At 39.6% G+C, this 132,504-nt stretch overlaps 1 protein-coding gene and 1 long non-coding RNA gene across 2 annotated transcripts; both read right to left on the reverse strand.

The window, feature by feature from the left end:
- Positions 1–11,590: 11,590 nt before the first annotated feature.
- Positions 11,591–61,160, reverse strand: SCIN (scinderin). Its single transcript, XM_010399101.4, has 16 exons — positions 60,931–61,160; positions 57,099–57,253; positions 55,456–55,617; positions 42,856–43,005; positions 27,398–27,490; positions 25,446–25,578; positions 23,595–23,683; positions 23,181–23,396; positions 21,936–22,057; positions 21,662–21,752; positions 19,061–19,231; positions 18,390–18,567; positions 17,337–17,458; positions 15,562–15,639; positions 14,225–14,285; positions 11,591–13,277 (listed from the first exon to the last, which is right to left on the reverse strand). Exons 1-16 carry the CDS (start codon positions 61,127–61,129, stop codon positions 13,144–13,146), a joined length of 2,154 nt encoding a protein of 717 aa, XP_010397403.3. The 5' UTR covers positions 61,130–61,160; the 3' UTR covers positions 11,591–13,143.
- Positions 61,161–78,598: 17,438 nt separating this feature from the next.
- On the reverse strand, positions 78,599–84,844 carry LOC120409772. The gene is made up of 2 exons (XR_005601575.1): positions 84,630–84,844; positions 78,599–82,170 (listed from the first exon to the last, which is right to left on the reverse strand). It is a non-coding gene; the product is annotated as an uncharacterized LOC120409772 (long non-coding RNA).
- Positions 84,845–132,504: the final 47,660 nt, after the last annotated feature.

Consider the following 132,504-nt stretch of genomic DNA (forward strand, 5'->3'; position numbering starts at 1 on the left):
GCAAGGACTGTGCACTGCCAGCTACTGGTAACTGACATATAGCAATGGGATCTCAACGCCCCATCTTCATGAGAGAGATGTGTTAGCAACCTCACACCACCAATTATTGCTGCTCCATGTGGAAATCGAGCAGATTTCTCAATGTATATGAAAATCAGTTGCATTTCAGTACAATGACATAGCAGACCTAGGCTGGGGCAATATGTGTTAATGTTTGTGTAATAGCAATAATGTTTATTATTACAGTAACCAATTCTCTCTCAGTTGTACATTCAAAAATTGAAGTTATTTCTCTTCAACTATACCCTAAATCTCAAATTAGAGCTAAAAAAGTACTGCTTTGAATTGTCATATGGTTCTGAAATGCTTTGTTATATGGTATATAAAATATTACAGCAGTTTCACCATGAATTTTGAGAACCCCCTTGAATATGAACAGTAAGAACGAAATAGCTGACAAATTTCAACACATGAGGTTTTGCTCTTAAAAATTATCTCTAAATTGATGTACAAAATGTCTTGCACAAAGAAGCCTTTTATCATCTTTGCTACATCTGCTGAATTCTTTTATAACTTACGTGCTGCATGAATTACTTTGCTTTGATTATTAAAAAGTAGTTGGCGGTAGAAAATATAATTTATTTCCTCACAATAAATAACAAAGCTTAGAGCAGTAGGGAGATGGAGTCACTGTGTGTTACGATTTAAGTTACCACTCTGATTAGACCAGTTAATTAAACTTACTCTCATTTCCTACATACCTTTACATGAAGTCTAACATCTGTGTTTTGCTGCTTTCATTTTCATAAATAAACATAATGCCACATAGCAGGCTAACAAACAAACAAAAAGCCTCTTCTTTGATACTGACAGTCAGACTTCGTTGCATCTTCAATTCTGTTCAGGTGTGTTAGCTGAAAGGAAAACTGTAGTAGCTCATTAATGTTCTTAGTCACTCTGTGCAAGTGCTGGCTCAGGGTAACTGAAATTGTAACCTCCACTGTACAAGCTCTGTGAATTTCGGTTGTTTCATCCTCTGATGGGATGGCTGTAGTGGTGGTCACTCCATGTCTGCAGAACACAGGGAACAGTCTGACCACTTTGTGTACATGTGGTTGTGCAAGTAATGCAGCTTCTTCCTGTGACAGGGTGGGACAGCAGAAGGGTCGTCCCTGACAGCATCTTTGTGTTAAGGACTTGAATCACAAAACTCTCAGCCACACTGTTTGTTCATTTAATAGCAGAGTGTAATTAATAAAGGTTAAACATAGATCCACTTTTCATATGATTCAAAGTTTATAGTCACAAAATCCAAATCTGGTCATAGGACTTGTTATGGGGCGGTTTTAAAGAGTAGAAAGAAGCATTTTTGTTACAGGAACCCCTGGTTTTCACCCCCACTTCACTAAGCAGCTGGTGCTAAAAGAACCCCATCAAATATGTTTATTTAATAAATGGATAAAATATGTCGTACTTTAATCCTTCAGTATATGAGGTAAGACTTCTGCACCGTGAGCAATTCCAGTGTTCAATGTGTGATACTACATACGACCTAGCCTTGGCTTGCATGTTTTCTTCAATGGTTGTGTACTGATCAAAGACTTATATTCACCTCAGCAACAGGTTCCCCACCTCCTGCCCCAGGTTTGTGACAGCACTTTTATTTTTATTGCTTTTTTTTTTTTTTTTCCTCTGGAACTACTGACTTCAGTCAATCATACTCTTGCTGAGAATGCAGTACTACTTAATGCTACTGTTTGAAAATCTTGTCAGTTAGAGAATGGCTCCCAAGATCTTTATTTTCCCCCAGTATTTTTTCCCCCAGAAAAGCCATGGGCACTTTAGAGGTGGGGTTTTTTTTGTACGTCAGTAATTCTAAATAGTTTAAAATTCTATCAAGCTGAGATTTCAGTATCAGCTGCCATCTTCTCACATTGCTCCCTTTGAAAAGGGTTGCAGAGCTTTTAAATATATCCCTTTCTTACAATGGGAGCAGTTTGCAAGCAGATTAAAAGTACTACAAAATTACAAATACAAGAGCAGCATGTTATATTTTGCCCCTGCATAAGCAGATTTAATATGTGAAGGTATTTTCCCAGCTCCAGAATAATGATGGAAATGTTAGTAGTATAACTACTGCTGTTTGACATATTGCTAGCACAGAGCAACAATGAAGGAAAGAAAAAACTGCAATTAAATGTTTTTCTTTTCTAAAGAAATTTATAAATATTATATAACTCTTTTGCATGTATAAGGGTGCTGATGTTTGCTGGAATTGTAATAGATAGGAAAAAACAAACAGACCTTGGACATCAGAATGAAGAAAGTTTTTCTTTGATAAATTTGTATCTCAGTTGATTTACTGTAGTGGAAAAAAAAAAAGATACAAGTCCTGACTGAAGCTTCTGACTAAGTGTTTATGGGATGAAACATTCATTTAAGCCAGTTATTTCCTAACAATCCATCTGTTTGCAACAGTTACTTATTTAAAAGCTATGCTTTGTTCTTCAGGTGCTACATATATCCAAAAGGAAGTGCCAGGACAGGAAGAAGCACACAGCACTCAGTTCACAGAGTGGGGGTAAGTATAGGGTTAATTAAATACTTAAATGGCAAGTATAGTGCGCTGACACCTGCCATGAGAGAATTTCAAAGACAGTCACAAAAGACAAAGCACTGAAGCTTCACTAATTTGCAGGGTCTGGCCTGTCCCTATGGCTGGCTGGAGCAGGGAGCCTGTGCCTGTGTGGTGTGCACAGCTGGCTCTTGGATGTGTTCCCACACATCGACACATCCCACACATTTTGGCAACAACTGAGAGGTGATGCCCACCCAATGTACAGGGTTCACTGTGAGAACGAGCAGGCTGTTGATCTGTAATAAGTTTTCGTGTAAATCAAGTTAAGTGCACGCCTTGGAGAGGAAATTCAGTTGCTCATCTCTCCTAAAAACGCACAGCAGCAATAGAAACAGATTTCACAGAGATTGCACTGTATGGAAATAAAATTTTATGGGAGATATGCCTAAGCTCTCAGGAGAGCTGTGAAAAATCTAAAGTCTCTGCTTCAGTGTATAATAGTGTACGTAATACAGTGATAATGTCACAGCTCCTTGAGCCTGGTGCTCAGAGGCAACAGCTAAGAGAAGTCCCCACTGAGACAATGACATAGACCACAAACAATCTGTTTGATATTCTCCAACCACTGTTTGGTAATTTATCAGTGTTCCTAATAATAGGAGTTTGCGAGTGCTCCTTATAACTCCTGGTCACATACAGAACAAATACTATGGAGTATAACTACTCTCTGGCTTTCTGAAAGCATCTGTTTTATAGATGAATGGAAAGAGAGACCTGCTGGCTCCCTAGATAGAGAGAAGGGGTTTTTTTTAATTTTTAAAGAAAGAAACAATTTATTATTAATTTTAGTCAGATAACTGAGCTCAAATGTAACATCTTTAATGAGGTAATTAATAGATTAACAATGTTCCTGAAGAAAAACAACAAATGCATGCTTTAACAAATAAATTAATTTGGTCTTTTTAAACCACAGAAGTCTGGTAAAGCCCACTGAGCATCTGTGCAGTCCACTGTTCTCATTCTCTGCAGTGCTTGCTTCACTTCCTACCAGAAGTCTTTCCCAGGCACTTCATTTTAGCTCTATAGTTGTGAGGCATTTGTGAGTTTTCAAAAACTGTGTCACTGGATGGATCTTTAACCTGTCTTTTTAGTCAATAGGCATCTGAAGTGCACAGTGAAATACTTAATGTGGCCCAGCAAAATAAAACATAAATTTTCACTTAAAATTATATATGACCCAATTCTTTGCTTGCAAAGAAGGTCATAGTTCTGAGTGGATTTCAGTTGGAGACTCCCAAGGCACTAGGAGTTTTGAGCTAAGACTTACCTGCATTTGCCCCTATTCCAACAGCCCTCCCAAGTGTAATACATACAAGCCCTGTTACAGGAGGTCCTACAGCTTTGCCAGCTGTGTGGCAACTGCATCCAGTCCCTTTTGGATTTTGACCAATACATTAAATTCTGTTTTGAAGCAAGAGAGTGTTAAAAATCAGCTTTACAGGAGGCAACGGAAAGAGCAAATACTCCTTTGCTTTGATTTCTGGTATGAAAAGTAAACTTCAGTCCACAGAATATGAGTGAGAGCTAAGCATTCTAGATTGGATTTTTCTCAAGCCCCAAGAGAGTTTTTTGGCTGCCAGTGATAAGAACTACAGAGTTTCAGTGCCTTCAAATGAGTTCTTTCCTCCAGGGCCATGGACAGTTTCACCAGGTAGCCTGAAATGTGGCATGAAGGTTTCAGTCTCTTCCACTGAGAAATGATGGACATCTTATACTTAAGTACTGGATATTTATTGCAGTTTCTAAAACTTAAGCCAAGAAAAAAAAAAAGTAATTCTTCTCAGTTACAATACTTACGAGTTTCAGTGTGAAATCTGAGCCTATTACAGTGTATTGTAGCAAAAGAGAAACCAACCCTTATCCTAGGGAGGTCCCAGGTTTGTATTTATGATTAGATGAAAAAGGGAAGAAGAAACAAACCAAGGAGAGGAGGATGAAAGAATAAGGTTTCGGGGAAGACAAACATTGTGTGGGTGGGGAGGAGTAATTTCATCTCCTTGCTCAGCTGTAGTCTAGATTTTTTAAATCTTATCAGCTCACCATGTCTTCTTTTTAAGTTAACAGTAAATCTCAAAATGACTTTAGTGATTGCAAGATTAGGCCTACTGTTTGCTAAATGTTAAAAGCTAAGTCACTTGAAAACTGATTTGAAAGCTAATCATGGGGGTGCTAGGCAGAAAGCTTTCTTTCACACTCCTAGGTTTCAATTCTTGGAGGGAAGCAACAGTAAACTCACTTTGAAGGCCTTATAAAACCTGTCCCTACAAAATTGTTTTTGCTTTCCTCTCCCAGGCAATATGATTCAAACAAACCACATCATACATTCCAATTCCATAAAACTCAAAAAGAGAAGCCTTTCAGAGAATTTGGCACAGCTTCTGCCACTAAAATTGTAAACTCACATAAAACTCTGCCAAAATATTAATTTTGAAATGCTTTTTTAAGCCTTTTGTTGATATCACAGCATTTTATCAGAATATAGGTTTCCTCTTCTCTGGCTCTCATGGCCACACCACACTACTTAGCAGGCTTTAAACAAAGTAAGGAAGGCAAATAAACAGACTGGTGGAGGAACAGATTATTTAGCTGAGATTTTAATTGTGTTACTGAACCCCAGTGAATGGAGGCAATACTGCAAGAGCCAGTAGCTGAAGTGCTGCAAGGGTAAGCTCTACGGTTTTCATCGCATCTTTGAAGGCCTTCCTCTTCACCTGTACCAGGGCTGATCATAGATTAGGGAAGAGTCCGGGCAGGACTCTAGGGAGTGGAAGCAGCAGTAGGATACTATGAACATAATCATTTTTTTTTTCTAATTGAATTATTCCATTCAAAGCCTTTCTACTGCTGGAAAAGAAAAATAAAACAAATAATACCTCCTTATGTAAGATAAAAATAAGCATGAACATATCGTAAACAGAAAGAATCTATTTAAGGAAGTCTGCATGCTTTGAAAATTTTGTATTTCAGATTGCAAGTGATATGATAAATATGTGATACGTTCAACACATGAGTAGATGCAACCCCAAACTGAATCTTCAAAGGAAGCATGAGAAAGCTTTAAAGATGACAAATGGTTATATCCCTTCCTCCTGGTTTACTGATGGAATGCCTCTGAAGCCATAGGTCATTCTGTGAAAGCCTTTTACTAAATCTGAGAGATCCTGCCTGCTGAGGGTCACTTAAAGAGCCCTGCCCTTCTGCTTAGGGACACCAGCATCTGTACAGTCTTTCATCTCAGCACAACTGCAGATACAGGGATTTTTAGGTTAGCACCGCTGTACTCCCTATAAATCATTCATCTTTGAGTCCTTGCTGAGGATTGATTGAAGGCACAGCAGTCTGGCATATAAAGCATATATGTGTTTCTGTATTTTTCAGACCTGTGATAAGTCAGAGTTGAGATAAAACAATAGCCATTAGCAGTCACCACAGAGGCCCTAACTCCAAGCTTTCACTGGGACAGTGATGAAATTGTGTGAAACCAACAGCAGCAGCCAGCAGATATTTGTTGGAGACAGCATTTAAATGTGAAACCAAAGCCTCAAAATAAACAAGAAATTTGGTAATCTTCATCCCTCTATCTGTAGTCAGTGGGTACTTTTTGTTTCTCTTAGTTCATACCCATGACTGTGGACAGGACCCCTTATGCTCAGTCTCTGGATTGAAGCCATGTCAGTGGGTGTCTGTTACCCAATATAATTCAGTAATAATAAAAGAAAGATCTAGTACCTTATCAACAGCCACAGTCCTTAAGTCAACCACGAAACAACACTTGCCAGAAACAAAATGAGCTGTACTGCAGAGAGGCCTCCTGTCTTTAATAACAGCAGCAGAAAAGTTTCAGGACATGGGAGATCAGACAAGATGCCATCCCTTTTAAAAGCAAATGTTCTCACTTTCCAAGCTGAAGTAAAGAAACACCTGAGGATTTTGCTATTTCTTTGTAAACACAGCAGAGCCTTCTCTTTGCTTCATACTTATAATCCCCAGAGCAGTTGCTCCCAATCTGGAGAGGAATTTTTATGGACCTGATGCAGACATACCCATAGCTACAGCTTTGATGGGAGTGTCAAGGCTGAACAGCACTGCTGTGGGGGCGAGGGATCTATTTTAGCTTATATTGTGTTATAATATAAAAGCTTTACTTCTCAGTTGAACTGGCCTCTGCCCTTCCTCTGCTGCCCTAATGTCACTGCTGGTGGAACTGCACCCATTCTTCAGCAGGTCTCTGAGGCATCGCACTCGTCTAATCCTGCTCTGAGCAAGTCTGTGCAGCCTGGCACCAATAACCCGGGTAGCTGTCTGGATTATGAGCAGTACCTACAAGACGACAGTGTTGAGAAGTGACTTCACTAGGTCAAGCATTGTACAAACACACAGTAAGAGACAGAGCAGCTTAAATAAACAGGGAAAAGATTGAGGAAATCCTCATTTAATCGGTAGAGAATAGAAGCACTGAAATTCAGTGATTTATTTCACACTGACAACAGGAAATACAGGTATCAGAATTCCTGTTTGCTGCTTTGAATATCAGACAAGTCTTCATCACCTTTCCTCACACAATCTTAAAAAAAGATCACTTTGAGCTTTAGGAATTCACACATGAGATTATTTGTATGGTGAAGCACATCTGCAAATGCTAGGAGGGGACAGTCTGGCAGCAGAAGGCTACCTGGGTGTCTTGTTTTGAAAGACAGGTGTCTGCTAAGGAAGGCAGGAGCCTCCCTTGGAATGGCAGATGTAACCTCCCTTCCCTCTGAAATTAAGGGGCTTTTAGGCAAAGATGTGGGAAATAGGAATAACAGTTCTTTACTATGATATATCTATATGTGTATAACCAGTCAAACAAGCAACAATAACTATGGCAGTAACAGCAAACAATCACAAACCCAGTCCCAGCCTTCTCGGCTGTCGGGCCCTTTCCCCTCGGGTGCAGTTCCGCTCGCAGCCGGCAGGGGCGCTGGCGGCTCCCGGTGAGCAGGGCAGGTGCGATGGTTCCCCCGCGGCTGCAGGGGGCGCTCCGGAGCGAGCTCGGGAAACACGCGGCACCAGCGGCCTGGGATCCCGGGAAGGGATGGAACAAAGGCTTCACAAACCCCTGGGCAGCCGATCCCGGTGTCCAGCCGGACCCTGGGGAACAGCAGGCTGGAACGGCAGGCTGGAACGGCAGGGACAAGCACAAATCCCGGGTGGCAGACGAGGTGTATCCAAACGGAGAACACCCCCGGGGGTCCGGGCAGGCAGGATGAGCACGGCTACAACGTAGCGAAGGGTTGGAGCAACGGAGGGGTAGGGCGGCCACAGCCCGGCTCCCAGTGGGGCAGGGAAGGCGGGCTGGGGATCCTGGGATTTCTCTGGCAGAAGGAAAAAGCAGCCGAAGGAAGCAGCTTCCCTCTCTGTCCAAACAGCCAGGGACCGACTGACCGCACACCCAGGTGAAACAAAAGAGTAGCCAGATGCACCCCTCCCCCAGTGGCTAGGTCTTTGTTTTTCTTAAGTATCCAGCAATTTGTCCCCCTAGCAACACGTATGGGGAAAATTCCTTTAACAGAAAAAACAAACCAGGAGAGCTCCTAAAACCCCAACACTGGGCCTATCTAGAAAGTGAGTAGGGGATTGTTAGAGTGGGCTTCTTGCCTGTCCTTGCTGGTAGGACATCACTGCCACTTCTTATCCAAGTACAGTAGGAGAGTAGCTGGTTAGTGTTGGAAAGGACAGCAATTTTTGGTGACATTAGAGATATCTGCAGCCCACTCAGCTGGTTAAATGGGGACTCTGATTGTGCTGCAAGGCCCATTACAGGAAACCTGTGACCTTTCTGAGACACCGCTGTGAAAATCTAAGCCCCAAAGGAAGTTTGTAATCTTCCAATCAGTGATCTGTTTTAATCACAATTGTTTTTGTCGATGCTGCTGCTTCTTCTGTAGCAAGGGCATCAGACAGCACAAAGCATGGTCAACTGTTGGGCAAATGATACTAAAATCACCTGATTGCATCCAGCCTTGATGTTAATATTGCCAAATGCTGGTAAATCACCCTGAGTCATCTCATATCTGTTGAAGAGCAGCAAGGAGAGCTATGCTCTTCCAGCACTGGTCAAGAGGCTTTTTTTTAAAATAATCAAAGCATTGTTGCTGCAAAAGCAAACATGTCTGTCTCTGGGCCTTTCAGTGGGATACTGTTCAGATTGTTTCAGTCTCCCCTGCTTGCCTCCATGTGGCTAAATTTTGAGGCAATGATCTGCAGTCTAACAAACAATAAAAATCAATGCCTTCACCTAATGCTTTCATTTCATGTGCACAGAGGCCCAGATTTCACTGCTGACGGATTAAATGTGGTGGTAAAATGTACAGTGTTGTGGTTCTCAGTACACTCATAGAAACCCTTTGAGGAGAGAACACTCACAGGGTGGTAGTGTGGATGTGTTTAGGAAGAAGCCTGGTATAGAGTGTTTCACCTTCTGCTTATGCCCCTGGAATAATTCTGCCTACTATTATTTAAAAGTAGAAATCAGCTTACATATTCTGTTCTGTAGGGGCAATTTTTTTTCCCTGCAATGCAAATATGCTTTAATGTCAAGAGGAAAATGACATGCAGAGGGAGAAGGGCCAAAACAATCATCCACTAATTTTATGCCATGGTGGGTCTCCCAGTTCCCATTGGTCAGCCCTTCTCCTCCCTGCACATTGATAGCTTTAATTGAAGTGAGTGTAGTATGTTCATTTTTAGCATAAAGTAATGGGCTAACAGGCAGAGAAGGTCAAAGTAACTTTAGGCCAGTCAGGAGAGGATGTATTTAGACATCAAGGACACGTACATAAAGATCTGATTGTATTTTCAGAAGTTCCTTTGATTTTAGCATCAGAACTCCTAGCCGTAAGACTGGAAAAGTGCACTATTTCTTTATCTAAAGACAAAATTATTGTCTTTAAAAAAGAAAATGCAAGGATTTGTCAAGTCAGCCCAGCAAAGTATTATGCAGCTCTGGTTTTATCAGATAATAATTTTTTGGCTTATATACTTGCACTTGGCTCAATTAAGCCATAAAGGCAGAACTTCAGTGAGATGCTGATGAAGCAGCTATATCCTAAAGCAAAGTTTGAAAGTTTTTTCAAAGCTTTCCTATAGAGAAGTTGACTCTGCAGAAGAACTTCAGTCCATGGAAAAGAATAGGCTTGTTTAGGCCATTTTTAAAAAAAAATTCTTTTACATTCAGTAAAAATGAAGACAAGAAGATTACAAAGTTCATAACAAGAAGTGTTCCTGTAGCCTATAAAGATGCCAAAAGATGTCTGAGAGCATCTCCTGCTATAGTCTAGTGAGCAAAATATTTTCTGTATGATTCCTCAGTTCTCCTGTGAGAGATAGTACCATAATCCCACTGTCTACCATCTTCCATCTCCAGTATTTTCTTGCTGCAGTTGAAGCCTGTGTGAGTCTGCACTGGCAAGAAATCATACCATTCAATTTAATTCAGCTGCATTTAACATAATCATTTACAGCAGATGTAATTCTTTATAGCACTATGTGCTATGGTCAAAATGGGTATTTAGAGCACTGGTTCCAGAAGCTGGCTCCTGTCCTGTGCATAATCTGTAGTTGTGCTCTAAGATTATGGTATTTTGTGTAATATGAATACTACCTAGTACTATGATGTCCTGTTAGTTCTAAGGATTCCTAACACCTTTCTGTTGCAATGAAGTAAAGATGAAAAATGATGCTGTATTTACAACCAATAGAACATGAATGCTTTCTGTTTGGTAGTAGCATAATGAAGCTCCTAAATCAGGGTCTAATTTTGCCATTACAAGTAGAGTGAACATACTATTACTGTGTGATAATACTGCAAGACGTATCTTATTCTTGAAGGAGCTTGACTATATATAGATCTGCACAATTTTTTCTATTATGAAAACAAGGCAGATAGGTTTGCTATGTGTATTCCTAAAGTTATGTGCTTAAATACTTTCTTGAAAACAACTTAATCTTTAACATTTCCAAGCCCTCATAGTCTGTCTTCCTTCCTTCTTTTCTTCTTGAGAGAAAGAAATACATCTTTGTGTGTACTGTGCATATATGTATGAAAAATAAACTTCCTCACTGGCAAGTAAACCCAAGAACAATGTTGCTAGCAGCTGTTGTGCTTAAAGCCTAGTGGAGAACACTGTTCCCTTATGAGCTCTCAATGCTCTTCTCAACATCAGTAATCAACATGCCAGAACAATGTATTACAAACTCAAAAGCCCAGGCCAGGAGACCACAAAAGCTCCTCTGTCTCATGTGAGGGAACTGAAAAGAGGCTTTCATAGTGCTGGAGAATATGCTGGCAGACTGTGACAGTTCAGAGCCCTCAGTGTTCCGGAAGATGTTTATGTACAAGAAGGGCAAATCTTGTCTAATCCTTGGTTCAGAAGCTACTATAACTGTTATTATTTAAAAACGGGAAGAATCATATGTATGTGTTGAAGACGACAATCAGATAATTACAGGCTACTCAGTGGCTGAGACATTGAAAAGGTCTTCATGCTCCTTCCAGCAGGAGAAGGACATCTTATCTACTCTCACAAATGAAAAGCAAGACGTATCCTTTAAAAAAACCCATAAATCTATTTCCTCCTATTTTATAAAGTAGTTATTTCTGTAGTCAATTATTTTTGCAAGCAAAAAGTTATAAAACCGAAGAGTTGGATAACAACAATGGTGTTTTTTCTTAAGGATGAAAATAACAACCTAATAAGCACCCAGTTCTCAGATTTTCACTTAGGTTTGTAACTGTCAAGTTGCTGAGAAGAGTTAAGCTTCCATTGCGTAAAATGGCACCAAAGTAAGAAAAAGTAACTTCTCACTGCATTGTCCATCTAAAAAGGAAGGTACCTACTTGGGTTTTCAGGAAGTCTTGCTAGACACCACTGCCCTGCAATATGTCAGAGAGAGGAAGATCAGCTTGGCATATAGAATACTGGTTTTTGTAACTTTATTTTAAATGAAATTACATTCAGATACAGCCCAGCTATATTAGCAGACATTTAAACAAATGTTTAAAGCTAACTTCTATGATTAATCTCTTAGCTTCACAATTCTTTTGTCATTGATATTACAAGCTCAGACTAAATTCACTCTTTTGCATTACCCTGATTCAAAATCCAAAGCATGTTAAAAAAATACAAAAATGTCTAAAATTTCACTTTCCAACCTAACTTATAAGAATAATAAAACTACTAAAATGCTGTCATTAAAAAGCCCCATTGATATGATTTACAGCTGTACAAATTGTTTAAAACAAGCATTACTGGATAAGTGATCAAAGCAGTGCTAAAGATTTGAAGAAGTTTTCCCACTGCCCTTAAGCAGACTTTTCTGGCTAAGTTACAAATAAAAACCACTTTGAAAATGTATTCTTAAATTCACCAGAATAAAAAAAAGCCCAAGTGTGCCTGAGAGAAAAGAGAAGGCCATATTCTATAGTGCATATTCACACTCCAAATTCCCAGAAATACTACCGAAACCAGGGATTTCCTTCCCTTTGATGTGCTTGATATTTGTCTAAGACCTGCACAGAAAATTAGAAAGACATCCTGCACCTGACAAGGTGAACAGTCTGCATGCTGAAGAAGAACTGAGTACTGCTGAGTAAGGCAACTGAGGTGAGGTATGGCTTAAGAGCAATCTGGTTAAGGCAGAGTATGTGTTTTTGAAGCTGTTACTTTTGCTTCCACTTCAAAGCACTAGTGCACTACAACGTGTTTAAGAGCTTTAGTTAAAAAGACCTGGTGGAGCTGGAGCTGGTTCAGAGATAAACCTAAAGGAATTCATTACAATACGCTAGAAAGTCCCTCAAAAAAACCTCTGTCGATTTCATACTCTAACGGTATTCAGTCTACAGCTCCACACATATATGTATTAACAAGGTAAACAAAAATGTTAAGCACAGCTTTCTCAAAATATCCATCCATTATTTGCCGCTTGTGAGCCACAACTCCTACTGTGGATCAGACATTAGCTGAAATTTTCAGTGAGTGTAGCAATATGCGGGCCTAGTAATTAAATCAGGTGCTTTCTTTGCAACAGATAGTCCTCTATCAGGCCAAATACTGCACGGTATTATATCGGCCTTAATCTAAAGGAATTTATGTGGCATTAGTTTGGATTTTTAAGTGAAGAGAGAATTTGGTCCAGTTTAGCACATTAAAATAAACTGATCCACAGCTTCTCTTTGAAGAATCAATAGATTAAAGACAGTGTTTTTCTTTCTTTTAAGATTAAAGATTGGCAGCACTTTCTGTATTTACTACTAGGAAAGCCCACTTACCCCATTTGGCCAGTTTACAATTATTTATCCTTTCCAGTGCTAAGAATTTCTAGGTTATTCACAGAAATACATCAAAGCTCAGGAAAGTGTAACAACAGATGCACCGTATTGTTGCATAAGCTTATGCTTAAAAAGACTAGAAAGTAGCTGGGCTCTGATCATTCTTTGGCTTGAAGCTGGAGTCTCCTTGGAGAGATCAGTTCTTCCATTTGTTGGAGTCCCAAGCCAGGAACCAGCCTGTGAATGTGGGGGGTTCATGCCCTTGCTTCACAATTACAATGGGGGTTCCCTTATCTCTGCCAGAAGGATCTGTTTCGATATAGCGTTTGGCTAAAAACAGAGAGGAAATAAAACATGGACTATATTAGTTCATTCCTTTGGTATAAAAAATGCATTAAAATCCATAGTGAAAGAACATAGGGCTGCTATAATACAGTATTCATTTAATTATTTCAAAGGCAATGAGATGATCAGGTAATTGCTGATTTTTCCCAGCTGGCAGTGAAGGAATTTTCCATGAAGTTAAAACAGAGGGATTGCTCTTCTGATCAGTTCGTTGCCATACAGGTGGGTTTTGCCTCTTAAACAGGAGAAAGCATTTGCTGGTGCTGTGAGGATGCATGAGCTTCGTTCCCATTTCATCCATGTAAAAGCCAGTGTAGTTTCCCTTGACATCCCAACATGACATCAATACAGAAACACAGCCAGGTAACCCTCGCTGCTCCAGGGAAATACATGCAAGGGTTTTCAGCACAAACTTCGTCAGAATAGCTCAGCTATGTGAAGTCACACCAAGGATGACGTATGGTTTTTCAAGGAGGCACATGCCACTTAAGTTGTCTTGATTTGTTTTGTATTTGTTTTGTAATTGGAATTTCCTCCTGCAAATTTAACTTAGTGAAGGGTGGCACTAAAAGGACTTGCTGGCAATCCTTTCTCAGTATACATTATTGAGGGTGGAGGTTAGCAGGGACCTCCTTTTAAATTCCTTCTCTTTTCAGTGCAGTTACTTTTCATCAGGCTTTCCTACATATTATTTAAAAATCTCTGCAGCCCAATAATGCTATCTTGATTCATTTTATCCTTCATAAACTTACAGGGTTTTAAAGTGAATTTAAAGGTGACAATAATCATCTCCTGTATTAAATCCTAGTAAGCTCAGTAACACTTTTAGACACAGTAAGCATAACTAGATTTCTTCTACATCATATTTTCCTCTTTGTTAAGTAATATTGATGCTACTTCACTCAGAAATCTGCCAAATTGATTTGATTTACCTGATTTAAAGGATTCCTGACGCTCAGTTTCATTAGCATCCTTCCCAATCCAGATGAAAACCTGCAAACAGATGAAAGATATAACGTCCCTGGTGTTATAAAGATATTGTGTACAGCTGGTAAAGCACGAAATAGTTGATTCCACTAGAAGAAAGAATATACACTATGAAAAGACTGAAGAGATACAGAGCTCTCACAAACCACAACTGATGTTTTTTTTCTCCCTTGTAAGAAAGTGTAGTTATGCCCTCTATGACACTGGAAGACCAGACCTTTATTCATTCTGATGAAAGGAACTCCAGTTACCTTTTCCATAGATATCTTTTATACTTTGCCAAGGAAATTGCTCTTTAGGTGCCGATAGTAGTACTGTCTCTGGTTTGAGCTTTGTGTGCACATCAACATTTTTGCTTTGTGATCTGTGCTACCCTGGGTGACTGCTAGATAGCCCACTGAAAAACCCAACACCCAGAGCCTTGATCTGCAATCCCCCACATCCCCTTTTTTTTTTTCTCTGAGGGATTCTCTTGGAAACCAGCTACATGTCCCAAGACTTCTTGAGTCAGTATGTCCCAGCTATCCATCCAGCTCTTCCCCCACCATCTCCCATCACTCCTTTCCACATGGACCATGGACATTCCTCCTTATTTCCAAAAACCTCAGCCTTTTGTTCGTTAAGGGTTAGGCTGAAGAAGACAAATAGGGCATGGGCCTTCTCCCCTTTCCCTCCAAGAGGAGAGGAGGGGCAGAGACAATGTACTGTGAAAACAGATGCATTCCCTAAATCTGCAGTGAGTTTGCCTGTCATTCAAAAAGCTCTCCACATTTTCAGTTTTCAGTGAACTGGGAAACGATAGAGATTATTTCTGTCACCCTCCATTCAGTTTCTAGTATGGAGTAATTTTTGTAAGGGTCTAGTAGGTTTCCCCTTTCTCTACTAGGACTTTTTGTAGGTGCTCCTGCTACATGGATTTAGTGGATTCTAAATACCTTTAATGCAATAACTTTTTAAAAAAATCAATACATTTTTGTGATAAAGTCAAGAAAGCTATTAAGAACGCAAAACACTGCTGGGTCTTATATACTTGTGCAGCCTCCATTGGTTTAAATAAGAAGTGCCTGCCATGGCCTCACATTATGCTTGGAAATTCAATCTCATGTGTGCACACTAGCACGTCATATAGCTCAAAATGTATAGCTCCTTTTGGTATAATTTAAAGAAAATAAAACTGTTTCCATTCTGTCAAGATGATTGTTCCTCCCATCTTATGAACTAAGTGATTAAGAATAAACTATCCTTGTTATCACAAAAAGCAGTGCTCAAGTACACAGCTCACCTGCTCCCAAGCATCCAGCAACATGACATCATCTTCAGCCAAATCGTCCTGAGTGAATTCTCCTGGGACCTCTTCAATCTAGAAAGGATAATATGTTTAGAGGGGCTTTTTTTGTTGTTTTCAATGATTTATCAAGATATACAATTTTGCAAAGACCTAAGATATTTTTATAATGTGCAGAGGCTGATGAACCCTTCTTTTCACTCCTACAGGATCAAGCCCTAAACTGATTTGATGAATGCATTAAGGCTTCTCTGAAAGAAAACAAATCACATAATGTCATGTCCTATAAAATCAGCTCTCCGTTTCTCAGAATTGGTAAGATATCCTAAGGAGAGGCAAAGACTTACACTGTAATTGTTGACTACTGTTAATTGGGACTGAGGTCTGCCAGAAGAAGGAGACAGGAACATTTCCATAGAGCACCTTGAACCAACCAAGCTGATATCAGCTGATACATTCATGCAGTTTACATTCATTAATTAGGAAAAGAAACTGCTTTGAATTTGCAGTGGGTGAGCTCAGTGATGAAACTCACATCCAACCAAGCTTCCTGGCCACTTGACAATGGGACATTACAGTTGACTAAGCCATTGAGGATTAGTCCCCAAAGAAAAGGCAGACTGCTTGCTTCTTCCAAGGATGTACATGCAGATAAAAAGGCAGTTTATTATTATTCGGTATGAGAAGGAGAGATAATAATGTAGCTAATGGTTCCAGCTCTTAAAGGATTGTCAAGGGTTTGGCTATGTGTGGTCATGTGGGAGTGCTAAAGGGACGATAAGCAGATGGTGAAAAAGACATTCCTTTTCCCCACCCTGTGTTATGGTGGCCATAAAGTCAGAGTGGTCTGACCTGCCTCTTCTGGGACCTCTCACGGTGGTGATTCAGTTACTAGAGAAATGCTACAGGAAAGAGGGGATTTCACAGAATTTGGAGGGAATTTAAAATAAAAAGTACGTCCATAGCTCCCAGCAGACTACTACAGAGAGGTTGGTTCCTATTACTGTGTTTCCCAGGAGTATTTTAGAAGCTTGTTAGAATACACTTTGCTATTCTCCTAAGATTTTAAAGTCCTTATTAAAGGATCCTATTTGTTTTATCCCTCTCCAAATGACTGGGCTGTGCCTTAAGGAGACTTCCAGCTATGTCCCCTACCTAAAACTGAGCGTGTCCTTGCCAAATGGTGACACAGCATTGCCCTCCCAGAATACAGTAAGTAATTAAGCCTGAATCACAGACTTAATATCCAGTGCATAGCTCTGGGTGTTTCTGCCACGGAAGTAGGTCTTCCTAGCTCCTTGAGCACAGGCCAATACCTTAAAGGCATAATTACACATCTTAAATCTCTATGGAAAATTTCAGACTGCTAGAGATTTTTGGCAAGCAGCATTTATTTTCCTTGCCACCACTGTCAAATGCATAAGGGGCAAGGCACTGAGCTGCACTTCCTCAGCAAGTTGATAGCAATCTGGTGATGCTCTGCAAGAATTAAATTGCTTTTGACTGGGAAAATACCTTATCTTTTTGCATCTGCAAGCCTCTATTTCCAGGCTGGAGCAGGCTCTGCATGCAAACTTCTGCTGTATTAATTATTCTGTTCATTCATTGCATTTTGACAGTTTAAAGCACCAAATGTCCACTCTCTAGCTCTTGCCAAGCCTGGCTAACTAAGCCAGTTCCCCAAATTCATTTAATGACCACTTATTTCCAAGGCAAAATACACCAGAAACTATATAATTAAACAGAGAGGAAAGTACCTATCATATACTCACAATAAATCTGCCAGTCTTATTAGAACAACCATACAAGCGAGGGGGATGATCTTCAGCCTTTGTCAAGAGTTGTGCTGAAGTCTGGTATTTTTTTTTACCTCCAAGTGCTTTCCAGAATTCCTCTAAAATACAGAATATATAATTTATTCACCAGCTGATTTAACATTTGATGTTTTAGCTTGTTAGATAGTGTTCCAGAAATTCCCAAACAATCTCAAAGATGAATGCATTTTCTTACAGTACTTCCTGCAGTTTGTCAAAATACCGATATCAGTCGCATACCTAGTGATGCCATGAAGATTTTTTGCCCTTTTCTTTTATACCCCTTTTACACCTTTTTATAACTTCTGTATTCTTAGTGCTTTTTGCCTACATTCTTGGACTTGTTTGTCAAGCTAAGAGATTAAACATTTTAGAAGCTTCGTAGCTAGGGATCAGTGTGCCCCAGACCCCAAGGTCCTCTCCAGAACACATTCTGTAAACCAAGATAGAACCATCCAGGGGAAGGTTCCTTGGGGAGGGGGGGCTCACTTGAGCCTCTCATTGGGGAATCTTTGATAGATATGCTAATTAGTAAAACCTATAATATTATACCTGATCTTTTGCAGGTATACTCGGCGGGGTGCATCTCAATGCATATGACCAGGAAGTGTGCACCTAAGGATCCTTAAAATAAATACCAAAGTAAAATCCCTTTTCCCCTTCTAACCGTGTTTGACTCTTGATTTTAAGACCAGGAAAAGGCATCACTAGAAAAATCATAGATTTTAGAATGGCCTGGGTTGGAAGGGACTTTAAAGATCATCTAGTTCCAATGCCCCTGCCATGGGCAGGGACACCTTTCAGTACACCAGGCTGCTCAGAGCTCCATCCAACCCAGCATTAAACACTTCCAGGATGAGGCATCTACCACTTCTCTGGGCAATCTGTTCCAGTGCCTCACTACCCTCACTGTAAAGAATTTTTTCCTAACATCTAATCTAAACCTACTGTCTCCCTGCAGTGCTCTGTATTCTCAGCTGTCTATTAGCAGCTACGTGGCCTCATACGAACCTGGTTCCTGGCCTTCATTAATCTTAGCAGTTTGGCATTTGAGAACATTGGCAATGTATTGAGCTCCTTGTTCCTCTTCTTTGCTTGCTCCTTTTCCTACCCAGGTGTAGCCAGAGTTGTTTGGCAGTTTCAGAACAAAGACATCATTAGAGTTTAGTGACATTGCGTCAACATCAACCTAGATTAAAAAAGAGATTGTTTTATTCTTCAAATTTTCAAATAATGTAATTACTATTTTGCATGTTTATATAAAATGTGTAGACGTGTTAATCTGCTATGCTTTTGGTCTTCAGTTCTTCCCTAGTTTTATACTGATACAAATTAGAGAAGAACTTAAGTCAGGGAACTGACTTGCAGGGCAAAACTTGGGACTGTTTGCAGTAGGAAAGACCATCTCATAGGGGTTGCTGACTTCTTGTCTATTCTTTGTCAACTGACTGTTCACTGTGTGTATTCTTACAGTTCCTCTGAACGATGTAGACTGGTTCCAGCCAGCTACAGCATATTCTCTTTGGTTTATTGGGTGGGTTTGTCAACTAGAGCAGTGGATTGGATTTGGAGTTCTGTGTTCCGAACAGATGTGACTCCCCAACAAGATTAGTTAGAGGAGCTCACAGCAGCTGTATCATTTCCCACTAGGAATGGCTGGTTTACTTAGCAGGTGACCTTACCTCTGCAATCCTAGTAATGGCTGCTAGGTTCCTGCGGATTTGGAAGAGTCGTGTTGGTGGAGCAGGTTTCTGACCTTCCTTCTTGGATGTCCCATCCTTGTAGACAACAAGTGGTTTGTTTTTGAACAAGCTCAGTAAATGTGCAGGCTCTTTGCCTTGACTGACTCGGATCTGTACGTATGTAGAGAAATGCAGTAAAAGAAATAAAAGGACACAAGTGGTTATTTTTGGTCTTTGCTGAATAGCTTAGGGGATCTTAGCCAACAATGCTAAGTATGTTAGCAAAAATGAGAAATAGCAAGCTGAGGAGATCTAAAAATATAGTTACAGACATATAGAGTTAGAGCATTTGTGAGATTTTTTTTGTCAATCACGCTGACACAAAGACGAGATTCAAAATTCTAACAAAATATTTAGCTGATTAAAATGGCTGCTATCTACTGTAATAAGAACGTCACTCATTTTCAAAAGAACTGTCATTTTATAGTGTTTTATAGAATTACTTAATTCTCCTGAAAAACTATCTTGGAAGTTTAAGTGCCCTGTATTTAAGCAGAAGAGAAAGTTTGTTCATTTTATTCATTACTTCTGTATGTATTTTATCTGCAAGAGGATGAAAAAGAGCAGCATAAATTTCTCATCCAGAAGATAACGTGGATGATGAAAATAAACTTCCATTACAGATGTAAAAGATGTTGTGCCATGAAGAATATGAAAAATGACTATTTTTAGGTTAATGTATGGTAAAAGTTATTTGTATGCAACCATTTAATCTTCCTTTGTAACAGTGCCACTGGCCAAGGTAGAGGGCTGCAAATCCCTGCCTTTCATTCCCAGAAAGAAAAGGAAAAAAGGGAATGAGACATGCTGTGTAGCCAGCAGACTAGGAGATGTGGAGAACCCTCAGTGAGGCCTGGGGCAGCTGAGAGCCAGGGTGCCCAGAGAGGTGGCTGCAGCTGGGCAGGAGCAGGTGCTTTTACTGATTTCACAGGCAGAGAGACTGCTACAGTTCTCTGGTAAGGATAACCTAGGATACATATACTTGTAAGGGACGAACTGCAGCAGGATTTTACAAATGGGAAAAAACCCCTCAAACCACAAAAAAAGCCTCAAAAACCGAAAACCCAAATAAACTCAAAAAACCCCAGTTCCCCCAAATTGCAGTGAAACATTCCTGCAAGCCCAACTTTTTAATAGTCATTTGTACTGTTGTGCCATCTAGTGACCACACAAAACAGCACACTTAAAGCTTTCAAATAATGCTGATAGAGATGTTAGGCACAGGTAATATATTCTATTTATTTGCATAAAAATACACACATACATACATACATACATATGTGTATATATATGCACATAGGGATACGTACACATATATATTCCTAAGATCATTGCAGGCTAAAAGTACTTTTAGGTATCACATCTACTGCAGTGAAATGGATCTTCTTCAGCTTTGATAAAAACACTTTTTAAGCACTTTAATATTGCAGTTGTTAGTAGTAATAATGTTATTACTTTAAGATTAACACTGGCCTTGGGTATGAGACAGGACCACATTGTGCTGGACACTGTCCAAATATAGAACACACGTTAGGAATATTTCAAACAGTAATTATCTAAAAGTGTTCTAATCCTTAATATAATTTCAATCAGAAATCATAACTGATTAGAGGCTAAAAGTATGGGCTGCCATCTGAATTAACTGTACCTTGGTGGGTGGGGGAAGCCTTTTGCTTTTGTAAATAAGAAATGGGAATCACAGAATTATCTCCTGCTGCCTAGAAAATCTCTGCTTGTCCCTTGTCATCTTACAGTTCAAGCTTTTCTGTGAGAAGAGACCTCTCAGGTCTTCACCTACCGACCACTTCTCAGTAGTGATGTAAGGAGAGCACACCTAGTCAAGCTAAGGACTACCTTATCTACACACACCTTTTATTTGCCAGTGTCCTGTGCCTTGCCTTGCACACCCCATTTCTGCAAGTGAGGATGTGTATCCTGCTTTCATGGAGCTGCAAGCACTATGGGATGGGAAAGCCCAAGTTATGTTCCTCACTGAGGCAAGGAAAAGTCAGACCCTGTTGCACAATTCCAGCAGGCTTTCCTCTTTTGTCTGTCATGTGGCTTTCATATCTCCCAGTTTTGGCCCTCTAAAAGTCAGGTGTCTTGTCTGGGCTAAAGATCACAACTTCCTCCATAATGAAAAGGAGACAGGGGAGCTCCCACAGGGCTATTGACTTGTCAGAATCCTGCTTTGGAGTGAGCTGCCCTGGGACAGTCTTATCATTCAGTCTCCACTGGCCATGCATAGGGTCTGTAGGTCTTGTCAGGACGGAAACCTAATTTTAAAAGAGTGGAAATCAAAGGAAAGAAAAGGCAGTTTTAGGTTCTGGCATATCTGTGTTCTTTTAGACAGCTACATCCAGGAAGGATTATTCAAGTGGGCAATCTCTGGCACCTTTAACAGGATCCCATGGTGCTTGGCTTGATACAGACCTGAGCAATTGGCATTTCCAGTCTTTAAATGCTAGCTCCTCCTTTCAATTCTCATCGAAATTTGCATATATCACATGCTCTGCTTGATTTTATCCAAAAGACACAAACCTGCACAGCCTGATCACCTAATGACCGATCCAGCTGAACAGTCAGAAATGCAGAGGCAGTCAGTTCATCTTTTGTAGCGTGGGCTCCTTGCCTGAGGAAGACAAGGAGAAAGACAATGGTTAAATTCAGCTTCAGAATAACCCAGAGTTTATGCTGTATGACAAACTCACAGTGAACAATCTTACATTTTCATGTGTTCTACTCAAAAGGACATAAAGCCAACATAAAATAATATCCACACACTGCAGGCCTGTGCAAAGGCAACCAAGCATACCATGTATAGATGATCTGCCCTCTAGGGTAAGTGTAGAGGATAACGTAACAGTCACCCCCATAGAACTGTCCATATGTCTCAGGTCCCACAGGAACTCGGCCACTGCTTTCCACACGCCAGATCTGGGGAAACAGGGAAATCATTGGAGATTGCTGAATTTCATCCTGAGACTCTTCACAAAGCACTTTACTGTCTTATCCCTTGAGTGTCCTTTCTGTTCCCAAGTGTTATTGAATAGAAATAGGGAGGATTCTTCATGAAGGAGGTAGATACACCCTGCCCCCACTGAATGAATGAATGACAAACATCAACAAGGGACTACAATATGCTTTTCTTTGTCTTGATGCTTTAGTGCCACATGATCACTTCGTAATGTTATGCTGAACTTTCTTGACACCTTAAGGTGACAATATGACATGGCACAACATTATGATCCATCATAAAACTAATGTATCATTTTGGAGAGGCACGCTGCAGTAAGATAACACACTGTTAGGCAGATTTCTTCCTATTTCATTCACTACAGCCCAGTCCAGTCAACAATAGGCTGCTCAAGCCTATGGACCATCCCAAGTGTGAGGTCAGAAACTAGAAAATACACCAATGAGACTGTAGGTATTCATCCCTTCTTTTCTTCCAGAAGCCCAACATGCAATTTTCATTCAACAGGCCATGTTGATACAATGCCATGCCAGCCCTGTGTAGTCCAAAGATAGTCCTGAAGTGGGAAAAAGATGGAGAGATCTAGAAAGACTGTACAGTAATCTTTCCTCTTCAAATCCAGGCTACTTGAGAGACACACTAGGGACGAAGAAGGTTCCTCTAGAAACCAGATTGGATACATACATAAAGACATAGAATGGATTTCTGACTCCAAGAGCAAGTCTTCCCATTCCAGATTTCAAGCTGATATGAGCTTGAAGTTTCTTCTTTAGACTAAGGATCATATTTAAAGTATCTATTTACAAGGTATTGTGTAGAATGGGGAATATTTCTGCTGTTTGATTTCTCTTGATGACTGGTACATCTTTCATAGGCACCAAAAGAACACAACCCATCATACAGCTGATATTCACCGACTACTTCTAAGTATCTTTTCTGATGCTACAAGTAACACTTCCACTAATGTAGCATTAATGTAAACAACAGTATAAAAATTAAAACACAGAGTAGCAGCTTATCCCATTACAAGTAGCAGAATACATTAGTTAGATAAGATACAATTTATCACAACACAAACATTACCTCTACTTTCCCTGAACCGTCATCTACCATGTTATGCTGGGCAGCCATTTGTGGAGACTCATGTAACTTGGTAGCATCAAATTCAATCTGCTCGATTTTAGCCACCCTCTCTGTGACATACACTTTGCCGAAGCCATCGCTTTGATCTTTATCCTTCCAGTCTTTGAAAAACTGTTTGAAAATTGGTGTTTCGCCTCCTTCAGGAAGGACTTGAATCTGAAATGAAGGCAGACACATCAAACAGAAGGAAAACAAAACTGGCACAGTTACTCAGAAATTTTCTAGGTTATATGTTAGTGAAATATTGCCCTTATGTCTTATAAGCCCTTAAAAATATTTTTTCTGGTGACTTAAAAAAAATGTCTTTAACAGAGCTCATGCTCTCCTGGTATCACCTCCATAAATAGATCGCACCTGTGTGTTAGCAGGATAATTCATCTGCTGTATGAATTGTTCAGCATTCTTCATGGCAGCTTTTCTCTCTTGAGGGTTAGCATCCTTGCCTGATTAAAACAGAAGGATAACAGTACGTGGGAAAGGGCAATAAGCTCACAGAACCTTCAAAAACAAGAGGTCCTGGAGCCAGGTTCTCTTTGACATTGCTCTTATCTCAGTCTTGAACAAACACAAATGCTGGACATGGCATGAGCAAGAAGATTCACATGAGGTTGAATGGCCAAAACAGTGCTTCAGTAGCTTTGAAAACAGTCAATTTAAAGGAAGAAAAAAAAAAAAAGAAAAAAAAAGGGAAAAAAAAAGGGAGAAAAAGGGGGCATTTTGTTTTGCTTAGTGTTTCTACAAGAATAAAAACCTGTTAATAAGTTAATAATACCTGCTTGGCTCAAGGTATCCTGGGTTTTTTCTCTTCCTTTGCTGGGCAGCAATATGGTCAATAAAGCTGAACTGCCTCCACTTCTTCAGGCAGTGCAAAAGAGTAAAAGAAACTCCTGTTTTGTCTGGCTGGGCTTTGCAATTTATCCATTTCCCAATCCACTACTCCTTGTTCAGCCTTGCTCCGTGTTAGACATCTCTGGAAGTCTCTGTGGGATGACACTGTGTACCAGGTCTGTGTCCCAGCAGGCTGCAGTGACTACATTCCATAGACCTCTTGGTCTAATCAGGTGCTCTGATAAGGCATTCATTGTATCCCATTTTGAATGAGACCATTGCCGAAGTAATTCACACTTCTCACCTTTAGTGGCCTGAAGATTGCCAGCAGAGATGACAACTGCAGTCTCCCGTGCAAGAGTGAGTCCAAGGGGGGTTTTTCACATATTATTTTTACTGGCAGTGGCAAAGTGAGGATGCACACAGGAGCACACAGGGCCACAGCCAAAGAGCCTAAATCATATTTTATTTATTTTATGCCTGAGCCTGTTGGCTTGGTTCTTCTGGAGCTGTCATATACAGTTACAATAGGGAATCAGGGGGTCAGCTAGACCATAGGCCATCTGAGCACAATGCTCCCCAAATGTTTTCTTTTAAAGGATGGTTCCCTAACTGCAAATAAAGTTTTCAAGCAAAAGGCTTACAATGCTTCCTGGGCTGACTTGAGAGGCTTGACAAGTGCATAAAGTAATTACTTGGTATTGCATGCAGTAAAACAAAACACAAATGCCACAGAATAATTAATAAGCTGCCTCGTACCAAAAAAAAAAAAAAAAAAAAAGGAGGTACTTAGCACTGGATTTTAATGGCAGCACTACAACAATTCAGCTATAAGGTGTCAAGACCTCATTCCACAGTAGTAGTATTCTTCTTCAGGGAAACATTCAGACAAAGCAATTGCAGACTGATGATACCTCAGAGATATATTTACAAGAAAAAAAGAGACATCAAAGCATTTGCAAGCTTATGATTTTAGTTCATGCCTTGGACATGCACCTTTCAATTTCACACCTCTGTGGAGAGATCTACCCAAATGGAATGTTCAGTGTCCAGATTTTGTCCCAGAAGATAGGGATTTGATGACAATATACAGAAGTCATAGAATTATTTATATTTGCTTTGTACTTGCCACTTACATAAGCGTTTAATCTCCCAAGCTTACAGATGTCTCAAAAATAGGATCCTTAGAAAAGACTCAGTCTTGAGGCCCTTATAGAAGTGAGCAACCCTTGTTCACAGACTGCACCAGGCAAGAGCTGTGTGCAGGGCTCTGTGTCCAGCCAGTATTAAATCCTTGCTAGTGTCCCAAGGGTGTTGTGTCAACTCCTTAGGTATCTCTGTGTAGCTTCTGCATTTGCAATACAAGTGACCTCTTACCCTTCCACACAAAGATCTTCCTGGCAGCACCATTGTCCAAAATGAAGCACTCCTCAGACAAAAGCATAGCCATAGAGAAGGGGTTTTCCTCTGCTACCACGGACACTTTCATGGATCCACTTGCATCTGACACCTAAGAAAACAATAATTTCAGATTTAGATCAACTCTGGCTTTTACAGCCAAATTAATTTGTGCTCCCAAAAGTACTATAAAAATCAGTTGCCATTCCTATATAACTATATGGCTATATGAAATTTGTGTACTGCTGGAAAGTAAAGTAGGCTAAGGATTATTATTTTTTGTTTCATTTCATTTTACATCCAATAGAGGGAGATATAGTGTTAATTTTAGGAAGTTTGTTGGATCCTTGACTCACAACTTCTTAAAATAAATCTGTTTGTCTTCCACTTCCACTTCAACAGCTCAAAGTTAAAAATCTGTGTTTTCTTCAGCCCCCCCTACATGCTCGGCTGAACTGGTATAGTCCCTGCTGCCAAGCAACTCACACGGAAGCCAAAGGTTCATGTACATGCTGAACAACAGCACTTGAAACTATAATAAAATAGTCCTACACTAACAGGTGAAATGCCTACATTTATAACCTACTGTTCTTTAATTGGAAACTCTAATGTAAGACCTGTTGCAGAATCTGCTTTGTAACCTCTACCACCACCATAAGTTCATGTAGACCTTCAAAACCTTTTAAAAATCACTCCTGTATAGCTGAAAAGACCAGTTGTTAGTAGAGAAAATAGATTATTGCTATTGTAATTACTTTTCTAGTAGTCCTTATTTCCTTTCATAATTAAATATTAATTTTAAATATGCCATTATATCTTACATTTTATATTATGGAAGCACAAGGAGGAAATTACCACAACAAATAAAAATCAGCTATTATACCTACTCTGAGGGCTCACCATAGACCCATCTCCTGCCTTTGACATTCACTGTTATCTTGCAACACATTTAAATCTAGCTAGCAGAGCTCTGTTAGCAGGACCTATGTACTTAGACTAACTTACTAGATATCCACAGAAAGTTCAGAGAGTTTTCAGGATTCAAAAATTCACTTTCCCTTCTCTAGTTATGTTTTACTACAATGGTCCTGATCATCTATGCAGGACTTCTTCTTTTGTTTTCCATTTTTGTTCCCTTAAACCGCTGTTAGGAAGAGAAATATGCACCAGATTTTTGGTATGAAAGGAATAATTAATGTGAACTAAACACAACACATAGACAACTATGACAAAAAACGGCCTTGTAACAATGATCACCACATTCAGGCTTCTTGTAAACCCCAGGTACACCTATAGGTAGTGGAAAAATCATGTAAGAGGCACGTAGAGAGGCGGCTCTATCCTGTGGTCGGTGTGGTGCAGGAGCTGCAGAGGGAGTGACTGATCCCCTCTCACACTTCACTGCAGCTTCAAAGTCATTGTAAACAGCACCTAAAAAAGGTCACACACATGGGGATCCAGTAGCACTCCATGCTGCCAGAGTGTTGCCCCTTGTTAGCCAAATCCTCCTTGGTAAGCGATGATGGGGAAAGGAATAAAGTTATACATATATAAAATATAATGTAACTGTCTGTCTCTTAAACTCTGCTATGAATAACTAAACCATATATGACTATTAAAACTCTTCCTGTTAGAATTAAGAAGACAGGATGATTTTAGAGCAGTTAGTTCTTCTTTGACCTGCACTGAGTGGTTCATAGGCCATGCTTGTTTCCTGAGTAAACAGAAATGTAATCCATTTTTTTTCCCCTCAAATTACCTGGACCATCTTGATTGACATCCTTTGAGAAACTTGTCCATTGGCTGCAAATAAACTAAAATAACAGCCATTCTGTAAATGAAGCCAGAACTCCATATATGAGGAAGGAATGAATGAAATCATGACTACTGTTGAGCATACCTAACTGTAAGTAAATAAATAACTAACTTACCATATATAGTTTAGCACTTCTCCTGTTTGTGATATCAGCCAGCTCATCCTCATCATCACCACATTCAGGCAGCTCTGGCTTGCTCCCTAAAACCTGTATAAGGGAATAAAATTCAAAGCAGAGAGAGTAGGTGCAGTAGCATAAATGCCTAATGTATTATAAATGCCTAATGTAAATATTGATGTATTGTTGCTGTAATCGAATAATTGGGATCATCTTTATATATAATACAATCTAAAACCAAACTCATGGTTGACACAAACATACAGATAATTTTTAAAAACTATGTCAGATCTCCAGCAACTTTATACCTACATGATTTCTTTTCCACAGGTCAACTTGCTGGTTGTCTATACTCCACTAAATACACTTAGAGAGGTGTATGTGATCCTATTCTATGTGTGTGTTTACATGTCTGTCTTCCCTTTTTCTTCCCAGTAACTTCTAAACTGTTGACAAGCACATCTTATAATTTTTGGAATGACATTACTCTTAAAATGTTTAACAATACTAAAATTAAAACCGACAGAGTGAAATATATTAGTTGACATTATGAAGTATTTCAATTAACAGTATAAAATATCAGATTATGAGTACTAATAATCTTAAAAGTTACAGATTCTTAATCTTATTTTAAGGGGAAAAATTTAGCTAGGGTCTTGAAAATAATTTATCGTGTGAGGAAAACATTTTCTTGCTCTACCACTAGAATATCAATTTTAACACTGTGGTAGTTTTACACCACGGGCAGTATTGTAACAACTATCACTACAAGAAATGTACAGAGGTTCATCAAGAATATGTTAGGTCAGGTAGTCTTTATTAAATCCTAGTTACCCTTTCTTAATGATCTTTCCTTATTGATTCATTTATGGCCAGATCCAAAGGTTACACACAGAATATTATGGATTTCTCTGAAATTATGTCCCAGAGTGAAGGCAGTAATTGATATGTCTGAGAGACTAAATATTAACATAAAATACAGGGGCAATGCCAGCCTTCCTATGAACTTGTGCATTTTCTGTATAACATGCTATGCAATATAACATGGAGACACGTGCAAAAACATTGTAAATATTTGATAATGGCGATGCCCAACAAAGCATACAGCTGCAAAGAATATGGAAAGAAAAACAATATAGAATAAATATTTAATAGAAATCTGCCATCTGTTGCATATTCTGACCTGGTAAAGTCAGTAAAATAGTAAAATAAAATAAAATGAAAATAGCCTTTTCAAGTGTGATTTTTGCAGTTTAAGCTAAAAAATTTTATCTGTGACTCACTGAAGACAAGAAAGCAATGCCCTAAGTGTTTAAGAAAGATGTTACCCATAGCTCTTCAGTATCTAGCAGTCAGCATCTCATGAATTTACACTACATGGCTGCAGATTTGCTACCGTGTAGGCCAAGTCGGGCTCCATGTCCACAGCAGAGTGCCACTGTGCTGCTGAATGGCTAAAACAGTGTGCCCATGTGGTTTATTGGCACCGGCTTTCTAAAAATGTTTCCCTTCCTACCTGTCTTTGTAATGCCAGGGTCACAAAATTGCCAAGTAACAGGCACACATCTTTACCTTAACAGACACTGAACAAGTCTGAGGGTTTTATAACATTTGACTTCCAGTAGCAAATAAGAGGGTAAAAGAGCCCTGTTAGTAAAACTCTCAGAAGTCTGTACTACTTCTCTCCTTAATTAGGCATTTACAGGAAAAGAAAAAAAAAAACACAAAAAAACCCCAACCAACCAAAAAAAACCCCAAAACAAACAAACAAAAAACAAAAACCAAAAGAAACAAACAAACCCCACAAAAAATTTGATTTCTGACACAGTTAAAGTCAGTGTTTCTCCTTGCTGTGCATATAGAATACCTGTGGCACCACAATTATTTTGCAGCATCTTTGTCAGTCATGCAGAGTGATATAAAATGCCTTTTTTGTTTTGTTTTGTTTAACTATGCAAGTGTCATTCTGAATATTTCTAAACAAATAGTGCCTGTTGGTGTTTGTGAAAACATCTCAACAGAAGCAGCCTCTCTATTCACAGCAAGGTCTAGGTGCTGCAGTCTGGCAGCAATTAAAGTAAGCAGTCCCTCTAATTTAAAAATTGGGCTTTGAATTTGGGCCCAGCACAGGTTAGATTGCTGACCTGACCTGTTGTTGTCTTAAAACCAAATGCAGAAACATTTTTCTGAACTAGATAGAGAATTATTGTCAGACTCACAAAGTTTGGTCTTAGGAAATCTCAGTGCATTGGTACTATCCAGGGAGCAGGGTCAGAACCTCCTTTGCACAGGTGCAATTAGAGGTATGAGATGATCTGCCCTGGAAAGGGTAGAGGCATTATGGTTCCAGGGAGACCCATCCACAACTCATTAAACAGCAGCTTGCACAGCAGCTCCTCCAGCCAAAGAGAGCTTCTCAAGCCCTGTGCTTCAGCACAGGCAAGCAGAAAATACAAGTGACTAATTTCTGTCATTCTTTTTCTCAGAAGAGCCCAAAAACAAATGAAGAAGGGCTTTGAGAGTGTCCCCTTCTCCTGCATTTTAAGTCACAGTTGCTTGTAGATCCTTCTACAAGCATTGTGGTGACCCTTTTAAGAAGGACACACTGCGCTTCTCTTCCCACCAGGTAAGAAAACACAAGACTTGTGAGGAGGGCTGTGCAGCCAACACAGCTGTCAGAAAATGCCTTGAGCTGAATCCCTAGTGGTACCTGCATGTGTTGTTATCAATACCAGAAGATGATACAAGGTTAAAGTACCTAAAGCCTGTGAAGGCACCAATTGTGAAGACATGTAGCATATATGCATATATATATATATATATACGTATATACTCAATATATGAAGTGATATTGTATGAAATATATATAGTCAGTACACATCTGTATTGCTAGGAACAATTTATGCAGTTTCCAACATGCATTTGTTTCCAGTTTGTCTTATAGACTGGAGGAAGAGACAGATCATGGAAGGAAAAATTCTGCGCTTAAACACGAAGCACGAAAAAATGCTGAAAAAATGTTGAGTCCTTTCCCAAAGAAATGCCTTCTGGTGAAGTTGTCTTTTCTCCTCCTAAGGCGGATTCCCATGCTATGTCTCCACATGTCTATGTCTGCATGTTACACCCATAAATAGTTTTATCAATAAGATTACAACAGTATTTAAACAACAGCTAACTGCTATGCTGGAACTGGGTTGTATCATTACCTAAGCACATGCTGGCTGAGCTCCGGGACACCTCCCTTTCTACAGATAATTCTCATGTGATGGATCAAAAAGAAGACGAGTCACACCAGCTGAGACTGAAGTCAAAGGCTCCCAAAGCTTTGCAGCAAGGTACCCCAATAAAATGATTTATACCAACAGACCATTTGAAGGACATTGGGTCTTCTGATACTTCACCTACATACACTCCTGGTTTCACACAAATCTTGTGGTAGCTATATACACAGGACTTAGCTCACATCATCCTCTCTGTACAGTCAGGCAGCTCCTCTGGGTCTTGACACTGTTTGGCCCAGTGTACTGACAGCCTTAGGCTGGCTCTCCTTTTTGCTCTGAGGTGTGAGACCCTGACTTACAAACATGCCCAGAACTCAGACCCACAAATCCACCTTAGACACCTGGAAACAGCAATGCCCTCCTGGGGACACAAGACAACCTAGCCACCCTTTTCCCCAGATGTCCAATCATATCAGCAATCTTCAGCCTTACATCTCATAAATACACAGGTGCATACACAGGCCTTGAAACCACTTTTTAAATCATCATCATTATTATTATGTTTATCATATTATCATTATTCACTACTACAGTAATAATAATATAAAGAGTAATTAGGGGCCCTGAAAGCACATCCATGCCCCATCTTCTTCATTCTTTGGGCTTAGCATTGTTTTAGCAAAAGTATTCATTAACTCCATACCTTCAGATCTTGTCTGAAGGTGTATAACAAGAAGTCAGCCTGCATTAATCTTAATATTTTGGGGTTTTTAAGCTCTGTGACACTTTTGTGTTGACACTCTTAGGTTAGTACAAGAATACCATTATGCAAACCAACAGAATATCTCTTCCTCTACAATTGCTCAAGTTCACTCTTGTAGTAAGTGCAACGTAGCTTATCCTGCCTGCAAAACCTGTTTCATATTTGCATGTGCACAAGCTCTTCTCTGTGAATATCTGCACCCCCTCAGAGAAGTGCAAAATACTGAGCCAATGTTTTTACTCAGAGGTGAAACTCCACCCTTAAAAAAGAATAGAAGAAATCACAGACAAAATGTTTTTAATCTAAAAGAATGTGACAAGGTAAATAATTTAAAATAAAGTAACTAGAAGAAATTTGGCAAATATTTTCATCATAACTGGAGAAGCCAGCTCTGCATCATAAAATAGTTGATATTGATTTAATGGGAGCAAGAGGTTTAAGGAGTTCAGTGAGGCTGAAAATCCACCTAGGAAAACAATACCTGAAGAACATGTCAAGTGAAGGTTAATTAAGAGAGAAAACCGGTTTTATACAGTTTAACTTGTGTACACTAGCATTGTGTTTGATTTTCTTCTTCATGTACACAGTTTGGGTTAGGTTTCTGGGTCTGAAACTGAACTGTTTGTTGTGGCTGTGATCCTGAATGTCAGATCTCAATACCACTCGAATTCCCATCTTTACATGCTAAGAGCAATAGAAAGAAAAACAAGAAATTTACATAGCTCAAAGCTGTCTAAATGACCTGACAGTTTATTTACTACTTAATACTTTTGGAAAACAGTCAGGGTAGTTAGTTCATCATTTACTTTCTTGTATGGTTTGACATAAGCAAGTATATCCTGGTCCACAACTTCAAGGCACACATATGGGCTGTGAGAAAGAATGAAGCCACTATGAAAGTCTGAACAGATGCAGTATGAGCTCATTGGTAGATAAAGGCTTAGACTTTTGTTAGCCTTCAAAGCAGAGAAGAATATTACACGGAACATCTCTGAAATAAGTATTCTCTCAAGTATGTACTTGAGCAGCCAATAAAAGGAAAAAAATCCATCAGAGAGAGGAAGGGATAAACAAGATGCAAGCTAGTAACCACCTGGCTGACCCTGGGTACCAGTGCAGAGGATCATCAGGCAAAGGTGGCTTTAGGGCTTTGGTGCTAAAGTAGCTGGCCACAGCTTAACTTCTAATTGTTTTGGGTTACTGGTTCCTCTGCCAGAGCACAACCACTGCTGATGAGATTCTGTGCCAGACAAAAATGACTTTTGACATTGGTCAGATTATGAATAACCAAATGTGCTTATTTTAACTGGTTATTGTAGCCTGGAACGCTTCTCATCAATTTGAACAAACATTCATTGTCTTACAAAAAATAACACTCCCAATGGGAAAAACTTCTCCTTTCACTGAACTGCTCACAGTGTTTCTGCCTGAAATTGCCTCTCACTAGCAATTCCAGGAACAACAGATCTCATCACATGCTCACCTTGAGCAGACGACCTCCCACTCTCCTGAACACAGATTGAAAATAAGATGTAAACAGCCATAATGCACTGAGAAGTGGGCAAAAGGATGGTTTATGGCAACAAATAGTTCTGGAATGCTGTTAATTTCTGGGTGTTTACCATGTAATTTCTCAAAAGGACTTTCTGGAATTAAGGTCTAAATCTGATCTGTATGAATTCAGATTGCTATAAAACAGCAAAACACATCAGCTGTTCATGGCACTTTTGATGCATAAATTATGGCCTACACTTTTAGCCAGTTTCTGTTGTCTCAGGAATTTCAAATGAAAAGCATAATTTTTTCAAAGCTCTGTGCTTAACTACCTAAAAATAGGCCATTAGGCTTTGGCAGCTTTTAATAAAATATTTCAACTTTGCGTATCTGTCTGGGATAATTTGAATATAAAGCCTTTACTCACATGATAACAACATTCTAAGACATTATTTGTCTGTTCTGTGAAACTGGCCATGGATAACATGCTCACAAAGAGGTGTCTAGATCAGTCTTAAGAGTACAAATTTGATTTTTTTCATAGTTTTGCTCTGAGGTGAAACAGGCTGCTTTCTGTCGTGCTGGGACTGCACAGCTGGCAATATCTAAGCCAGTTATTTACTCTGAGACTGGGTGTGCATGAAATGAGGAAATCCCCTATCTATATTATCTTCAACTATCTGGCTTTTAGGATGCCTCCAAGATGAACAGCGATTCCATGCTAAAGAAGCCAGGAGGGTGGATGGCAGTAACCATGCAAATGCAGCAGTCTTTTTCTAACCATTACTGCTGCTGAATGAACATGGGAGAATTGAGCTGTTCGTCACCTGCCTACCTGCAGCATAATTAAAAATGAACTAATCAATCACCTCCACATCTTTTTTGCATATGTACTAATCCTTCCTACCTAAATGTTTAATCTCACTCCTTTGTTAACATCATCCTCTGATACCAGGAGTAGTATCAAATATGGGACCCAAATCCTGCAGAAACTTGCACATGTACTTGAGATGCCCATTTTTTCTGCTTTATTGGAACATAAATTTAGGCACACACTGAAGCCTTTGCAGCTTTGAAGATCTCTGTTTGGAGGCCTTGTGGATAAAATATCTTATGTGCTGCATGACAGTGCATGCTTATGTGTTGGATAATAATGAAATAAATCAGTAACTAATGCTGACAGGGAGCCACAGACATAAAGAATATTTATCTGATAAAATCCACAACACTCTCAGCTTTTCATTCCTTAAGTGCCTCCAGTTTTGCAGCTGGTCCCAAGGCTGTGGCAGGCTGGACCATGTCAATATGGGAGTAAAAAGAGGAGTATGGCAAACCATGAAACGAGCTGGAGGCAGCTGCCCACGATTGGCAGCCAGAGACCCTGCTAGAAAATCAGTGTTCCCAGGGGATGCACAGCAGTTAAGAAGAGCAGCAGGCAGCCATGATACACAGCAGCATCAGGGTGAGCAGAGGAGCTGCAGCAAGGTGTTTCAGCACTTAATCCATGAGACAGGAAGGTAGAAGAAGCTACTTGAAGGCATTGGAATACTTTTGCAGGGCAACTCTGACTGTATTCACAAGCTCAGCATTTCCAGTCCCATACAGCAAATGGACCAGGTATGCCAGGGGATCCACTGTGATATGACATCAAACTATTCAGTCCAAGACAAAGCACAGATTGAACTCTAAGAAACCAATTCAGAGAGTATTTTGATGGATTTTCTCTAATGACTCCTGTTGATGCTTGAAATAAACTAAATATTTATCTGGACAGAAAGAGAGAGCAAGAATGTTCGTTTCACCTGGTTGTCTAGGAGATATATCCTTCTTAGCTCTTTGAAAATAATTCCTCCTGCTAGTTTAGGTGCCCTTTACAAACAGATTTATGTCTTTAAGTTCCTACATGTCCCAAAATTTTGTGTAAAGGAGCCAAAATGTTCACCTATGATTTACAGCTCTTTGGAGTTAGAAGCTGCAGCATTCAATACTGCAGTATTAAAATCCATCTTAACTTACCTACCTTTTATTTTTAAAGATAAAGCCAGATAATATCAGTCATAGGCAGTTGTGTAAGCAGAAGACATGGCCCCAGCAACCTGCTCTGCAGTACCTTCAATAATTATATTTACATATTTCTTCAGCATCACACACTCAATGGTGGTGAAAATACTGAACTGATCCCACAACACATGGGATGCTTTTTTCCATACAGCTGTGCTTCACTCTTGCCCAAATGTGAGAGGACTTTTATTCCAGTTTTACATGGTCTGGACATGGAACAGCAATCTGTGCACATGTGGAGTTCTTTTTAAAAAACTCAGCAAAACAATTTACATACTTTTTCCTCCCTGAGCCCTTCCTGCACTACAGAACTTCCACTTAAGACAGTTCAAAGGCAACCTTGCACACAGATGCCAGTTGCTCTGCAAGGGGTTAAGAGGACACAGGCCTGCAGAAAAAAAAAGGAAAAAAAAAAAACCTTCAAGCTGCATTTCTGTTAGGGAGATACAGGATTCCAGGAAAAAACTATCTCTGAGCTTTTTATACAGTAAAGAAAATCTACCCTTTCATATCTTCTCCATGAAATTCCACTGCTGCAAGACAGTACCTTGAAATAAGAACTAACAACCCCACGTGGAGATAACTGCTATCAACTCGTCTTTAGCCTTCTCTTAATTATGCTCATTTAATAACTGAAAATTATAGTACTTTTTCATCAATAGATTTCTTGATAGTATAGCACAGAAAGGAAAGAAGCCATTACAAACTCTATTCAGATTCTAACATGTAATTATAACATTATAATTGACTTACGTGGTAGGCCTGCAAGTACTACAGCTGCTAAAGAAGGAAACATAACAAAGATGAGTGGTTTTCTCACTCACAAGAACTCAAATGAGACACTGCTATAATTTGATCGCAAGCACTTCCAGAAAATCATTAGGATCTTAGAAATTCACTGGAATACCTAGTATAGAAGCAACTTTCCTAGCATAAGAAATTAGATTTTCAACCATCTGCTAGTAGAGCTGTTCATAAAGAATTTAGCTCATGCCATGCAGTATGATACACCTGAACACTTTCTTTTCTGAAATTAAATTTCTAATGCAGGCATTGAAATTCATATTTAGAGACTTAATTAGAAGCCCAGCTTTCAAATGTGTTTGCCACCTGCAGCTCCTATTCAGTTCCCTGTCATTTAAGTACCTGGCTTCGGGCAGCCAAGACTGAAAACTGCAGCTTGAAGAATATTATGGGTAACTCTCAATGTTTTGGGAGATTCCCCCTTACCAGCCTCTGCCATTCTCTGGCAAAACCCCTCTTGATTTTCTATCTGGGTCCGGGGAAAACACTGGGCCAAATGCTCAGCTGGTGCAAAGCAGCTAAGCTGTACTGGAATCCAGGCCATGCATGTTTTGTCTCAGTATGAGTTGTGTAATTTAATCATTTATATGCAAATTTGCATCAAGAAGAGGGATGGTCCTTAATGAAGGAGATAGGCTCAGTGGCTGTAAAGAAAACAGGACTCCTGGTTTTGACAGCTTGAAGCTGGCACCCTGCAGGGCAGGTGTTTCTACTTTGTATCCACATTCAGGGCCCGTCCCATCATAAAGTTCATTTAAACACAGGAATGTTTGGTAAACTGCCACTACTCAGACTGAACAGGTGTTGCTGTGAAAGGTGCACAGTCAGGTGTAGGATTTTTTACCCCTGTAGATTTATTCTCCTGGACTATTTTGAGCTGTATCCAACAAACTCTTACTGCTCGAAATGATAGAACCCAAATGCTTGCTGTTACCTGCATATATCCAAAATCACTCCAGTGAAGAAGCATATTCTCTTCCTGAGGGGTAAATTTGACCCATAGTTTCAAAGCAGCCTGACAAAGCTATCTGTTCATTTGAATAGCCAATGCATCTACTAGAAACTACAGCTAGTAGTTCTGCTATTTGCTGTGCATTAGCTTTCTTAAGCCTTTGCATTCCCATGAAAATGTAGTTAACTTCTCTGTGTGCTGTGTTACTGAGTCTTTGCACTGGGGTGTAGTACAACTTCCATTGTCCTCACCCCTCTCTCAATGCATTCATTTTCCTTTGTATGTGACTGTTTAATACTGCCTCTACCCTGGGACTGAACTTCATTTCTAGTATTTCACAAAATTCCCTGGAATAATGTCTATTTTTTCCATCTGTCTCAATTTAGATAATAAAAGACATTGCTTTGGTTTACATATTTCCAAAGCCATAGATAGGAGTTCCTTACTTTTCATATTGGGCATTTTTTTGGTGGTGAACAGGTCAGGCTGAACCAGTTATATGCAATTCATAGTTTATGAGCAGGTAGCATTTGAGTAAAACTGTGTACAGGCTAGATGGTTAAACAATTGTTTAATCCCTAACAAATGCCTGGAGTTTTTAGTCCACAAAAAGATAGAAGAGAATATTATTCTAAGAAGCTACCCCTCTTCCTCCTCTTGCATCACCCTGACTCCCACTGTTCCTCCACTCCTCCGTATACAAAACAAACAAACCTCCCCTCGGCATGACTTGAGCTCATAATGCAACCAAAAGCAAGGGAACAAGAAGAAATGCTAATGCTGAGAATAGCAAGAGGAGTTTTTGCTTTTGCAGAGTTGTGATGACATATCCTGCTCTTGCTGGCTCTGGGAAAGGAGCAGGTACCAAACCAGTACCTTCACCAGTGGGGCACATGCTGCTCTCCCAGCCTTATGTAATGATCCATGTGACAGGGACAGAGACTGCAGGAACCTGCCCAGCTTCTTCAGAGCAACACGTCCTTGCACTCTCACACCCACTCACATGTCACAGCAAGCCTCCTTTTCCCCCAGCTACCTCACTGTGCTCCATGGTCCCTTGGAAATTATCTTCAGTTTGTAAAAAATAGTTTTTAAGGGCTGCTCTTCTGTCCATATGGGCAGATACCTATGCAGTTAATTTAAGGATTACTGGAGCTTCATGTTTTCACTCTGTTTGCATTATTTGTGTCTCTAGAGAAACAGCCTCTGTAACCTGCATTTGCAAAGGGATCTCTTTATTGTCTGTGCTCTTGGGATTTTATCCACAGGGCTGAGTTAGCACTGTGTAGTGCTGACAGTCCCTTTCCAGGTAGAAAGGTGTGACTGGCTGACATTCGATCCGACCATTCACATGTAGTATTTATTCACACTATAGGCAAAAAACAATCGTCACTGAATACAATGGCATTCAGGAATTCTTGTGATTAAGCATTGCTTAGGGGCTTTAAAGAAAAAGCAGGGAGGAGAAAGGCTGCTTTATCAGAAAGGAGGAAGAGGTTCCCCCTGTTGCTCAATATTTACACTAGCTGAATCTTTACACAGGTATTCTATGAGAGGTTTGGACCCACCTGTTGTAAGGGCACTAGAAGCTCACAAAACCAAGCACACGACAGCTGCAAACGTTGAGTAAATAAAAGTGGAGGAGCTTTACATTTAAAGGCAGAGGAGTGATTCCAAAGATGCATACGAACATGATGATTCGTTTTCTTGTGGTTTTGGACCTCAGCTGTCACATTTCTCAGGTTTCATTGTTTTCAATCATGAAAATCACAAACCTTTACAAAACCACAACAAAAAGTCTCAGCAGTAAAACGCACAGCAATCATGTAGTACCAAGAGCTGCAGTTTTAAGGGAATAATTTGTAGGGGAACAATGAAGCAGTTCTATGAATCAGACAGGCTCAGAGAAAACAGAGCCATCTTGACAACTGTTAGCTGAATATGACATGTTTAACTAGAAGGGGCAGACGCAGGCTCAACACTTAGTTTAGGTAAAACTCAGTCTATCCTACTTTTCCATTGGCTCTCATACCCTACAGCCTGATACACCTCCATGGCATACTTGAAATGTATCCCAGGGAGATGAGTCTATATAGGCAGAAAGTACTATCAATATAAAAATATTCTAGGGTGTCTAATATTTCAAATTACAACAATATAGGAAAACAAGTATACTAAGACTTTCTCCTCCCCTCTACTTCATCTCTAGAGTTAACAACACCAGATGAAGGGATTGGTGCATTATGAATGGAGGATTGGATGCTTTGCATCTTTCCCTTGGGTGACTTAGAACTGAATTTCTATGTTTCCTGCATTACTGCAAGCACCTTCAGCTTGCTGGCTGACTAGAAAACTTCACAAATACAGTCATTTCTGATTCCTTGTTTCTCCAGTTTGCCACTACTCCACAACATTAAATAACGAGATTATGGTAAACTTTTTTTAAAATACAGCTTTTCCAGTTTAGTTCTCTCTTCAAACTTAGAGCAGAGATTCCAGCTAGAGTTAGAAAATTGCCCATCCTGAGCATGGCTGCCTATTACTTTGGCCGCTCTCTCAGTCCTCAGGGATCTCTTGGGTATCCAAAAGAGGTGCTGTGAGATCTCTGCTTACCACTGCAAGCAGCCAGAAGGATGAGTATCAGTGTCAGCACAGTGGGCCCAAGGGGGCAGACAGGGCTAGCAACTGACACTAGAGGATTTTGGTCTTAGGTTATCTTTGAAATCATACATTTAGTCTTCCTGATTTTTAAAAAAAAAAAAAAAAAAAAAAAAAAGAAGTGTAGGTAGCTCTAAGCCTAACATGGTCACTCTACAGCTACCAAACTCTGTCAAGCATTGCTAAGAGTTGTTTTTGGATTGGTCCCATGAAGGTGAAAAAATTCCTGTAACACAAATCAAACATTCAGGGCTATGATTCAGCAGAATGGGAAACCATTCAGCTGTTTACACATGAAAATCAGAGCAGAGCTGGCATCTGGTGAATTTTATTGTGTTCTGCTGAGACTGGTGACCAGTCACAGCAATGGCAGCAATTTGTCCAAGGTGGTCTGTTTATCTCTTAATTTTCCAAGGCAGCAACCCTATACAACACTGCTTATTTAAACCTGCCTGTCAGTACCTCACCTAAAATGCAAACATGGAGGTGAAGCCAGATCCATAAATGTATTTGATGTGCTTGGACAGAAATCTTCTGCCTTGTCTTCACAGTCAGAGTTCTAGTGATCCCTGAAGTATCTCATGAGAAATTTTGCGCACCCACTGCAAGTCTGAGCTTTCCAGACATGCTGTGTTTCCAGACTGCAAGCACAGGATGGTCACTCTGTTTTCCCAAGTGGCCTGTGGTGGCTTGCTGCTGTCAAAATTACTCACATACCCAGCTTCTAGTAATTTTCCTTTCCCAGGGTGAGCGAGCTGTATCCTGCTGGTCTGCCACAGCAATTCATCCAGTCCTACAGCAGCTCCAGACAGTTCTCTCCCATGGGCAAATTCAAGCAGTGCAGCCAGTTCCCAGTTCTTGCTAAAAATGGTAGTTGGGAGCAGGTAACTGCCCTTGTCAGACAAGTTCAGCTCACCCACGGCACCACAGCTCCCAGGAGGAAACTAGGCTGGCTGGGAAGCACTCCTCATCACAGCACTGCTGCCTCTGCTACTCCTGTGGCAGGACAGAAGTGTGGCAGGGTTAGTTCAGCCAGCCTGTGCCTTGCCTCCATGGTGGGGTGTAGGCACTGAAGTCTTGATTTTCAGGTTGGGTGTCACAACTCTGCTTATGGAGCAGGAGTCAGATAACTGCTGGCTTTTTCTGCTGGTACTCGTGGTGGGTATGTCAGCCCATGCCTGAAGCTTCTACTGGCACTGCATGAGCAAGTTTGGCCACTGATATGGAAGCAGATTTCTAGCTCACAGGAAGGGGAATCATTCCTGACATTTGTCAGAGGAGATAATTTTAGGAATTCTCATTCTGATTTCAGTGGCATACTGGATGACAAAATGAGTATTTAAAGTATGCAATTCTTTTCCCTAGAAAATAAATCAACCTTGGTCTAAGAAAGCTGGAGATGCCAAAAATCCACCCTTCCTGATGTGGAGGGAAGAAACAAACACAATTTTAGCTCAACAGCAGTTAGCCTGGGAGAGTGTAACAACAAGTTAAGAGACAATTTTGTGGGAGGAAGGAGAAATCCAAACAAAGAGCACCAGGAACTGGATACAATTTGAGCAGGAATAAGGATTAATAGGTTTTACATGTTTGTGAGGTTAACTACCCTCATGACTTATTAGTAGCACATTTCAGAGCTTGGACTGGGCCACAGCTGAGCTGCAGACCCTGTTATGGAAGCAGCATTTCCAAAGGCAGGGCTAGCACAATGCAGGCTAGAAGGTAATCCCTGACTGCAGACACACTCACTCAAACTTGGCTCATCACGGTGGTGGCAATAAAAGCAATGAATTTAATTGCATTGAACTACCCATTTTTGTTGCCTCTATATTCACAATCTGAAAGGAAAAGCAGAAACTTCTTCATACACTGCTGCACAAGAGAAGAAAGAATTTATTCCCTGATACCGGAACAGTGCACTACAGTATCCAAATGCAACCTTGATGTTTTCCTGCTCTTAATCATGTGTCAAGGTTGCTACAAAACAACAGTTACACACAAATGAAAGTCTGGCAAACAGATGCAGGGGTGAGGGCAGCATATCCCTGCCCCTCAGGGCCTATGGAGGGGGGCAGCAGGGAGATAGCCTGCAGCTGGCTCGTGTCCTTGCTGGGGTGGCATAGAAGTCCAACTTCTCTGCATCTGCACTTTAGCCAGATATGAGGAGCAGAGGGAGCTGCTCTGATCAACGCTCCCAAGTCACACACGAGCTTATCAGAAGCTCCGTGCAGAGCCTCCAGTGGAGGCCCACAGGATGGGCTTGGCAGTAGCAGCTGTGGCCAGGGGCAGAGTCCCAGTGCCACCCAGACGCAGCTGCAGCAGGATGCAACCCAATGCTGTGATTCAAATCAGGAGCAGGAGGTTGCTATCTAATTGTCAACCTGTGCTCTTTCCAAAAGAGTTATACATGTAAAATACGTGCTGCATCAGAGCCAGTGTGACAAGTCTGTACAAGGAAGTAAAAAACCAGGTAGAGGATTGTTTGATTGGGTTTTTTCCCCCTTCAAAAACCTCCAGTACATTGGGTGCCACCTCCTCTACTTCTGAACACAGCCACATCTGTACTCACAGGCACAGGAAAAAAGGTCTTTGCAAGCATATGGACAGTCCACCCAAAGGGGTCACCACAGCCAGCATGCCCATGGCCTGGTAGCTCAGCACCTGTTTTGCTGCTCAGGCAGTAACCAGTTATGACCACACTGAATGTAAGCACCACAAAAAATAATTGCACACCTGCATGCACCATTGGCTTTACTTCCTGAACCTAATCTGGAGCACAAGACAATATCTTGGCTGTACATAGTCCATTTTATTGACGGACTGCTTTGAGACCCTGCTTCCCTCTTCCTTCTTTTTAGAACCAATGGAAAAAGCTTAATTTAGGACACAAATGTCAAGTGACAATGCTTTTATTAGTATGTGGCCTGGGAAATTTTTTTCCACTCTACTTTGATCAGCTCATTGGTATCTGAAATCTGGGGGTTTTAAGTAAATGGTTTAACTTTGTAAACATACAAGGAAAGGGCTCACTGGGGTTACTAGAGGCTAGGTGCATACAATCTTGAAATAGGACCAGAAGTATGCAAAGCAGTGTGCTTGGCCCCTGCATCAACATGTAATTTGCTACATTTCTTACTTTCAACCCACAGTAATCCTATGTCTTTCCTTGTTTGGTGCTGTCCCAGATGGATGCTCATTCCTCACACAGAGCAGATAGTGTGCCTCAGGTATGAGGCATGCTGTTAATTCAGTCACTGTACAGCTAACTCAATAAAGCAAACATTTAGTTCTGGTAAAAGTATTCTCAGATGATTCATTATCTCAGACTCTAATGACCAATTAACTTAACACTGCTTGGATAAGGAAGGAAGGAAAAGCTATAAATTGGCCTACTATAGCCTTTATCTGTATTCCTAGTGTCAGCCTAATCCAATTTAGGTCCTGAGGTGCAAAAACTTTTAATTCAGAGCTATGTCAGCAACTGGTTTGCACATTACAATACCTGTATGAGCTGGTCTGGCTCACTCCCTTCTTCCACAGTAATTAATTTAGACCTTCCATTTCGCTCATTGTCCCGAATGCCAACAGCAACCTGAGTAGCCTTCAGCCGCTCGTATTTATTGCATGATGAGCCACACCACTGATAGATTTCCTGAAATAATGAAGAGAACACACACATTAGCAATAGGACTCAACATAACAAAGTTATAAAATTATCCTACTGGATCTAAATCACCAAAACATCAGTGAATCTAGATCTTTCAGAAATGCTTTCTAGAAGTCACGTAGATATTTGCAGTATCTATGACATAGTTTCAAACTGCACCAGGAGAGATATACGTTGGATATTAGGAGAAATTTCTTCGCAGAAAGGGTGAATAAACATTGGAATGGGCTACCCAGGGAGGTGGTGGAGTCACACCCCTGGAGGTGTTTAAGAAAAGATTGCATGTGGCACTCAGTGCTGTGGTCTGGTTGACAGGGTGGTGTTCAGTTGAAGGTTGGACTCAGTGACCTCAGAGGTCTTTTCCAACATATTTCATTCTGTGATGCTGTAATATGCAAGATGTTTACATAATATAATTTAGCTTCCACATACTAGGAGATCACTTGAGCTGAGCTCACAATAGTCAGAGTTTTGGTTTGACTTAGTTTCATCCCAATTACAGATACAGCTTCAGCTAATTAAAGAACCAGAAAATCCTAAATTTGCTACTGCAAGTTTTACATGTGTCAGCTCCTCTTCTATGGTACTTCAGCAGTGCTGGTACTCATCTGTGTCAAGAAACAAATTAATTTCAAAATCTCGAGGCATATCCTGGTTGTATGTGTTACTCAAAAGTACAGTTAGACCTTTCAATCCAGTTTTTATTTGCTGACCCTTTGCAGAATGCAGCATGTTCCCGAGGCTCCTCTCAGGAAGGAGAGCCACCAGAACCAGCCTAAGACAGGTCACCTGATTCAGCCATACAGACCAAGGACACCCATTGGCAACTCCCATTATTCATCCAGAACTTGAAGCACTTCAGAATGAAGAATTTAGATTTCAGTCTTGATGAAAATTGCTAACAAAAGGCAGAACATAAGGGATGTTAGACGCTGGGCTGGAAGGAGCCAGTCCAAGGAAATTATTCATCTTGGCTGGTTGCTTCCACCACGTTCTCCTGGAAGAAGGTAATTTGATTCTTCACGTGATTCTATCAAATAGCTTAAATAGTACAGCAATAAAGGTATACAGTCATTTTCAACTTTTAAAAAGGTTGAATTGGTTTGTGCTCATCTGCAATGCAAATTTTAATCAGAGGCATCACTGAATAAATTACTGGGGCTTAGTTGTTTTATGCTGTATGTACAACTGTATAAAACTTACATTTGAGATGAAAATCTGTTCCATTAAAAAAAAAAAATCTAGCTCTTTCTGCTGACCACTGTTGGTCTTTAACAGTACTTGGAATGGTGGGTTGAGACAAGTGAGGGATGAAGCACAGCTTCTCATTGCTAGCAGCTGCAAATTTTTAGAAGACAGCTAACATTGATGGCATCTGCATGCAAAACAGTGCTAGGAACTTCCAACAGTTACTTTTCACCAGTTTGGACACAAAAAAACCCACAATGAGATCTCAGTGATCTCACCGTGCCCTTCCAACCTCCCTTCCCCTCAAAAGCATCTCTTCAAAGACAAAGTTTTAAGCTTCATCAGGATTACACCACAGATTCACAGAACTGTATCCCTTTCAACTTGCACATGTCATGCAACAAAAGCTGTGAGGTTTTCAGCTTGCCTTTAACAACTTGACTGTAGGCTTCATTTTAAAAAAATGCTTCTAAGTTCTGGTTTAAATACTGACAGTTTACCAAGTGTCCAGAATCTGGAGACATAGCTGGCATCAGGTCTCAACCTTATCTTAAATCCAACTTTCTACATTTCCCCAGGAAAACAAAATGTCTGTTCATACTTAGGGAAATAATTTCCTAGAGAACTGAATGTGTAGAAAGTAAAACATTCCAGTCTGAGCAGATTTTTTAATACACTTGTAATTGCCATGCACAGCTTCAGCCATTTTCTTCCAAATTCATGCAGACTTTCCACAACACAGACTCCTTAGCATCATTCTCATCTTGGCCTACATCCTACTAATTGAGCTGATTTGCAGCTATGCGAGGAAACAGGAGTCACAAAGTATAGCAGCAATAAATGGGAATTCTTTATTTCCCATATTCTATAGAAGAAATAAGGAAGAGAAAGAAGTCATAAAATAGAGAACTAGAGGAAGAGGTAAGGCATCTATTGCCTTATCTCAGTGTTGATGCAGCAATTGGTGGAGATTGCTCGTTCAGAAAGGTTAAAAGTGCAGCTTCAGTTGTACCCATCGGCCTTCTCTTGGTTTTTGCTAACTGGTGATGGAACCTCAAACAAGTAGTTGCATCTACAAAATAAATATTTTTGCTGTACTGACCACAAAGGATATTGTGAGACTTAAATTGCCACTGCAAATTACGAAGACCTTTACTTCTTGGACAATAAATTCACATTTTCTTTTCCTAGTATCTCCTAAAGGCCCCACTACACCCAAGTTACTCCACATTCACAGTTTATTCTCCCTGTCTGACTAAACCAAGCTCTCCTACAGTCCACAGGCTCTAGGCTTCAAATGAGCGTGAGGAAGGAGAAGGATCTTTAAAAATCTCCAGTAATGGATTTCAGATTTTTAAATTTGCAGGTTTCATTATTTTCCTCATGGAGTCCATGTTCCACGTTTTCTTCTCCGCATAAACCACCACTTGAATCAACAAGTAGTGTCTGAAAACATTCTTGATCTGGAGATTCACAAGCTCCATCGTACACGGTTATTTAAAAAACACATATTGTAAAAGCTAGAGAAATAAGAATCTGATTCTTTTTATCACTAGAGAATAAAGACGCTATTCTTTATTAAAAGCCTGAAAGTAAAACTTCATGTATTGTATAATGAAATAGAAGGAAGCGAGCAGCCACAAGTCATGAAAGTGTCCTGAAGTATACAATATTGTCATATACTTACTATGATCACTAAAATATCTTAAGCATTCAGTGCTAGAAGCTTTCAGGACCTTGGATTTAGTTAATTTTCCCTTCTGAATTATAATAATCTCATTTTCAATGTATCTAATTTTGAGGCCTCACAGTAGAGAAGCCGAATATCTACAAGTTTGCCTTCCTGATAACTTATCCATTTCATCCTCTAGGTAGATTGGGTTTCTCAACAATTTAAAGCCACAAGAAGATTTTTAGAAGTTAAAGCCGCTTCTTGAGAAGGCTAATATTTAGATATGGATTTACCTGAAATACAGTCATGTAGTTATCTAACCATGTCCAACAAATCATTTAGCTTTTGGGACATATTTTATTAATTATGTATTTCTTTTTTAGACATATAAAGTGCTCAACTATGGGCAAAATATGATATTTAGCTTTAGCTCACTCACTACTTTCACAATTTCCTAGCTGTACTACACCTTCACTATTTTTAGGCTTGTTTTGCTAACTTTATTTTGAATTGGCAGGTTGACAAAAAATGTTTCCATTAAAATAAAAACAGACTTCAAGTGTTCACTCCTCTCAAAATAAAAGAGCTTCATTCATCAGTAATTCCTGTGCCAAGCCCAGTTTATTTTCAGAAGTTTGCACTAGCAGTATTTATTTTTTTAAATCTCTTAAAGAGAATTCTGAGAGAGATGCCCTATATTAATGTTTGTTGCTATCAATATGGTTATCAGATCACAGTGGGACAATTAACAACTGAGGGCAAGAAAATGTTATAATGAATAATCACAATGACCACCCCAGAGCTCCTGAGTGGGCTTGGGAAGGCAGGCTGGCTCTGTGCCATGCACACTGTCATCAGAACAAAGTCTCCCCACAAATGCACATTTTGGGGACACAGTTTGGTCTTTTAGCCATACAGTGTCAGAATTCACTGCTCTTACTCCTAATAGCTTCTGGCCTGCAGAGTGACCTTGTGCAAGTCACATGAGACTTCTACAGCACATTAAAAATGACCCAACATTTAGCTTCTATACAGAAGTTGTGCATCAGGATGATTATGCATGGCTCATGTGTAACCCTGAGCAAGAGCACCTTGGCACTTTTCCCTGTATGGAAGGGGACTGTGAAAGCACACCTCCTGCTTCCTGCTCCAGCCCCAAATGGCATGCAGTGCAGGAGAAGGAAAAAAAAACAAAAAAAATCACTTATTTCAGAAGTGACATAAAAAACAATTTTTTCCCTTCTAAACTATAGCCACCTCTGTATTCAACTGGCAGCCTCCTTAGTCTGGAGGCGAATGAAAATATACTCTCTTTTCTGCATCTTTTGTGGTCATTTCTGTGGATCATAGCCAGGACAATAACAGCAAAAGCCAAGAAGCTTAAATCCATGAAGAAGTTTTTCTCTAGTTAAACATGCCCTAAACATGCTAGTGTTTTAAACCTATAAGTCTGTTGCAATACCTACTAATCTCCAGGCCCCTACTGTAATTGCTGATTTGCATTCTCTTACATGAAGAGACAGTTAAAAGCTAAATAAATTAAATAGGTTTCAAAACTCTAATTTGAAACAAGTTTGTGGTGAAACTTCAATTTAGGTGGAAAATAACAGTGAAATGTTTGTCTCATTAACTTTAAAATATTGAAATAAACTTTAAGCTTTCATTAAGGAAATAATTTAAGTCAAGTATCACAAGCTGGTATGCCTCTATTCTTTGGAGGCCCTGATACACCTTAAACCTGCCCACCTTTGCCCACATATACAGCAGAACACTCTCTCAGAATGTAACTGCACCTCAGTTAAAAAAAAGACCACTCTTGGCTGAGAGACAGCTAAAATCTATAGTGTGTACCTTTTCATCTTGTCATGATGCAAGTTATGCTGACTCAATGTCTGTCAGTCAGGATGTCTTTCGTTTCTCTAAACCACACCATTTGGTGCAGCAGAGGTACAGCTCTAACGCAGAGGGACTCAAAGCAAGAAAACTCTTCAACTAAATCTGCTCACTCCTGTGAAATGCCATACTACATTCTCCTTACCCCCACAACTCAGACTAAAGGGCTGAAAGCAAGAAAAGAATGGTTGTAAAAGTTATAATTGCCTTAATTCCTCTTTTCCCTTTCGCTTAGCTGCTGCTGTTCAGAAGCAGATCAGAGCCTGGGCAAATAACCACATCACAGAATGCCACTGCAGTGGTTTCACAGCAGGTAGAAGAAAGGCTGATGAGGCTTGTAAGGAAAGGTGGGTCAGGAGGAGAGCAGCTGTGATGTAGGGGTCCCCAAAGGAGCCAGCACTCCTAGTACTCACCTCCTGAGGGAAGTAGAGGAAAAAGCCCAGCAACACTAGAGGCAGATGGAACATACATGTATATTGGCAAAGCTTTATAAATACCTTATCATGATATTATCAAAATAATTGGCAGGCATTCAGCTGAGACTCTTCATGGTCATTAGTGAACAGCTGCTCTGATAAGGCACAAGTTCCTTTTAGCTAAAACTCTACTTTGTTAAAAGTCTAGTCCTGTAATTAAACTTAATATGTTTAAAGGAGAAATGACAACACAAAATAGAAATAAACTTGGAAAAAGTTCATATATGAACTGCAAACAACAGAAATACTTCTAATGCCTTTAATTTTAACTATCTGTAAAACAGTGGCATATTACATTGGTATTTGTATTTCAAACACCAAGTTTTTGGAAATAAAACAGGGAGCCCTAAAGCAAGAGTGTGGAGCTTTTTAAAAAAAATTTTTTTTAAGTATAGAAAAGTGCTAAATCAAGGAAACAAAGTCCACATGATGGGGAAAATAACTGAACAAAAATAGCTAGAATGCAGCTCTTTTCTGTCAGTTCATTGACATTCAGGCTGTTTTCTAGGAACTAACAATATGTATTAAGAAGAATGTTTGGATTCAACTGGATTAATATAGACCTCCGAAGGCATTTGTCTCCTTAAGTTATTCAATGTTTTTCTTTCTTGAGTGTTGAATTCTTGATAGAGGCAGAGAAAAATCTCTCTCATTTCACATATCCATCAAATCTACCTTTTACATTTGTTGAAACTGTAATACAGTGAACCATTGAAAGTTGTGGAGTTTTGATAATCCAAAACAAACTTCAAATTCATTCAGTCAGAATACCTCTGAGGCCACCATGAGCCTGGCCCTAGTAAAATTACAATAGTGTCTTTGTAACCAGTCTTTGGAGTCTCCCACTTGACTCAAATGGAACAAATTTTCAGACTAAAAATAAGTCAGATATAGCACAGTCATGCACTCAGTACCTTCATGTTTCCTCTCCCACCTGTTTTGCTAGTATGCACTAGGAATAGCCCTTGCTATACCACAGTGGATTAAGGCATTAATACCAGGATGATCTTAATTCTAAACAACAGCAGCTCAAGCAGCAAAACATCTGGATTTTCTACAACATCAGGAAGTAAACTAACTTAACTGAATCCTTGTGGATACATGTATGTCCAGTTCACCTGGAGCTTAAAGGATGACCTCTGGTTCAGCTACTCTTCTGTGTGCAAGTGGGGGTGAGGGGAAATTTTCCAGTCCATAGAGTATGAAGAAAAAAAATCCATACTCTGAATACTTTAACTGAAGGTGGGGGTGGGAGGGTGGGGTGGGGGGAAAGGACTTCCTTTTATTTTTCTCCATCTGATGACTTTGAGACTATAGCAACTTCCAGAATGCTGGCATTTACCCTGCTGGAGTAACTGGTTCACAGAATTATAGAAAAATTAAGATGCTTGCTTATCAAGATACACATTGTATAGATAGAACAATATTTTAATGCTGATAATAAGTCTATAAAGTTAATAAAGAACCAAAGCACTTTAGTTCTTCAAGCTCAGCTACTTCTTTGGCAGCTCCCTGCTACAGCATGAGCAATAGTTTAACTCTCAGCTGGGGGAAACTGGGGAAGAGGTTATTTGTAGGAGAAACATGTGCATGGAAAAACAACATGAGTCAGTTGTTAGAGCCAGGGAAAGCAACTAGAAACATACAGTGATAAAATGCAAGAATCCGCTCTACCAGCCCTATTTATACCTTAACAGTGACTTTATTAAAGCAATTAATATGTCTGTTGTGAACTGCTTTATCCAATGGAAGAGAAGAAAAGAAGCTAAAAGAGATAGTGAGGGAAGAAGATTACAGAAGCCACCAAGACAACTGTGCTTAAGGTTGCAATGTGATGCTGAATCATACCTCGTGGTCTTAATCATAAAGCAAGTATCTGTTCTCTTGCTCTTTAAAAAGCAGAAGTTACTTTTCTTTTTGTAAACATAATTTAATCTATACCAAGTTAACAGTTGTTATGAAAAGCAGCTGTCATAAAAAGCCAGCCTTTTTGCCTGATGTATTTCTTCTAGTGTCTTTGTTGCACAGCAGCAGTTTTTCTTCTTTTGACCTGCTTATTATGCCAGGTATTCTAGTAGGAACATGCTGACAGATACATGAGAACTCTGTTCAGTCTCATACTTTTGAGTTCTAACTTCATAATTTTCATTTGGATTCATGAAGCCCTTGAGAATTATACGCATTGATTGCTAGATAGCACAAGTTGTTTCTAAGAACATTGCGGGTTCTTAAATTTCAAACCAGCAACCTCTTAGCTATTTATAAATCAGTTTATAACCACCATTATGGGAACAGGAAGAATGGACAACTGAGTACAGTTTACCTTCAATTTTCATTTAGCTTGAGCTATAGTTATCACTTCACCCATCTGCACTCTTCCTTTGGGAGAAGGGTAATGTTCTGTCTGCAGAACTTTTATTGTACTGACAAAACTTTCCAGCTGCAATCAGGCCCAAGCTCAAACCTCAGTGGTAGTTATCACACATCGTCCTTCACCCCCTTATTTTAACAATTGTCTCTTAATTTCTTCAAGGTGGCTGAGCAGTGCGCATCCCTCTGCCTGCCCTCTGCAGTCGCCTAGCTCATGGCACTGCTGCTGTCTCCCATTAAGAGATTAATCAGACAATCAAGCCTTACATTTTACAGAGCTCTATCCAAACACATGCACAGAGGATATTTTTGCTGGTCACTAAGGATACAACTTCAGACAGCCTTCATACAGCAGGGCTTCCCATAATGAGTTGGGAAGGTTTCAATAAAATCAGCTGATCAATTCACGTTGCTTTATTTCATTGTTATTCCCATTACTTCTGCTGCATGTTTTGATAACTACCCAAATTATTAAGAGCTCAACATTCCAATTTTGTATATCACCAGTATACGCCAATATTTCACAATACTGACCAGTTTCCTTCCCACTTTAAACCAAGAAAATTGACAAAAGATGACAAAAAGATATGAAAGACTTTAGCACATCTTATCAGAAATACACACATATACAGTATATTTACATATGCATTGAGATAAGAACTAAAAGAGCCTGGAAAACTGTATGTACATTATTCATTAAATGCCACAGTGATTCATCCTTTTCCTTGCCTTCTGTGATCACTTTCCATGCCCTCTCCTGCTCTTTGCTGTTTTGAGAATTGTCTTGGTGATGAAGGAAGAAAATGGGCTGTGCCTAAGGGGAGGTGGCTGGAGGATGGGGTGAAACAGAGAGAGCTGCATCTGGAGGTAAAGAGGAGCACAGAGCAAGGTGAGGCAGTTTAAGGCCACCAAGAACTGTCAAACCCATCCTGGTGCCTCTCAGGTAGGATACCAGCAATAGCTCAGGACAGGATTGGAAGGGTCTTGAGGGGAAGGCGTATGAGGAGCAGCTGAGTTCACTTGGTCTCTTCAGCCTGGAGAAGAGGACGCTGAGGGAAGACCTCATTGCAGTTAAAACTTCCTCATGAGGGAAAAGGAGGGGCAGGTACTGAGTGATTCTTTCTGGTGTCCAGTGACAGGACCTGTGGGAGTGGCTTGAAGTTGTATCAGGGGGGTTTAGGCTGGGTATTAGAAAAAGGTTCTTCATCCAGATGGTGGTTGGGCACTGGAATGGGCTCCTCAGGGAAGTGGTCACAGCACCAAGCCTGACAGAGTTCAAGAAACATCTGGACAATGCTCTCAGGCACGTGATGTGACTCTCGGGGCTGTTCTGTGCAGAGCTAAGAGTTTGACTTTATGATCCTTGTGGGTCCCTTCCAACTTAACATATTCTGTGATTGTGTGGCAGAAGATAACAGCTCCTGGAAGGCCTTGAGCAGAGCTACACCAGGACAAGATGCACTGAGCAGCACCCGACAAAGCAAGGTGTGCTCTACTCCAGGCCTTTCAGCAACAGCCCTGCTCTTGTCTTGCCTGCCCCAAAGGCTCCCTTACAGAGAGGTTCCCAGGTTCATCAAAGAGGTGTTGTGGAAATCCCATGTAGAAAAAAACCCCAACTTAAATTAGGGTCTGGCATGCCAACACTCTCCTGACTCAGTCACTGTACAGGAAGATCAGTACAGTCACAGCTCTCAGTTCAGAGTGTTACAGAAGACTGCTTGACTAAAAGGTCTTCACACATTACCAACAGATAATAACTCCCCTCATATCACAGACAGTGCTTTCTCTGACTTTTGTATCTATTTTCCAGCCAAGAGAGTTCAAAGGAGGCAAGATGAGACCTGGGCATGGTATTTGAAGTGCTGTAAATGTGGTTTAGTAACAAATCAGCCAAGGTGCTGTGTGGGTTGTGCACACTGGATACGGCCCCATGGGATCCCAACCACTTTTAAGAGAGGGGTCAGGAGACAGGCAGTTACAACACTATTTTTTAATCTTATTTTTAGCCAAGGTTTGAGTCCAATAACTTAGAAGACTGGATCAAGATAGAATAACCTTCATTCAGGATCAGGCTGAACAGGGCTCAGAGTAACCTGAACTTGTTGAAGACATCCCCGCTCATTGCGGGGGGAATTGATCTAGATGACCTTTAAAGGTCCCTTCCAACCAAAACTATTCTATGATCTAGGTATAGATAAACATCAGAACAGAGATAAACATCAGAACATGAACTGTAAATATGTGAACCTAGCTGGAAATGCACACACATACTTTTTGCTTAAAGCATTATCCCTATCAAGGAAACCCTAGTGATTAGTAATGATTTTATTCCTAATCATTATTACCTTTCATAATTTCCCCTTATCTGTTCAAACCATGAGTTTAAAATACTGCAGTAATTGAACTCCATGAGAAAAGTGAAACAATTTTTTATTATATTAGATAAATGGCTTGATAAAATATAACAGGAAATGAACAGCACAAGCAATTTTTCAATGCCATAGAGACCATCCTTCTGGTTAGCTAAGAGACTGGGGAAAGTAAATCTTGGAAATTCATCTTATTTGATACACTACAGTAATTTGATATTAAAATCACTGACCATAAGCTCATTATTTTATGAAATTACTGCCCATTATTCTTGGACAATGAGTCTGTAGTGCTCTGCAATAAATCCCAAGACGCAAAAGCAATCCTATTTAAGATTAATTTTATTTCAACTGTTAAGCAAGGGAATCTACTTTAGCCAAAATACTTTTCTTTCTTCAAAGGAACCTTAAATTCAATTAAGAGCTCCTGTAAAGACTCATAAAGCCTTGCCCATTTACAATGGGCCTCTAGTCATGGAAAATTTCAATCTGAAGTACAGTTATTTCAGCTTGAAATATAGCTCTTAGAAAACTTGAGCAAGATTTCTCCTGTGACATTGTATTTTCTATCACTCCCATTTATTTAGAGGTACTTCACTAGACTTGTATATCTTAATCCTGAACTATGGCACATATGGCCTTTTCATCTCCCACAAGCACGGTCTGGGTTATATAATAACCTACGACTATGAATATCTAGATGCTAAAACACTTTTTCCTTAACTTGTCAGTACATCTAAGAAAACCCTTCTCCCTTATCCAAATGACATGACAAGACCAAGACCTGTCTTAGTCATGTGATTTGACTGACATTTCCCATAGAATGGCAAAAAAAAAAAAACAAAAAAGGGTTCTAGATATTGTTCACACCTAGTCTTTCTCCCTACAAAGGCACATTGTTGCACTGCTGCTTGACCTCTGTCTTGTCAAACAGTGGATCAGAAGCCAGTGACCTTACACTAAAAAAAGTAAAAGGCTCCCAATGTACATTCAGTATCAGGTAAAGACTATAAAGCCATATTACATCTAAATTGCTTGGTGACAGCACTCTCACTGAAAGGGATGGGCCCCAAGGGATACATGTAAAACTGCAATACACCCATAGTGCATTTTCATCAGTGTCACTGCCACACCTGCAGTGTGGCCTGAGTCATTACTCAAGGCCATCTGGGTAACTGCAGCACAGTAAGGGTCAGGACAAGTGGAATTCATGGAGTACACCCAGTTCCACATCATGTCCATGGGAGGTTAACTCCAGAAAACTCAAGCCCGATCACAGCCTTACTGTAAAAGCAGCATTTTCTAGCGATGTTTAGTTCCAAACCTTGCATCTCCCATGGGTTAACTCTGAAAGGGAATAGATGATTTGAGTTTTCTATGCAAAGTGGCAAAATTGAGAGATTACTTTGGATATTGATCGCCAGGGTATTCCAGATGATTAAACCATATTGACATATGAGGACTAGGATAATATTCAAAAAACACTATTTGATGTTCCATCTGAAGGCTGTGAAGCATAATAAAAATCAAAGACATTTTGGTATCAAGTAGCTATACTGATTACCTTCAACTGTCACACTAGGGGCCGCTTTTCAGAGGAAAAAGCCAAATGAACACCATAAATTCAGATGAGCCCATTTTTCAATAGGTCAGGAGAACACTGAAATCTTGAAGCAGCTGACCTCTTCCTTGTGAAGCAGTACAGTTAAAATCAACTGCAGATAAGCTATTTCCTTTCACATGCTTTCCGTTACATGTGAGCATATCAGGCATGGGAACAATTTCAAATTGGTAACTAGCATCTAATTAGTGTGGTCTACATCCCAGCTGCTTCTCTTGGTATCAGAAAGTCTTAGCATGTACTCTGAGGTGACAGTACTAAACTTTAAGTCATTTGAAACAAGCAAAATTGTCTTATCTGTCAATATTCTTCTGTGCTGTCTCTACTTGTTTTCAGCAGAAAGCCTTGAAGCATGGCATTGTTTCTCGAGTGATCTCTTGAAATACTCAAGTAGTTTTATAACCACTTTTGCATTTATTTCTTTAGGGTCAACTGTCACTATCAAAGTTTGATGACTATGAAGAAATGCTCTTAAGAGAATGGTTGAATCTGTGTTCTGCTCTGAGCACTAGCACTGATCCCATTCATCTGGTAGAGACTGCAAAATTCAAACTGGACTTATAGTGAGCTGTTTAAGCTCTTCAAACACTAGTAGTGAAAAATCACAATGCCTTGAATGGGAAAGAGAACTGTTTCTTGATGGATAATCTGTTGTACACTCCAGGAAACATTTAGGGCAGTCTGAAACATTTCAAGTGGTGTGACACTAAAACTAATTCTCTAAAGTAGATTCTTTCTGCTGGTTCACATGAGTGACAAAATCAGTTTTGCATTTTAGGGGATAACTCAAACCTTAGAAGGGATGCAACTTTTACTTCTCAGTGTTTTGCTCTAGAAAATACTCACATTTCCGAGGTCAATAATGAAACAATCTCCTTTGTTGAAGCTGGTCCAAGCCAGGGGGACTTCTGTGGCTCTTACAACTCTCCGGCCCTTGATATGCAGCAGCCTCTGGGCACTCAGATCATTAGTAATGACATGATTAAATCCAGAGGCAACACCACCTGCCTGAATAAAACAAAACAAAGCAGCCAGCTTTATTTTCAGTTTGATTTCTGCAAAGTTACTTTTTTTTTTTTTTTTGGCTACAGATGAGGAGCTAGCAGTGGAAAAAATAGTTTATGCAGTGAGAAGCAAGCCAAAGTAACGTACTGTTTAAGAGTGCTGACCACAGACCAGACAGACACCACTGCTGCTGAACTGGCAGGTGTGAACATTTAGCCAAGGGAACAGAAGTCAGCCTCCTTCAAAGGCTTTTCAGATAAACAGGGAAAGTGAAAGCACAGAATTTACAGCACTCTCCAGCCACTGTCAGAGGATGAGGTAATACTGAACTCCATTGTCAGGACAAAAGTCAAGGACAGAGGAAAAGCAGAGAAATATGGAGCTCCTTTTGAAGTTTTCCAAACTTGAATCTCAGAGGTCTGGGTGGTTTTAGTCCCTGGTTACATGTAGATGGACGGACAATTCCACAGCAGCTCTGTAATTTTATGGAAGGAATATTTGCAACTTCAGAGTGAACCTGGCAAGGAGTACCACACTAGGAGAAGTGAGAGCAAACTGTTGATCTGTGAGTGTAAATATAAGCATAATCCTGTAAACTGGCTTGGATGTCTGCCTCTTTGAGGCAGCATTCTCCCCTCCTCTGGGAGAACCAGACCTTGGGTTGGAAGAGAAACTGGCTCTTGAAATGACAAAGAAAAAAATTAAAACATAAAAGTTTGGGCATGTCACTGCCAACATCACTTATGCAGACTTAAAACCTTGGTTGTGTAGACAGTGAGAAGTTATAAACCTTCATAATGGGGAAAAAAAGGCTGAATGAGCCATGGCTCCCAGAACTTCTACTATGGAGACATTCTCAGGAGATACATTACTTTATTCTTAAAAAAACCCCACATACGTTTAAAAAAAAAGTTACCTTTCAGTTACTCAGCTTCTGGAAGTGACACAAGGACACTGACATTACACCTTTCCAAAAGATAAAATTTTTCAAAAACGTGTTTGGGAGATTGTAACTGCAGTAGGACTGCAAAAGCAACATTTTTAGATCCAAGTGAGCTTCTGGTCTTTTCCACTCTCTGCATGTTTCTAACCACTTGAGCACACTGGGTTCTGCATTTGAACACAATTATTCAGTCTACAAGACAGAAATTATTTCTGTGAGATTTAACACCTCCCAGACACGGAGAGTCCCTACTGTGAGCTCTCTTAGACACACAAGTATGAAATTTCAGGACAGCTTTATTTTGTGGGAAAAAACATTGGGAAAGGTTTTCCTATATCAGAAAAGGCACTGAGAAACAAGCTGCTGCTTTCTGTACAAACTCTGGGACTCCTACAGTTTAAGATGGGTGATTCAGATCTAAACCCACAAAGCATTGAGAAACTATTTTTAAAATCTCCATTTACAAAGAAAACCATTTGATTTTTATGTGGGGAAAAATGTTAAAATTTCATGTATGAATGTATTTTGACAGACTCTTTACCTTGTACTTAATTCCTCCTTTGAAGTAACCCACAAACTCAGTAGACTCATATCCTTGAATTTCTCTACTCTGCACAGGCTTTCCTCCTAAATAGTCATCCATTTGAACAGCAAAGATAGCTGCAGCTGTGCTTTCATCCTGGGTGCATTCTTTCCCTGAAATAAGAGGAAATATGTCAATAAAGCATAAATATAATTTTGAATTCTGTTGGAGAAATTATTTCTGCAACAATTGGGCTCTGCCTGCAGCAGGTTGTATAACCCATGTTTATGTGGCAACAAAGCACTGAATCATAAGCTTGTTCACCACCAAATAACATGATCTTCCAGGCCATTTTTTGACTACTTGCAGAACTGCATTCATAAGGAAAAAAGAGTGAAAAGTAGTGAAGTTCATCTTCTCTTAGAATCTTCAAACAAAAGAATAATTTAATTGAGTTTAGCACGGCAAGTGTCAGCCATAATGATTTTTGGATTTTGAGCTGAAGTTCAAAGAAAGAAAGGTCATGTCTGGATGGTAAACCATATATTTATGCTAAGAACAACTCACCAAGCCAAAAAGCTGAAATAATTCAAAAGCAGTCCTCTTGACACTATAATGCAAGCAAGATATTTTGCCTGGTACAGCTGGGAGAAAGCAAAGCAGCTTTGGGACTCAGATATCTGCTTCATGAGGTCACACTTTGTTTTGTACCTTATAGACATTAGCCTCTTCCCAGGACTGTGGCAAAATAGCCTCTTGGCGTTGTGTGCTGATGCCTGTACATGCTGAAAACAGGCTGTATATTAAACCAAAGCTTTTAATGAGTGCCCATACATTTTTGATGAACATTTTCAGCAGTTTTAATTGTTTCAAGGAAAGCACAAATAGAATCAAGTCTAAAAAACCAGACTTCTCAGTAACTATAGAAGAATAAGGAATCCTTCCATTTAGCCCTCAATCACTCCATGACAGAAGAACTTGCTATGTTCCAACATGCTTCCTCAGACCTGGGTACCACCTTAAAGTTGGTTTTGGAGGTTTTAGGGGTGTTTTGTTTCTTTTTCTAAATACGGGTATTCATATCCATTAAGACTAGATCCTTCTAAATTATTACTTGCAATTGCATTAACAGGGTTCAGGGTTAAAGAAAAATGGTTTTTGAACAGAGATAAGAACTACTATCAGACTTGGTCTCATAGCTGTTACGCAATAAAATACTCGGTAAAACTCCATTAAAAAAAAAAATCAAGACAGCACCAGTCCAAGCATAAGTTATTCAAGCTTGCATGAAAACCAGATTTACCTTACAGTCTAAGGCACAAACAGCTATGAGTAAGCCAGAGCATAAAGTAAAAAGAGTAAGTTTTTACCAAACTAGATCCTGGTTCACATGGACAGATCTTATGACTTCATCTCTGGGAACAAGGGTTAAAAAATAGTTAAAAGACACCATGAATGATTTTATTAAAGATACTAAGTGGGGTATAGCCAATCTCATTCCCACAAGTAGTCTCATGCTGGCACAGTGCATGCTGTTTGCACCAGTGATAGTTTCAAGTCCAGACAGCTCCCTTAGGATTAGTTCAGCTACTAAGGCATCCCTCAAGTGCCAATAGAGACAACTGAGCCAGGATGTCTGGGCAACCTCAAAAATGGGTACAGCTGCAGTGACACAGATCCACACTGATTGCCTGCCCATGCCAACAGTGTCGATACACCCAGGTTAGCTTGCTCAGAAATTATCCAACCTCAACAGCCTGTCAGTGTATGTGAGACACTGGCTTTCCTACAGGAAGCTTTGGCATAGCAGAACAACTGTGTGGGGTCACTTTACCCATAGAATGCCAGTCACAGCTCAAGACTCAGTACATCGAGGTCACAGACCATCCTTCCATGGTCTAGACCTTCTTTTAATCCCTTGTGTGTGCCTAAGCAAGGAATTAGGAGGACCTTTACCACTATGTCATAGGAAAATTTGATGTTGGGGGTCTTTTTTGCTGGTCAGAATCCATTCACACTCACAGCCACTGTATGCATCTGCCACAATAACATACTACAGATGACTAGCAGAAGTAGGACTGTGTCACCAAATGGCAAGGCCCTTGTTCTTCAGTGTTTCCCCCATCACAAGAATTCTTTCTTTACATCAAGTCTGAGTGATAGTCACTGCTGCAGCTGTCCAGAGACACTTACGGGAAGTCCTCAGAAAGACCCTATTGTGATCTTCTGGCCCACAGGTTATACAATCTTTGCTTACAAGGGAAAAGTTTGGTGCATGAAATAGCACTGTGAATCAGTTAAAAATACCAAAATAATTCTATGGTTCTTACCCTGGCTGTGACTGGCCCTCCCTACACACCTTGTTTGAAGTTCTGGTCTCCTGTTTCTATTAAGTGTGCAGCAGTGTTTGAGATTTTACCACCCTGCTGCTGAAGTATCTTGCAAGCAGGAAGGGGTTTGCCAGCAGTGAGCCTCCCTGCTGTCACCTTGCCAGCTGCACAACAACAGTGGGTGCTCAGATCACCCGAAGCCATTTAGAGTATCTGGATAGCACCGCATCAGCACAAAATGTGCATCAATGTGAACAACTAAAGCTCTTCAGCCACCAGCAATGAGGTTTTAATTGCTGCAAATGTCAGTCACTGGTCTACCTTCCCTTCCCAAAAGCTGCAAACAGTCCTTACATCATGTCCTTGTGATGTGTCTACTAGACCTTCACTAAGACATGAGCAGTTCCATCTTCATTAACAAAGGTCTACACAGCCAAACCCTGCCACTAATTAGCAGCACTACTCACAGAAAAGCCTCTGCCAGAAATTCATTTACACTGCCATCTATGATTATACTCTTACCAGAGACAGACACTATGTGCTTGCCAGCTGGAAAACTCCTAACACATGCAGAACTCAAGGCTCAAACATTTATGCAGAAACAATCCCAGCTTTATCTGCAATTATTTTTCAGTGCATGCAAAAGTACAATGAGAACTACAGCAACTCAAGCATATTAACGTTAATACACCTATCGTTATTTGTATTCATTGAGATGATTGCCTACAAACACAAACTTGTTGGCAAAACAAGAAAAAAGTATTAGGTTTCAGGCAGCTAAACAGTAACCACTGTGGCAGGATGACTCTATGGCCAGATGGGGAAGTCACAAGAAATCTCCAGGAGATGAGGAAGTCACGCAGAACACATCCTTGTGTCAGACTTCAGTTTTTATGTAAAGTGTGCTAGTCAAGGTGGAAGGCAAAAGACATCAGCTCGGTTCCAATGCCAGCAGGCCGTCAGATTGATATTAAAGAAGTTTTAAAGAAAACCTGGTGCCTTTGCACGTGATCTCTGTACCATCAGAAAGCAAGATTAATCTAGCTGAAAAAGACAACACCCAGACACTAATCAGGGCAACAAAACCACAGGGAGATGCCCAAGAGGAAATTTTCATCCAGATGGAAACAAAGGCAAGAAAACTCTTCACGTGAGTGAAGGCAGGATTTCACTCCAGAATCTCTGTCGAGTGCAGCCAAGATTTGACTTAAACACTTCAGCGCTTTTCCAAACTAACACGACAAAGAGAGCAAGCTTTCACCTTTCTGCCGTACCCCACTGTCCCACCACTTAGTCCCTCAGCATCGCAAGGGATGACGCTTGGCATCACCCTGATCCTTGGCGGCAGCCCTACCCCTGCCTCCACCTCGAGTATCTCCGCTTGGAAGCCGCGCACCCGCAGCCCTACTGAGAAGGGCGGGGAAGCCTGCCGCGGTTCCCTGGAGCCCGGCAAGCCCTTCAGCAGCAGGGTGGGCACTGCGGGCTCCCCCCGGCCCGCCCGCGGCTCCCCGCGCTCCTACCGAGCCAGTAGTGCAGGCGGTAGGCGACGCTGGCCCCGCGGCGCTCCGTGCGCAGCACCAGGTACGCGTCCCCCACGAAGAAGTCGCCGTGGCGGCTCGGGGGCACGGGCACCAGCTCCAGCCGCTCGATGCGCCACACCTGCAGCCCACTCTGCTGCCCGGCCTCGGCGAACGCCGGCGGGGGCCGCTCGGGAGCCATGGCTGGAAGCGGAGAATCCGCGGGGCCCCCGCGCCGCCTGTTTATAGCGCTGCGCGTGGGGCGGAGCGGGGCCGGCCCCGGGCGGGTGCGAAGGGATGCGTCTGTCCCACCCCTTCCAGCGGCTGAGCCGCCGGTTACTTATTCGTTTTTAACACTCCTGTAAAACAAGCTCACCCAGAATCCCTTTTGCTTCTGTGCCCAGCGCCGTAGCACGGCGTTATAAAAAAATCAGCCACCCTCACTGCAAACAGAGAAAGTTTCACTATTCTAAAATAATAGGAGAAAACCCCATAAAGGACAAGAAAGAAAAGTACAAGTGGGCTAATCCAGTGTCTGCGGATGTTGTAGCACTGTTCGGTTGGCTTCTATAATTATCACATCTGCCTTGTTTGTGTGAACTGCTCACACCAGAGTACAAAGAGTTCCTACAGCTTGCACTTGCGGCAGAGCGCTTTTTCATCCCCGGCTGGAATGGCAGCGTACAGCTCTCATTCACCCAGTAATCTCATTTCTTTTGTTCAATATTGATAGGAATCTTTCCAGGGGGGGAGAAAAATCTTTTTGAAGATTCCAGATGAAGCCCAGAATTTATATTAATTTCCCTTTCTCAGAAAATTTAAAGAGTTCTGCTGGTGTTTTTCCAAAACTATGCAGCAGCCCAAAAGGTTTAAACCCACATCCCGCTTGTCTGTCTCCTTTATAAATGTTTGGTACATCAACATGACAATTGCAGTTTTCATTGCAATATGAAAATTACAGCAAATCACTGTTTGCCATCTGATATTGATGGACAGTACATCAGTCTGGGTACAATACAGGTAGACACAGTGCAAGCTGTCAGTATATCAAAAGATAAATTTCAGAAAGGGTTTTGTTTAGCTTCATCATCTTATCCACCTGGATGAGTTTTGAAGCTCATCATTTCCCCACTGGGTTGCTTTATCAAGTTAATACAAGAAGAGTGCAAGTATCCACCCGCAGGCAGATCACAGCTTCCTCAGCAAGTGGGAGAGGCACTGCAAAATGCAACAAAGCAGCTGGAGAGCATCTTTGCTGGCAAAAAAAAAAAAAAAAAGCATACCACAACTAAGAAATTTGTGTAACTATCTTACCATCTTCTCTTTACACCTTCTTGAGGAAAAAAATGACCTTACACTGTGTGTACCCACTATCATCTCCCATTTTGGTGGGCACCCTACCATCAGTTTGCCAGACAGACATGCACAGGCACCCTTCTGCTTTATCCTCACTGTTTAAGAAAGTGAGCTGCATGTGCTCTGTTTTGTCTAAGGTCCAGCTGAACATGGTGCATCTTCAGAAGTTCATGGCCAAGTATTTTATCCCTCATTCTCCCAGGGTTGTAGTAAGCCTGTTTGATAAACAATATAATTCCCAAATAAAATACCTTTCTCAAGATGTTCATCATGTGAAGAAGGAAAAAAAATTAAGGAAGAGTATCCAAAAAATTCCAGCAGTTTCAGTTTCAATATGGTATCAGAAATATTTTGAAATATTCAAAAGTGATTTGTTAAATTTGCCTTCCCATTTATGCCAATTGTTCTTCTGCTTACTCACTTAATTACACTAAGCAGTTTTTCTAATTGCATGCCTTTTTGCATTGTTGAGCATTAGTTTGCTTCAGCCAGTGAGGGTAGAACTTACCACATACTCTGTAATGGTAGGGGTTTACTATTTCTTCTGAAGTTGTCCAGGTGAACTCGCTTTGCAATTGTGCTGCCTTGCCCATACAGGAGCTCAAACCAGTGCAGTGTTATGCAGCCTCATGTCTCCTACAAGTTCTACTTGTCTTGCCAAGATAAAATTGTTCATGCACAGATTGCACAGGACAGGTTTGTTAAATTTATATCTCCTTATTACAGCTTTAAATTTTAAATCTACAGGCTGCTGTAAGTGGAATGCCTCTTGCTGGCATGGGATGCATGCTAATGCTGTTTAGCATTGACCATTCCCAGTATCACACACCAATGGACAAAGGTTAAAGACACAAGAGCAGTTTAATTGTTTTGTCCCAGTGTCTGTAGCACTACTCAGACACAAAGGATGTTAGTACTGACAGCAGAGCTTTCTCACGCCTGAGTTGGTCTTACTAGGATTATGTAATCACTTACTGGCTGCTGGAAAAGAAAACCTTGGATTGAAGTTTGTATTTTAAGTGCCAGGATACTTGTTTGTACTCTTCAATGTAATTTTTGACTGTTTGCAAATCTTGCTTTTGCAATCTCACTTCTAATGAAAGTTGGACTGTCTTCTATCTTGATCCATCCATTTTTTGTAGCAAAAGCAAAAGCTAACATTGTTAACATAACAGATTTTCATAAAATTTTAAATAATTAAAAACTTTCTAACATGGTTAATCAAAAGTAAAATTTTGGAGAAACAAAAGAGAAGTATCTTAGAAGTTGCATATTTAGAAAGAATATTTATACTTAGTTTTTATGTGCTTTTGCATGTCCTTTGACATAGTAATTGAAGTGGAGAGGACTAAAAGTAACATTGTTTTTGTGACTCAGAAGTCAATTACTACGCTCATTAGAAATTGCACTGTAATGGAATTTTAGACTACCTTAAGGTTTCAAATAATTTTTTTCTAATTTACTACGGATTATATCTTGCTGATAAACTGTGGCTTTCCCAGAAGGATGGCAAAGGCCTAGCACTGTTTTAGCTTTGTAGTAGCAAGGAGAAATAATTTTGCTTCACACCCTTTCCTCTGGGGGAAGGGTGGATACAGCAGTTGTCTGCTGTCACAGCCCAGGAACACAGTTATGGGGTAAAGATGCAGCTTTCTGCCTGCTCAATTGCGCTGTTTGAGGTATGGCCATCTTTAAATGCCTGTCTTGTTCCCAAGTCCTGAGAGATCACACAGGACTGTTGGAAGATGTTCGTGCTCCTCATCTAGTCCTTGAAAAAGCAGATTCAAATGTATTGAATTTAAAGCTTTGGCACGACTCAGAGAATTCAAGGATTTATGAAGAACTTTGCCATTTAATTTTGCTCACTTATTTCCTGAGTATTTTGTTATATTGAATAAGGGATCTTTTTCCCTCAAAGTATTGTTGTCATAGACTGCATATATGCAGGGCTCATGTGTGTACACCACAATACCATAATGCAATGTCCTGAGTTCTGACTTTTGTCCCAGTCAGCAGAAAGGTTCACAAAAACACAGGGTGGTGTTTCCAGGTGACATACACAAGGAATCCAAAAAGGGTCCCAGAAGTTAAGCCCCAGCATCTTTCCCAGCAGGAATAACTTTCAGTCCATACAAACTCTAAGGTTTAAGCCCTTCTACAAAACCTGTATTACAGTTCCAGGAGCTCACAATGGAAGGAATGACAAGGAATGTGGGGAGAGAATATTTTCAAGTATCACATGTATTTCCTTCTACAAAGCTTATTTCTTCTTTACCACAACTGGCAAATACCCTCCTGACCTCTATAACCCTACCTAAATAAGGAGATTACAAAAGTTTAGTTTTGCCTCTTGTTTCACATGACGAAGTTTGCTGTATGCAGAGTATGTGTCTCAAAAGCACACTCTTGTCCAAAGAGTCACAGAAGTCAACCTCTCTTCTCATTTGTTCTGTTGCTGAATTAAGAATTAATAGTAATTTCAGATTTATCCTGAATACAGTAAGCCAGTTCAAAGATCTGAGCTAAATTCTTATTCCAATATTAATCTAAAAAATAATGATTATTGATAATGCAAGAGCTGAAGGAGAATTTGACCATCCACCTTTAAAAACCAAGTTATCAAAACAAGCTGTAGAATTAGGTTACCACTTGCTAATTCTCTCTGTTCTTTCATCATCCTTCCATCCTGTGTGGTAACTCAGCTTCAACCAGAGAGAACATGCTGAAGAAAGACTGAAACCTAGCTTTCCTCCTTATTGGCAAGGTTTGATTTATGAGGCTGCCAGATGAGAGGTATGAAAAACCTGGCATAAAAATATCAAGTCCTCCTTTACCTTCAAGACAAGAATCTGGTTTTAATCCTTGAAGTCTAGAGCAGAAAGGGCCTTAGTGTGTAGCTCTGAGGCAGGTGTCTAAGACACAGAGAGGGTAGGATCACAGCTACACTGTGTGCACCACTTGGCAGCTGGCTGGCTCCTACCTGCGTCCTGTTCTGCTTGCCTGGGCACTCTCACTCTCTGTGGCAGTCCCTGTGCTGCCTGGACAGGCCACGAGGGATTCTTCAGTGGCATCCACCACTCTCATCTGTGCAGGCAAGGACACCACATGCCCAGCAGCTGAGAAGCTCTGACTCTCCAAATTCATTCTTCAACAGTGGGATTAAGTGGGGCATGTAGAGAAAGCAATCTGAATGTTGGCTCCAGTCAGAGAATCTAGGCAAACATTTTTGACAGTGGGGTAGTGAGAAGTGAAGTGTTAATTATTAAGTATGTTATAGCTCCCTGAATTTTTCTTATGGTCTTCTCTTGAAATATTCAATGAGCAGCATAAATTTTTAATCAAGAAATTCTGATTTTATGTTCAGCTCAGGCCACAGTATTATAGTATATATTATATTTCAAGGAGTAAGAGAGAGGGAATTGAAGCACTCCTTCAAAAATCAGAAGGTCTCCTTTATGTTCCTATGACATGACATTTCACGTGATGGTCATGGGAGTAGAAAAGATTTAGCAAAATATATTTTCAAGCTCATAATTTTATCCACCTTGGCTATCTAGACGGAGAAGTGCTGCCATGATTCCCATCTATGATTAATCATCCTGTCCGCATTACGTGCTCATTTGGTCTACCAAAGGAATAAATCATGCTGTTCTCTATGTGGCCCAGTAAGTTTCACCAAGACCATCTCAATGATCCTTAGGTTTGCTTTCTTTTATTTAGATATAGTGGTCTCAAGTTCCATGGGGAAAATATCCAGCCCTTTTCAAAGAGTTCAAATTTTAATGAATCAGTGTATGTTTATTGAAACCAAAAAAATGGAAAGGCCATTATTTATTAAGAAATATTCAGAAGTACTGACCAGAAGGTATTACCCAGAAAATTTAATTAAAACAAGACTATTTTATATCAGGTGATACCTTTGATTATTGCTACAAAACCTCTTTCACACATTTTTATCATTTTCCACAGTATTGCTGGGACTCAGGCACACACTGCTTTGTGAAACAAACATTACAAAGGATGGATGGTAATTAAACCCTGATTTCTCTATTTATGTATTTAATTATTTAGAAAATTTCAAATACATAGCCTAAAGAGGCCTACTGTAAGGTAACTACAGAATTTGTCTGCATAGACTGATATTCTGTAAGTGTCAAAGAGTATGAATATCCATTTTGAATTTGAAAATACTCTGAATTTGGTCTGATTATAATTTCCTAATTATATTTTGTATGCTAAGAAGTGATAATTGAAGTTTCTTATTTCTATATTGCAGCTACAGATTTCGATGATGGTCTAAGTTATTTTTGAATACTTGGAAAAGAGGGATAAGGAAACAGCCACACTTCCATTTACCATCAGTGCAGTAATTAAAGTTAAAAGCATCTAAGTAAAACTGAGGAAGAGAGAAGAGGAAGAGAATTTTACTCAGAAACAAGAACTCAAGAAAAATTTGAAGAAAGCACAGTCATCTTCTGAACCCATTTATTAAATATGCAACATCTATTAAGCTCAAATTCTTCATCAAGAGGTCCTTAAATCTGTTGAAGGAGTGCCTAAAATATTGGATATGGCTATATGGAGAGTACAGAGAACCCAGGGAAAACCATCTTCTCCATCTGTATACACCAGTGGCTCTTCTAGGCATCTACTCAGAAAGAGGGAAGGGATAACAATCAAATCTGTAGAAAAGTGGCAATAAGTAAAACTGATGGTAGTTATCTAAATGGAGGGAAGACTTCCGTTTTATTCATTTCATTGCATTCTTAGAGAGTAGATGTTTCTCTCACTATTTCCTTGATACTAACTTGTCTGAGAAGGTTACTGAAATCAATACAGAAAGGAGCAATCTTTGTGTGATGTTAAACTAAGATCCTCAGGAAAGGATATATTTTTTTAAAAGTTTCTAATTGCAGTTGTGTTTTGAAATAAAGTTTTTCTGAGATAGCTTTTTTTCTTGCATGAAGACAGTATGCCAATGTTTTTACGCATTTAGAGGTGCTGGGTGTGAAAAGCAGAGTACTCATGACATGTGAATCTTCTACCCCCATTAAGCAAGTAGTATCTCTAAATTCTCGAAGAAGGAATAAGATCATTCATTGTAACTGATTTCAGTGGTAGATATGCATGGAATAGGCCAGATTCTCTGTTCTAGGCAAAACAGTTGTAGGATTATTTAACCATGAATATAAATAGGATTTAAGCTGCGTTAAGCTTTTTAAAATTTTCAGAATACCACAGTTCACTGCAATGGTATGGCTGTTTTTTAAATACAGAGTAGCTCCTCATTTTCATCAAATCTCACACATAAACTTATTCTGGATTTCGAAACCGTGTATTGAAGCTAATTTTTTTAAAAACATTCATTGACATTCACGTAAAATTTGAAACAACTTCTAAAATTTTGCATCAGTTTTTAATTCACTGACCATGAACACTCACCTAAGTCACTCAAATATCTGAAGCAGAAAAGAAGGGGAGGAAGAGAAGAGGAAGACTTTCTATATTCTGACTTTGTGAAAAAGTCTGCTTGAAGGTTTCTTGAATTTGGTACACCAGCTTGAGAAAATAAACATTTTCTGGACTTCAAAATATCCAGTTCTCACTAAGCCCATATAGGAAAGTGTTTATGCCTCACATTTATTTGCTTAAAGCACAAGTGTATTGTTATACTTTCATTAATGGAAGTGGTTTTAAACTCTCCAAGAACAACACATTTGAGAATTATGAACTTTGTTACTGTGTGTCAGCATTTATGTATTAGCCAAGTTACCAGCACACTAAGATAACTAACGAAAGTCCTCTTACAGCATTTTAAAGTTAATAGTCTCAGCACTGCTTCAGTTTCAACAGGGCAGCAGAACTTCCTTGATCAGCCCTCTCCAATTAAACCAGTAGTTTCTAAGATCATAGACATTTATTGGGGATCAGCTCATTGAATCTAGCAGATTTTAAAGCAAACTTCTCTGAAGAACAAAGGCATTCATACATCTGTTTCTACATCAGGGGCACCAGATTTATAAAATTAACTTCTTCCTTTTCTCTGAGGTATTGAAACTATACTAATTTGCTAAAAAGCTGCTGACATTTGCAATCCTGCTGGAGGCAGCTTTTAAAAAAATTATCTCTTGGTTGCCCATGTTCAAGATAGGATCTTGATATGGATCAAGAGGTCTACAGAAAGATCTATTTGAAATCAAAACTTGGAACTGATTCCTGTTTCAAGAATCTGAGACATACTTACTGGAAAAGAACCCAACCTCTTTGTTTTCTGATTAGCATTATACTGAGAAAACATGGAGGTGCCTTGACCTGCCAACACAACATTTATTTTGAATTTGATTTCATAAGTCTAAGTGACAAGGAAAGGCATGGGGGAATATATTGTTAGGCTTTTTTCCACTCATCAGGAACAAGAGAGAAAGTCTGAAAAACACAGATTTCCTATCAGCTGAAGTCTGATTGGTAAATCATACACCTCCCTCAGTCCTAGATGCCAACGAAAAAGTTAATCTTACGGGAATCAGTACACTTTCCTAGTGCCTTGTTTTAAGAAGCCTGTTATCCTCAGGGACACAGTACATTATCTTTGCAGACCCTGTTCTCCTGATTCCTCTTCCTATGTGATTGTCCACCCTTGTCAGTGGACAATCACCAGATACCAGATAAAATAAAACTTAGGGTAAAATACATAACTGATTTGAAACAATGAAATGTGTAGTCTATTTACACACTCTCAATCCTAGCTAGCATTAGGCATAGTTCCCAGAATAAATGAATTTTCTCACTAAAAAAGTCTTAAAACCTAATGTCTCCAATATCTGTCATCCCCTTATTTCCTTCACGTCAATAATACATGAGAGACTGGGATGTTAATGGTAATGACTCAAAACAATTGGCCATTTGCAAAAGCAGCAGAGTGCTCTGCTGACCTTGGGCAAAGCAACCACCCGCATGCAGAAGGGATGCACATCCCCCACGGAGGCTACAACCTGGGGTTTGAGCCAGTTAAAGGAAGAGGCCAATAACAAGCAGATCCTGCAAGGTGAGATAGAACTTTTTATCCTGCCAAGGTTCTCTCTTAGGTACTTGGCTCAGATGTGAAAACTCCCCTCTGGGGAAGTACCAGGACATTCACACAGAGGCCATAATTCACTCAACTACGCTGACAAGAGTCAGCTGTAATGTCTTAGAAGGGGTCATAAACCATCAAAGACCAACAAAGTGCCCCATGATCCACAGAGTTACATCATACAGTGTAAAACTCCTTGGCCCAAGAAGAGGTACCTGGGCACTTCCACCAAACCCAAGAGTATGTTAACCCATTGACCTTTGTGTTTTGTGGGCTTCCCCCATCCCCAATGGATCAGGACTGCCACCATCACTCATCAAAATTGCAACCAAGTCTTGCTGCTGGACCCACAGATGGTAGCTACATACCTTTTTACTCTTATCCTTTCTTTCTTTTCCCTTATAAATTTTCTTAAGTGTTATTTGTATGCTTTTATATTATTATAGATAGTAACCAAAATGGTTTCATAGTGCTTTCCATTGCAACCAAACTGTTCTAAAATAAACCCTATAGATATATATTTATAAAAATTGGTCATGCAATGTTGTTTCACTCTAATACACCCCAAGGGATCTATTATCAAGTACCTGGTTTACTCTCCCTTTCTGGGGCAGGTTGTAACAAAGACTGTATATGCTTGTGCTCCCAAACAGAACTACAGAATTCACTACTTCCAGAATAAGACTGTTGAACAGATACCAAGCAGCCTTTAGCTTTTCTTCCAGATCAGTACTTTAGGTCTTTTCCCTGGTTCTTCAGTTTATCATACTGACTTAAATCCCATCCCACCATCTCTGTGCAATGCTCTGAGGTTTCTGGCATTTCCTGTCCCATTTCCAAGCCTTCTTGACTACACCTGCTAGAAGCCAAACATAAATGTTATCTCTATCCCAAACATTCCCCCTTCCTATATGACTTCTGAGGCTACATTTCTCAGATTCCTATTTCTAAAAATAAAATCCTGAACAGTACCACAAAAGAACGGGCGATGCCCACTCTTAGAGACCTACAATGTTGTGAAACTGTGATATCCTGTGTGATGTTAAGAAAAAAATAAACCAAAACAAAACAAAGAAACAAAAACCCCCTAAGCCCCATCACAGTAAAGTCAATAAATAAATTTATGAATTTTGTGCTCTTTTTTGTTCAATGACACAGCAACACAAAACTATGTGTATGGAGAGTGTTGAAATTGCAGATATGGAAGGCATTTGAGGCTTTGTCCTTCCTGGATTCAAGGGAAGTATTTTCTTTGCTGAATCCAAGGTAGCCAGTATGACGCACTTACACAGCACCTGCATGTTAGGGTTCATGTATCACACGGGCCATGCCAGCCAGATTTTAAAGACGCAATCAGAGGGACGGGTTTATACTGTAACATTCATTCCAGTACAGGCCATCATATCCCCTTTCCTTCCTTGCCTTTTCGACAAGGTCAGAAATTTCCTCTGTTGGGAACAGAAAAATCCCTTTGCTATCCTTTGACTTTCTCTGTTTTTAGTTAATTTCACTCATAACATTTTGTTATTTACTTTCAAAAGTACGTAGCCATCAACAAGAACAATTATCCTCACAGGAAAAACACACAGGAACATAGCTTTTTATGTCTCTGAGTTTTGACATTCTGGTTGTTAGGTGATTGCTGTTTTCCTATCTGTTTCTTGAGATGAACATCAAAGATGTACCATCACTACTTGGGTACCATTTTCTTCAAATAAGCAAGTAAGAAGCAAGTGAAAATAAACTGTTTCTCTTTACAAAGTAACAAATGATAGGCAACGAGTCAGTTGAGGAACACGTTACTACAGATAAGTTTATTTTCCAAAGCATAGTTTTAGTACAACCTGCATGACAGACACTTCCTTGATTTACTTTTTGCATCTAAGAAAAGGCCTCTGTAGAGGAAAAGTAGCACTTTGATGTTATAAAGCTCGATGTTTTAAACAGTTATATAATAGAGTTTCTGTGTTTCACACACTGTCTGTTGGTTTGTAACTTGAGGAAATCCCAGGGTACTAAGACTAAACTGGCTCTTTATGAAAAGAACCCTCTACAGGCAGCCTGCAGCCACAGCTGCCTTTCCAGCTGTGCACATCCCACTACCTCTTCCAAAGCTCTCTCCTCATGACTCCACGGCTCCCCCTTCTCTCCAGTCATATCCCTGCTTGTGGTCCTTCACCATGGTGTGCACAAAATTCAGCCAGAACAGTCCCAGCACCTCCTGAGATTTATAGTGATTGGTGTCAAAGGAAAAGAGGATATTAGTCTTACCTAAGTCAAAAGAGGCATCCCACAACATTTTTTATTTGGCTTCACTCCTTTATTTAGCCTTGCACAGGTTTCTATGTGTCTTTTGGGATGCAGTTAGTGCCTTTTTAAAGACAGTCCCTTATTTAAAACAAATTAATATTTTTTCTTCCTTATATGAACTAAATAGTGCAGTGTTAGCTAACTGCAGTTGTGTTATTAAGGTAATAAAATTACCCCACTGCTATCAGCACAACATGATAAGGTATAATGCAATGCTCAAAGCAATATTCAATGGAGCTGAGAAATATCTAGCAGAAAATTATTTGTTCCATTTTTTCCAGTACATTAATTTTAATTATGGTCAATACAAGATTATTTTTATTGCAAAGCAACCTGCTGTCTTTACCATCTTTTGTAAATCAGGTCTCAGAAAGATTTTAATAAATAATTCTTTAAATGTTAGATTTTTAGACTATTGTTTAGTTGATTACTTCATGTCTTTTTGATTTTGTTCCACAGGAAAGGCATAAAATTTGGTATTTCAAAGGCTTAGAGTAACAAGGATATTAACACTTTCAACATGACCAGTGTAATCCTAGAACCATTTAAAGTACTTAAAATTTAATGACCACCTGAATGCTCTGGGTGTGTGTTTCAAATATATGTTTTCAAATGTAAGTTTTCAAATATATGCGTTTGAGATGGGGAAAGGATATAGAGAAGTGTCTTTTAGTTGAACTTGGGCATAAATTCATGACAAAGAATGTAATCAAAGTTACAGAAGTACTGACATCTTAGATGAGAATTAAGAGTCATAGAATCACAGAATCACAGAATCACAGAAGCAACTAGGCTGGAAAACAACTCTGAGACCATCAAGTCCAGCCTATGACCTGGCACCACCTTGTCAACTAGACCATGGCCCTAAGTGCCACATCCAGTCTTTTCTTAAAGTCCTGTGTGTAAATCAAACAGTGATTTTAGTCTGCATGGTAATAATTTGTGAGTTCCAGAAATCACAGAAGATGCAATCTAACCCAAAGTACAACAGTTTTAGAGATAATATCGAATTTGAAGTATATGGGGGATGGCAGAGGATGTCCTCAGAAGAGACCTTGAAATCTGTTTTGTTATAAAGTTTGTTTTATAATAAAGATATATAGCGTAAGTTCTACACATACGCAAAATATTAGTATTAATAACTTACAGAATCTACTCATTTGTCTTTATAGAGTCAGTATGTGTGGGTGACAGGTCTGAACATACTTTTGTATAACACTTGCTCCTTCTGGTCATTTATGAAATCACAGTATTTACAGTTAGCCTGTAAACCTGCTTCTTCCTTTTAGGATTTCAGAAAGTATCCACATTCTCTCTGCATCTACATAAGCTGTAGATGTTTTCATAAAGCAATTTATAAAGGAACAAGCTCATAGTGCTGCCTAAAACAGAAGAATTCACCTCCATTAAGCCTGTTTCAAATCACACTGAAGGTAATGGAAAAATACTGACTGACTGGAGCAGATTTTAGGTCAGTAACATTTTTGGTAATGGCTACTGTGCATTTCTCATACACTAGGCTGAGGGGTGTTCACACTGAAGTTGACTGTGTGCCCAAAGGCTGACATAGCTGTCAGCAGGATTTACAGTGCACTTTCATCCCCACAATGAGCACGCAAAAGTAAAAAGGATGAAAAGATTTTGCCTGTATCTCTAACTGCTGAGGCATGAGAACACCCCCTTAGCCAGCCCTTGATACAAAAACCACACTCCGCTTCCTCTGAAGTTTAAGACCTTTGCAAAGTGTGTCAGAGGAGATGGAGATCAGCCTGAATAGCAAACATCTCTGCAGGGCAGTCTTGGGCCCCTTTGGGCTCTGAAAGGATTTAAGTGTGTAACAGGGGGACAAGTTGATGCTAATCTGGGGCCAACGTGAAGAGCTGTCTCTGCTTGGGTGCTGTACTTCTTCCACATGTACCTATAAACCGCTGCAATGGGCAATGGTGCAGAGACACAGCAAAATGTCAGTGACACTGCACTCTTGCTGGGCTCTGCTGGATGCTGCCATGCACCAAGCCAACATTGCAGTGCAAGCAGAACTGCTCTCTGGAGAGCCTCTCAATCTCCACGTTGTAAAGCAGCATTACCAGCATCTTCAGATCAAGCCACTGCACTGTACTGGTAAGCCTGGGAGGGTAATGGGGGCTCCTACCTGCACAGCTGGGTAACAGCACTGCAGCTGCCTTCCACAATAGCTAGAGCTGAGTGTCACACCCCTGTAGGAATTTGGAAGCAAGATATCTGTCCTGTCAGTAGCAGTAATGCTCTTAAAGCTGCTTTCTTGCATGGATGTGCTATTGGAAGAAAAGAAAACACTATACTTCTTCACAGTGTTCTTAACAGGAATAGTTGGGTTTTTCTTACTTATATATATCACATATGGTAAAGGCATTTAGCATAAGCAAGGCAGGTAAACAAAACAAGCCAGCATTTCCAAGAAACTCTCAGTTTATATTCTTAGGATGTTTCTTATTGTATATTTGAGAGTAAAGAGGATTATCCATGCATAGATTTACTGTAGGCACTTCTGTTTCCTTAATAACCTTTGTACCCCTGGGTCTCCAGCAACTTGCACTCTCCTCACTGCAGAGCAGCCCTGTGGTGTTTTCCTGACTCTTCTAAGTGAAAGAGTAAAGTTGCCTAAGCCAGGAAATGAGTGTCTGTAACATGTCCATGCATCTCACTCTCCACTGCAGACTAGCACAAGGGGCTACCTCCATCTTGTGGGTCATAACGAAGACACCCACATTTTTAAAGACACCCACATTCTTAAAGATGAGGCGTCATGCACAGAGGTTAAAGACAAGTTCATTCCTCTTTTCCTCAGGAGCACTAGAAGTGCCTTCACACGTGTTATAAGAGATCAAATTTACTTGCAAGAGTTTGTCTGAAATTGACTCTTCCCTCATGCTTTTGGGGTAATTAATTTACCTGCTCTCTGCCTCCTTTTCCCCATCTGTAAAAAGACCAAAATAATAGCACTCCTTTGAAGGACTTCCAAGTGTGTCACTTGATTATACTGTCACTCCTATCCCTATGGGGAGGCCCAGCTAAAACTTTATCATTATCCATGTTTATTACAGATACTAGGCTATTATGTCTACCAACAAGAGATCAAGATCCTAGCAACCTCTGGATTTTAATTTGTCCTGAGTCTTTCATTTGCCATGCACAGAGAAAGCACATGGGTTTGCCTGGCGTTCAGGAAATGAGTAATTTACAGGCAGACTGGGGACTTTATCCTTTCCAAACTGAAATTTGGGGAACTTCAAATTTCAAACAATGTCTGGAGATTCAATGCATTTGACAGGAAGCTCTCTTGAACAAAAAATATGCCCTTTTTTATTGTCAACATCTTATACCATTTTTATTTTCAAGTGCTGCATCTGGGAAATCCTGGAGAAATGCCAACCTCCACAGCAGTGCACACAGAGCCAGAAGATCCTTACATGAGGGATTCTTACTAGTGTCCCTAGCTTTCCACAGTGGTGTATAGCTCACTGTCTTTGGAAAAGGCAAAATGATCCAATATGCAACTTTCTATGCTAAATCACTTCCTAAGTGCATTTACCACACAGCTTACACACGGTTTAAGTCTAGAGATTTGTATCCAAATACGGCTCTGGATACACCTCCAAAGCCCTCAGCAATGCAGACTATGACTAAAAAGTGCTTCCCCCCTGTTGCATTCAACACCCACATGCACTGCTTAGAAAAGGAATTGAAACTACCTGACTGCGTGGAGCTTTCAGTACTCCATTCCTAGTAACTAGAATCAAGAGCAAAGCAGATGTGTCTATTGAAGGAAGAGGGGATGTCTGAGGGTTTATTTTGGCACAGTCTGCTGATCGCCAGCTCCTGGGTGCAGAGGACAGGCAGCTTCCAAAATAAGCTCATGTTGGCACTCATCTGTAGTTACCAGAAACTTCATGGGCTGTGCCATTTCTTTTATCTCCAGATAATTGAGGGGCTGGTTAGGGAAAAGAATTAGTGAATTGGAAGTGTTGGTAAGTAATTTTTAACAATAGAGAGGGAATTAGACAGGAATTTAAGTAGAAATAGATAATAATATTGATTTCCATGCTATTTCAGAAACTGGGACCTAAGGGAAAGAGGTCAAATACTCACTAATATACCAGACGAAGTGCATTTAGAGTCTTTCTGCTCCATGCTGGTATTTACAATTATATATAAGTTATTTTCCCCTCAATGCTCTATTTGTTAATCCTCAGTAATGTAAGTGGGAGCTGTTTTATAAGCAGAGGTATTGCAGTTTGGAGATCTCTACATTTAAGAGTTTGGTGTATATATGTAAACCATAAAAACATCCATCCAGCACCTGCATATTCTGAAATAGTCTGTCTTTGAACAGTCTAATATGGACATCTTGATTCCTGAAAATGAATTACCACATGCAGTGCTGTGTAGTTTTCTGCTAAAGGATGAAATAAGAAAATGTTCTACAGCAGACTATCTTTCCAACTCCATTGAAGCTCCCAACAAGAGCTGGAAAAAGAAATACACTCTTGAAAATCTAAAGGAAATTAATGGTCCGTGTCCCTAGATACAATGTAGTACAACGACATTTCGCTTAGGATATGCCAGCTGTCCTCTCAAGACTCAGTGATTCAAAATATTCTGAAATAAATATAACTAGTAATGTATTATTATTGTTGTTGTTGTTGTTATTTCAAAATATTTTGATGCAGAGAAAAGCGAGAAGCTGTCTTTTAGTTCGACTAACTGTAAATGAAGCAGATTTAGGTGGCTGGGGACTCCTAGGTAGTGGCAGCTGTGGATCCCATTTGCTTTCATGAGGTTTGTATGTAAGAAATCTCCTATCAGGGTCCTTTTGCTTTCCTTTCAGTGGTTCAAGTCTAGGATCTGAAAATATTAAGCAAACAGTATTTATAAGCAATAGGAAAAACTGTCTGGATTCTAGGATTTGAAAAGCTATGCTTATTGTTAATCTGCTAGGATCCAGAAAAAGGAGCCTTCAGAAATATACAGTAAACGTTATAAGAAAAAATATTCTGCCCATGGCCTTGCTGTGGATGAAGCCTTGCCTTTGCCTTTGTGTACAAAGAAAGTAGTGCTTTAAGCTGTATGGTATGTATGTGTGTGTACTTTAACTTACGTGTAGTTAATTATTTTCAAAGAGGCTCTCCTTATAAAAGGGGAAGCTATAGCAACACTAGAGGGCAGGCACCCCATTATGGACCATCCACCACAGTAGAAATGAAGATATGGACTGTTGTATCCACAGTGGGTACAGCAGACATTGGACTTGAATCAGTTGCCTGGCAATAACCCCCCCATTACAAGGCTGAAATTGCAGTCTTATCAGAAAAATCAACATTAACGAGCAGTTTTCAGCTAGTAATCCTGCTTGTATCGGGTGTCCTTAAATCTAAGTGTCTTTGCATGAGTAAACTAGTGTATTTCCTGTGATCTGAGTCTGTTATTTAGAGCCTGGAAGTGGACTTTCTCTGATATTGAAACTCAGGTGAAAAACTACTGTTTACTCTTCAAGTTTCACCTAAAGCCACTTAAGACAGGTTGGAGGGTTCTGCGCTCTTATTCCCACTCCCTACTGTTGAAGTAATGTTACTCAATTCTCTAACACAATAAATGTGCCTGTTGTGAAGGACTCACCTCTGTTTAAATGCTGTGGCTTTAACTTCAGATTGAAAAGATCTCTGGGGTAACTTGTCACAAAATTTGGTAAATTAGCTTCATAGTGCAGTTGTAAAGGAAAATATATTTTAACATCAGAAAAGCCACCATGCCTAGAACAAAGACCATTGAAGTTAGCTGTAGAGTAAACTTTACATGCTGTTTTTAGGTAAGGTAAAAATACACTTGTAAAATTTCTGTTCAGAAAAATGCAAGATTTAGGAGATTTAATTAATTGTTAATTAATGGCTGTTGAGCTGACAAGAGTTACAGTTTTTCATTACCCTAAAGTTCTTTATTTACACAACTCCTATCACCTGCAATCTCAAATGAGTGCAGTGGTCCCTTGTTACAATACAGGAAAGGAATAATAACAGAAACAGAACACCCTTCTAGAAAAAGGAGCTGTGATACTAAAATCACATGGGATGCAGTTTCTTGGAATATGTATTGCACAATCATAGAATCTGCTGAGATGGCTATTTGCATTATTTTTCAAGTCTTTCCAGTGAATTTAATTAATCATTAACATACCTTGCAGTCATCTGCATTACAATGATCTTAAGATCTCTCTGTTGCTGGAGAACTCATGAGAGGCCTAACAGGAAAGCTGAAAGATGATGGTAATTTAACATCAATGACATATCATCTCTTTGATGTGTATTCTCCTTGTCTGGAAGCAAAAGTGATTTTGAATTCAAAGTGGATAGGATTTGAAATAGCTGGTAATATTTTCTGCAAGTTGCAAAAGGAATTTGTCAGTTTGGCTGTGGGTAGTACTGTTCTTCAGGAAACTACACTTTGCAGAGTCAGGTAAGTGTAGGACAGGATACGACACCAGTACATTGGTCTTAAAATCTTTCTGAGACAAGGCTGACTCTTAAAAGGCTGACTACTTTGCTAGTTATGCAGATTTGACTAACGATATCCCCTGATCTTTGCAAGTTGAAATGGATATCTTAATGGTTTCTTGCGAGATACAAGATGGAAAATCCACAACGGTCATGTTCTGAAGGTATCCGTATCATCTGCATGAATAGGAAGATATGTTTCTTTGATTAATTGAACAAGATAAAATGAAAATTCAGGGTTTAGACAACATAATGAATGCCCTGTGAAATCAGGGAGGGAAGAGAAATGGTATGTGAAGATACATGTCGAAAACTTGATTGTATTGAATATTTATCTGTGAATTAATAGGTGTGATGCACATCAGAACTGCACAGGAGAGAATTACACGCACAGCAGAAAACACAGTACACTGGTAATTTACATACTTTATTTCTTGCCTTTCTCTTCTTATTAGCCTTTCCAATTCTTTTCTGATTGAGTTCTGGTTTCCATTTAATAAAGCATGTCCCGTTGGCCTGAATGGTGAGAAAGTCTAAGTGAACATAGACATTGCCCTTTTTTGTTTGTTTAGGATCAAGCCTATACTTAAGAATTTTGGACCAATGCTGCAAGTCCTTAGGTATATTTTTGATGTAGAGGTCTTCCACTGAGATTGATCATTTCCTTTTAAACTCCAGTGTTACCAGGAACTTATATTGGAAACTTTTGGTTGCAACTTGCTTTTTTCGCTTTTTTCTTGCTTCTTTCCAGAAATGCTGACTTACAGATACTTGTTTCACTCAGGTAAAATTTTACCAAAGAAAACCTTTAGTCCTGAGATTAGAGCACTGACTGGTGACATTAAAATTCTCAAAATCTCCTGGTTTGTAACAAAAGCCTAAAATGTGATTTCACACTCACAGCTAAATAACTTGGTCATGTAGTTATCAGACTTTCTGGAATTAGCTTCTGGATCCAGTCAAGTTATTAAAGCATTCCTGATATGGAACTTGGGGAAAGTTCTGAAACCTTGAGAACATTTCCTGTATGGAAAGCTATAAAAAATGTATGGAAGCTATAAATTATCCTGCTAGAGTCAGGACATTTGAAGTGGTGATGTTAGAAAGCATAACACTGGGGTTGTGGGAAAAACATTTTTTTTTTTTTTCCCTTCTGCTGGTTTTGCAAATTTACATTACTGGTCAAGACTTGAGGGAGAAAAAAAAAACAACAAAAAAACCCATGATTACTCAAAAAGAAAAGTTTTGTTGGGTTTTAAGAGAAATTAGTATTTATTTACTATTATGAAATCTTGGTCATCTTTTTTTTCAATTGCATTTGATTTTATCATATCTCCTTTCCAGAGTGTTTGTTACACTTTGTTCTTTGATTGCAAGATTTCAATGAGTTAGCAATTTGACAAGGTTTGGTCCATTTCCCTGCACTTCTTGTCATCCCATTCCATTTCGTTGTTTTCACTTAGTTTCAAAATTTTTTTTTAAGACATTTAATTTCTTCAATTTCTTCTCTTATCTCTTCACTTCACTTGATTTCAAGTTTTCAATGAGTATAATTTTGGCAATTTTCAGTCCTTTTCACTGCACCTCATTTCATCCCAAGACATTTGGTTGTAGTCACTCCTTTTCCAAATTTTCTCTTTTTTTTTCCAGTTGCATTTGATTTTATCATATCTCTTTTCCAGAGTGTTTGTTCGACTTCCTGCTCTTATTTCAAGATTTTATGTCCTTTCATAAATGGAAATTCTCCACAGACACAACCCTAACCCCTAACCTTAACCCTAAAATGGCATTGTTAGGGGTGGTGCTGAGGGTGGGGTTAGGAGCGGCACTGGAGGCAGTGTGAGGGGGGGTCTGAGCTGTGGAGGGTGGTGTGAGTGGAGGGGAGAGTCTGAGTGGGAGGAGGTTGGTACCCTTGACCACTGACCCTTGAGCTTTGATCCTTGACCCTTCACCCCAATCTTTGACCTCTTGACCTTTGACCTCCTGATCTTTGATGCCATAATCTTAGACCTCCTGACCCTTTTTGACCCATGACCCTATGACCTTTGACCCCCCCAGGCCCTTGGCCTTTGCCCTCATGACCTTTGACCACATGACCTTTGCCCCCCCCCCCCAACCTTTGACCCTTCGCTCCTGACTCTTGAAACATGACCCCAGGTCTGGATCCCAGGCTCAGGACCTTGGACCATTTGATTTTATCATATCTCCTTTCCAGAGTGTTTTTTACACTTTGTTCTCTGATTTCAAGATTTCATTTCCTTCCATGAAATGAAGAATTGGGAAAAAAATTGAAAAAATTGAAAAAAAAGAAGAAAATTTGGAAAAGGAGTGACTATAACCAAATGGTGTGGGATGAAATGAAGTGCAGTGAAAAGGACTGAAACTTGCCAAAATTATACTCATTGAAATCTTGAAATCAGGAAGCAAGGTGAAGGGACAGAAGAAATTGATGAAATGAAATGCCATGAAAAAAAAAGAAAATTTCAAATTGAAGTGAAAACAATGAAATGGAATGATGTTTATTGATAAAGAAAGATATATGTTCCTACTGAATGGGTACAGAACAGTGTACAGAGAAGGAAAACAAGAGATGAAGAGAGAAGCAGAAGACAAGGACAACATTGCTGCTGCACCTCGGGGTGCCCCATAGGTGTCTGACCGGCACATGGACCGTGTGTGCTGCGAGCAGCTGTGAGCCTGTGCAGCTCTTGTGAGCAGCTGGGCGCTACTTCCAAGCGGTGGCGAGCCAGGATGTGGCGTTGGCCAGGATGGGCTGGCTGCTGAGGGCACTGCAGGAGACACGGCCTGGGTGCAGGCAGCGTCTGTCCCGTTGGGGAAATAGCAGAGCACCGGGTTGTCACAGTGACGAGCTACCTCTGGGAAGCACCAAAGCAGGGCAGGACAGGTGCAGACAGGACAGACAACTAGGGAAGAAGCAGCACCACAGAGAGAAAGAGGCAAGAAGGAGGCAGAGCTAACCCTCCAAGCGAGCCCCCGCTTCCTCTAAGAAAACCGGGAAATGGCAGCCCTAGGGGTGTGGCGCAGGTAACAGCTTTTATGTGCTAAGGCTCCTCCCAAAGCCCAATTTACCTGGCATTTTTTCTGGGGAAACAGGTGATCTACCCCACCTGCAAGGGGAAGTCACTTAAAGCCCAGTCGTGGAAGCTTTCTCTCCCTTTTGGCTGCTAGACAAAGTCTCCCCAGGACTGGGCTCCTTTCCATCTCAAGTACAGTGCCTAAAGTAAGTTTTCACCTCATATATAACATAAGTTGAGGCATAAATAAAAATCAGGTTATTCCCTTCGTGCATGGGTGGTGCCAAGAAGATGTGGAAGGAGCAATGTTTGGCCAGTGCCATGCTCCCCTTGGCATGCCTTTTGCAGTTGCAGTGTCCCTGGAGCTCTGGGCTTTGTGGTTTTCTCAACCCTAACCCTAAGCTCAACCCTAAACCTAAGCGGAGCAGTAAAATCAGCATTTTCCTAGGCTGAGGTGCCCAGCACGTGGATGGTGCCAAGGAGCAAGGTGTGCAGGAGCCATGCTGGGCCAGTGCCGTGCCCCCCCTGGCACGCCTTTTGTAGTTGCACAGTCCCTGGAGATCCGGGCTTTGTGGTTCCATATTGAGGCAAGTCCCTTTTCTTTTCCAGAAGAGGAGAGAGCAGCCTGGACCTAAGCCTGGAAAGCTCTTTCATGCCTGTGGCCTCAGAGCTCCTTTTTGGCTTCCGTTCCCCTTTTCCCTTTCCTTGTGGCTTCTGAGGAAGGTTGGATGACTTATAGAGCCAGTAGCTAAGATCAGGAAGTTGCTTCAGCCATAAATCAATATTGGCTTTGGATTGCTGCACTGCAGTTTGTTGTGAGAAAGGCCTGTCAAGGCTTGCAGAAAATTTTCTTTGAGTTTCAAATAAAAATTTTCTCTCTTCTTGGTGGAGGATGAGCATAATGGCCTGATGATTAATTTTTTCTTCTCAAATATTGCAATCCCTGGCAAAAAGAAAAAGAAAAAACCCAACACACACATACACACAACAGAATGTTGTTACCGATTGCTACTTTCAGTCTGGCTATGCCTGTCTGCGCAACCCAGCACGTTCACTGAACATAAAGGTGTGGTTGTAGTTTAATATTATGTTGTACCTGTGCTTAGATGAAGAAGTACTGCTTCTTGGTTCTGTCTTTCACTTCTGCAAAGTTACCTGCCGAAGCAAACTCCTGACCCTAGGGAAAGCCCATCTGAAGCCAAAAGCTTGGATGTTAAGAATTTAAACATTCATACCAGCCTGTAGGAACAGGACCTCTGAATTTATTTTGCCTGAAGTACTCATCACTATGTAACAACTCAAATACACCCTTTTTTCATCTTTTAATTCTTGTCTCATTAAACAATACATCCCTGACAGGAGACTAAACCTGTGCACATACAGGGGAGCACAGCACAGCAGGGGTTTGGGGTTATAGTGGGGCACAACTGGGTGCACACTAGTCTCACTTTGCACAAGTAGAAGTGACAAAATGAACCTCAAAAGAGGGAAGTGTTGAAGCTCTGCTCTCCATTCTTCCTGATGCATTTTCATCTTTTTCTACATTCCTGGGCACACCCAGGACACAACATTAATTAGAGCAACCCCCTTGCTATCCTAATATGTGCCCAGGTGTTACATCCTGCCATGGGCTATCTCATCAGCCAGTGCCACGAGCTTCATCTTTTTGCCCAGAGGTAGAGGAAGGCCCTTTCCTACACCCAAGGATGCCCCTGGGCAGGATGAAAGACAACTGGAGCAGCATTAACACTCTAAATAGGCAGTAAAGTATTTAGCTCTGTGCATGAACTAGACACAGATACTACCTTATCCATGTTTTCTGTTTTATCTCTGTGATCTAAAAGCCACTCCCAGACTGTTACCTTTCTTACACAAGAGCCCCTTTTATGCCCTGAAAATCTGGAAGAAAGACATGGATCAGAGGGGTATTGCAGCAGGCCAAAACACAATACAAACCATATTTTCTTATTCTAATACTCAATGCTCAGGAAACCTGAAGGAAAGCTCTAACATTACAACTTTCTCTTTTTTTTACTTGTTCATTCTGAGAATAGAATGGGTTTTTTTCTAAAAGAAGGTCATGGTCCATTGAAGGTTAAGGGCATATGGAAATATGTCCTAACCAATAAAGCTGTGTTTCTGAACAAGGATTTGAGAGGGCAGCTTACTGGAGATAAATCAAGTACCCACAAATTACTTCTGGAAGGTCACATTTCTGTGCTCTTTTTTTAAGGTGATTTTGGTTCCCAGACCATGCTCAGATGTGCTGTGCTGCCAAGACAGGTTCCTTCCAGCCTGGGACCACGCGGCTGGAACACTTCCAGCTGCAGCAGATCCCTGCTGCAGGACAGCCTTTGGGAAGGGGCCAAAACTCAGTTTCTACTTCACAGATTACACTCAGGCTATCCAAACACTGAAGCACAACCCGGCCTGGTTCCTGCTTAGGAGGAGGTGAGTAGGCTTAGGTGGGCACTTTGCCTCTGCATTCTAAGGTGGCCCAGGCTTCCCATCAAGTGTGTATGTGGGCAGTCTACAGGAAAACCAGCTGTCCCACCATAGCCAGCTGCTGTGTTTAGCTCATGATTTAATAAATTGTGGAGAAAAAAAGACAGTTTATAATTTATACATGTAAGGCAGCCTTTTCTTGGTTTTCAACTAAACTGAGATACTGGCAGACTGACCAGGCCAGCTTTAGGTCCAGGTAAAACAGGTACATGCCAAGGTCAACAGGACAAACAGCACAAGTGCTTCTGTTCATCTAGTCTGTGCCAAAATTACAGCATCTGAGACTTTGCATTGTTACCGTTGCCATCATGAGAAGACGATGTACGCACCTGGCCCTCCACAGGTGTCAGGAGCAGAAATGTTCAGCTCTGCAGAGCTGTGTGTCCTTCTCTGCCCCTTTTCCTCTCCCTTGTACTCCTCCCTCTCCATGGCAATGTTAGTACCACAGTCTGGAGGCAGCAAAATTTAGAATTTGCCTATGTTTCCAAAAAGACTCAAAACTGCCTAACACTTTGCAGGGACTATGTTAAAAGGATAACTTTTCTCCATTTTGTACACAGGGTAACACACCACTAACTTGTTAGTTGCATGAATACCCATTTCCTCCTTACCTCTCAATCCTCTACCCATTTTCTCCAGCCCTAGTTTCCTTCCTAAAATCAAGGTATTGCACCCAGAGGTTCTAAAGCCATGCAATTCTATGACTCTCCATTAATTTCACCGAATCTGCGTACTTTCACACATCCCACCTCTGCCAGCTTTGTTACCATTGATTTTGATGCTTATGTTTGTATCTTAGAAACTGAAACTCACTGATCCAAAGTACCTACAGATCCATATGCACAGTGGTGAATACAGACCCCAGAGAGATGCAGAGAACAGAAAAGATAGACTCACCACTCTTCAAAGACAGGGACCTCCAGACAAATTTCATCTGCTGAATTTCATCAACCACAGAAGGCTTCCCTTTCCTCTCTTCTAGGGGGAGGTAAGTGAAGCAATGAACTTGCAGCACACCCTTACTCAGGGAATTTTTTATTTTTCCATTGTACAAAGGAGCTGGAATATACAGTCTACCCATCTGTGTTGCTAAGAAACAGGGCACTGTTGCCTTGGGACTTGATTCAGAATTCAAAAACGAGAAGAATGTCTCAGTAGACTGCATAAACGCAGCTTGAAACCTAGCAACAAGGCCACAAGTTCAATATGCTTTTCTTATATGCTAGAAAACAAGGGTATTAGAAGGAAAATATATGGCTGAGGGAAAGAAAACAGTAATTTGAAAACAAAACAGTGGTGTTGTATCGCCAGTTATCCTAAGGGATGGAACTATGTTTTACTAAACATACTTTTATGACCTCTAAGATCTGATGATGTCCTGTGTTTTGAGCAGATTCATATTTACTAAAACAACTGAATACAAAGCAGCATCAGTATTAACCCCAGTATTTCCTAAAAATTCATCTTGTCCAGTATAAGTCACAGCAGAATGTCAGGATAGCAGAATTAATTTCCATTTGTATTTCAGTTTTCAAGCATCCTGCCAACAGAACAGTTGAATAGTTGCTACACATGCCTTGAAATAGTCACTTGAAATGGCCTGGATTGTATAATTGGGTGTGATTACTTAGCCACATTAACACAGACTGCTTTCTCTATTTGCTTATGTGCAAGTGAAGTATAAATTATAAATCAAAAACACATTATACACACTTTCACCTTAACAAATGGTCATTATGTGCTGCTGGACATTACATTGGTTCAACCAGCTATTTCACTGTAAAACCTGTTCTCTCTGGTTGCAGAATGTCACTGCATCACTGAAACTCTGGCCAGCACTCCAGCAGGGAAGGCCAAATTTGAATTGAGTTATGGTTCTCAGCTGATTAAACAGAGCCCACTTGGGTTTTTTTCCTTTTTGATGTTCCATCATGAAATTATAAAGAGATATCTTCAGATGATATGACAGTGTACATAATGGATTTAACTGGAGATGAAGAAGGAATCAAAATTCAGCAGTACAAATCACCTACAGCCTATCACATTTCTTCCATTGTTTTTCTTCTTAAAAAATATACTATTTCAAAACCAAAGAAAAGAACAAAAGTTTTTATCCTTAAATGTTTTGAAGTATACAGCATTCCCATGCAGGTCCTTCTACATTTATATTTTTACAGTTTTTCAGAGTCAGGACCAAAAGACTATCTGAGAAAATACATTTTTGTTTGGTTGGTTTTGAATAACATTCAAAATCCTTTGAGAGGGTGCACATTTTTCTGTGTCTTTAAGGAAATTCATATTTTTTCAGGCTTTTAGCTGAAAATGAATTTTCAGGTCATAGTTGAGCTTTGTGATAGGACTTGGTATCAGTTCAAGTGAGAAGGATTTCACAGGGATCCTGAAGTAAATTGTAAGATACAATTGAACGGTCCTTTGCAAGTTTATGCTGCTCAGATACCTACAGTTTAATTGAAGAAAAAATAACATCAAACAAAATTCCTTAAGAATTTGAAGATTTGTATTCCTTAAATCACTTAAGAAATAAAGTAATTTCTCATTGCCAACAGATGGCAGCATCTTACTTACTTTGCAAAATAAAAGCGTTTTAAAACCCAGGATGGCCAAAGATTAAGCCTTTTTGCACTACCAAGCAAGAAGGCTTGACATTTTCCTACACAAAACCACCTCATCTTTTCAGCTAAATATAAGCTGTTTGTAGACTTAGAAAAGATTAAGGAGACCTTAAGACTTCAAGCTGGAAAAAGCAGTAAAGCTAGTCAGGATCCTAGTCTGAACTGCAGAATCGTCTTAGGGACAAACAAGCACAGATGGAGTATCATACCAGATTTAACCTTGAAAACTGGAGCTGTAGCCAACAGTACCTATACTTTTTTACCTTGAGAGAAGGTATTTCAGGGGGAAAAAAAAGAGATAAAAAATCCAGAAAGAAGAGAGAAAAGAAAGTAAAATCTTCCCATTCATTATTTCTAAGCGGTGAAAGAAAAAGGGATTAATTATATTTTGTTCAATAACATTATCAGTCAGACCAACAGTCTAAGAAAAACACATCCCTTGACACGACCATTAGCATGACCTTTGGAGCATGGTGTGTTCTTTGATTTTTAGGGTTTTTTCACTTCAATTGTTCTATGCTGTGTTGATTCCAAAGAATCAACAACAACAAACAGAGAAAGAAATAAAGAAAAAAAGAAATTTACTTTTGATTTTGAAAACAGCTAATTCTTATCACCACTTTCCAGCCTGTGTTAGAAATAGAATCTTTCCTCAGGCTCTCAGCTTTTTGGGGTAGTGACCTACTTTTTTCCTGTATTTCTGTGTCAGCTAAGACAAAATGATTCAGGGTCCTTGTTTGGGATCTATCCTAGCAATGCTCAAAAAAATCAGAAAAAAAGGTGTTTGTAGTTCTGATTAAGTCCTTGCACTCATGCAGAATCTGAGTATGTCCACTGAAGTCATTGTAAAGGCAATGTGAATCAGAATTAATTCTTGAAAACCACTGCTGGAGCAACAGGAAGAAAGATTACATTATAGCAGTTTGCATTCTGTGTAAAATGCTGATCAGTATGTGATAACAGGGTAATATTTCATTGTTCCTTAACTAGGATATACAGTGGTGTTTGAAAGTAAATGGGGGCTTAGTGTTCCCTTGCTATAACTCATTTAAGTAAGGAACAAGCCTACAGATTTCATAAATCCACTTCTTAATTCTCAAATCTTATTAGAGACTGAGTAGAATGAATCCTGGTTTACACTAAAATAATTGCTTCATTTCCCTCACTCTGAGTAGTTGTTCATCAAACCAGGCAATGAAACTCTGAAATATCCCAGCTAACTCCAGGATCAATGCCTACAGGCCCAGGCCAAGGTGACACATCCATTGTCTCTAATTAGTCTTCATATTCAGTGTCATGCAAATACAGCTCTTTTGCACTTCAGTGACGGAGTTGAGAAATGCAAGCCATCTCAGAGCTATTTTAGGCTTTTCTGTGCTGCTCCTTATCATCATTCCTTTCACAGAGATGAAGGAAAAACAGAATAGTCTCAAAGTCTTGGCAGGGCAAATTCCTATTTCTTGAAAATGCAATAAACATGAAAAACAGCCAGGATACCTAGAATAACAAACCAAACAATAACAAAACCTGAAACCTTAAAACTAGCACCAACACTTGTCAAATTTGAGTCCTTATAAATTTCTCCTTTTATCTGGGTATGCCTTCAAACATCTTCATTATAGTTTACCTTAAGATATTGTATGACACAAAGATAAAAAGTCTCATCAGGTCTGACTGTAACAATTACCACAAAATTATTTTTAATGGAAAATTTAGAAAGAGACTCCTTAAAAATAAAATCATAAGAAAAATTATTTTGTTTTTCTAATCCATTCTGATAGCAGTCTTTCATTCTGCTGTTTCCAAATGACACAGAACTGAGAAAATAAACACACAATAAGTCAGCAGTAGAAATAATAGCAAAATATTCTCTTATGATTTGTAATGTCCTTCTACAGCTCAATTTAAACTGGACAGCAATTTCCTCCCCTTTACACTTCTCCTCTCCAGTAAGAACCACAAATTTAAGTGTGTGTATATGTGTATAAAATCAGCTTGTATATATTTGGTATTTCTACACCTTAAAATAATTATCACCTGTACATATTTAGTGTTCCTACACCATAAAACAATTATCACCCCACAACCTCAGTCTAAGCCAAGTTACAGCCTTAGCCTTTATCACCAAGTTCTAAATCTTTCACGAACAGGATTTAATTTAAAATTGCTGACAAAACCAAAACAGGGAATCTGCATTGCTATGGATTTGAGTCATTGCATTAGTTGCTGCTGAAATGTTCTCTTTTCTGAGTTGGAGTCAGCGGGATTGAATTCTCTCAATTTTGAATTAGTAAAAAGCTAGACCCTATAACAGATAGGCACAATGATCCAGAATATATAGATTATATTTATTTGATTAAATAATTTGACAGATGAGAATGGTGCATCCACAGCTACTCTGGGCTGCCTGCTCAAGTGCTTCACATTCATGCATGACAAATAGTTTAATGAGTTTAAGCACAACATATGAACTACATATAAAATATAATAGATGTTCTGAAAACCTGCTAGTCTATGAGGGTTTTATTTCAGTCAAAATTACAATGTCATTCCCACCCACTGAAATAAGTAGGGGAGGGTTGGGAAATATCTGTAAATACCCAGGAAAACAAGGGTTTAACATCTCTTTACAGACCTTGTCTTCTTTAAACCTCACAGAAGTGTATATCTGTATCAGATATTTATGACTCAGACCAACTTCCACAAATTAGGAGCAATTTGTAACAAAATAATAATCTCAAGGAAATATATCCAAGAATGATATTTCTTTTTAAAATAAGAAAGAGAACATTAGAAGAAATGGCTAATCCCATTTCTTGATTTAGGTGCCCCTACAGCCCACTGGATTGTTGCAAATTTAAGTCCCTGCTCCATATGCTCTGTCTCAGTCTTGTGAATCACATCTACAGCCAGGCACCTAACCTGAGGGTGTTAGAGCAGTATGCAATATAATTCCTAAAATATTCTGTTGGATACATCCTCGTGATTCTTCACACACCACTATCTTTAACAGGCAGTACACTGGGCAGAGGAGAGAGTGGGTTGCAAGAAAAGCAAGAGGGAGTGGCCGAGTCCCAGAGAGCATCACAGGCATAGACATGTGGTATGGGAGGAGGGACTGAGACCAGCCTTCGTTAGCACTACCTTTAGACTTGCAGACAGTAAGCAAGAGAACACCTGCTGGTTCTGTCCACTGTGAATAAGTAGGGACCTAATAAATGTTCTATGCAAATTGTCTTTGAAAGACAGTTTCAATCATTAATTTGTTGTCATTTGCTAAATACAAATGAAAATAATTTTCTGCAAGATGGTTTTACTGGTAGGAAACTAATTTCTTAAACAGCAGACAAAATTTTCTTTTACTAGAATTCAATAATTTCTTAATAAAGATAATTAATTATATAAGTCCTTTCCTCTTACAAATTAATTTTCCAGTAATCCTCATATTTCTCTAACAGATGAAAATAATTATATTGGCTCTGCTGAATAACTTTAAGTCGTTAAAGTCCTTTAGCTAAGCAGAGTTTTATGGCACAGCCAAATGAATACTGTCTTTGTAATGAAGATCTGCATTCCTGAATGCTCTATAGTATAAACAGGAAATTCTACCATTAGAGGTTAGATATTATTTCAAACAGCCAGGACTCTTTCAGGTAAATTGACTAATCATTTTTCAACACACTAAATTGTAAACCACACAGTAAGGATTTAAAAGTTCTGGATTCACAAGAGTCTTTTTTCAGCTTCAGAAGCCAAATCAAGTATAATTTGCATTACTAAAAAGGTGTTAAAAATATACACTGCTTCCAAAGGCTGAATATAAACTCAGATTGTGCATATGCACAGCTCTAAATCAGATTCATTTATAAACGGAAATCATTAATTCAACCTCTCTATTATGATAATATGTCACATTGCAGGACCCGCTATGTATTCACATCAAGGTGGATGGAGTTTGTTTTCATTATTCAATAGGTTTAGCCTCCAAATATAAATGGAAAACAATAATGAGTCAGACTGATGTGAGCAGATGATTGCATAAAAAAGCCAGGCTTTTATTTATTTAGCAATAAAATAAATTTCAAAAGAAAATACTCATCTAACAACACCCAGATGTTACTTTTGTTCTCTTAAAATATCTCTCTGGCAGGCTTTTCTTGTTGTGAAAAGAGTGTTGGTGAAAGCACCATCTCACTTATGAACTCTGTATTAGAGTTCCCTTGTGACAGAACCATGAAAACACATAGTCTTTACCACCCTTTGCTGAAATGCCAACTTTAACATATTCTTCTATTAATTATTTAAAGTTTTATTTCTCCATCTGTCTCTGTTTTAGTCCCTTGGTTTTTGTCTTCTTTTACTTTATTCTCTCCCTCCACAGGGGTGGTAGGACTGTGTAGCATCTGTTGGCGGCTCTGCAGAGGTTGGGCACCTTTTCTCTTGACTAAGCTGAATGTTGAGATATTAGATGTACAGCATTTTTTAGTGAACCGCTCCAGAATTCATGTCTTTATGGGCCTTTATACAGGGACTGGTGCAGATGCAGAAAGGGAAAGCAAGAAGCTGTTCTTCATAACACATTCGTACTTTGTCCTATCAAATGCAGCTTTTTTCAGAGAAAACACCAGATTCTATGAATCTCCCAAGTGAACATTTTCCCTGTCTGAAACTGTTCAATTTCAATATTTCCTTGTATCATCTCAAAGATGTTGATGTCACGTGGAACTCGTACACACTTCTTTGTACACAAAACTGCATCTACTACAGTTTCAACTTGTATCCTCCTGACTTTCCTCTATCAAATGTCTCACTCATTAGCTCTCACTGAAAGGAGGGACCACTTGCTAGAGTAATTTGCAATTTGATTATAACAGCAACACATTCAAAAAATTTTGTTATTATCTATTGTTTTATCTTACCAGTCATTCAGCAATTAGCTACTAATTTGAGAATGTCAAACCCATTGCTTGGTGAAATGCAACCATGTACTTAAGAGATTCTCTGAATAAATAGGAGTTTAATTACACAGATAAGGGCCTTAATGAGTTGAGGTGCTTGTCCTAAAACATCAACCTGTGTGACACGTGATTAAAACCTGCCAGTGCCCAGTACTGGCACTGCTGTGCCAAATCTGATAACAGCATTCTGTGCCTGGTATCTCTGTGTGTGCTCTGGTTCCAAATGCAACTCCTGTAATGCAAGTACAACAACATACACTAGAGTTTGACTTTAGTTGTCTTGGCAAAAAGGTAGTGAAAAATTCGGAAGGAAAAGCTATCCTTTGAGCATCTTTATTTCTATGACTTTATGAACGCTATCTATATAAAAATAAAACAGGGCAGCATCTTTGGCACTCACAATACTGCATATTTATAGTCAAAAATAAAGTTAAAATTTTCCCTTCAAACCAAATGATGATACACGCTCATGCTAATAGAGATCAAATAAAAATCAAGAATCTATTGTAACAAGAAACTTTAGATCTTGTATGGTTGGCTGAAAAACTCCCTTTAGTAAGGACTGATGCAGAGGATTAGGCAGTAAAAGCCAGGGCAGTGAAGCAAAATTCAGTGGAAGCTTACGAGTGAAACCACAGGAGAGTAACCCCTAAATCCAGATTGGGAAGCGTCATCTGGCAGGCAAGGCTTATCTGGGTGTGTATCCCTCACCAGACACAATTTGAGCTGCTGTTCTTTAAGCAAGAGATCAACCGCAGATATCCCTCACTTTAAAAGACAAGCAATTCATGTTCTGGGAGCTTCAAATGATGTCCCCCAGCTAGAGATGTTCTGGAATATTTCCCCAGTGCTGCATCTTGAAAAAACAGGTTGTACTAATGAATGCTAGCAATGAATGTTAGTAATGAATGAAATTGCTAGCAATGAGGGAAGTTACTACATATCAGTAATCATCTGAAAATTCATAACAGGCTTTATGCAGAGCTTCTGTGACAGCGATTGGTATGGCAGAAAACCAAAAGCTTCTCTGAGTTCAAATTGCTTTGAATCAGGACAGTTGAATGTACAGATGAATAAGATATTAACAGAGCTTTGAAAACAGCTGGACACTTCCATCTTGAAATGGAATGGAAACAAAATCACTTTCATAAAGTAAAAGAGAAAATAGAAGTTAGCAAAGGTGGAAGTGCTCTTTTATGTGCATCTGTGCTGAGGTCTCTTCACCTGGATGAACTACTCTTCATCTGCACAATATGACTGCAGAGAGACCTGGCTAAAAAGAGCTGTGAGTATAGCCATGTAGATAAGTGTTGTTGCTGGAATGAATATTAATACCTGAAAACCTCATTTTTATTGTTAGTTCACTTTCCCAAGAATAATGGTGGTTAGCTTCTGGGAGGAAAAATGCATTGCATAATCAAGTGGAATTGACACAGAAGTAGAGATACCAGAGAGCTCGAAATCAGCAGTATTTATTGAAGACAATGCACGGGCAGGTCATGTATCACAGGTCTGATGGATGCAGAAAGGCCCAGATTTCTTCTGGATTATAAATCTGGAGGGCATAGATAGAATATAAACATTCATAAGAAGTATTCTGCCTAAATTGTGTGCTATGATGAGGTCATGGTGGAAAAATTCCAACACCTCAGAAAAGCCAGGATAAAGTTACAGGAAAACCTTTTTTGTCTCCTAATCCCACTCATAACGACAATCATAACTCATAATGACAATAAATTAATTTGCTGACATGACTGATATTGACTTAATTTAAGGATGTTGAGATAGATAGATTATATTTCCACCTCAGAAAATTCCTTTTACTGTTTGGTCAGTGTAGTATTCCGAGAATCTATTTCAGACTGACAGAGACTTTGATCTGAATGGTATCACTCTGCCTCCAGCTGCCACCGAGGGTTACTGCTGGCCTTACAGGGAACAACAGAGATGTTTTTCCTGATCTGTAAATACTGAAAAACAAACTAGAGACGGACTGAGTTTCTAAATCAGCTGTTACCATTACAAAAGAGACACAAGAAAAGCCTTGTAGTGACTTCTTATTTCAGTCTGGTTTTTGACAGTAAAACACCTGCTTTCTGCCCAGTTTCCAGGTTTAGTGTCTAGGTGTCAGAACGTAATTCTGACCTCTAACAAAACTGAAAAAAGTCAACAGATTCAAATAAGTCATACTTCCATTTGGGGTAGGGGTATTGTCTCACTTCCCCACCCCATGTATGTTGCAGGATGCCCAGGTCTGGAGACATATTTTATTGATATGATGAGATATGTGAAGAGGATTGTAACACTGTGGTTAAGCCTCTGGAAAGGTCAGAACCTTTAGCTTGCTTAATTAATCTCATTTGCACCTGGCTCTGTGCCAGCTTCAGCTCAAGACACAAGTGCAGTTGCAGACAGGATGCTGCCTTACACGTACAAAGCAGAAGCAGCATCCACCAAAGAACTTGTTGTGCATCCTCACCATGTGGAAGGGAGGAAAGAAGGACAGAGCTGAAGCCCTAGTTCCTAATTTTTAGAGAAGTGCTGCAAAGGATGGCAGCAGAAGAGCTCTTTGTTACTTCTCCTAGTGAAGCACAACCACCAAGAAATCATCCTTCCTGGAAGAACCAGGAATAAGAGATTAAAAAACTAATGGGCTGCCTCCATCACTCAGCAAAGGTCATTGTCCTGGAAGATGGAATTGTGAGTCCTCTTACAGAGGCCATATATGTGTCTCCATATCAGTCATTGTAGTAATATGTTTCCTGTGCCTATTACTCAGCCTCACTAGAGGCACAAATTCCCTTGTGCTCCTCCTGTCATATCTGCCCCAACCAGGCATGAAAGTGCAGTAAAAAGAACATGGGTTAGGTCTGAAGACTGAAAGGTCTTTATAGATTTGTGCTCAAGCAAAATCAGTTTATTCCCAGTCCAAGGCTTCAGAATTTGTGTTACATCTAAGTAAAATATGCTTCCCACGTGGTTACTCAGTGATAGACAGGAATCAAACAGGATAGTTTTCCAAATCCCACAAACAGCTGTCTCGACACAGCTGGATAGACAAGAGCTTCTCAAGCCAACCTATTATGAAATTATGGTTTACCATGTCAGGAATTAATAGGTTTACTCAAAAAAAGAGCACAACTTGTTTCCTATCACACAGGTCTTGCAGCTTCCTTTCTATTGGCTCATAAATCCAGAATTTCACACAATGTATTTCAATTGAATACTCTTAAGGACAAGTTGCATGCATAGAGATGGTAGGGTTATGTTTTTCAGTTCTGTGGCAAAACACAAGTCCTGAAAGATATATCTGGAAATCACAATACAATCTTTATATTCCTTTAAAACGCACTGCAGGCTTTACATTACGTATATTGTGTAATTTTGAAATAAATCGACTGTCCATTCCTTTCCTTTCAAAGTTACAAAGTTTTCTTGTATCATGATCACTGGAATAGGCAAACCTTCCCTATGTCAAAGACCTTAAAATCAATTAATTTTGTTAAAAGATTTATGACAGGTCACTGGCTCATGGCTGAATTCAGTTCACAGCTGAGTAATTCCTGTTCTTGCCTATCTGTGTATACAGCTGAAATCCACATAACTAAGCCCTGTGAACACCAGAAAAAACTTTTTACTGCTCCATGGCAAAGGGCACTTCAAAAATTAGTCCTCAGTAACCAACAGCAATGCCTGGTCTGACGTCAAACACCTGTTAAATGTGAACTTAATTTGTGACAAGAATGATGTATCTGAGATTTGCTTTTTCAACTTCCTGAGGCCACTTTTTGACTTGTTAGCAAAGTTACAGACATATAGTATGCCAGGAAAGATACAGTTCAGTACATAAACCAGCAATATTTAGTTTTGAATAAAAGAATTTGCGATTTACTGTTAGTCTTTGATATATCCCTAATTCTAGTCTAATTATGGAGTGTAACAATATAGTTTGCTTTTTCTAATGACTGTTTTTCCAACTTCGTTTACAAAATTTAACCATCCATGTATTTTAATGCAAGGAAAAGCCATTCTGATTTGACATCTTACAAAAATAGGATTTAAGAACCTCATTTTTTTCTTGCTACCTATTCAAGCTAAAGGTTAATAAAATTATTTTATATTGCTTGTAATTTTCTGTTAGAGAATTTTTGGGTTTGCTATATGGTGAGCTGTCTTAAGAAGTATCCTCCTTTACGAATGGAGTAAATAAAATACGTATCTGTTTAAAACCGTATCTTATCACAAGTCTGAGACAAGAATGGGAATGCTAAATTTCACTTCCAAACTGAAAGCAGCTGTTTGCTTTCATGAGGAAACATTGTAGAGGGAGCACAGGTTGACTTATAGCATAAATAATTTAGATTGAGCAGAACATCACACTAATGCCACTAAAGGGTTTCCAGAACTTGACTCATTGATTTTCAGTTGTCTCTCATATTTCAACACATGGACATTTCTAATGTCTCAGTAAGACATCTACTACCAAATGTCACTGAGATTAAAACCTGCACTTTTTCACCAAAGCTCATCTCAAGCAAAGTCTGGATCCCTGTTAGCATAAAACTGCAACTTGCTCTTTCACTTTGGTGTTTCCACCTGTAGTGTGACTGTCTTACATCTTATTGTAATCAGGCACCCCAAAGTCAGGGTGTAGCTGCCTACATTTTATTTAAAGGCATTTGAGACACAGAATGTCTTGGTCAGGTAATGTAAGAGGAAGCATACATTTAGGTGAGGTCCAAAGTTTCCAGGAAAATTACGGATATATGCAGAAAATCTTGTTTCTAGCAGGACTAATAAATTGCATAAGAAAAAAATGGGATGAGTTTAAACTGACACTGTCCTTGGTATATCCTCCTAGTTTTGTCAGTCTTAACATTGGATGCAGCAGATGTCTTTCAAATCTCTCACTGATAGTGCTCAGATGGGTTTCTTTGACAAATTTCTAGAATTCATTTTTTGAACTATTTAAAAGTCTGGTAGGCCAAATATTGTTTTAATTATGCAGCTCAGAAAAAATACTTCTTTTTTTTTTTTTTTTAACTGGAAACTTGGTTATTTGACCAAAGGCCCTCTAGTCCTTGTTTTCTGAGGATTTTTTTGCTATTTGTTTTCTTCATCCCACACAAGTTTGACAAATCCTTACCATGTTCCTCACCTGAGTCACTTCATCTCCAAGCAGTAGAGTCCCAGCTTCACAGGGGCTGTTCCCTGATCAGGAAGCCACTCCTTACCCTTCACTGTATATGAATGCACACAGACTTCATCACCCTTCACTGTACATGAATGCACACCGACTCTGAAACGTGGGCACCCATGCGCTTGTGCACACTCATAGCAAGGTCTTCTGCTCCTTTCCCAATAAAGCTAATATCCTGTTTGCTGCTTTTTGACTGCAAGTGAGCTTTAAAACTGTGTTTTCAGAGAACCATCTACAATAACATGTTCTCTTTTCTGAGTCGCAATAACTAAGAACCTTTTGGGTACAGTTAAGATTGTTGCCTTGTCCCATGTTCATTCCTTGCATGTATCAAAGCAAAATTTCATCTGCCAGTTTACCACCCCACCCAGACATTCCCTATATTTCCTGATGGTCCATTGTTGGAGTGAAAGCTTCTCTGGACCCAGGCCCAGAGGAAAGCCAAAGCACATGGGTTGAATTAAAACGTTTGGACAAGTTGAGATGCATGAAGCCACACCAAAGTGAAATAGAAATATAGATTTTTAACTTTTTGTAGAAATATATGCTAAGTGCCTTAAACATTAAGAAGCTGCAGCAGAGACCTTAAAACACAGTTGTTACTGCAGCAGTGTTACCTTTTCACAGAATTTCTTTACTTTAGACAAAACATAGATAGAACTGTACTGTTCAAGTTTTTTAGATAGGGTGTTCACATAAACAATAAGAGCTGATAGAAACTGCATACACAAATCTGTGTAATACCTATGTAACTTGTGTAAGACTTATGACTGTTAGAATTAGACCAGGATAGGTTAATAAAAGGAAAACTAGAATCATGTGTTAATCTTACTGGTCAATTAACAAATATAATCCACACTTCTGTAAGAAAAAAATATTAGAAGAAACTAGAATTAGAAGAAGCAGCTGTTTTCTGCCTGCTGTTTGCCTGCTGCTGCTGTTGCCGCTTGCCTTTGTCATGTAAGCCCCTTTGAACTCTGCCTTCAAGAAAGCTATGAGACTATGAAATAAAGAACTTAGCAGAGAACAGCAGCCTCCTCTGCTCTTTTACCCTGGTCTGAGAAGGAAGGGTATCCCATCAAAAGCTCAACAGTTCGTTTCATTTTGACTACCCTGAATTATCTGGATCATCAGCAAATTTTCATCTTCCTATTCTCCTTTTTATTTCCTAGCTCATGCTTATATTGAAAGTTGTGCAGACTTCTGTGTTTCTTACCGATAACCTCTGCCTCTTAAAATTACTAATTCCTGCCCAGTGTTTTTTCAGCCATTTAAAACAATTTGTATTGTACAGAAACTCAGTTCCTTCAGAACATCTGGAGATATGACCAGAGCACCAATCACAAGAACCCTGTGCTCAGCTTCAATTGCCACATACTCCTAGGTGCTCAAGCATCTTCAAACAGCAATAACGCCACAAATTTAGGTCAGCATTTTTCCAGCCCTTTTGGAAATGATCAGTTGGAGATCCAAATCAGGGTCCACAACACAGAACCAATATGCCTAGGATATTAGTAGGCTTTAGCTGCCAGATGTTCTTGCATGTGTCTAATAATATTTTATGAGATGGTTCCCTTTGAAATTCAGTAGCACCTTTCACTTTCCTTTGAACGAAGGTATTCTTGCACTTTTTATTTGATGAATATGTGGATTATATGTATGCCATGGGACAAAAAAGTAGTGCAAAGCCCAGGGCAAGGGCCAGGTGCTTTCAAGTGAGTGCTCCCCATAAGTATCAGCTGTAAACACAGGCTTGCACCTAATCCCTAGAACAGTAACGTTTTTCAAGCAAAGTCTTGTTTTCAGTGTTTCTCAGTGTCTCTAAGCTCAATCCATGTCTCCTATGCAGAAGACTCTACATGTGTTTTTTGCTTTTAGCTGTCAGGCACAGTGCCACAGCCAGCACTGTAACAGCATTCAGCAGCACTCCAGGGTTACCTCCCTGTTACTCTGTTGATTTCCAGCAGTTTAGCCTATACCTTCTACCTGTATTCCATTAAGAAGGGGAAACCTTTTTGATGGAAGCAGAAATATTTCTGCTCTCCCACTGGCATCACACTAAATGAAACATGAAACCAATACTGAAGTGATGAGGAATAGAGATTGTCAGAGCTTCAACATTTAATTCAATATTAAATGTTACAAAAAATATTTTAAGAAATCTAATTTCCATTTCAAATGTTTATATTTTGCATTGGATGAGCCTGATTCAGTAGAACAAACACTGTTTGTCTAACAGGATGTAGACTCTTGCAAAGTGTTCTGGTAAAAAAAGCCCATTATCTGAGAACCATGGGGTCCATCTACTTTGTTAATCCCTCATTCTTTCATCTTCGACCAAAGACAATGACACTGTCCCAGCAAACACTACTCATTCAATGAGTCTTTTCTTTGGGAAAGAGGCTATACAAAAGGAAAAAAGCACCTTAATCCAAACCAAACATTCTTTCTCTATCAAGTTCCTTCCTGCCATCAGTGTCAATGTCTGTTTTCACTAAATAAAGATTAGATATTACTTATATAGGGTAAATGCAGAACTGCAGAAACGTTTTCAATAAAGCCAGTGTATTTGGCATCTCAGAAAAGAAACTTATTCTGCACCCTATTTCAGAATTACAACTGAATATTACAACTCTTCCAACTAAATTGGTGGAGTTGGGGAGCCAAGATGTTCTATATACCTGAAGCACCATCAAAACTTTTCAACTTGTAGATAATATACACATTTTATGGATCAGCTTTTCTTACATATGAGAAAAATGACAAATATGGCAGAAGCTCTAGAGAATTTAGTGATCACTACCAAAACAACAAAGATTGAAAGATTACGTGCTGTGAGTCCAGGAGGAAACCAGTATGTCTCTTTTACCTTCTGTCTTGGTTTCAGGACACCTACCAAGGTTTTGGGTCCCAGTGAGAGGAAATGGGCTCCATAAGGTAGCTCATTTTTCTTAAAGATAGTGCATAAATGCCATTATAGCTTCTCTGTGATTACAGTTTGTGATGTCATGTGATTATGATGCATTTCAGAAACTGCATATTAGCATATATCAGGTAAATATATTGCATATTCATTAAATATAGGTAAATATTTTATTTTGGAAAAGAAAGGTGGACAATTACAGTTACAGAAATCCAACCATAAAGGAATTTATTCTAGCTTAAAGTGTTCCTGACTCAGACATATAATTATTGTGTGACAAGCCAGAATCAGCTGCTATTCTGGAGTCAGAAAATTGCACAGATCAGCATTACTCTGATGCACTGCCTTGCTGGGGTTTCTTTGCCATGTGTCTAGCCACCATCCTTACTCCAGTATGCACGGGCCCCTTGTCCCTTACCTTTTTTTTCGACAAAATACAACAGCCCCTCCATTCCCTGCAGTGACAGCCTGGCTGCCCATTTCCTCTTCATCTACAGAGGTCAGTTGGCTCTGAAGCCTGGCTGCCATGCAGCATGCAGGGACAGAGCTGTGGCTGCCTCTCAGCTGCTCTGCCATCAGCTGTGGCCGATGGCAGCGCGTTCCCTTGCCAGCCATTCCTGCCTGTGTTATCTGCTGAGAGTGGGAAGGGAGAGAAAACGCTCAGCAGCACATATGAGGCCCACCTGCCATGTACCCTATAGATACATTCTAAAGGTATGTGTAAAATCTGCAAACTATGCATACAAACAAGAAGACTTCCTCCTAGGCAGTTCTCCATAGTTCCACAATCCCTGTGATTTTTGTGTTTTGATTGTATTTTTTTTTCCTGTCTCTTTGCAAGACAAAACCTGTAAAAGTATGAGGACTTCAGAAACAGACTAAAGTGCCAAGAAAACTTTGAAAGCAATTTCTCAGTGGTTACTGCAAAGTTGAAGAGTCTTCCTCATAACATTTCTTGTTTATACAGTAAATAAAATACGGTATCTTAGGTTTTATTTTCCATACACGAACAGAAGTGTTACTATAGTCTAAACTCTAGAATAGGACCTTTGAATTAACATCACTTGGAAAAATGGAAAGCTTATCAGTAAGTTTCTTTTTATAAGTAGTGCCAATATAATGTTAATATGTATTTCTTTTTTTTCACATACCCTCCCATACCTGTTTGGAATTAATCTTATATTTTCTGATTCTTTGTAGAGAGGAAGAAAATGTAGAAAGCATTGCATATATCCAGCAATACAGAACCATGCTCCAACACTTCTGGAAGAATGTACATTAAAAATTAGTAGAAATTGGTTTTCATGTCTGGCCAATCACACACAAGCATCATCTACAATTACAGTTATAAAGAAGCATGTGCAAAAGCATGGAAGAAAATGGACAATAAAAAATACCCTGGGAAAAATTATAAAGTAAGAAATTAAATTTTTCTGTTTATTAAAGAATGAAGCATAGGCCTTTCACAACATTACTGTCCTTAAGAATGACAGAATTACAGAATCATAGAATGGTTTGGGTTGGAAGGGACTGTGAAGATTCCAACCCCCCTGCCATGGGCACGGGCACCTTCCATTAGACCAGGTTGTTCAAGGTTTTCAATCCATGTGAGACAGAATCCAAATGGATTGCATGTGCCATACACATGATAAATACCCCTTCTCCACCAGCTACATACTGTGCACCCCTGCTATATAACCAACAAAAGAAACAACAGCCTCCAAGTTCACCAGGCAGGCACCAACAGCTCTTATGGCACAGAGCTATTCTTCATTCCCAACCCAAATGATGTTTTACTGTTTTTCAATCCTTCAATACCACAAAGACAGTCACCATCGTGCATAATCCAGTGCACCCCACTAACTGTAGGTCTGTACCAATGCCAGACCTACCATCCATCCAGAACTTTTCTGGTTTTTTACCTATGAAATGTTCACCTCAGCTAATTAAGGACTTCATCTGTCTTTTAGTAGGGATCTATAAAGAAAATTTTGCAGAAGACAAAAACCTAGGAATTTTTAAAAGCAATCAGTCCTGGCACTCACTCTGGTCCCTACTGCAGTCTGTAATAAAACTTACTTGAATGTTAATGTGCCCAAATTTATTTTGTCACAATTTGAGAGACATAAAAGAAGACAGCAGGAGGGTCTGAAGTGATCCAGTGTTTCAGAAAACTGAAAAGTCACACAGAGTAGAAGAGACAAGAGGTACTGGAACTGATGTTCTCCTTAAATATGACCCTGTCACTGCATGCAACTAAGAATAACTACAAATAGCAACTTCTCCCATTAATTTTAGAAAAGCCTTGCACTGTTTTTACTTCTGCGAGAAACTGCCTAGTCAACAAAAGAGATTGTGACAGAAATCTCATGCTTAAAGAGATAATAGATGAGATATTTAACATGCACAGCACTTGGGATCCAGTTAAATGAGGAATGTAGGCTGCAAATGCTCAAGGGGATCTATTAGCAGCAATGTCCTGCAGTGAGAGTACCCAGCAAGGTAACAAAATCATTTGTAATAAGGGTATTCCTCAGAAAAAATAAATCATTAATGTGTTCCTGCTGTGCTAGGAGTATTCATGACTTATGGAGACACAGCAGTGGTAACTGGGCTAGAGGAGTAAAACAAGGCATCCTTTTTACAAGACTGATGGTGTTATTTTATACCAACCAGGCATAGGAGGGAGTAAAACCAATATGTCTAATGACAGCTCACGAGAGGGGTTATTTATGCTTTGCCAAAAGATTTCAGGTGCTGAATTTAAACAGCCACCCACCAAGGAAGCGTGGAGAAAGAGCAATAAGACTTGAGACTTAGTTCAGTTTCCAGGCTAAAAAGGTGTTTATTGATTTTATATAAACAGTGAGATTTGATGGGTGTTTGATCTTTGAGTTTCTCTTAATCAGTGTCCGATCCTACTGTAAAGATTAGAGTTCATCAGAGGCTTGGCACATGACCCAGAAATCTCAAAATTTTGGAATTCTTCTACCTCAGTCACTACTCCACTGTACATGGCCAAGGGTAGGAATTCGGTTCTAGATTCAAAAAATGCCACCATTTCAGATGCTTTTTCATAATTTTCATAATTTTCAGAAATCTTTCTGGGTAGGGGAGCCAAGTCCCTTGAAAATGAATGAGAGAATTCTTCTCAACATTAGTGAGCGTTTAATCAGAACATAAAAGGAAAGAAACTAACTGCATACATCAGCTTTTTCTCAAGTTATACCCTTTTGACAGTAAGAGTCTGTGTAATCTGTGACTGATTTTCTTCTAACATACTCAATTTTTCATAGGCTTACTGTGGGATGATGCCCTTTGATAACAGAGAGTTAATGGATTTCCTGGCACTTACAGACTTTTGAACATTCTGACTATCTCCTTTGCAGAGAATTACTTAAACTTGTTAAAGTTTATTGAGTGTTTTTGTATCCTCTGAAGGAAAGTTTTAGATAAGGCATTGTTGTTTTTTGTTTCTGATAGCTTAACTTGGGATTTGCCTTGATGCTGAACAGAGCATTCAGGAGAAAGCTAGAAATCTTCTGGACTTTGGAAGATTCAATCTTACTTCTTAAGCAAGAGAAGGAAAAAAACCTTGGTACTCATTATTTTTACTTCCTTGATGATATATGCAGTTACAAAGAGCTTCATTTTTAAATTCTGGGAAAACAAACAGAAAATTGACAGCATCTCTCACTAGTGTCCTTTGAAAATGGTCCTGGAAGGTAAGAAAAAATATTTTTGATTTATTCCAGAAGCTCAGAATTTACATGAATAGGAACTATATCCCATGATGGTCTCTTACAAGCAACTACCAAAAGCCAGGAAATTGAATGTACTACTTTATGCTTTTCAACATGGGCTTTAGGAATTTAGAAAGAGTGACTCTTTCATGAAAACATGAAAATGTCTCTTTTCCAGTTCCTCTTGAGATTTGGGTTTCCTTTTTGCCAATGCATTAGTGTTGTGTTTTTCCTATTCCATTCATTCATTCATTCATTCATTCATTCAGTCATTCTGTCATTCTGTCATTCAATATCAAACTATAATATCAAACTAAATTAGCATCTTTAAAAAAAATTATAAACAGAATGAAAAGACAGACATTTTCAGCATATTCATTAACTAATTCAGTAAGTCCATTTTATTCCTCTCTTGGGTTTTGCTTCCTGGAGTACAGTATGTTACCTATTGTCTTTACCCCTCAACCACTACATATGGAAAAGGGAAAATACTGAGTAAAAAGATTGATTAATTTTTTCTCTTTTTTGCAGCACCACAACAGTATAATATTTCTAAATCTTCCTGTTGCAAAGATGATCCAAAATATCCAATGTAGATTTCTGGTTTCCACTAATTTCTCCTAAGAACACCCCCAGTTATTTCACATTTTCTAAGAGTTACTTGTGTGTAAGTTTTTCAGCCCTTGAAAGCACAGCTCTGGTATATTGATTTTGGTGGTCATGTGATCATTTTGAAAAGTTGCTTTGGAGCTTCTGTTCTATTTTCCTTCATATCTACCTTCTAATTATTAGTGGTATAACAACCCAGGGTCCACTTATGAGGTCCTCCATACAGGAGAGACATGGGCACACTGGAGCAAGTCCAGCGAAGGGCTATGGAGATGATTAAGGGGCTGGAGCATCCATTGAGGAGAGGCTGAGAGCTGGGACTGTTAAGCCTGGAGAAGGAGCTCAGGCAGACCTTACCAGTGTGTAGAAGATAGATTTGTTCTCCATGCAGCTTCAGTGTTTCTTGCATAAGGGCTCCAGGGCTGCTTGTGGCAGTAAAAAGTTTAGTGGAGTTCTGCAGTTTCTAAAACAGTATCCCATCAACACTTCCTTCTATTTTTTGACTGCTCTGTTTAGTCACTCTTCCAATCTGAGAAGTCCAAGACTCTGTGGCAGGATAGTCGCATTGAAAAATTTAATATATTTAGTCACAAACAAAGCAAACTCTCTCTCCATGAGACAGTGTGCTAAGGAATGCCTGTGCTTCTAATGTTCTGCAAATCCCACAATAAGAGATAGAGAAAAATGTAATTGGACCTTATAGACTGGGGAAAAAAAGGAAAAGCAAGCAAGCAAGTAAGCTCTATGATTCTTATTGTATTACAGGAACCTGTGATCAGATGAAAACCTGTAGGCTAAGTGCCTTCTTTTGTATGACTCTTTTCGCAAACCATTGTTTATAGCTGTATTTAACATCATATTTCAATTGTATTTTCAATCATATTTCAGTTTTTCTGTAATATGAGTGCATGTTCAGGGACTTAAATGGGAGTTCTGTTCAGAAGCAATTGCAGAATTAAGTCCTTAATAATAATGCTGGAACACAGCTATCAAAAATAATTACAATTATATACAGAAATGAGACTGAATTCTGCACTGACATGTACTGTGCAAGGCATAAACCAGACAGCAAAATAATTGATATTTCAGAACCTATCCAAGTTATCTGCTATTCATTTTTCATCTGCTTTTGGTTTAATTTCTTAATACTTCTGATAGGAAAGCTGTCTGATAATATGCTGAAGAAGTAACTAATGACCTATACTGGAACAGTTATAAAGGAAATTACAGTTCTACATGAAAGATTCTGCAACAAACATTGTTTATGAAAGTTTTTAAATGGCATCATGGGTACTACTGCAGAAACAAGAACAAGAAGAAAAGTGCAGAATGCTATGAACTAGAAAAGAGGACTGAAAACATCTGTGGAAACAAGTACCATCTCTACAAATAATATTTTTAATGTCATTTTCCAATTCTTTTAGCATACAGCACTATATCCTTGAGGCAGTGCAGAAGAGTGAGAATGAATATACCCTCAGCACACCAGCTGTTGCTCTGCAGATAGATAGGCTATTTCATGTCAGGCAATATTTAGGTTTATAAGAAACCTCCGCACATGATTTTGGAATAGGTGACTCAATGGGATTCCACTGCCAGGAGCAGCAAGATCAAATGTACTATCTCAGATTACAATTACCAACTCATTGCACAAGCAGGAATTAAATTTACAATCAAGAACATCAGGATGCAGAGGCAATAATCCCACCCCATGAAGCCACCCTGCTGGTTTTTCTTAAGCAAACATAAATGGGTAGATATTCATTAAACTGTTTGGAAAGTGGTAACCTGCCAGCTCCACTGACCACACTGATTTGGATGGGTGGGCACCTCGGTGAGAAATCTGATTAGTAGGAGATAGCACGAAAGCCTCAATGAAATGTTTTGTGTAAAGAGACAGCCCTGCTGTGCAATATTGTTTTATCTCAGCCAGGCCCTGCTGGGATAACAGATAAAGCAGGAGTAGTTATAGCTATAAAAATTTACCATATGACTGCAATGCAGCAAAAGGATTAAACTTCTTTTAGTGACAGCACTCAACTTTAATTGTATCAACATCACCAGAAGGGGAAATTCTGCTGAACAGAGAAAAGAGCCATAATTTTTACAGTTTTCATTGCTGCTACCAAATATACAACCCAATTCTGGCATAACCAAGTTCTTGCCCATTTTCACTTTTTATATCTGAGAAAATATTTGTTGCACATCCAAATGGTTATCTGATTGGTATAAGTATGACAAAATTCAGACTGTGCAGGAGTATAAACTTTTGAATACACACACTAGCATGCTGATGTAAAATTATGTCTTGTGTAGTTTCATCTGCATTGCGCTTTTTTTCTTAAGATAGGGTATATTATGGTGCAAATTTTAACAATTTTAATTCATTTTGTCAAGTACTTTGGCTCAATCTCTTTGAACAAAGTCACTTGTTCTCCTGCATTGTCAAATCTTTGGGCTTTTGACACTCATTAAAAAAATTTTTTGAAGAAAACAATACAGAAATGCCTTTGTGAAAAGCTATTTTAAAAGCTCTGAGTGTCCCTTCTGCTACTGCTCATGTGTCACTAACAAAGACAAAGGAATAACCAAGAAAGTGTGTTAAGCTCCTATGACAAATTTTGCCAGTTGACACTCAGCATCTGGGAATATGAGTAACTTGGTGGGCTCTGCCTGAGTTTCCTTCCTCCTTTAATTGACAATGTAGTCTGACATTTACTCTCAAATTAGATCCAGACTAGACAGGGGCAATTTTATAGTCATTGCTTTGTTAGGTGAACTCGGAGTGAACCTAAGCTTGAGTGAACACTATTATTGAAATCCAAACTTCTGCATCAAGGCAAAAACTACAGCAGCCAGAAAATACTCTTAGACATGTCCATACTTCAGTAGAGACAAAAGGAAATTTGTCCTTCATTGAAATGCTGGGACTTCAGTTGCTTCAGGTTGCTCGAGAAAAACTGCTGAGAAAATCCTTGCTGCCTATGTTGGGCCACGTTCTTGTTCTTACTGGTTTTGGAAATGGTTACAGGGATGATTGGCTTCACCACCTTCCCAAGATTCAAGATGAGGCTGATCAGCCTACAGTGTCTGGATCCTCCTTTTCTGTACTTCTTGGAGACAGGGAAGACATTTGATTTCCTCCCAACCTCAAGAACCTCCCCTGAGGGCCATTACATTTCAAAGATAATTGAGACATTGGCCAGCTCCCTCAGCACGTCTGGCTGCTCTCCACACAGTCCCAAAAAATTATGTCCAGTTTGTTTAGATGTTCCCTAACCTAATCTTCCTTTTACCAAAGAGTTCATTTCGAATGATTCAACTGGCTTTAATTGTTAGATTTTGAAAATTCAGCACCTTCAATACTTTCTTCATTTATTTCTGGACCTTACAGTAGCTTAAGTAAAAGCATTATCAGTTGTTGCAAAGCAATCTTACTAATGTTCTAGAAAAATTTTCAGGTTTCTACAAAAATATTCAAAATTCCAAACACTACAGTTGCATTGCTACTGGAACAAAAGCATTAAACTTTTTCATCCAGAGCCCTTTTCTTTCAGCTGTGATTTCACATTGGATGTATTCTCTGCACAGTAAATACTGAGACCACTTTTCCAATCTGTGGAAATTTATCTAAGTAAAAATAAAATGTATTTAACAAGATATTTCCAGTCCAATAGAGCACAATAGTGACTTAAAATTGTAAAAAACATTGCTACGTGCAAATGCAATAATCAAGCATCATGCATGAGACCTTGTGTCTCGTTCCATGGAAAAATTCACATCTTTCAATGAACACAAGGAATTGTTTATGGTTTACTGTGAGCTTGATGTAAAAGTGTAAGTTCATTTTAGTTTTAACAATATGTATAAATTTGATTTTTCTTAAATCTTGAAGAATAGCTATGACTGTCTAGGCAGACCTTGATGAAAGAAAATGAGGTACTAGAATATATCTGCAAAGTGCTTGTATTTAAACAAGCTGATTATAAATCTGTAGGTAAGTTTTACAGGTTTTCACTAATTTATGTGCATAGAATATATTGTTCTACCTTCTCATGAAGTTTTTGTAACTGTATTCCACGGGCTCTAGAGGGGTCAAGGGATTGATTAATAGATACCATCAAGACTATGTAGAAAAACATTTCTCAGCTGCTTGGGAGCAGCATGTTTTGTCAGCAGTTCAACACGAAGACGTGCTTTCTGACCTTGGCTGTGTGTCCACCTTGCACTCTGCAGCACAAGCATTTGGCACTGCGGCCGTGAGTGGAGATGTCCCACACTGCAGCTCTGCGGGACTGGGGGAGCTGCATGCGTGTGTGCGTGCTCGTTGTTATTACAGGGCTAGCTGAAGGCAGTTTTCAGTAAAAACTGTTCCATAAAAGCTTACTGAACAAACATTCAAGAAGTCTTAGATGAGATGGCTGTAAGCCGCTGAGACTCATTTGTACTAGAAAATAAAAACATCTGTTTATTTCTTTAAAAGCTCTGCTATATCACAGGTTTCTCAAGCACACACTCCAGAAAAACATAACAAAATAACAGAAACCAAAAAAACCTGGATATCTTCCATTTCTCATAGCAGTACATTAATGAAATAAAAGCTACATTTTTGTTATTGGTAAGATAGCATTTTCCTCCTTTTAAAATGTTTTCCTCTTGTGTATATTTTTCTGTAAAAAACGTAAGAGATAAGAGAACCTTTCAGTCAGAAAGCTAAGTTGCCTCTAGAAGTATTTGCAAGCAAAATATCATGAGGACAATTACGTCATGTTTTCTCAAGTACATAGAGTGCTTTAGGGTGGAATTCTACAAAAATATAAGAAAAACCATTTTGATTACAAACATTCCAATTCATGTAAAGCAGGCATACAGAGCTGCAGCAACATCCTGGCATGAAATATTTCTTTCTCCCTTCTATACACTGTCTCCTGGAGAATCCCCAGGCTCTTTAAGAGCTGCCACAAACCTGGAAGAGTATCAACACTTTTCACACACACCTCCCCCAGTATTTAGATTATTTCACTGTATGTGAAAAATGGGATATTTTAAAGAATCTTGCAGACTAAAAATCACATTAAATAAAAACTTCTTGCATGAAATATGTGAGAAATTGTTTTTAAATCTTGTGACTCAGCTTAAAGACAAGTTTTTCAGGCAAGACTTCTTTTAGGAATCACTAATTTTGTGTGACTTTCTAAACTAGATCTAAATGACAGCAATGTCTGAACATGGAGGTTACCCCATACAGTGATTTCCTTTTCCTAGAAAGCAAAATAATAATTACTCTAATTGGAAGTGACTTTAATAAAATTCTGAATACTTGATAGATGTGAAAATTATTCCTTAGATATTATAGTATTTTTTTACTTAGATGTCAGTATTCAACTAGTTGAAAACCTTATTCTCAAAAAAATAAAATCACACTCTCTGACAGCTTTTCACATATCTCAAAAGCTCCTTCTAAACAGGACTAAGTAGAAATGCAGGAAGCATGAAGAATGCTGTGAAGATTTGGAGCACAAGTAACTTCTTGTGAAGGATGCAATTTAAAAAGAACTTTAATGATGATCTTTAGACAGTAATGATGGCTTTGAAACTGGCTTGTTTTCTTAACCAACTCAAATGCAGAATGTTGCTTCAGGGTACGTGTTTTCCCTTCCACCTCTTTTTTTGGCCATGAGAGTACAAACAAACTAAAGGGCAGTGTACTTCCAGGGCTGATGAAAAACAGTGTGCTGATGGAGGATTGTAACACAGGGCTCAAAAAATGGGCAAACCTGCTTACTGAATGAAGCAATGTGTTACTTCACAGCTTATCTTGCCATTCAGCTCTTATTACTCAAAAGCAAGTGCATCTCATAGTCACACTGCTTGCTATTATTACAGTGTCAGCAGCAACTGAATTGACTGGGGAGAAAATTTTGTTCAGCCTCTTGTGCCCTTGTAAACAGGTTCTATATATTGTAGATGTATGTAGTGATCATTTTATGGGGTCCTTTAAAAAGAAAACTGTTCTTCTGCTGCGCCATTCAACGACATGATAGGCTTAATTTGAATTTTGCAGCAAATATAACCTTAGAAATACCTGTGGGCAAGTCAAGTCCTTTATCTGTTTTATGAGTCTAAGAATATCTTTTATCTATATATATATAAGGCAAAACACACAAACAGATGTAAGAAAAGGCAAAATTGTACAAAATACATCTTCACCTATCTTATACATGCCAAAAAAAAAAAAAAAAAAGGCCTAGGAGTGAAACTGGAAATAGCTGAAGGGCTAGAAACAACTAGAAAGTTTTCTGTAGCCTCTACTCAGCAAAACCCCTCTGGTTTTGAATTCTGTGGTAAAATAAAATATCTTTATGGAAACCTGATTTGTTCCTTTGTTTGTAGATAGCTGTATACTTCTCTGTCTACGAAATCTTGCGCTTTTATTCCTGGTCTCAGCTTTGGATATACATATTTCAATTCCACTCAGTCATCTTAAACATGCATCTGTAGTCATATTCGTTAGTAATGAATGCTTACATTCATGTATATTTCAGTTTGAAAATGAGCTCTATAAATTGCTGCTGCATGTGATTCATGAGGAGATGCATAATACGCTGTGTCCCCTTTGTTAGAACTGTTATTGCCTTTCATATCCAGAAATGTGTGGAAGGGGAAAAGTCAGACCACAGGACCTCACTGCATGCTCCTTCTTATCTGGCGTGGGTGGGATGGCAGTAGGCTCAGAAATTTATTGGCCATAAATCCAGATAAAATATTCTGAGGGAATGATATGAAAGTCCAGTGACATAAAATTCCAGTGACGTAGAGATAACTATGCTGTACTTATTCTGAGGCTTCCCAAAATATCAGCATGGACAGGTCTATAATTATGCTGTAATTAGGTCCCCAACTGTGCCTGTTTTCAAGTCCTTCCATTTCCTACCAGGAGGTCTGTGGATGCATGGAACAAAAAAAATCTAGTCCAAATTAGAGCAGGTTGGCAAACCTATTTAACAAAACAATTTTTCCTGATGAAAAATACCCTAATTCCTGTGAAATTTCAGTGAAGCAATAATCCGGGGTTTTGTCAGGTAGGATGCTTAGGAGACCAGGTCTCCTAAGTCTGTCATTGCCAACAGCTTCATCATGATTTATTCTGAGGCTAAGAATCCCAAACAATGAAACAGTGAACCTAGAAGTACACAACTCTTTTAGCTAAGTGTAGTGGGTTGAGTCCAGATGGCAGATAAGCCCTTCCCTAGTAGGATGGGGGAGAGAATCAGAAGAACAGAAGTAAGAAAACTTGAGACTAGAGATAAAGATAGATGAATAGGAGAAGGGGGAAGAGAGGGAAAAAAGCAAGTGATGCGAAAGCAATTACTCACTACCAGCTGACTGATGCCCAGTCTCTGAGCAAAGACTACTTTGGAAAAACTCCCACCAAGTTTTATTGCTGAACATGACATAATACGGACCCTCTGGCCAGCTGGGGAGAGCTGTCCCAGCTGTGCTCCCTCACAATCTTTTGCCCATCCTCAGCCTACTGGCCTTTGGTGGCGTAGCTGGAGAGAGAGCCTTGACACTGTGCAAGTGCTGTTCAGCAACAGCCAAAACATTGATGTGCCAACAATGTTGTTTTGGCCATGAATCTAAAACACAGCTCCGTATGGGCTGCTATGAGGAAAATTAACTCCACCCCAATGAGCCCCTGTACACTAAGATTTTTAATAAGTGTTTGGCCTTGAGTTCCACAAAACCAATGCCATTTCAATTACAACTGTTTTCTAAGGAAGACAGAGTGTTCCTGCTAACATCCTAAATCCCTAGGAAATTACTAGGATGTTACATAAAAACACTTTTGCTAATCTGCCCAGTTTTCACAAGGAAGTGGTGATTGCTTGAAAACAGTGATGGCTTCGTATTTGCAAATGACTTTTCCCTTAGTCATAACTTCTCCTTCTCGTGCATGTTTGCCAAAGAAGAGAGAAGTTAGGAAAACATTCCTATATTCACAGCTTTTAGATTGAGATGTTGTATGCTATTTGCTATTTTCTGCCTGCCTGTATTTCCAAATCCCTTTTTTCCATACTGTCGTGGTTTTACACTGGCCCAATGCCAGGCACCCATGAAAGCCACTGACTCACCCTCCCCTGCTACAGATGGGCAGAGGAGAGCAAAATTTAAACAAAGGGTCAATGAGTTGAGATAAAGACCAGGAGAAAAACACTCCAAAGGCAAAACACGTTCAACTTAGAGGTACAAAATGAGCTTATTACTAACAAAAATCAGAGGAGGATAACGAGAAGTAAAATAAGCCCTTAAAAACACCTTTTCTTTCCCCAGCCCCTCCCTCCTTACCACTGACAGTGCAGGGGACAGGGTGTGGAGGTTTTTGTCAGTTCATCACTGGACATCTTCCACTGCTCCAGGAGAGGAGTGTTCCCCTGTGGGGCCGTGGGGTCCCTCCCACAGGAGACAGTTCTCCCTGAACTTTCCCGGCGTGGGTCCCCTCTCACGAGCAGCAGCCCCACCGCCCCTGCTGCAGCGTGAGCCCCTCCCACGGGCACACAGCCCTCCCAAACTGCTGCGCCATGGGTCTCTCTTCTGCGGGGTGCAGCCCTCCAAGGACAGGCTGCTCCAGCCTGGAAGCAGGGCCCTCTCTCCACCGGAGATCAGTGGATCACAGCCTCCTCCAGGCATCCACCCACTCCAGCATGGGCACCTCCCCCACAGGCTGTGGGTGGATCTCTGCAGTCCCCATGGACCCATGGGCTGCAGGGGGACAACCTGCTTCACCATGGTCTGCACCACGGCCTGCAGAGGAATCTCGGCTCCAGCGCCTGGAGCACCTCCTGCCCCTCCTTCTCCATTGACCTGGGCGTCACCATGTTGTTCTCACCTCCTCCTCTTCTCTGGCTAGAAAAAAACTGCGCCCCATTTTGTTTTGATCTTCTTCTTAAATATGTCATCACAGAAACATTACCACCATCTCTAACTGGCCCAACTTTGGTCAGGGGCACGTCCGTCCTCAGAGCCATCAGAGATTGGCTCTGCTGGACGTGGTGGAAGCTTCTAGCAGCTTCTTACAGAAGCCACCCCTGTGGCCCCCCTGCTACCAAAAACCAGGCCGTGCAAACCAACACACATATTCAGTGTGCACCTACATAACTTGGTAGTGTAGAAAGGGGAGGAATGCAGCATGAGTCATCTCTGCAAAAGTTAGCACGAGGCTTTTGTATCATTAGATACGGATGGTTTAATAAGACTTAAATGATGCACTGCTTTTTACTGGCTTTCACACAGTAGCGACTGTGGGACAGACTCTTAAAATTATGAATTTCTAGCTAAATGTAAATACCTAGCTCTTCATTGGAAGTCAAACAGCTTCTGGGGACTTTAGCATCTTATTTATTTTTGCACATCTTAAACATCTGGTACCAGGTGGCTTTCAGATTTGGGATGTTAAGATTACTGTTTTCTTATCTTAAAGCAAAATTAATCCCACTTGAAATCTGGTGAAGGCGGTGGTGGCTATCTAATTTGTAGTTAATTCTGCTGTAGGGTCAGTCCTTAAAGGTTCTTTTACTTTCCTGAATTAAGGGCTATTGCACTATGTATCTACTATGTACTAGTAACATCTTCTATAAGAAAAAAAATTGATGGTTTGTGTTATTAAAGACCATTTTTTTAGAGAAATGAAGTTCACAAATGTGTCACAAATACAGCCTTCAGATAAAAAGTTCTGTGTCAGCAACAGACGCGTTGCCAGGTGAGCAGCCAGTGACATGGGAAGAACTGGTGGGTGGTAAAGTTAGTTTGCTGCCTCACACACCAGCTCAGCTTTTAATTCTCTTTACAATTAAATATCAGAACACATTAAACAAGCAATCAGGCTCAGGGGAACTCCTCTTATTTATTATCCAAATACAGTACATTGACATTAAATAACTATCATGAAGAAGTAAGTCATTGTCTCCCACAGGAGAGCTGTTCTTTTATCTTCTCTCAGAGATTGATCATTTCAGAGCCCACAGACAGATCTCATCTTCTTTTCCGTGTTTTTCCATTTACATATGCTAATGGCTACTCTGTAGATGGTACCACTTTCCTAAAGCCATTCTTACAGAAAATTAAATTTCTCAGAATTGATTGATGACACAGAAAAAAATGTAACTTTATTAGAAAGTATAATTACTAATATGTGACAGAAAAATACAGAACAAGAAGTAGACTTAAACAAGTGTTATCACAAAAACAAGCAATATAATACATGAATTTTGATCCCTCAGATCCTGTACCTGATGAACAAAACAGCTATTCTACTACTATAAAGATTATCAGAGTTCTCCTCAAGGAAATAAAATTAGTCCTTAATTCTTGTAAGTGGAAACAAAACTGTCTACTTCAAGTTTTCTAAGAATATTTTAAGCTTTCTAGTGTACTAGTCATAGACACCAATACAGTTTATGTTGTTGAATGAGGAGGAAAGAAACATATTATGCAGAAATGCCTCCTTCACTACTGTGTAATTTAATGCCATGTTTATTTTCTGTGGAAAATGCTGTGCATTAGGGTTTAAATTTCTCATATACACATCAAAGAGGAAAGAAAGAAGAAAATAGTGTCTGTGTGTACAGCTGAATCTTTTACTGAAACTTGTTTACTGAAACTTTCCAGAATCCAAAGAACATGTTGGCATGGAGAAGATGAAGTGGCACTACACTTCTTCCATCTGTGATGATTTGCTGTCTACAGTTCTTATGTTCAAAGCTCTCAAGTTGCCCAGCTCTACAGTTGAGTAGGGGTCAATACAGATTCAGCAATGTTTCCCTCTTGACTTTGCCAAGTGCCAGCTCAGTGACAAACCACAATCATATTTTATTTATGTTCAAAAGCTGAGGTTGCATTTAGAAGCAAGATATCACATTACAAGAGTACAAAAGATGGGGAAAAGAATGTTCTTAGGAACAACTGGATAGCATAGTTTAGGAAGTCTGCACTGTCTAGAAGGAAAAGAGGACAGATTTTAACTTATGTCTAGGGCTTCTACCAATCTAATATTACACCTATAAGTAAATGGCATAAACATATTTGAGTTAATCAGTCTTGAAACAGAATTTCCCAGACAAGGTACTTAACCAGGCTGGTTTTCATGTTCCAAACATGTCAGTAGGTTTTCATCTTAGAATAATAGAATCGTAGAATGACCTGGGTTGGAAGTGAACTTACAGATCATCTAGTTCTACCCCCCATGGCATGTACAAGGAGATGAAGATCACACTGTTTCTATGGTACTTCATCTGTTCTAAGACTGGACAACACTTTCCAGAGCTAGCCATGTAACCTTTTTTGTGATTCTTAAAGGTTAGGCAAAGAAAAAAAAAACCCAGCAGTTTTCTTATTGAAGATTTTAAAAATCTTTTGAGAGAATTGATAGTATCAGGTCATGAATGCAAAAAACCACCCCATATATATTAAAATTTTTTGTCCGTAGTGTGACTTACATGGAACACAAAACTGTATGATATCATGCAGCAAAAATTATGCATAGTTGCTTTAGGCAGATTTACAGTTAAACCATAGGACAAAACAATGAACCTATTATATCCACCAATATCATTAGGTACGTTTTATATGTGAAAGGTGCATGTGTATGCATTTACACAGACACACACAAGTATATTCCTTATATGAATTTATAAATATATACACACGTGTAAGTTGTGATGAACTGCTTCAGACCAACACTGAATGGAGGCACAGAGAAGTAGAGATGGAATTTAAGATGAGAAAGAAAAAGGAAAAGGAATCTTTGGTAGGTTTGTTTTCTAATTTGTAAACTAAATCCTAGTTAATGGTTTGCAATATTAAAAATTGCTCAGAGCTTTACTAGGCAGAACAGAATACATGGAACCAGTGGATAGTTTATAGAGCTGGACAGAAAACAAAATGTTTTAAAATTTCCACAGAATGGAGGGAAATGTTCTAAGGAATATTTGGCAATTCCTTTCCCTGCTTGCTTTTTTTCCCCCCCGGCAAGCTTATCCTTGTCATTACCATGTCTACATATGTAAGTGCACGAGTACACACATACACACTAAGGAGATTAGATCACTTAAACAAGATGATAAATCCCAGATGCAACCCATGGATGTTCCCCATTTATACATAAAAGACAACCCCTTGGGGAATCTAGCCACTCTTCAATTGCAAAACATTTAATGGTGCAGAGAGGATGTGGATCTTGATCCTGCAAACACTTAAATATGTGCTGCAGTGTAAGCTGTTAAATAGTTTGAAGAAGTCAAGTGTGTAAAGCTAAGTACATAATTTAGTTGCAAATTGAAGGTTTTAAAACACAGCAGAATATATTGCTTTTAAAACTTCTAATATTTTTTTTTCTTAGCAATACCACACAAAGCAGGAAGAGGTAATCATATCTTGAAAGTCTTTCAGTAGAATTCTTGTAAAACCAAAGATTACAGTCAGAAGGGGCAACTGTCATAACCTTTATGTTCACAGATGCCAAAAAGATGCTGGTGGTCTAGGGATTATCTTCAAATACACAATGCTAAGACTCCAGTTGAACAGCAGGATGTCTGTTCTTAGCATTGCAGCAAGTATGGAAACAAGGAGGTCAGAACATCATAAAGAGTCACGGATCTGTAGAAGGGGAATTCCTAGTTTTGCCAATCAGCAAATGTAAAAGCTCTAGATTAAGTCTGTGTCATCAAAGAGGAAATATGTGAGTAAGGTCTGACTGATTAGATTGCCTGTGCAGAGAGGGCTTAAAGACTGAATGTTTTAACTTCATTAAACATACTGTTAATGGGTTGTGAAGTTTAAAATGACCCTTCATCCTCAAACTACAGATGAGCTGGCTTCTATATATGCAGCAGTATTCTGAAAAGAGAAGCCAAGGAGGTTATTAAGGACTGCATGGGAAAAATATGCTACAGAGGACATTTGCTTAAAAATATGTTCTTAGTTCTAAGACCGTCACTCTATACAAGGTAAATAGCAATCTTTTAACCTCCCCTACATTATATTTCTTCTTGACTGACAGTCCCTTTTTCTGTGAACAAGTAGAGAAAAATGAACATTTTAAACCCTGTTCCTTTGTAATATATGTAAGCATAGACCAGTCTAAATACAGCAGAATGAAAGGAAATATTTCATTGCATTAATTGCTTTTACTTCTAAACATCTTCATTTCTGAGAGATAATCGCGTTAGCCTAGTAACTAAACAAATCACATTTGCTTTACGACAGTTAAAGAACAGCACTGACCAGGATAATTGTTCTTTTCATTGGAATGCAGAGGGCATCAGCTTGGAATAGTCCTGGTGGGACACGGTAGATGTGTTTGAGATACATTTGATCTATCAAACTGTACGCGAAGCTTTAAACTGTGATATTTTACATTTTCACAAGGGACTTGTAAGCATTAATTTCCATTACATTTCAGGGCAGGTTACAAAACAAATTTTTAACAGGTGTTTGAGGGCTGTTTAAGATATGGGAACTTTTATTATCCAGTCCTTTTCATTACCTTGTTTTTCATTTTTACTTTTGCAGACTGTATTTTAAATTCATGATTGTGGATTCTGTGGAAGTATTATATGCAATAGAAAACTAAAAACACAAAAGCAGGACTGAAAGAATACCCACTTAATGCAAATTCTTTTCCTAATTACTGGAACTGCATAAAAATCAGATAAATCCTGCAGCCAAATTTTATCAGCACAAAGTCATGTAATTCCGTGGGGCCCACCAGTGTAACAGGGACTATTACAACAACCAGCATTTTCCATTATTTTCAACCTTTCTCCCCCAACTTGCAATCAGACATTGATGTAGTTTAACAGTATCATTTGGCTTTGATTTTTACAGGTTTTTTTCTGATATCTTTTATGTTGATTTCATGTGACAGTTTCAGCAATGATGTGCTGAAAGTACTCTCCAAGCCCCTGGGTGGTCTCTGAGCCATACAAAGAAGGAGTTGAAAATTGAACAGTATTATAGAGCAATAGGCCTAACAGGAGATTATTATTAATAAGGCACATTTATTTAATATTAGGTTTTCATACCTCAGGCCTACAAAGATAAAGACTTAGAATACCAATAGCAGTAGGATGCTACAGTGACACTAATTCTGTCACTCCTTAAAGCACTGCAGCTCCAAGCTCTTCCAGATGATTAATTTCACTTAACTTTAAATTGAGGTATGGCAGGAAATAGGTCTGTTTTTCAGCAGCACTAGCCTTTCCACTGCTGACAGAAGAGACATAGGAGTTTATGGCTTTGTTCTAGTCACCTATCAAAACCTTCAGGTATTTGTCAAAGTCACATTTCCTCAATCAGAAAGAGCACAAGCTGCTGACTGACGTCTTCTGAGTGCTATGAAGTTTGAAGACATGTTGTATGATACTATGTATATGACACCTTGACATTAGTAATTATGCAACACCTATGAACTCAGGTTAAAAATATTATCTTTTTTACAGCAAGGGAGATAAGTTGCTCCAACAGGTGGGAGTGAATCTTTGCTTAAGGAATGCAAAGAAGGAGTTCATTTTTAAATCACCTTTGTCGGGACCATAGATGTAACCGTAGCAGCTGTGAAGCCAGACAGGTATGATACAGAAAGGGTGCGCTTTTGACTGGAAAAAAACCTCAAGAAGTTATGTTATAATTGTAGGGTTTAGGAAAGGACTAAGGCAAAGACAAATGTCTACACATAGTCTTTGTAGGAGAGACAATTTGGGGAAAGCAGATTCACTACAGCCTTGTGCTAACTGGAGAAATGAAGTAGCTGGTTTATTGGGTTTTTTAAGTAGTAGTAATCGCTCAGTCTAGATTTTATTGATGAAGTTGTTTTATTCATTCTTGCCCTGTGTAGTCATTGGAACAAAACTTGTATCATAAAAAAAGAAGCCATAAGGATTTATTTGTTCCCCCACTGACCATCTGGCTTTCATTCTCAATCTACTTATGATCTATTGCTAAAATGACAAAACTGAGGTGATTAACAGTATCAAATGTCAGAATACAGAAGTTATTTTTTTATCCTTACTCAAAGCTCTGTCTCCATAAGCCATTTAATTGTCTCATACAGTTCATATCAAAATTCCTAACCATAGAGGAAGAAAGGTAGTGAAATAGAATCTTCATGTTACAGTAACATTGAAAGAGTTACCAGAAAGACATTAAATTAAAAAAATTACATAGCATTTACCATAGTTACTTATACTTCCAATACAATGAGTATTAATATTTTAAGTTAATATGATTTTTTTTTTGCTGTATCTCTCACCGTAGCTTTCCTTTCACAACATTTCTGTTCCTTCCCATTGTTAGCTTAAGAACCTGAGGTATAGATTCACAAGCCAGCTATGGTTCTCCATGTAAATCTGGCAATAGTTAGGTAGCTGTTTACCTTCTAATTTTATGCAACCCTTTTTTTGCATTTCTACCCTTTACTAAAGATTATGAACATAACAAAAATCAAACCATGTATTGCTCAGTACCAGTGCCTGAGAGGGACCAATGTCATTCTGCTTAGAGAAAAAAGAACTCACAAGTGAAATAATTCCTTGTCCTGTTACTACTTTTGTCCAATCTGGTGCTTTGGTTTTCCTGAGCCAGACACTGTAGCTGAGCTTAACACTTCTTCATGTTTAACACTTCTTCAGATTAATAGCCCTCAAAACAGTTCATTGTAATTAATTTAACACCAGGCTTTTAAATCTGGTTTACTACTGAATTAATATTTTAATGGATTTTCAGATTTTTTGATTTTTTAGAAATCAAATTAGCAACACTACTTTGCATGAATTTGTAAAACAGTTTTTGAACAGTTTGTTCACTTCTTCTTCAAAACAAGGTCTGTGCTTTGTTCCTGTCTCAATAGTCTTCTGTCAGATCAAGTCATGCTCGATTTTTTTAATCATAATAAAAACCAATGGTGTTAACCTAAAAATTGAGATGACCAAACCACCAGAGAGGGAAGTTAACAGGGCACCGGGCAGAGATTGACCTTCCAGTTTCTTCAAACTACAGATGATAAAAACCATTTTCATAATTTGCTGTGCCAAGAAGATTCTATCTGTAGTGAGATATCTTACTCCTACTTACTCCTATCCAAGAAAAAGATTTCATTTTATCTGGGGAACAGACAGGAAACATATTTTTCATTAGAATGAGGCAGGGGAATCTCTTTTCCTCAAAATACTTGTTTAAAGCCTCAGCAAAGCCCAATGGGAGGGGGAAAAAATCACATCTGCTTCTTTCTGTGAGGACACTTCTGTTTTTTCTTACTGTATAAAGATACACATGAAAATAGGCATGCTGGGTGAAACCCTCAGCAAAAACCAGTGGAACCTCATGCAGTCAAGCTAACTGATAATCTGTGCTTCTGCTCCTTTAGAGGGCATCCGTTCTTGCCATCCTATATTAAGTCAATAAATACTGTCTTTCTCTACAATGCAGGGAAAGGCTTAGAGAAAGTCCCATCCTAACTCAGTGCAGTAGTAAAAGCTGAGGAACCCTCTGCATGTGCTTGCTTCCTTTTATGACCCTCAGTTGTGAACTCCCTCCTTGAGAGACCACAGAGGCCATTTCACAAAACAAAGGCAAAGAATGTGCTTTTCCTGATTTAGTGATTGCATCTTTTTCCTACCAGGCCAGCCACAGGTTATTTATTTATATATTCACCATTATCAAATAGCCATGGAATGTGGGTAGGATGTGCCCCTTATCAGGGGTGCCATGTCTGTATTTGGACACAGACAGAGGTGGCTGCTCAGTGACCTTACTGACTCATTACTTGGTAAGCTGTTCCCACATACAATGTAAAAGCTAGGAGGAGAAATTATAGGCCAAGAAAGAAAGAACACAGCTTTTAGAACTAGGATATGGGGTTTGGGAGATTTTTAATCCCCCTTCTTCTCGTGGGATTTTACTAGAACAGATTTTAGTGTCTACATGATCAGAGCCTTTGATACCTGTTACAGTGCAGATACTTCAACACGATGTATCAGACAACGAGGCCCGTGGAAAAGAAATATATATGGACAGATTCTTGATAGATGTTTCAGAGAGATGTTTATTTCTCCAGCTGCATGGCTGGGATCTGCCGAGGAGCTGAGGCAATCACGGGACCCGAGGGTCCTTGCCCACGCAGGGGAACACAAACCAACCAATGGGAACGAGGCTGACCAGGGGCAGGGAAACCCCGTGTCTCCCGCCCAGGGCCCCTCTCCCAGGACCACATGGCAGGGGGAAAGGGACCCCAACATTTCACCTGTTTATTTTTAACAAAAGAGATTTAAACTTAACATTGAAAACAACTGGATAAACATAACAAGAACAGATTCAAAATAAAACAAGCCACCCTCCTGAGTCTTTAAATGTCCAAACAGATTCTCTGGAACATTTTAAGGCTGACAGAAGGGAGACAGGACTCTCCGGGCATGCTTTGTGGGGAAACTGAGGCAGAAGAGAGTTTAATTTCTTCCCTCCCCCTTTTCATCCCCCCTCAGCATCGGAGAGGAGTTGTAGGGAAAGGGAATTGTATAGGGAAGCCATGGGGTGAAAAACAGATTTGGAATACACTGGGGGTAATAGGATATAGGGTTAAAGGGAAAGGTGGGATTAGGAAAGGGAGACTGTAAGGAGGGGCTTATAATGGAGATATTGTCTAACATGACTACGATTTTTTGCATATATACTGCCTTTTACAGAAACACCATCAGGCCCAGTGACCTGCGATGCTTGTAACCCTTTTCTACCTTGCACAATTTTGAATTCTACCACCTCTCCATCTCCCAAGCTTGGGATGCATTTTTCAGGGTTATTCTTTTTAATAGCAGTTCTATGAATGAATATGTCCACGGATTCTGAGGCACACTTCCCTTCGCCAAGACACAGCTGACATTGTTCAACAGTCTCGGTAATTAAATAATATTCACGAAAATATTCTTCCATCGGCATATATTTTGACTCAAAAATTAACTGTGTCCAAACGGTGTTCCAAAAGTCTTTGGTAAGAATTAAATCCCAAGAGACGTAGAAAAAGTTCTTAAACAAGCATGAAAGGAAATGTTTCAGTTCCTTTTGAGCTTGAATTAAGCTAAAATTTATGAATCGTTGTTCAAGAATCTTTTCAAGTTTAAGATAAATGTCCATATGCGGATCTGCGAGCCAAGAGTCTTTCCACGGTTCCTCCATAGCTTAGATATGGAATAGCAAAACAAAAACAAGAAGAGAAATCCAGTTTCCAGTGTTTACTCACAAATCAGTCACTTTCCTTATGGATCGGGGATCGTTCTGCTCGCATTACCACCATTTGTTACAGTGCAGATACTACAACACGATGTATCAGACAAGGAGGCCCGTGGAAAAGAAATATATGTGGACTAATTCTTGATAGATGTTTCAGAGATGTTTATTTCTCCAGCCGCATGGCCGGGGCTCTGCCGAGGAGCTGAGGCAATCACGGGACCCGAGGGTCCTTCTGCCCGCGCAGGGAACACAAAACAACCAACGAGGCTGAGCAGGGGCAGGGAAACCCCGTGTCTGTGCCCTCAGGGCCCCTCTCCCAGGGCTACATGGCAGGGGGAGGGCCCCAACAGATACCAACAAAGGTAATCTGAGAATTTGAGAAAAATATTCTGTTATTTGTTTATCGTCTGCATAGGATATATATTTTAAGAATACTTTTTCTCATCTGCATGTTAGAAGACCATATAACTTAGTCAAGATTTTACCCAGTAATGTTAATTTTTATTTCACAAATATCAAAAATAGTAGTGCAAATACAAATAGGTGAAAGCCAGTAAGACTGAATATGAAGTACACCATTTTGCACCTTACTCAAGAAGCATTTACTCTATATAGGGTAAAGAATGAATTCTATGGTGTCCTACTTTTTAAAACTTGCTACTAAAGTGAGCTGTACACTCACTTTATCTTGCATGGAAGACAGAAAGAGAAGAAATAGTAGTTGAGAATTGTATCATACTTAGCTTATCAATGTACTTACATGTCAGTGCTACATTTCATTATGTGTAAAATAAAGATAATCCATTAATATTCCACTAGCCAAGGGACTTCCCAGACTTCAAAATATTCTGACACATTCTGAGTAAATACAGATGATAGACCATGAATTAAGAATATAAAAATACTTGAGAAAAAAAAAAATAAAGGGTAAGTAGTTGATCCAAAGATGATTGAAGTTAATAGAAAGCCTAACACTGATTTTATTTGACTCTTAATAACTCCTGGAGACAGATTTCCTAGGATTTACATTAACTCTTATACTGCTTATCAAAGCCGAATTACATTAGATTTTTAAACTGAAGTCCTTTACTGCATAAGTCAAATACAGGGTATACAAGAGGTCAAATATAAAAGAGAATTAGGGCTAAAACCTACTAAAGATGTCATTACTTCTGAAAGTTAAACAGACTGTCAATGCTGAGTACATTTACATGGCAGTTTAAAAAATACCCTCTACAAATTTAAAAGCATTTTGGAAAACAACTGTCACTCAAAAGCCCCTCAGTTTTCTGAAAAAGCCGCCAGCAGAGTAAATATGAGTAAAGTTAACCTCTTGTGATGCTGTAGTTTTAGCCAGAGAATGACCGAAATGAATAAATGCACATGACCGTTACTGCTTATCTGTTTTTACTTATATGGTGTCAAAGATAGGGAAGGGGGATATCCCAGATATCTCATTCTGAACTGGAACTGGCAATGTGTCTTAGTGCGTCTTCCTATATTTTAGTGATGTTTTAGGACATTAGTTTCAGAGCTGTTAAACCATGTTTTTAAATCAAATGAACCTTAGCTAAGTTAAAAGTCACACAACCTACAATTTGAAGGGAAGATTGGAATTTGACTTTAAGGACAGAATTGATTAGACAAAGAATGTTAACAATTTATTGCTTTGGAAAGGACGAATTCACTTACCATCCACCTATATGAACTGGCACAAACAAAAAGAAATTATTTTTACACACAGAAAGAACTAAAAACATTAAGGGGCAAAAAGCAAGAGAACTCATCCCTCTCTTATACTTTTTGGATCTGCCTAGGGCTGCAGGCTATCTCTCAGCCATCTGCTCCTTACAGGAGGGGTGTTATCTGCTGAAGGAAACTCTTTCCAAACATTCAACACTTGGCAATACTGCAATAACCCTTTGAAGCTTTGCAGGGAAATTTCTCCCAGCTTCCAAGTTCTGCTCACAGCTTTATTTGGAGTTATCATCCATGCTCTATCTCTGCACAGATAACAAATACAGCAACATAGATTTAAAGGGTTTATTCAGATTTACCTTGCCTTACAATACAGACAGGCTTAATGGTACAGCATGAAGGATTCATTTAAGAAAGACTTCCATTTGTACTCTTAGCTACACAGTTGGAAAGAAAAGGCTTATAATTAATCAGATATAGTGGGCAATTTTAGCTTAAGCTTAATCAGAGTCTTCTCTAAGTGTTTACCTGAGTTTACAAAACATGGCTAAGAACTTGTAAGTGTCAGAGCTGGGGATTCATTGTTCAGGACAGCATCCACCTACCCAGCTGCCTTCAGCACTCAAACTCTGCTTCCCCTCTCTTGTGCCCTACCATTCACACTAATTACTTGTTATTCCAAGGAGCCTACGACAAGTACTGCCTTTCTTGTAGGTGATACCTTTATTTACCTTCGAGTTGAGGGTTTGGATACAGCTAGAAAAAACATTTGTGGCTTTGTCTAGAGGCAGCTACTTTTAAAATTCAAGGGTGATTTTTCATTTCCAGTTTACACCCGAGCAGCTACACACACCTATTTGGTACACATTTTGGCAAACGCTGCTGATTGTTCTTCTTAACTTAGTTACCTAAAATAGTCTTTAATCAACCTGCTATACACTTGCCTGCTGCTCACTCTGGACTGTTCCCCCAAATGCAATGTGAGATAATGATAATGCTAAATAACCTATAAGACATGTATTTTGTATACATTAAGTGGATGATCAAGGTGCACTGCTGAAAACATCCCACTGGCATGTTAGCAATAGAAGTGTCAAATGACAAAGTTGCTATGTTGGCTGTGTTTATGAAAAAATTCCTTTTTTCCCCTTTAACCATTTTTTCTGGGATTTGTGTTACCCATGCACACATGCCAGAGTTGCACAGTCATGAACTTATGCAGATAACCATTAAACCAGAACAATCTAGTTGCAAATCCAAGAACTTAGCATCAGCAGAGTTACCTTCTTTGTTATCTGAATTTTTAAACTCTATTTTCAGCATTGTCCAAGTTGTGTTCCTTGTCATCCAACACGTCTTTTTTTTTCAACTAATCACTATGCTCTTCCCTCCCTTATGAGACAGTCCTGACTCAGCAAAAGTACTTCTGCTCAGGCTTTGTTCAAAAATTTAATTTAATTTATTCATAGACAGAATTTTGGAATCCACCTTAAAATAAATACATATTTAAAAGCTTTACTGAACAGGCTGATATTACTAAACTCTAAGTTAGCTTTGGAATAATTTTCAAAACCAACCTTAAATCTCTCTTTATTCGTTGTTAATCATAAAATCCACTCCGGGAAATGCTGCCTTGTGCTGCAGTGTCTAAATGCTCCCTAGCATTGATATCATCCCTCCCTGTGCCATGTTTTCAGTTGAATATTAAGTAATGACTTGGACTACATAACCATGATAGTACCGTAAATTCTTCATTCTATGGTCTTGGTTTTCCTCACAAGCATCCTGCTATTTGGTAATATAAGCATACAAAATTGCAGTCTCACTTCACGTTCCATTGTAAATGAAAGAGGTGTTCTCAGTAGTGCAACACAATTTTACATAGCCTATGATTTATTTAATTAAACCTGTAGAAATTACTGACACAAACTATCTGAAATTTAACCTGCTGGAAAGCCCTATTCTCCTATTGTAAGCATGAGACTGCCCTAGAATTACTTTCGTTTTCCATAAATTCACTGTCACTGACACAACTCTGTCACCATGAGTGCCGAGTAGTACTTTTGGCAAGTTGTCAGCTCTTTTAAGCACAATATGCTCTTTCTCTGCTGTCACTGTAAGAGGCTACAAGGCTGATAGTAGCAGAGGGAGCTGGCAGAGTAAAACCAGTCTAGAAAAGATGAAAGGTTCCTGTACTCCCGCAGCCATTACTGCCACCTCTTTCAATCCCCTGAATGATCCATGACAAAAGGTGTTAATCCTCCTGTAAATACACTCCATCATGACTAGCAGGGGTCAAAGAAGTAGCTCAGTGTTTAAATTTTGTCAAAGCTTCTCACATCTCTCTTTCTAGGTCTTGACTTTCGTAACTTGTTTTGTAAAATACCTCTTTCTTTCCTCTTGTCTTCTTTATAAATATGTGGCATGGGAAAAATGAAAAATAAAACCCAAACTAATTTCAGACATATGCAGCTTTTCAGGATAAAAGTTTGTCATATCTGCTGACAAATAAACCAGAGAGTTGAGTAAACAATTAAAAAACCTCATTATTAAAATTTCCTCAAATCCTTAAGGCAAAATTATCAGCCTTGGAGAACTGACACGAATCCAAGACGCCAGATTCAGCTTCAGGCTGTGACAGTGATTCTCTTTAAAAACTCACTGCCATCATAGAGCTGAACTGCTCCTTGCCATGAAGAAGCTCAGGGTATGTGAGCAAAAGAGGACTGAGGTTACGCCCACAATGCTGCTGTGCCTCTGCCTTGAGTCCCTGATACCTCCTCCTGCAGGGAAAGCTGCTCTGCAAAGAGCCACCCAGGTCAGTACCGCATGGAAGCAGTCCTCGCTGACCATTGCAGCCTGGCAGATGTTCAGTGGATGGCAGTAAACTGTGTTTGAGTGTCATCAACTTTTATGTTTTAGATTTAGGCCTACATATGCTACAGAGCATGTGAAACATTCCTGTGGACTGCTGTACTGCTCGGTGTGTGCAAAGTGGTTCAATGACTGCACAACGTCAGGCCTACAATGAGAAATACCACCAAATCTTAAATGCTGAGATTTGTACTGCTTTTTGTTCTCTGACAGACATCTGTGAAGAGGAGCATCTCTCAGGAAGTCTTAAAACATGGGCTCTTGGAACTGTCAAATATTTGCTAAACTCAGTCTGCATTAATGGTAGTGAAGGTTACATATAGTAAAGGTTAAAGACATGTAAAATACTCTTGGTGATCTATTGAAGGGCCAATTTGAAACTGGCTCTTCTTCAGCGTTTTATTGGGCATCAGAAAATAACTACAATTCTGGGTTGGAGGGCAATAGGACATTGCTCACGATGCCAGCCTGCTCTGGGTCTCTTTGGACCTGTTTGGGATATGGAAAAGCATCTTCACGGATCCCCCGACAAGAACCAACGACTGTTTCTTTCCTTTCCTTGCAAAGAACCCCCACGAGGGAGCCCCGGGCGGAGGATGCCACTGCGGCCCGGGCACAAGCCCCCGGCCGTGGCGGCCCCAGAGCCGGGACGGGGCACGGACACCCCCTCGGCGACCCTGGCGGGCCGGGCCGGGTGGGGCAGGGGGCCGGGCCGAGGCCCCCGAGGGAGGGGCTGCGCGGGGGAGCGGGGTGGGCGCACGGAGCGGCCGCAGGCGCCGGGAGCCGCGGCCGGGCCGGGAGCGAGTGCGGCGGGGAGCGGAGCGGAGCGGAGCGGAGCGGAGCGGCGGGGCCATGCCGGGGGCCGTCCCCGCAGCCCGCGCCTCTGGCTCTGCGCCGCCGTGCTGGGCTGGCTGGCGGCGGCCGGGGCCCGCCGGCGAGGTAAGGGACACCGGGCACGGGACACCGGGCACGGGACTCCGGGCACGGGACACCGGGCACAGGCACCGGGCGCAGGCACCGGGCGCAGGCACCGGGCACAGGACACCGGGCACGGGACGCCGGGCACGGGACACCGGGCACAGGCACCGGGCACAGGCACCGGGCACGGGACACCGGGCACAGGCAGGTGAATGAGCGGGACGGGCGGGGGCGGGCGGCGCTGCTGCGGAGCAGCGGGGCAGCCCCGGCTCTCCCCGTGCCCGCGCATCGCCTGCCGCCGAGCGCAGGGGCTGCGTGTCCCAGGTTTCCCTGGAAGAGGCTGAACTTCATAAGTTCAGTCAGCGTAGGAACTGTCCTTGTCACAGCGCACTTGCGGGGAAAACCTGCCGAGGGGAACTCCAAGACCAGGGGTGCTGGTTCTCCCACCCTTTCTTCCCGGCGCTCTTCGCCTGTTGTTGGAGCACAGGCAGCGCCTTGGCGCATCCTTACTTGGGACCTCTTCAAAACCTGTGTCTGTATAGTTCAAATTTCGGATATAAAAACCACATCAAGAGTAGATACAATAACATACTGCAATGAGAACTACTAGAAAACATTCTGTAAACACATATTTTACTCTTTCATAAAGGTTATGTGATTATTTACTACTTTTGCAAAGCACCCCATAGGGTGTGAACAGGAGTGGCTGAAAAGGCTGAAAGTGGTTTTAACGCCCAGTCTAATGAGGTTATTGTATAAAGATGTATTAATTTGTGGTTCGATTTTCTTCATTGGTCCATGAGTAGAAGTCACCATTTTCCTGCTCCATGGGATTGCAATACCGTCATTGCTACAACATTTTTGCTCATGTTCTTTTATAGGTCTCATCAGAAAAGATGGTATTTTTTAGGTAGCTACACTAATTTTTATATTCTTCTTTTACTCTAAAAAGTTGTTCCAGGATAGCTTCTTCCAAAAAGTGAACTTTTTTCTATTTTATTATTTTGGAAGAGTTTAGATCCACAAATACTTTTGTTAAATCCAGTCACAGTTCTAGTTTCTACCTTAGTATGTTGGTATGCTGCATCCTTTGCAGTCAGTAGATGCAAGAAAAAGCACATTCACACTCAGAGTGGGCGCTTACTAAAGACTCTGTTAGTTTATCAATGGTCATTTGCCAGACCCCAGCCTTTGGGCAGCAGGAGATACAAGCTTTTTGTACCTGAGGAACTGGATTGCCAGTGCTGCCACTCTGCCCTTGCCTGTCCGTAGTCTGCTGTGATTCCTTTTCCCATTTCTACTCCAGATTGTACCCAGCAGTCCTCAGTTCCTGACTGCTCCATCCTGTTGGAAACATTCTGGACAGGTGAAAAATCACTGACCCCTCTTTGCACATGGATGGAATAGAGATGTGAACAGGAAGTTGAAAAGCCCTTCCTTTGTGGAACTAATTTTCCACCCGACTGCCTCAGAGATAGTCATCAGGAGCCACTTAATATCTCCTTGGGGTAAATGAGCTCCTGTGTTGATTTCAGAAACTTCTGACTTTTGGTTAAGGTGTTCAGAGGACCTATTATGTGACCCAGTTTACAGCAGCCATGGTAGAAGCCCCGAAGTGTGTGCAGAGATTTTGTCTGTATCTCCAAAAACGCTCATCCTCTAGCACAAAGCTATCCATGTGTTTAAGATGTTGCAGCTTAGAGTCACATTTCTCAGTATCCATCAGGACCAAGGAAGTCTGGGATGGATCAAAGCAAAGCTCACTGCACTAGTCCTGAAAACAGTCAAGAAAAAGCAAATATGGAATCAAATTCTTCCTGGTGTGCAGAGACACAAGTCAAAGAACAGTAGAGAGCCATGTGCAGTATATATAAGGTGTTTGCGGAAAGAGGCACAGAGTATGATAAGTAAACTCAAATTCTAGGGAAACAGCTGCGTATTTTCCCACGATTGACTGCTTTTTTCAGCAGGCAGTGTGTTGTATCTGGACCTCCGAAAAGAATGGGAGAGTTACAACTTTCTAGAAACAAGTCTTTCCTAATAACCTACTGATAACCTATTGCGTGTATCTCCTCTAGCTTAAGTGAAAACACAGGTACACAATCTACAGAGGAGATTGAATATTTCTCTTATTTCTCAAGTATTCATTTGTGTATTTTATAATTAGAATTTCATTATTCTTTCGCAAATATTTGAAATGAAAGTTATTAAATTACTAATACATTTAAAGGTCCATAAAAAAAAATTAAAAGAATACTCCCATATATATCGAAAGGTTTCCATTAAGAATAATCATGAGTAAATGCTAAATTTTGTTAAAACATACATGAGTGTTCTGTTTTGTGTCAGAACGTGTTAGAATATTTTGTGATTGTGGATGAAGTCAAGTCACCAGTAGCACAGATATCTTCCCCTAATTTAATGTTGCTCACATCCTGGACAGAGCTGGTAGGTAAGCCTGCCCTGTAGGCAACCTTCCTTAGCACTTTCAAGCTATCAGAACCTGTTTTCAGTTCCTTATGATTTTGTCAGACTTGAATCATTGGGAAACCTGCAAGAAAGATGGAGAAACGCTATTTACAAGGGCATGTAGTGACAGGGCAAGAGGTGGTAATTTCAAACTGAAAGAGAGTAGGTTCAGATTAGATGTTAGAAAAATATTCTTTACTGTGAGGGTGGTGAGGCACTGGAACTGGTTGCCCAGAGAAGCTGTAGCTGCCCCATCCATGGAAGTGTTCACGGTCAGCTTAAATGGAGCTCTGAGCAACCTAGTCTAGGGAAAGGTGTCCCTGCTTGTGTCAGGGAAGTTGGAACTATATGATCTTTAAAGTCCCTTCCAGCCCAAACTGGTCGATGATTCTATAAAATTGCTGGGTGTTAGACACAGGCAAAGCTTTTATGGAGCATTTCAGCAAAGTCAGTATTCATCATCCTGAGAATAATATTTGAAAGAATGCTTATATCAAAATCTATTTTTATTTAAGGCATCTTGAATAAGGAAATCATGATTTCAGTGGAAAATGTAGCCAACTCCCTCTTAAATGCTTCTGGTTGGAGCAGATCTGTTCTGCAGGGGTAATGTTTTTGCAGAGAACATGACATTAATTTTTTGCATGTCTGTCCATAAATATGATAATTTTATTTGTTTTTGCTGTTGCTGAAGTTAGACAGCACTTCAGTTACAGTCAGGTGTGTAAAAACGTTGGTTTTATATGGAAGAGGGCTTGGCCACCACAACATTTTTATTTGTGTTATTGATGATGACAGTTATTTTCAGTTGTTTTGCAGAACAAAAAAAAAAAAAAAAAAAAAAAAAAAAAAAAAAAAAAAAAAAAATCAACCAGTGTTACACAGCAAAAGATTTCCAAACAATAACTATAGAAATATTAGCATACTTGTAGAAAGGAGAAAAGAATACACTGGATTCATAAAGAGCTTGATGGCATTTTAAAGTGATATGCATAATAATAAGAAACTTATAATTTGATCTTTAGTAGGATTTATAACCCTATTACAAGTGACTACACTCAGCTGTTTTAAAGATCTATCAAACGATGATCTAATTAAATTGTGGAAGAAAAGAAAATAAAGACTTGTCATGTCTAGCTTGATTTATTAATGGAGAAGGTAACAAATATTAATTGTTTCAGGAGTGATTCAGTTACAGGAAAGAAAACTAATGAGGGTGCTGTATGAGAGGGATAATTTCAGTAAAAAACAGAGGACAGGAAGAAACTTTCATCATGGTTTGTAAACTGCTTGTGCTGTAGGTTGCTCAAAAAACATTTCAATAACACACATGACTAACCTGTGATTCTTCAAGAGCTTTTCTCTAAATTCCAGTGAAGGGTAAGTTCCCTGTAAGGTCAAATTGTATGGACATGAATAGCCTACAGGCTACTACAAGAAACTCAGAAACACAGTGGTGGCACAGTCAATCACACTGACTTCCAGCTGCCCTTAGAGGATAGAAGATAAAGCTATTGTTACCTGCCTGGGTAGCCTAAAGCCATATCAGATTAAATCTTCAGTCTTTGAAAGACTGTAGGATTCTCATACTGTGCTGAAAGAGATAAAGTCTATTCTTTTACTAGGGCATATTCTCCGTTTAAAGGTGGGGAATTACCTGATTTTGAAACTGTTTTATAACTGTGGTTATCTAGAATGACATGAAAAATGTGGAAGATAGTAAATCATTGCATGACTTGAGCCAAGATGTTTCTAATCAGTGACACAATTATACCATGCAAAATATGTGACAAATACAGACAAACCTGGAGATCAGAGCTTTCATATTCAAAATGTAACATTAGACAGCTTTGCTTACAGCTGCATCTTTAAAGTCAATAGTAGCATAATGAAGGCAAGAATTAAGATTCACTGTATCATTCAGTATAACCCAAAATTTTATTCACAGTCAGCATCAGTTGCTGTCCATTTTTAGAAGCAAGGTAAATAGATAGGTATACTTTTAATGTCACTTATTTATAAACATTCCCTTACTGTATTTTTCCCTACTTTCACTTCTCAAGCACATTCCTGAACAACAATGGCTATTCAGTATTCTGCATGTAAATATGCCATTATCCAGAACTTTTGTTGTCACTGTCTTTGACAGAAGTCAACTTAGCTGCCTGATCAGACTCAGAAATTCTGTCATTCTGCTTTATTTCTGAATGAGTTTGCATTTAAAAAAAAAATTGTGATAAAGACTTCTTCATATTCTGATCCTTCATTTTATCTATCAATTTTGAGAGAATTTTTGATACCACAAGGTCACTTAAATGTCAAAAAATATGTTTGGCAGTTGTATTTAGTATGTATTTAGTATGTCATTCATGCAAATTGACTTAAAATGTTTAACCAAGCATCTACCCATTTTCATACATGCTTTTGCTATGTTCTGCATGTATACATGCAAACTGCATGCAGCTATCCAA

Source organism: Corvus cornix, chromosome 2 (assembly GCF_000738735.6).
Source record: "Corvus cornix cornix isolate S_Up_H32 chromosome 2, ASM73873v5, whole genome shotgun sequence".
Lineage (NCBI taxonomy): Eukaryota > Metazoa > Chordata > Aves > Passeriformes > Corvidae > Corvus > Corvus cornix.

Coding starts and splice junctions, on each gene's coding strand:
- SCIN (XM_010399101.4), bottom strand. CDS start 61,129: ATGGCTCCCGAGCGGCCCCCGCCGGCGTTCGCCGAGGCCGGGCAGCAG. Junction 55,618..57,098: donor AAGGAGGAATTAAGTACAAG/GTAAAGAGTCTG, acceptor TGTTTTATTCAG/GCAGGTGGTGTTGCCTCTGG. Junction 21,753..21,935: donor GGGCAGATCATCTATACATG/GTATGCTTGGTT, acceptor TGTCTTCCTCAG/GCAAGGAGCCCACGCTACAA.